The sequence below is a fragment of the Eucyclogobius newberryi genome, unplaced genomic scaffold, assembly GCF_026437365.1.
Source record: "Eucyclogobius newberryi isolate DKJ021-1_F unplaced genomic scaffold, fEucNew1.0.hap1 SCAF_92, whole genome shotgun sequence".
Taxonomy (NCBI): Eukaryota; Metazoa; Chordata; class Actinopteri; order Gobiiformes; family Gobiidae; genus Eucyclogobius; species Eucyclogobius newberryi.
Window position 1 is genome coordinate 66,434 of NW_027316535.1, and position 144,179 is coordinate 210,612.

Consider the following 144,179-nt stretch of genomic DNA (forward strand, 5'->3'; position numbering starts at 1 on the left):
CGCCCTCTCACCTCACGCCCTCTCACGCCCTCTCACCTCACGCCCTCTCACGTAATGCCCTCTCACGCCCTCTCACCTCACGCCCTCTCGCCTCACGCCCTCTCACCTCACGCCCTCTCGCCTCTCGCCTCACGCCCTCTCACCTCACGCCCTCTCACCTCACGCCCTCTCGCCTCACGCCCCCTCACGCCCTCTCACCTCACGCCCTCTCGCCTCTCGCCTCACGCCCTCTCACCTCACGCCCTCTCGCCCTCTCACCTCACGCCCTCTCACGCCCTCTCACCTCACGCCCTCTCACGCCCTCTCACCTCACGCCCTCTCACCTCACGCCCTCTCACCTCACGCCCTCTCACGCCCTCTCACCTCACGCCCTCTCACGCCCTCTCATGCCCTCTCACCTCACGCCCTCTCGCCTCACGCCCTCTCGCCTCACGCCCTCTCACGCCCTCTCACCTCACGCCCTCTCACGCCCTCTCACCTCACGCCCTCTCACGCCCTCTCACCTCACGCCCTCTCACGCCCTCTCACGCCCTCTCACGCCCTCTCACCTCACGCCCTCTTGCCTCACGCCCTCTCGCCTCACGCCCTCTCGCCTCACGCCCTCTCACCTCACGCCCTCTCACGCCCTCTCACCTCACGCCCTCTTGCCTCACGCCCTCTCGCCTCACGCCCTCACGCCCTCTCACCTCACGCCCTCTCGCCTCACGCCCTCTCGCTTCACGCCCTCTCACCTCACGCCCTCTCACCTCACGCCCTCACCTCACGCCCTCTCGCCTCACGCCCTCTCGCCTCACGCCCTCTCGCCTCACGCCCTCTCGCCTCACGCCCTCTCGCCTCACGCCATCTCGCCTCACGCCATCTCGCCTCACGCCCTCTCGCCTCACGCCCTCTCGCCTCACGCCCTCTCGCCTCACGCCCTCTCGCCTCACGCCCTCTCGCCTCACGCCATCTCGCCTCACGCCCTCTCGCCTCACGCCCTCTCGCCTCACGCCCTCTCGCCTCACGCCCTCTCGCCTCACGCCCTCTCGCCTCACACCCTCACGCCCTCTCGCCTCACGCCCTCTCGCCTCACGCCCTCACGCCCTCTCGCCTCACGCCCTCTCGCCTCACGCCCTCTCACCTCACGCCCTCACCTCACGCCCTCGCCTCACGCCCTCTCGCCTCACGCCCTCTCGCCTCACGCCCTCTCGCCTCACGCCCTCTCGCCTCACGCCATCTCGCCTCACGCCCTCTCGCCTCACGCCCTCTCGCCTCACGCCCTCTCGCCTCACGCCATCACGCCCTCTCGCCTCACGCCCTCTCGCCCTCTCGCCTCACGCCCTCTCGCCTCACGCCCTCTCGCTTCACGCCCTCTCGCCCTCTCGCCTCACGCCCTCTCGCCTCACGCCCTCTCGCCTCACGCCCTCTCGCCTCACACCCTCACGCCCTCTCGCCTCACGCCCTCTCGCCTCACGCCTTCTCGCCTCACACCCTCACGCCCTCTCGCCTCACACCCTCACGCCCTCTCGCCTCACACCCTCACGCCCTCTCGCCTCACGCCCTCTCGCCTCACGCCCTCTCGCCTCACGCCCTCTCGCCTCACGCCCTCTCGCCTCACACCCTCACGCCCTCTCGCCTCACGCCCTCTCACCTCACGCCCTCTCACCTCACGCCCTCTCGCCTCACGCCCTCTCGCCTCACGCCCTCTCGCCTCACGCCCTCTCGCCTCACGCCCTCTCGCCTCACGCCCTCTCGCCTCACGCCCTCACGCCCTCTCGCCTCACGCCCTCTCGCCTCACGCCCTCACGCCCTCTCGCTTCACGCCCTCTCGCCTCACGCCCTCTCGCCTCACGCCCTCTCGCCTCACGCCATCTCGCCTCCTCGCCTCACGCCCTCTCGCCTCACGCCCTCTCGCCTCACGCCCTCTCGCCTCACGCCCTCTCGCCTCACGCCCTCTCGCCTCACGCCCTCTCGCCTCACGCCCTCACGCCCTCTCGCCTCACGCCCTCTCGCCTCACGCCCTCTCGCCTCACGCCCTCTCGCCTCACACCCTCACGCCCTCTCGCCTCACGCCCTCTCGCCTCACGCCCTCTCGCCTCACGCCCTCTCGCCTCACGCCCTCTCGCCTCACGCCCTCTCGCTTCACGCCCTCACGCCCTCTCGCCTCACGCCCTCTCGCCTCACGCCCTCTCGCCTCACGCCCTCTCGCCTCACGCCCTCTCGCCTCACGCCCTCTCGCCTCACACCCTCACGCCCTCTCGCCTCACGCCCTCTCGCCTCACGCCCTCTCGCCTCACGCCCTCTCGCCTCACGCCCTCTCGCCTCACGCCCTCTCGCCTCACACCCTCACGCCCTCTCGCCTCACGCCCTCTCGCCTCACGCCCTCTCGCCTCACGCCCTCTCGCTTCACGCCCTCTCGCCTCACGCCCTCTCGCTTCACGCCCTCTCGCCTGTAAGCATGGGATCACATCCTGTGCAAGCATGAGATCACACAGGAGAAGAGGATTAAGATCACTACCATAATTATAGCAAAATTGATAAGTCTGTTATGCAGGAGGACAGAGACCAGGAGGACAGAGGACAGAGACCAGGAGGACAGAGACCAGTCGAACACCGACGAAGAGTGAGTGTGGGACAGAGTCTCTGACTCCATTAGATCACGGAGCTTAGTCACATTTGCGAGTCCCTGTTGGATTGCTCCTCCATCCTCATCGTTAGAGGGAATGTATGCACAACAAGCTTGGCGTAGTAAGATGCAGACTCCGCCCTTTGAGGCTGTTATCAGATCGAGGACGATGCGATTATGAAGTGCCACTGCATGAAGTGCATGCAGCTCTTCTCTCTGTAATTCAATAGTAGCCAGTGTTGTGTTGATAAAGGAAGTAAATCTATAGCTAAGAGTCTCTACACACAACATCAGTTTAACTCACACCTAGATTTGGGAACAATGCCAATAATACTTTTTCCCCTGTTGTCCAAATGTTGTGGTCGTCTGGCACATCAGAACCAGAGTCATGAGGCAGCAGATCCCTTTGTGCCCTGTGTGTGACATGTGGTGTGCTGGATATTATGTATGAATGATCTGAAGGGACCACAGCGGCACATCGGCCCACCCATCCCGCCGGAAGACATTCATACATGTAATATCCACAAAGAAACATGTCATCCTCTATTGGAATGGTCCCTAAAATGTCTGGTACAGTGAAGTATGGGGCACATGTGGTTCCAGGACTCGACTGGGATGTGTTCAGGTGTGTGCCGTCCTCTAGATAAGTGCACGGGACATATACTGTAGAACAATATATATTAGGGATTTGTCCCACGCGTGTTGGTTGAAGTTCAGATACTAGGTCTACGGATGTAATGTTCTGTGCGAAGCAGGTGAATTTAGAGCCAGGTTTAATGTGGACTGGTCCGAAGAGTGGTCCCAATGCTAAGTTTTCAGGAGGTTTGATTCTAGGTGGAACTTTAGTCTTGTGTGATATAGGAGGGGTTATCGCTCTCCACACAGACCAAACTATCTTACTCAGAAGTTTAGCATAATCTAGAGACATCAGAGTGGCAGGTACTCTGTTGTCCAGGTCAGGCACAGGAAGAGGCAGCACATGTGGGGACGTGGTTGCTATGGGCATGTGTGTACACACATAGCAATCTTTACGTTTGTGGCTCTCGGCTATATATTTAGCATATCGATACCAGAAATTTAGTGTGTAGACAGTGGAATGATTGCTAGTGTATGTGATGCTAGTGTATGTGATGCTAGTGTATGTGATGCTAGTGTATGTGATGCTAGTGTATGTGATTGCTAGTGTATGTGATTGCTAGTGTATGTGATGCTAGTGTATGTGATGCTAGTGTATGTGATGCTAGTGTATGTGATGCTAGTGTATGTGATGCTAGTGTATGTGATGCTAGTGTATGTGATTGCTAGTGTATGTGATGCTAGTGTATGTGATTGCTAGTGTATGTGATGCTAGTGTATGTGATGCTAGTGTATGTGATGCTAGTGTATGTGATGCTAGTGTATGTGATTGCTAGTGTATGTTATGCTAGTGTATGTGATTGCTAGTGTATGTGATGCTAGTGTATGTGATTGCTAGTGTATGTGATGCTAGTGTATGTGATGCTAGTGTATGTGATGCTAGTGTATGTGATGCTAGTGTATGTGATGCTAGTGTATGTGATTGCTAGTGTATGTGATGCTAGTGTATGTGATTGCTAGTGTATGTGATGCTAGTGTATGTGATTGCTAGTGTATGTTATGCTAGTGTATGTGATTGCTAGTGTATGTGATGCTAGTGTATGTGATTGCTAGTGTATGTGATGCTAGTGTATGTGATGCTAGTGTATGTGATGCTAGTGTATGTGATGCTAGTGTATGTGATTGCTAGTGTATGTGATGCTAGTGTATGTGATGCTAGTGTATGTGATGCTAGTGTATGTGATTGCTAGTGTATGTGATGCTAGTGTATGTGATGCTAGTGTATGTGATGCTAGTGTATGTGATGCTAGTGTATGTGATGCTAGTGTATGTGATGCTAGTGTATGTGATGCTAGTGTATGTGATTGCTAGTGTATGTGATTGCTAGTGTATGTGATGCTAGTGTATGTGATTGCTAGTGTATGTGATGCTAGTGTATGTGATGCTAGTGTATGTGATTGCTAGTGTATGTGATGCTAGTGTATGTGATTGCTAGTGTATGTGATGCTAGTGTATGTGATGCTAGTGTATGTGATTGCTAGTGTATGTGATGCTAGTGTATGTGATGCTAGTGTATGTGATGCTAGTGTATGTGATGCTAGTGTATGTGATGCTAGTGTATGTGATGCTAGTGTATGTGATTGCTAGTGTATGTGATGCTAGTGTATGTGATTGCTAGTGTATGTGATGCTAGTGTATGTAAGGTGTGTCATGGCTTTAGGTGAGTCATGATTCTGCAGAGTGCGAGTGTCACGCTCTAAACTTTGTTCTTTTGGACATATCAAATTAAGCAGAGCAACATGAAGTATCAACCATGTTAAAGCTGCAAACAACAACAACAACAACGGGACAAGAAACATGATTCTACAGATCAAAGACCTGTCGGTGCTCCTGCCGGTGCTCCTGCCGGTGCTCCTGTCGGTGCTCCTGTCGATCTTGTTGGAGCTCTTGGGCTCCAGGTGTGGCTCAGGAGCCATGAGGAAAGTGGAAAGTGGAGAGTGTCTGTGTAGATGTGATCACCAAACGCTGCAGAGGAAAGTGGAGCTTTAAACTGTGGTTTGGCAAAGTGCCACGTGCTCAGAGCACCCGATCAGACCGCTCTGGTTGTGCGGGTGGAGCCTTACGACCTGCTCGGGCCCCGCTCTCTCGCACTTGAGATCGTTGCAATTCAAAGGTCCCACGACGTCCTCAGTGGTCGGCCCCTGTGTCTGACCCACAGGTGGACAGACAGTCTCCACAGGTGGGCTGAAGATGGCTCTGCAGTGTGATGCGTGAATCCACTGCAGCGTGACGCGTGGATCCACTGCAGCGTGACGCGTGGATCCACTGCAGCGTGACGCGTGGATCCACTGCAGCGTGACGCGTGGATCCACTGCAGCGTGACGCGTGGATCCACTGCAGCGTGACGCGTGGATCCACTGCAGCGTGACGCGTGGATCCACTGCAGCGTGACGCGTGGATCCACTGCAGCGTGACGCGTGGATCCACTGCAGCGTGACGTGTGGATCCACTGCAGCGTGACGCGTGGATGCACTGCAGTGTGACGTGTGGATCCACTGCAGCGTGACGTGTGGATCCACTGCAGTGTGACGCGTGGATCCACTGCAGCGTGACGTGTGGATCCACTGCAGTGTGACGCGTGGATCCACTGCAGTGTGACGCGTGGATCCACTGCAGCGTGACGCGTGGATCCACTGCAGCGTGACGCGTGGATCCACTGCAGCGTGACGCGTGGATCCACTGCAGCGTGACGCGTGGATCCACTGCAGCGTGACGCGTGGATCCACTGCAGCGTGACGTGTGGATCCACTGCAGCGTGACGCGTGGATCCACTGCAGCGTGACGCGTGGATCCACTGCAGTGTGACGCGTGGATCCACTGCAGCGTGACGTGTGGATCCACTGCAGCGTGACGCGTGGATCCACTGCAGTGTGACGCGTGGATCCACTGCAGTGTGACGCGTGGATCCACTGCAGCGTGACGCGTGGATCCACTGCAGCGTGACGCGTGGATCCACTGCAGCGTGACGCGTGGATCCACTGCAGCGTGACGCGTGGATCCACTGCAGCGTGACGCGTGGATCCACTGCAGCGTGACGCGTGGATCCACTGCAGCGTGACGCGTGGATCCACTGCAGCGTGACGCGTGGATCCACTGCAGTGTGACGTGATGAGAAGAACTTGGACCAGGATCCATTCCCCTGGTTTGAAGGACAGCTTCAGCTGCCTTTGGGAGAGCAGTTTTCACCTGCACAGAAATAGAGAACAACAGTGCATACAATTCTTTACAGGACGCCATGCCCCGGCGTGGTACTCTGTGATCAGAGCTTTGACCACTGCGTTGCTGGAGGCGTGTTTCCATGGAAACGCCTCCACATGCCGGGACTAAGCATCGACAAATCTTTTGGGCATAAATGTTAAAATCTTTGTGAACCAATTTATCATTCCCCCCTTCGATGCAGGTCACGGCCATGTGAAATCAGCACCATCTGAAAACATATTTAGATCAGCAGACCAACCAAACTTCACCCTTTTCCACGCCCCAGACTTCTTCCACACAGAGATTTCCTCTGTTGTGGCAAAGCTCTGCATGGCATTGAGAGAATGTGGGATGGATGCTACATGAGACACAAAACATACAGTAAAAATGGTCACAGTCCTATGGTTACTATGGTTACTATGGTTACTATGGTTACAGATGTGTCTGGGGCACATCAGGTGGAGGGGGACCTGAGCCCAGCACCTCTCAGTTAGTGCACACTGCAAACCCTACTCGGTTTCCGTCCTGTGTCTGCGTCCCAAGATGCAGAACCATCTAGAAAAAGAATCAAATCAGGGTTAGTGTGTGGCTCCTCCCTCAGTGAGTGGCTCCTCCCTCAGTGTGTGGCTCCTCCCTCAGTGTGTGGCTCCTCCCTCAGTGTGTGGCTCCTCCCTCAGTGAGTGGCTCCTCCCTCAGTGAGTGGCTCCTCCCTCAGTGTGTGGCTCCTCCCTCAGTGTGTGGCTCCTCCCTCAGTGTGTGGCTCCTCCCTCAGTGTGCGGCTCCTCCCTCAGTGAGCGGCTCCTCCCTCAGTGTGCGGCTCCTCCCTCAGTGTGCGGCTCCTCCCTCAGTGTGTGGCTCCTCCCTCAGTGAGCGGCTCCTCCCTCAGTGTGCGGCTCCTCCCTCAGTGTGCGGCTCCTCCCTCAGTGTGCGGCTCCTCCCTCAGTGTGCGGCTCCTCCCTCAGTGTGCGGCTCCTCCCTCAGTGAGTGGCTCCTCCCTCAGTGTGTGGCTCCTCCCTCAGTGAGCGGCTCCTCCCTCAGTGTGTGGCTCCTCCCTCAGTGTGTGGCTCCTCCCTCAGTGAGTGGCTCCTCCCTCAGTGTGCGGCTCCTCCCTCAGTGTGCGGCTCCTCCCTCAGTGTGCGGCTCCTCCCTCAGTGTGCGGCTCCTCCCTCAGTGAGTGGCTCCTCCCTCAGTGTGTGGCTCCTCCCTCAGTGTGTGGCTCCTCCCTCAGTGTGTGGCTCCTCCCTCAGTGTGTGGCTCCTCCCTCAGTGTTGTGTGGCTCCTCCCTCAGTGTGTGGCTCCTCCCTCAGTGTGTGGCTCCTCCCTCAGTGAGTGGCTCCTCCCTCAGTGTGTGGCTCCTCCCTCAGTGTGTGGCTCCTCCCTCAGTGTGTGGCTCCTCCCTCAGTGTGTGGCTCCTCCCTCAGTGTGTGGCTCCTCCCTCAGTGTGTGGCTCCTCCCTCAGTGTGTGGCTCCTCCCTCAGTGTGTGGCTCCTCCCTCAGGTCCGGTCAGTGGAAACATAACAATGAGATAGAAAGATGAGAAATTTTCTGCAACTGGGTCCAGTTTAGCAGAGAAATAAGCGACAGGTGGTAGGGCCCCCGTGGTCAAAAGGACAGACGTCCTGCAGCCGTTGTGTTCGTGGACAGTCTGTGTGAAAGGTCTAGTTGGGTCGGGTCAGAGTTGGAGGCTTCTGTAAGGCCATTTTCAACTCACAGAAAGCTGTGTCTGCTTCATCTGTCCAGGTCATTTTGTCATTAGTCCGAAGGCCTTTACTATGAATGAGTGCACTTAAAGGAGACTCCATTACAGGAGACTCCATTAAAGGAGACTCCATTAAAGGAGACTCCATTAAAGGAGACTCCATTAAAGGAGACTCCATTAAAGGAGACTCCATTACAGGAGACTCCATTACAGGAGACTCCATTAAAGGAGACTCCATTACAGGAGACTCCATTACAGGAGACTCCATTACAGGAGACTCCATTAAAGGAGACTCCATTACAGGAGACTCCATTACAGGAGACTCCATTAAAGGAGACTCCATTAAAGGAGACTCCATTAAAGGAGACTCCATTAAAGGAGACTCCATTACAGGAGACTCCATTACAGGAGACTCCATTAAAGGAGACTCCATTACAGGAGACTCCATTAAAGGAGACTCCATTACAGGAGACTCCATTACAGGAGACTCCATTAAAGGAGACTCCATTACAGGAGACTCCATTAAAGGAGACTCCATTAAAGGAGACTCCATTACAGGAGACTCCATTAAAGGAGACTCCATTAAAGGAGACTCCATTAAAGAATAATTTGGGATGAATTGTCGACAATATGAACACATTCCCAGGAATGACATCAATTGTTTCTTAGTTATTGGTTTTGGAATATTTTGTATTGTTGCAACACGCTTTGTGGATATACTTTTGCCATGTTTAGATATCACATGACCCATGTTTAGATATCACATGACCCATGTTTAGATATCACATGACCCATGTTTAGATATCACATGACCCATGTTTAGATATCACATGACCATGTTTAGATATCACATGACCATGTTTAGATCACATGACCCATGTTTAGATATCACATGACCATGTTTAGATATCACATGACCATGTTTAGATCACATGACCCAGGAAGGTGACTTCCTCTTTAACAAATTGTAATTTAGAAAGGCTTTGTGGCCTTCTGCATGTAGATGTTTCAGCAGAGTCACTGTATCTTGTTTACATTGGTCGTCTGTAGAAGCAAATCATCTACATATTGTAATAAACAACTGCCCGGTGACAGTCGTAAAGGAGCCAATGAATGGCGCAGCGCTGCATTGTACCATGTTGGAGAGTGAACCAAACCCTGACACAGCCGCGTCAGAGTCCAGAGTCGGTTCTGAAACTCCAAAGAAAACCAAAACTGCGAGTCCTTGTGGACAGGAACCGAGAAAAAAGCATTAGCCAGATCCACAACAGTGAAATATTTTGATTCCTGTGGAATTTGAGATAAGATTGTGTATGGATTTGGCACCACTGCTGCTACGGCTCAACTGCTTCATTTACTGCTTTCAAATCATTTGTAAATCGCCATTTTGTGGGCGCCCCAGGTTCACCTGCTTTTTTCACAGGAAAAATGGGACTGCGTCCCCCCCAGATGTGACTGCGTCCCCCCCAGATGTGACTGCGTCCCCCCCAGATGTGACTGCGTCCCCCCCAGATGTGACTGCGTCCCCCCCAGATGTGACTGCGTCCCCCCCAGATGTGACTGCGTCCCCCCAGATGTGCAAGGAACTATTACACCAGCCTTTTGTAATGCTTCCAACACTGGTGTAATACCTTCAACTGCCTCCGGGCGCAAGGGAGACTGTGGTCTACAAGAGAGGCTGTGGTCTACAAGGGAGACTGTGCTCTACAAGGGAGACTGTGCTCTACAAGCGAGACTGTGGTCTACAAGGGAGACTGGTCTACAAGGGAGACTGTGGTCTACAAGAGAGGCTGTGGTCTACAAGGGAGACTGTGCTCTACAAGGGAGACTGTGCTCTACAAGCGAGACTGTGGTCTACAAGGGAGACTGGTCTACAAGGGAGACTGTGGTCTACAAGAGAGGCTGTGGTCTACAAGGGAGACTGTGCTCTACAAGCGAGACTGTGGTCTACAAGGGAGACTGGTCTACAAGGGAGACTGTGGTCTACAAGGGAGGCTGTGGTCTACAAGGGAGACTGGTCTACAAGGGAGACTGTGGTCTACAAGGGAGGCTGTGGTCTACAAGGGAGGCTGTGGTCTACAAGGGAGACTGTGCTCTACAAGCGAGACTGTGGTCTACAAGGGAGACTGGTCTACAAGGGAGACTGTGGTCTACAAGGGAGGCTGTGGTCTACAAGGGAGACTGTGGTCTACAAGGGGCACATCAGAGTTTGGGGTGATAACTACAGGATGAATACATCCTACATGAGTTTGACCACTGCTCCAGAGCTGCTCTGGACCTGTCTTGAGTTCTGGAACAGCCTCTGCTTCTGCTTGAGACAGAAAACAACCTCCTTCAGCAGCGCTGCTCTTCTCTGTGTCTTTGCTCTTCTCTGTGTCTTTGCTCTTCTCTGTGTCTTTGCTCTTCTCTGTGTCTTTGCTCTTCTCTGTGTCTTTGCTCTTATCTATGTCTTTGCTCTTCTCTGTGTCTTTGCTCTTCTCTGTGTCTTTGCTCTTCTCTGTGTCTTTGCTCTTCTCTGTGTCTTTGCTCTTCTCTGTGTCTTTGCTCTTCTCTGTGTCTTTGCTCTTCTCTGTGTCTTTGCTCTTCTCTGTGTCTTTGCTCTTCTCTGTGTCTTTGGAAACACAACAGTCTGTGAAGCTCGAGACAAACGCTGTCTCCAAGACTTTGTGGAATGTGAAAACAAAGCATCAGAATCAGGCGTTTGGACCTCGTCCTCCACAGAATCTTGAGTTTCCTCCAGTTCAGCTGTGACAGGTTCTGATACAAATTTGTATCAGACAAATTCAAATGTTGGAGATGTTCTGTCCCAGTCAAAGAAGTCATTGGTACATGTTCCCCACATTCACACCACAGCATCATTCACCTCTACGTCTGTGACACATGAACGTGCTGCAGCTCTAAAGTCACTGGCAGCTTCACTTTGTTTCAAGAAATCACTTCAACTGAGGAATTAGAGCTCAATCTACAGTGAAAATCAGATCTGGAGCCGTGAGCTCCATAAGGAACGTCACCTTTAACCCACCTGAAGTGGAGATGGTGTCAGAGCAGCTTAAAGGAGAGGTATGAGAGCAGCTTAAAGGAGAGGTATGAGAGCAGCTTAAAGGAGAGGTATGAGAGCAGCTTAAAGGAGAGGTATGAGAGCAGCTTAAAGGAGAGGTATGAGAGCAGCTTAAAGGAGAGGTATGAGAGCAGCTTAAAGGAGAGGTATGAGAGCAGCTTAAAGGAGAGGTATGAGAGCAGCTTAAAGGAGAGGTATGAGAGCAGCTTAAAGGAGAGGTATGAGAGCAGCTTAAAGGAGAGGTATGAGAGCAGGTTAAAGGAGAGGTATGAGAGCAGCTTAAAGGAGAGGTATGAGAGCAGCTTAAAGGAGAGGTATGAGAGCAGCTTAAAGGAGAGGTATGAGAGCAGCTTAAAGGAGAGGTATGAGAGCAGCTTAAAGGAGAGGTATGAGAGCAGGTTAAAGGAGAAGTATGAGAGCAGGTTAAAGGAGAGGTATGAGAGCAGCTTAAAGGAGAGGTATGAGAGCAGCTTAAAGGAGAGGTATCAGAGCAGCTTAAAGGAGAGGTATGAGAGCAGCTTAAAGGAGAGGTATGAGAGCAGCTTAAAGGAGAGGTATGAGAGCAGCTTAAAGGAGAGGTATGAGAGCAGCTTAAAGGAGAGGTATGAGAGCAGGTTAAAGGAGAGGTATGAGAGCAGGTTAAAGGAGAGGTATGAGAGCAGCTTAAAGGAGAGGTATGAGAGCAGCTTAAAGGAGAGGTATGAGAGCAGCTTAAAGGAGAGGTATGAGAGCAGCTTAAAGGAGAGGTATGAGAGCAGCTTAAAGGAGAGGTATGAGAGCAGCTTAAAGGAGAGGTATGAGAGCAGCTTAAAGGAGAGGTATGAGAGCAGCTTAAAGGAGAGGTATGAGAGCAGCTTAAAGGAGAGGTATGAGAGCAGGTTAAAGGAGAGGTATGAGAGCAGCTTAAAGGAGAGGTATGAGAGCAGCTTAAAGGAGAGGTATGAGAGCAGCTTAAAGGAGAGGTATGAGAGCAGCTTAAAGGAGAGGTATGAGAGCAGCTTAAAGGAGAGGTATGAGAGCAGGTTAAAGGAGAAGTATGAGAGCAGGTTAAAGGAGAGGTATGAGAGCAGCTTAAAGGAGAGGTATGAGAGCAGCTTAAAGGAGAGGTATGAGAGCAGCTTAAAGGAGAGGTATGAGAGCAGGTTAAAGGAGAGGTATGAGAGCAGGTTAAAGGAGAGATATCGGAGCACATTAAAGGAGAGGTATCAGAGCAGGTTAAAGGAGAGATATCGGAGCACGTTAAAGGAGAGGTATCAGAGCAGGTTAAAGGAGAGGTATCAGAGCAGGTTAAAGGAGAGATATCGGAGCACGTTAAAGGAGAGGTATCAGAGCAGGTTAAAGGAGAGGTATGAGAGCAGGTTAAAGGAGAGGTATGAGAGCAGGTTAAAGGAGAGGTATGAGAGCAGGTTAAAGGAGAGGTATCAGAGCAGGTTAAAGGAGAGGTATGAGAGTAGGTTAAAGGAGAGGTATCAGAGCAGGTTAAAGGAGAGGTATCGGAGCAGGTTAAAGGAGAGATATCGGAGCACGTTAAAGGAGAGGTATCGGAGCAGGTTAAAGGAGAGGTATCAGAGCAGCTTAAAGGAGAGGTATCAGAGCAGGTTAAAGGAGAGGTATGAGAGGAGGTTAAAGGAGAGGTATGAGAGCAGGTTAAATGAGAGGTATGAGAGCAGCTTAAAGGAGAGGTATGAGAGCAGCTTAAAGGAGAGGTATGAGAGCAGCTTAAAGGAGAGGTATGAGAGCAGGTTAAAGGAGAGGTATCAGAGCAGCTTAAAGGAGAGGTATGAGAGCAGCTTAAAGGAGAGATATCGGAGCACATTAAAGGAGAGGTATCAGAGCAGGTTAAAGGAGAGATATCGGAGCACGTTAAAGGAGAGGTATCAGAGCAGGTTAAAGGAGAGGTATCAGAGCAGGTTAAAGGAGAGGTGTCAGAGCAGGTTAAAGGAGAGGTATCAGAGCAGCTTAAAGGAGAGGTATGAGAGCAGGTTAAAGGAGAGGTATGAGAGCAGGTTAAAGGAGAGGTATGAGAGCAGGTTAAAGGAGAGGTATCAGAGCAGGTTAAAGGAGAGGTATGAGAGTAGGTTAAAGGAGAGGTATCAGAGCAGGTTAAAGGAGAGGTATCGGAGCAGGTTAAAGGAGAGATATCGGAGCACGTTAAAGGAGAGGTATCGGAGCAGGTTAAAGGAGAGGTATCAGAGCAGCTTAAAGGAGAGGTATCAGAGCAGGTTAAAGGAGAGGTATGAGAGGAGGTTAAAGGAGAGGTATGAGAGCAGGTTAAAGGAGAGGTGTCAGAGCAGGTTAAAGGAGAGGTATCAGAGCAGGTTAAAGGAGAGGTATCAGAGCAGGTTAAAGGAGAGGTATGAGAGCAGCTTAAAGGAGAGGTATCAGAGCAGGTTAAAGGAGAGGTATGAGAGCAGGTTAAAGGAGAGGTATCAGAGCAGGTTAAAGGAGAGGTATGAGAGCAGGTTAAAGGAGAGGTATCAGAGCAGGTTAAAGGAGAGGTATCGGAGCACGTTAAAGGAGAGGTATCAGAGCAGGTTAAAGGAGAGATATCGGAGCACGTTAAAGGAGAGGTATCAGAGCAGGTTAAAGGAGAGGTATCAGAGCAGCTTAAAGGAGAGGTATCAGAGCAGGTTAAAGGAGAGGTATCAGAGCAGCTTAAAGGAGAGGTATGAGAGCAGGTTAAAGGAGAGGTATCAGAGCAGGTTAAAGGAGAGGTATGAGAGCAGGTTAAAGGAGAGGTATGAGAGCAGGTTAAAGGAGAGGTATGAGAGCAGGTTAAAGGAGAGGTGTCAGAGCAGGTTAAAGGAGAGGTATCAGAGCAGGTTAAAGGAGAGGTATGAGAGCAGGTTAAAGGAGAGGTATCAGAGCAGCTTAAAGGAGAGGTATGAGAGCAGCTTAAAGGAGAGGTATCAGAGCAGCTTAAAGGAGAGGTATGAGAGCAGGTTAAAGGAGAGGTATGAGAGCAGGTTAAAGGAGAGGTATCAGAGCAGGTTAAAGGAGAGGTGTCAGAGCAGGTTAAAGGAGAGGTATCAGAGCAGGTTAAAGGAGAGGTATCAGAGCAGGTTAAAGGAGAGGTATCAGAGCAGGTTAAAGGAGAGGTATGAGAGCAGGTTAAAGGAGAGGTATGAGAGCAGCTTAAAGGAGAGGTATGAGAGCAGCTTAAAGGAGAGGTATGAGAGCAGCTTAAAGGAGAGGTATGAGAGCAGCTTAAAGGAGAGGTATGAGAGCAGCTTAAAGGAGAGGTATGAGAGCAGGTTAAAGGAGAGGTGTCAGAGCAGGTTAAAGGAGAGGTATCAGAGCAGGTTAAAGGAGAGGTGTCAGAGCAGGTTAAAGGAGAGGTATCAGAGCAGGTTAAAGGAGAGGTATCAGAGCAGGTTAAAGGAGAGGTATCAGAGCAGCTTAAAGGAGAGGTATCAGAGCAGGTTAAAGGAGAGTTATCGGAGCACGTTAAAGGAGAGGTATCAGAGCATGTTAAAGGAGAGGTATCAGAGCAGGTTAAAGGAGAGATATCGGAGCAGGTTAAAGGAGAGGTATCAGAGCAGGTTAAAGGAGAGGTATCAGAGCAGGTTAAAGGAGAGGTATCAGAGCATGTTAAAGGAGAGGTGTAGTGTTCCTTTAATGTCTCACCAGACGCCGCTAATGAATATGTGTAGCGACCACTTAACTTGGGCTTTTTTTTTTAGTGCAGATTTTTTGACTACAGAACTTGTAGCTCCTGAGTCCACAAGAAAATTGATTTTTTCACCATTAACAATTAAAGAGAACTCTGGAAATTTAGAACTTGATTGAGATGTTGTGAGATAAATTTCATTAGGTTTAGCAGCTCGAGCCTCGAGATGAGAGATAGCGTGTGTGAGTAGTGTATCGTGCTCGTTACCCTCCTGCAGAGACAAGTGCTCTGGGTGTGTCGTCCCGGCTGCTGTTTCTGCCACGCCCTGAGACCCCCCTTCAGCCCCGTCCAGTCAGTCCGACCCATAATTCCCTCCAGGCCGCTGTTGGTTTAGGTGCTGTGGTGGCACTGGATATGGCTGCTGCTGTGGCCCTGACCAGGCCTGTTGCTGTGTGGCGTGTGGCGTGTGGCGTGTGGCGTGTGGCGTGTGGCGTGTGGCGTGTGGCGTGTGGCGTGTGGCGTGTGGCGTGTGACGTGTGGCGTGTGGCGTGTGGCGTGTGGCGTGTGGCGTGTGGCGTGTGGCGTGTGGCGAGTGGCGAGTGGCGTGTGGCGTGTGGCGTGTGGCGTGTGGCGTGTGGCGTGTGACGTGTGGCGTGTGGCGTGTGGCGTGTGGCCTGTTGCTGTGTGGCGTGTGGCGTGTGGCGTGTGGCGTGTGACGTGTGACGTGTGGCGTGTGACGTGTGACGTGTGGCGTGTGGCGTGTGACGTGTGGCGTGTGGCGTGTGACGTGTGACGTGTGGCGTGTGACGTGTGGCGTGTGGCGTGTGGCGTGTGACGTGTGGCGTGTGGCGTGTGGCGTGTGGCGAGTGGCGTGTGGCGTGTGGCGTGTGGCCTGTTGCTGTGTGGCGTGTGGCGTGTGGCGTGTGGCGTGTGGCGTGTGGCGTGTGACGTGTGGCGTGTGGCGTGTGGCGTGTGGCGTGTGACGTGTGGCGTGTGGCGTGTGGCGTGTGACGTGTGGCGTGTGGCGTGTGGCGTGTGGCGAGTGGCGTGTGGCGTGTGGCGTGTGGCCTGTTGCTGTGTGGCGTGTGGCGTGTGGCGTGTGGCGTGTGGCGTGTGGCGTGTGACGTGTGGCGTGTGGCGTGTGGCGTGTGGCGTGTGGCGTGTGACGTGTGGCGTGTGGCGCTTTGTATCTTCACCTCGTCTCGTCTCGTCGGCCCCGCCCGACATTTAGCTTTCACTAAACTAATCGTCTCAGACAAAACTCGACCAAAGCTTTAGTGTTAAAACCAGGCGATTGGTCAGTGGGTCCAGGTGTGTTCTGACCCTGTCCCCAGTGTGTTCTGACCCTGTCCCCAGTGTGTTCTGACCCTGTCCCCAGTGTGTGTTCTGACCCTGTCCCCAGTGTGTTCTGACCCTGTCCCCAGTGTGTTCTGACCCTGTCCCCAGTGTGTTCTGACCCTGTCCCCAGTGTGTTCTGACCCTGTCCCCAGTGTGTTCTGACCCTGTCCCCAGTGTGTTCTGACCCTGTCCCCAGTGTGTTCTGACCCTGTCCCCAGTGTGTTCTGACCCTGTCCCCAGTGTGTTCTGACCCTGTCCCCAGTGTGTGTTCTGACCCTGTCCCCAGTGTGTTCTGACCCTGTCCCCAGTGTGTTCTGACCCTGTCCCCAGCGTGTGTTCTGACCCTGTCCCCAGTGTGTTCTGACCCTGTCCCCAGTGTGTGTTCTGACCCTGTCCCCAGTGTGTGTTCTGACCCTGTCCCCAGTGTGTTCTGACCCTGTCCCCAGTGTGTGTTCTGACCCTGTCCCCAGTGTGTGTTCTGACCCTGTCCCCAGTGTGTGTTCTGACCCTGTCCCCAGTGTGTTCTGACCCTGTCCCCAGTGTGTTCTGACCCTGTCCCCAGTGTGTTCTGACCCTGTCCCCAGTGTGTTCTGACCCTGTCCCCAGTGTGTTCTGACCCTGTCCCCAGTGTGTTCTGACCCTGTCCCCAGTGTGTTCTGACCCTGTCCCCAGCGTGTGTTCTGACCCTGTCCCCAGTGTGTTCTGACCCTGTCCCCAGTGTGTTCTGACCCTGTCCCCAGTGTGTTCTGACCCTGTCCCCAGTGTGTGTTCTGACCCTGTCCCCAGCGTGTGTTCTGACCCTGTCCCCAGTGTGTTCTGACCCTGTCCCCAGTGTGTTCTGACCCTGTCCCCAGTGTGTGTTCTGACCCTGTCCCCAGTGTGTTCTGACCCTGTCCCCAGTGTGTTCTGACCCTGTCCCCAGTGTGTGTTCTGACCCTGTCCCCAGTGTGTTCTGACCCTGTCCCCAGTGTGTTCTGACCCTGTCCCCAGTGTGTTCTGACCCTGTCCCCAGTGTGTGTTCTGACCCTGTCCCCAGTGTGTGTTCTGACCCTGTCCCCAGTGTGTTCTGACCCTGTCCCCAGTGTGTGTTCTGACCCTGTCCCCAGTGTGTTCTGACCCTGTCCCCAGTGTGTTCTGACCCTGTCCCCAGTGTGTTCTGACCCTGTCCCCAGTGTGTTCTGACCCTGTCCCCAGTGTGTGTTCTGACCCTGTCCCCAGTGTGTCTGACCCTGTCCCCAGTGTGTTCTGACCCTGTCCCCAGTGTGTTCTGACCCTGTCCCCAGTGTGTTCTGACCCTGTCCCCAGTGTGTTCTGACCCTGTCCCCAGTGTGTGTTCTGACCCTGTCCCCAGTGTGTTCTGACCCTGTCCCCAGTGTGTTCTGACCCTGTCCCCAGTGTGTTCTGACCCTGTCCCCAGTGTGTTCTGACCCTGTCCCCAGTGTGTTCTGACCCTGTCCCCAGTGTGTTCTGACCCTGTCCCCAGTGTGTGTTCTGACCCTGTCCCCAGTGTGTGTTCTGACCCTGTCCCCAGTGTGTTCTGACCCTGTCCCCAGTGTGTTCTGACCCTGTCCCCAGCGTGTGTTCTGACCCTGTCCCCAGTGTGTTCTGACCCTGTCCCCAGTGTGTTCTGACCCTGTCCCCAGTGTGTTCTGACCCTGTCCCCAGTGTGTTCTGACCCTGTCCCCAGTGTGTTCTGACCCTGTCCCCAGTGTGTTCTGACCCTGTCCCCAGTGTGTGTTCTGACCCTGTCCCCAGTGTGTCTGACCCTGTCCCCAGTGTGTGTTCTGACCCTGTCCCCAGTGTGTGTTCTGACCCTGTCCCCAGTGTGTGTTCTGACCCTGTCCCCAGTGTGTTCTGACCCTGTCCCCAGTGTGTTCTGACCCTGTCCCCAGTGTGTTCTGACCCTGTCCCCAGTGTGTCTGACCCTGTCCCCAGTGTGTGTTCTGACCCTGTCCCCAGTGTGTCTGACCCTGTCCCCAGTGTGTTTGATCCTGTCCCCAGTGTGTCTGACCCTGTCCCCAGTGTGTGTTCTGACCCTGTCCCCAGTGTGTTCTGACCCTGTCCCCAGTGTGTGTTCTGACCCTGTCCCCAGTGTGTTCTGACCCTGTCCCCAGTGTGTTCTGACCCTGTCCCCAGCGTGTGTTCTGACCCTGTCCCCAGTGTGTTCTGACCCTGTCCCCAGTGTGTTCTGACCCTGTCCCCAGCGTGTGTTCTGACCCTGTCCCCAGCGTGTGTTCTGACCCTGTCCCCAGTGTGTTCTGACCCTGTCCCCAGTGTGTGTTCTGACCCTGTCCCCAGTGTGTGTTCTGACCCTGTCCCCAGCGTGTGTTCTGACCCTGTCCCCAGTGTGTTCTGACCCTGTCCCCAGTGTGTTCTGACCCTGTCCCCAGTGTGTTCTGACCCTGTCCCCAGTGTGTTCTGACCCTGTCCCCAGTGTGTTCTGACCCTGTCCCCAGTGTGTGTTCTGACCCTGTCCCCAGTGTGTGTTCTGACCCTGTCCCCAGTGTGTGTTCTGACCCTGTCCCCAGTGTGTGTTCTGACCCTGTCCCCAGTGTGTTCTGACCCTGTCCCCAGTGTGTTCTGACCCTGTCCCCAGTGTGTCTGACCCTGTCCCCAGTGTGTGTTCTGACCCTGTCCCCAGTGTGTCTGACCCTGTCCCCAGTGTGTTTGATCCTGTCCCCAGTGTGTCTGACCCTGTCCCCAGTGTGTCTGACCCTGTCTCCAGTGTGTGTTCTGACCCTGTCCCCAGTGTGTTCTGACCCTGTCCCCAGTGTGTGTTCTGACCCTGTCCCCAGTGTGTGTTCTGACCCTGTCCCCAGCGTGTGTTCTGACCCTGTCCCCAGTGTGTTCTGACCCTGTCCCCAGTGTGTGTTCTGACCCTGTCCCCAGTGTGTGTTCTGACCCTGTCCCCAGTGTGTTCTGACCCTGTCCCCAGTGTGTGTTCTGACCCTGTCCCCAGCGTGTGTTCTGACCCTGTCCCCAGTGTGTTCTGACCCTGTCCCCAGCGTGTGTTCTGACCCTGTCCCCAGTGTGTTCTGACCCTGTCCCCAGTGTGTTCTGACCCTGTCCCCAGTGTGTGTTCTGACCCTGTCCCCAGTGTGTTCTGACCCTGTCCCCAGCGTGTGTTCTGACCCTGTCCCCAGCGTGTGTTCTGACCCTGTCCCCAGTGTGTGTTCTGACCCTGTCCCCAGTGTGTTCTGACCCTGTCCCCAGTGTGTTCTGACCCTGTCCCCAGTGTGTGTTCTGACCCTGTCCCCAGCGTGTGTTCTGACCCTGTCCCCAGTGTGTTCTGACCCTGTCCCCAGCGTGTGTTCTGACCCTGTCCCCAGTGTGTGTTCTGACCCTGTCCCCAGTGTGTTCTGACCCTGTCCCCAGTGTGTGTTCTGACCCTGTCCCCAGTGTGTTCTGACCCTGTCCCCAGTGTGTTCTGACCCTGTCCCCAGTGTGTGTTCTGACCCTGTCCCCAGTGTGTTCTGACCCTGTCCCCAGTGTGTTCTGACCCTGTCCCCAGTGTGTTCTGACCCTGTCCCCAGTGTGTGTTCTGACCCTGTCCCCAGTGTGTTCTGACCCTGTCCCCAGTGTGTTCTGACCCTGTCCCCAGTGTGTGTTCTGACCCTGTCCCCAGTGTGTTCTGACCCTGTCCCCAGTGTGTTCTGACCCTGTCCCCAGTGTGTTCTGACCCTGTCCCCAGTGTGTGTTCTGACCCTGTCCCCAGTGTGTTCTGACCCTGTCCCCAGTGTGTTCTGACCCTGTCCCCAGTGTGTTCTGACCCTGTCCCCAGTGTGTTCTGACCCTGTCCCCAGTGTGTTCTGACCCTGTCCCCAGTGTGTGTTCTGACCCTGTCCCCAGTGTGTGTTCTGACCCTGTCCCCAGTGTGTTCTGACCCTGTCCCCAGTGTGTTCTGACCCTGTCCCCAGCGTGTGTTCTGACCCTGTCCCCAGTGTGTTCTGACCCTGTCCCCAGTGTGTTCTGACCCTGTCCCCAGTGTGTTCTGACCCTGTCCCCAGTGTGTTCTGACCCTGTCCCCAGTGTGTTCTGACCCTGTCCCCAGTGTGTTCTGACCCTGTCCCCAGTGTGTGTTCTGACCCTGTCCCCAGGTGTGTTCTGACCCTGTCCCCAGTGTGTTCTGACCCTGTCCCCAGTGTGTTCTGACCCTGTCCCCAGTGTGTTCTGACCCTGTCCCCAGTGTGTTCTGACCCTGTCCCCAGTGTGTCTGACCCTGTCCCCAGTGTGTGTTCTGACCCTGTCCCCAGTGTGTGTTCTGACCCTGTCCCCAGTGTGTGTTCTGACCCTGTCCCCAGTGTGTTCTGACCCTGTCCCCAGTGTGTTCTGACCCTGTCCCCAGTGTGTTCTGACCCTGTCCCCAGTGTGTCTGACCCTGTCCCCAGTGTGTGTTCTGACCCTGTCCCCAGTGTGTCTGACCCTGTCCCCAGTGTGTTTGATCCTGTCCCCAGTGTGTCTGACCCTGTCCCCAGTGTGTGTTCTGACCCTGTCCCCAGTGTGTTCTGACCCTGTCCCCAGTGTGTGTTCTGACCCTGTCCCCAGTGTGTTCTGACCCTGTCCCCAGTGTGTTCTGACCCTGTCCCCAGCGTGTGTTCTGACCCTGTCCCCAGTGTGTTCTGACCCTGTCCCCAGTGTGTTCTGACCCTGTCCCCAGTGTGTTCTGACCCTGTCCCCAGCGTGTGTTCTGACCCTGTCCCCAGCGTGTGTTCTGACCCTGTCCCCAGTGTGTTCTGACCCTGTCCCCAGTGTGTGTTCTGACCCTGTCCCCAGTGTGTGTTCTGACCCTGTCCCCAGCGTGTGTTCTGACCCTGTCCCCAGTGTGTTCTGACCCTGTCCCCAGTGTGTTCTGACCCTGTCCCCAGTGTGTTCTGACCCTGTCCCCAGTGTGTTCTGACCCTGTCCCCAGTGTGTTCTGACCCTGTCCCCAGTGTGTGTTCTGACCCTGTCCCCAGTGTGTGTTCTGACCCTGTCCCCAGTGTGTGTTCTGACCCTGTCCCCAGTGTGTGTTCTGACCCTGTCCCCAGTGTGTTCTGACCCTGTCCCCAGTGTGTTCTGACCCTGTCCCCAGTGTGTTCTGACCCTGTCCCCAGTGTGTGTTCTGACCCTGTCCCCAGTGTGTCTGACCCTGTCCCCAGTGTGTTCTGATCCTGTCCCCAGTGTGTCTGACCCTGTCCCCAGTGTGTCTGACCCTGTCCCAGTGTGTGTTCTGACCCTGTCCCCAGTGTGTTCTGACCCTGTCCCCAGTGTGTGTTCTGACCCTGTCCCCAGTGTGTGTTCTGACCCTGTCCCCAGCGTGTGTTCTGACCCTGTCCCCAGTGTGTTCTGACCCTGTCCCCAGTGTGTGTTCTGACCCTGTCCCCAGTGTGTGTTCTGACCCTGTCCCCAGTGTGTTCTGACCCTGTCCCCAGTGTGTGTTCTGACCCTGTCCCCAGCGTGTGTTCTGACCCTGTCCCCAGTGTGTTCTGACCCTGTCCCCAGCGTGTGTTCTGACCCTGTCCCCAGTGTGTTCTGACCCTGTCCCCAGTGTGTTCTGACCCTGTCCCCAGTGTGTGTTCTGACCCTGTCCCCAGTGTGTTCTGACCCTGTCCCCAGCGTGTGTTCTGACCCTGTCCCCAGCGTGTGTTCTGACCCTGTCCCCAGTGTGTGTTCTGACCCTGTCCCCAGTGTGTTCTGACCCTGTCCCCAGTGTGTTCTGACCCTGTCCCCAGTGTGTGTTCTGACCCTGTCCCCAGCGTGTGTTCTGACCCTGTCCCCAGTGTGTTCTGACCCTGTCCCCAGCGTGTGTTCTGACCCTGTCCCCAGTGTGTTCTGACCCTGTCCCCAGTGTGTGTTCTGACCCTGTCCCCAGTGTGTTCTGACCCTGTCCCCAGTGTGTGTTCTGACCCTGTCCCCAGTGTGTTCTGACCCTGTCCCCAGTGTGTTCTGACCCTGTCCCCAGTGTGTTCTGACCCTGTCCCCAGTGTGTTCTGACCCTGTCCCCAGCGTGTGTTCTGACCCTGTCCCCAGTGTGTTCTGACCCTGTCCCCAGTGTGTGTTCTGACCCTGTCCCCAGTGTGTTCTGACCCTGTCCCCAGTGTGTTCTGACCCTGTCCCCAGTGTGTGTTCTGACCCTGTCCCCAGTGTGTTCTGACCCTGTCCCCAGTGTGTTCTGACCCTGTCCCCAGTGTGTTCTGACCCTGTCCCCAGTGTGTTCTGACCCTGTCCCCAGTGTGTGTTCTGACCCTGTCCCCAGTGTGTTCTGACCCTGTCCCCAGTGTGTTCTGACCCTGTCCCCAGTGTGTTCTGACCCTGTCCCCAGTGTGTGTTCTGACCCTGTCCCCAGTGTGTTCTGACCCTGTCCCCAGTGTGTTCTGACCCTGTCCCCAGCGTGTGTTCTGACCCTGTCCCCAGTGTGTTCTGACCCTGTCCCCAGTGTGTTCTGACCCTGTCCCCAGTGTGTTCTGACCCTGTCCCCAGCGTGTGTTCTGACCCTGTCCCCAGTGTGTTCTGACCCTGTCCCCAGTGTGTGTTCTGACCCTGTCCCCAGTGTGTTCTGACCCTGTCCCCAGTGTGTTCTGACCCTGTCCCCAGTGTGTTCTGACCCTGTCCCCAGTGTGTGTTCTGACCCTGTCCCCAGCGTGTGTTCTGACCCTGTCCCCAGTGTGTTCTGACCCTGTCCCCAGTGTGTTCTGACCCTGTCCCCAGCGTGTGTTCTGACCCTGTCCCCAGTGTGTTCTGACCCTGTCCCCAGTGTGTTCTGACCCTGTCCCCAGTGTGTGTTCTGACCCTGTCCCCAGCGTGTGTTCTGACCCTGTCCCCAGTGTGTTCTGACCCTGTCCCCAGTGTGTTCTGACCCTGTCCCCAGTGTGTTCTGACCCTGTCCCCAGTGTGTTCTGACCCTGTCCCCAGTGTGTGTTCTGACCCTGTCCCCAGTGTGTGTTCTGACCCTGTCCCCAGTGTGTTCTGACCCTGTCCCCAGTGTGTTCTGACCCTGTCCCCAGTGTGTTCTGACCCTGTCCCCAGTGTGTTCTGACCCTGTCCCCAGTGTGTGTTCTGACCCTGTCCCCAGTGTGTTCTGACCCTGTCCCCAGTGTGTGTTCTGACCCTGTCCCCAGTGTGTGTTCTGACCCTGTCCCCAGTGTGTGTTCTGACCCTGTCCCCAGCGTGTGTTCTGACCCTGTCCCCAGTGTGTTCTGACCCTGTCCCCAGTGTGTGTTCTGACCCTGTCCCCAGTGTGTTCTGACCCTGTCCCCAGTGTGTTCTGACCCTGTCCCCAGTGTGTTCTGACCCTGTCCCCAGGTGTGTTCTGACCCTGTCCCCAGCGTGTGTTCTGACCCTGTCCCCAGTGTGTTCTGACCCTGTCCCCAGTGTGTGTTCTGACCCTGTCCCCAGTGTGTTCTGACCCTGTCCCCAGTGTGTTCTGACCCTGTCCCCAGTGTGTGTTCTGACCCTGTCCCCAGTGTGTTCTGACCCTGTCCCCAGTGTGTGTTCTGACCCTGTCCCCAGCGTGTGTTCTGACCCTGTCCCCAGTGTGTGTTCTGACCCTGTCCCCAGTGTGTTCTGACCCTGTCCCCAGCGTGTGTTCTGACCCTGTCCCCAGCGTGTGTTCTGACCCTGTCCCCAGTGTGTTCTGACCCTGTCCCCAGTGTGTTCTGACCCTGTCCCCAGCGTGTGTTCTGACCCTGTCCCCAGTGTGTTCTGACCCTGTCCCCAGTGTGTGTTCTGACCCTGTCCCCAGTGTGTGTTCTGACCCTGTCCCCAGTGTGTTCTGACCCTGTCCCCAGTGTGTTCTGACCCTGTCCCCAGCGTGTGTTCTGACCCTGTCCCCAGTGTGTTCTGACCCTGTCCCCAGTGTGTTCTGACCCTGTCCCCAGCGTGTGTTCTGACCCTGTCCCCAGTGTGTTCTGACCCTGTCCCCAGTGTGTGTTCTGACCCTGTCCCCAGTGTGTTCTGACCCTGTCCCCAGTGTGTTCTGACCCTGTCCCCAGTGTGTTCTGACCCTGTCCCCAGTGTGTTCTGACCCTGTCCCCAGTGTGTTCTGACCCTGTCCCCAGTGTGTGTTCTGACCCTGTCCCCAGTGTGTTCTGACCCTGTCCCCAGTGTGTTCTGACCCTGTCCCCAGTGTGTGTTCTGACCCTGTCCCCAGCGTGTGTTCTGACCCTGTCCCCAGTGTGTTCTGACCCTGTCCCCAGTGTGTTCTGACCCTGTCCCCAGTGTGTTCTGACCCTGTCCCCAGCGTGTGTTCTGACCCTGTCCCCAGTGTGTTCTGACCCTGTCCCCAGTGTGTTCTGACCCTGTCCCCAGTGTGTTCTGACCCTGTCCCCAGTGTGTTCTGACCCTGTCCCCAGTGTGTGTTCTGACCCTGTCCCCAGCGTGTGTTCTGACCCTGTCCCCAGTGTGTTCTGACCCTGTCCCCAGTGTGTTCTGACCCTGTCCCCAGTGTGTTCTGACCCTGTCCCCAGTGTGTGTTCTGACCCTGTCCCCAGTGTGTTCTGACCCTGTCCCCAGTGTGTTCTGACCCTGTCCCCAGTGTGTTCTGACCCTGTCCCCAGCGTGTGTTCTGACCCTGTCCCCAGTGTGTTCTGACCCTGTCCCCAGTGTGTTCTGACCCTGTCCCCAGTGTGTGTTCTGACCCTGTCCCCAGTGTGTGTTCTGACCCTGTCCCCAGTGTGTTCTGACCCTGTCCCCAGTGTGTTCTGACCCTGTCCCCAGTGTGTTCTGACCCTGTCCCCAGTGTGTGTTCTGACCCTGTCCCCAGTGTGTTCTGACCCTGTCCCCAGTGTGTTCTGACCCTGTCCCCAGTGTGTTCTGACCCTGTCCCCAGTGTGTGTTCTGACCCTGTCCCCAGTGTGTTCTGACCCTGTCCCCAGTGTGTTCTGACCCTGTCCCCAGCGTGTGTTCTGACCCTGTCCCCAGTGTGTTCTGACCCTGTCCCCAGTGTGTTCTGACCCTGTCCCCAGTGTGTTCTGACCCTGTCCCCAGGTGTGTTCTGACCCTGTCCCCAGTGTGTTCTGACCCTGTCCCCAGTGTGTGTTCTGACCCTGTCCCCAGTGTGTTCTGACCCTGTCCCCAGTGTGTTCTGACCCTGTCCCCAGTGTGTTCTGACCCTGTCCCCAGTGTGTGTTCTGACCCTGTCCCCAGCGTGTGTTCTGACCCTGTCCCCAGTGTGTTCTGACCCTGTCCCCAGTGTGTTCTGACCCTGTCCCCAGCGTGTGTTCTGACCCTGTCCCCAGTGTGTTCTGACCCTGTCCCCAGTGTGTGTTCTGACCCTGTCCCCAGCGTGTGTTCTGACCCTGTCCCCAGTGTGTTCTGACCCTGTCCCCAGTGTGTTCTGACCCTGTCCCCAGTGTGTTCTGACCCTGTCCCCAGTGTGTTCTGACCCTGTCCCCAGTGTGTTCTGACCCTGTCCCCAGTGTGTTCTGACCCTGTCCCCAGTGTGTTCTGACCCTGTCCCCAGTGTGTTCTGACCCTGTCCCCAGTGTGTGTTCTGACCCTGTCCCCAGTGTGTGTTCTGACCCTGTCCCCAGTGTGTTCTGACCCTGTCCCCAGTGTGTTCTGACCCTGTCTCCAGTGTGTGTTCTGACCCTGTCCCCAGTGTGTTCTGACCCTGTCCCCAGTGTGTGTTCTGACCCTGTCCCCAGTGTGTGTTCTGACCCTGTCCCCAGTGTGTGTTCTGACCCTGTCCCCAGCGTGTGTTCTGACCCTGTCCCCAGTGTGTTCTGACCCTGTCCCCAGTGTGTGTTCTGACCCTGTCCCCAGTGTGTTCTGACCCTGTCCCCAGTGTGTTCTGACCCTGTCCCCAGTGTGTTCTGACCCTGTCCCCAGCGTGTGTTCTGACCCTGTCCCCAGCGTGTGTTCTGACCCTGTCCCCAGTGTGTTCTGACCCTGTCCCCAGTGTGTGTTCTGACCCTGTCCCCAGTGTGTTCTGACCCTGTCCCCAGTGTGTTCTGACCCTGTCCCCAGTGTGTGTTCTGACCCTGTCCCCAGTGTGTTCTGACCCTGTCCCCAGTGTGTGTTCTGACCCTGTCCCCAGCGTGTGTTCTGACCCTGTCCCCAGTGTGTGTTCTGACCCTGTCCCCAGTGTGTTCTGACCCTGTCCCCAGTGTGTGTTCTGACCCTGTCCCCAGCGTGTGTTCTGACCCTGTCCCCAGTGTGTTCTGACCCTGTCCCCAGTGTGTTCTGACCCTGTCCCCAGCGTGTGTTCTGACCCTGTCCCCAGTGTGTTCTGACCCTGTCCCCAGTGTGTGTTCTGACCCTGTCCCCAGTGTGTGTTCTGACCCTGTCCCCAGTGTGTTCTGACCCTGTCCCCAGTGTGTTCTGACCCTGTCCCCAGCGTGTGTTCTGACCCTGTCCCCAGTGTGTTCTGACCCTGTCCCCAGTGTGTTCTGACCCTGTCCCCAGCGTGTGTTCTGACCCTGTCCCCAGTGTGTTCTGACCCTGTCCCCAGTGTGTGTTCTGACCCTGTCCCCAGTGTGTTCTGACCCTGTCCCCAGTGTGTTCTGACCCTGTCCCCAGTGTGTGTTCTGACCCTGTCCCCAGTGTGTTCTGACCCTGTCCCCAGTGTGTTCTGACCCTGTCCCCAGTGTGTGTTCTGACCCTGTCCCCAGCGTGTGTTCTGACCCTGTCCCCAGTGTGTTCTGACCCTGTCCCCAGTGTGTTCTGACCCTGTCCCCAGTGTGTTCTGACCCTGTCCCCAGCGTGTGTTCTGACCCTGTCCCCAGTGTGTTCTGACCCTGTCCCCAGTGTGTTCTGACCCTGTCCCCAGTGTGTTCTGACCCTGTCCCCAGTGTGTTCTGACCCTGTCCCCAGCGTGTGTTCTGACCCTGTCCCCAGTGTGTTCTGACCCTGTCCCCAGTGTGTTCTGACCCTGTCCCCAGTGTGTTCTGACCCTGTCCCCAGCGTGTGTTCTGACCCTGTCCCCAGTGTGTGTTCTGACCCTGTCCCCAGTGTGTTCTGACCCTGTCCCCAGTGTGTTCTGACCCTGTCCCCAGCGTGTGTTCTGACCCTGTCCCCAGTGTGTTCTGACCCTGTCCCCAGTGTGTTCTGACCCTGTCCCCAGTGTGTTCTGACCCTGTCCCCAGTGTGTTCTGACCCTGTCCCCAGTGTGTTCTGACCCTGTCCCCAGTGTGTGTTCTGACCCTGTCCCCAGTGTGTTCTGACCCTGTCCCCAGCGTGTGTTCTGACCCTGTCCCCAGTGTGTGTTCTGACCCTGTCCCCAGTGTGTTCTGACCCTGTCCCCAGTGTGTTCTGACCCTGTCCCCAGTGTGTGTTCTGACCCTGTCCCCAGCGTGTGTTCTGACCCTGTCCCCAGTGTGTTCTGACCCTGTCCCCAGTGTGTTCTGACCCTGTCCCCAGTGTGTTCTGACCCTGTCCCCAGCGTGTGTTCTGACCCTGTCCCCAGTGTGTTCTGACCCTGTCCCCAGTGTGTTCTGACCCTGTCCCCAGTGTGTTCTGACCCTGTCCCCAGTGTGTTCTGACCCTGTCCCCAGTGTGTGTTCTGACCCTGTCCCCAGCGTGTGTTCTGACCCTGTCCCCAGTGTGTTCTGACCCTGTCCCCAGTGTGTTCTGACCCTGTCCCCAGTGTGTTCTGACCCTGTCCCCAGTGTGTGTTCTGACCCTGTCCCCAGTGTGTTCTGACCCTGTCCCCAGTGTGTTCTGACCCTGTCCCCAGTGTGTTCTGACCCTGTCCCCAGTGTGTTCTGACCCTGTCCCCAGTGTGTCTGACCCTGTCCCCAGTGTGTGTTCTGACCCTGTCCCCAGTGTGTGTTCTGACCCTGTCCCCAGTGTGTTCTGACCCTGTCCCCAGTGTGTTCTGACCCTGTCCCCAGTGTGTTCTGACCCTGTCCCCAGTGTGTGTTCTGACCCTGTCCCCAGTGTGTTCTGACCCTGTCCCCAGTGTGTTCTGACCCTGTCCCCAGTGTGTTCTGACCCTGTCCCCAGTGTGTGTTCTGACCCTGTCCCCAGTGTGTTCTGACCCTGTCCCCAGTGTGTTCTGACCCTGTCCCCAGCGTGTGTTCTGACCCTGTCCCCAGTGTGTTCTGACCCTGTCCCCAGTGTGTTCTGACCCTGTCCCCAGTGTGTTCTGACCCTGTCCCCAGCGTGTGTTCTGACCCTGTCCCCAGTGTGTTCTGACCCTGTCCCCAGTGTGTGTTCTGACCCTGTCCCCAGTGTGTTCTGACCCTGTCCCCAGTGTGTTCTGACCCTGTCCCCAGTGTGTTCTGACCCTGTCCCCAGTGTGTGTTCTGACCCTGTCCCCAGCGTGTGTTCTGACCCTGTCCCCAGTGTGTTCTGACCCTGTCCCCAGTGTGTTCTGACCCTGTCCCCAGCGTGTGTTCTGACCCTGTCCCCAGTGTGTTCTGACCCTGTCCCCAGCGTGTGTTCTGACCCTGTCCCCAGCGTGTGTTCTGACCCTGTCCCCAGTGTGTTCTGACCCTGTCCCCAGTGTGTTCTGACCCTGTCCCCAGTGTGTTCTGACCCTGTCCCCAGTGTGTTCTGACCCTGTCCCCAGTGTGTTCTGACCCTGTCCCCAGTGTGTTCTGACCCTGTCCCCAGTGTGTTCTGACCCTGTCCCCAGTGTGTTCTGACCCTGTCCCCAGTGTGTGTTCTGACCCTGTCCCCAGTGTGTGTTCTGACCCTGTCCCCAGTGTGTTCTGACCCTGTCCCCAGTGTGTCTGACCCTGTCTCCAGTGTGTGTTCTGACCCTGTCCCCAGTGTGTTCTGACCCTGTCCCCAGTGTGTGTTCTGACCCTGTCCCCAGTGTGTGTTCTGACCCTGTCCCCAGTGTGTGTTCTGACCCTGTCCCCAGCGTGTGTTCTGACCCTGTCCCCAGTGTGTTCTGACCCTGTCCCCAGTGTGTGTTCTGACCCTGTCCCCAGTGTGTTCTGACCCTGTCCCCAGTGTGTTCTGACCCTGTCCCCAGTGTGTTCTGACCCTGTCCCCAGCGTGTGTTCTGACCCTGTCCCCAGCGTGTGTTCTGACCCTGTCCCCAGTGTGTTCTGACCCTGTCCCCAGTGTGTGTTCTGACCCTGTCCCCAGTGTGTTCTGACCCTGTCCCCAGTGTGTTCTGACCCTGTCCCCAGTGTGTGTTCTGACCCTGTCCCCAGTGTGTTCTGACCCTGTCCCCAGTGTGTGTTCTGACCCTGTCCCCAGCGTGTGTTCTGACCCTGTCCCCAGTGTGTTCTGACCCTGTCCCCAGCGTGTGTTCTGACCCTGTCCCCAGTGTGTTCTGACCCTGTCCCCAGTGTGTTCTGACCCTGTCCCCAGTGTGTTCTGACCCTGTCCCCAGTGTGTTCTGACCCTGTCCCCAGTGTGTGTTCTGACCCTGTCCCCAGCGTGTGTTCTGACCCTGTCCCCAGTGTGTTCTGACCCTGTCCCCAGTGTGTTCTGACCCTGTCCCCAGTGTGTTCTGACCCTGTCCCCAGTGTGTGTTCTGACCCTGTCCCCAGTGTGTTCTGACCCTGTCCCCAGTGTGTTCTGACCCTGTCCCCAGTGTGTTCTGACCCTGTCCCCAGTGTGTTCTGACCCTGTCCCCAGTGTGTCTGACCCTGTCCCCAGTGTGTGTTCTGACCCTGTCCCCAGTGTGTGTTCTGACCCTGTCCCCAGTGTGTTCTGACCCTGTCCCCAGTGTGTTCTGACCCTGTCCCCAGTGTGTTCTGACCCTGTCCCCAGTGTGTGTTCTGACCCTGTCCCCAGTGTGTTCTGACCCTGTCCCCAGTGTGTTCTGACCCTGTCCCCAGTGTGTTCTGACCCTGTCCCCAGTGTGTGTTCTGACCCTGTCCCCAGTGTGTTCTGACCCTGTCCCCAGTGTGTTCTGACCCTGTCCCCAGCGTGTGTTCTGACCCTGTCCCCAGTGTGTTCTGACCCTGTCCCCAGTGTGTTCTGACCCTGTCCCCAGTGTGTTCTGACCCTGTCCCCAGCGTGTGTTCTGACCCTGTCCCCAGTGTGTTCTGACCCTGTCCCCAGTGTGTGTTCTGACCCTGTCCCCAGTGTGTTCTGACCCTGTCCCCAGTGTGTGTTCTGACCCTGTCCCCAGTGTGTTCTGACCCTGTCCCCAGCGTGTGTTCTGACCCTGTCCCCAGTGTGTGTTCTGACCCTGTCCCCAGTGTGTTCTGACCCTGTCCCCAGTGTGTGTTCTGACCCTGTCCCCAGTGTGTGTTCTGACCCTGTCCCCAGTGTGTTCTGACCCTGTCCCCAGTGTGTTCTGACCCTGTCCCCAGCGTGTGTTCTGACCCTGTCCCCAGTGTGTTCTGACCCTGTCCCCAGTGTGTTCTGACCCTGTCCCCAGTGTGTTCTGACCCTGTCCCCAGGACAATGGGCTATTGTGTCCAGCAAAATTAGTTAAATGTTCAAATGCAATTGTGTCTAAATAGTAGTTTTAGGATTGTAAAGAATGTCTCTAAAGAAAGACCCTTCAATTTGAATAAATTTAAAGGTGCTATTTTTAGACTAAAATTTAAAGTGCAGGGTACTACCTCAACAATAGTCCCAGACACGTCCTTTAGTGTTTAAAATGTCAATAAAAATGGGTACCGGACTAGTCAGAATAGTCTGTCTGTCGATGAACAGTTAACATACATAAAAAAAACCCTAGTCTACACATTTGAAACAAGACAACTCACCACAACTTTTCTCTTTGCTCGGATCCTAGAGACGCTGTCTTCTCAGGCCAATGAGACGGTCCTCTCTCCCAAATGATGAGGAATGAGGCTGAAGTCTTGTTATGGTTTCAGGTTCGCCAAACACCGGTCACGGCCGCGAAGACGAGTCATCGGACGAAGGATCCCACTTCTGACACCAAACTATTCTATAACAAATGACAGAGAAAATGAGGCAAAATATAACCAAGTTGTCTTGTTCAAAAGTGGTTCTTTATTTTAGCCGTGGACAGAGACATGTCTCTCAGACACATGTCTCTCAGACACATGTCTCACACAGACACATGTCTCTCAGACACATGTCTCTCAGACACATGTCTCACACAGACACATGTCTCTCACAGACACATGTCTCTCACAGACACATGTCTCTCACAGACACATGTCTCTCACAGACACATGTCTCACACAGACGCATGTCTCTCACAGACGCATGTCTCACACAGACGCATGTCTCTCACAGACACATGTCTCTCACAGACACATGTCTCACAGACACATGTCTCACACAGACACATGTCTCACACAGACGCATGTCTCACACAGACGCATGTCTCTCACAGACGCATGTCTCACACAGACGCATGTCTCTCACAGACACATGTCTCTCACAGACGCATGTCTCTCACAGACGCATGTCTCTCACAGACGCATGTCTCTCACAGACACATGTCTCACACAGACACATGTCTCACACAGACACATGTCTCACACAGACACACATGTCTCACACAGACACATGTCTCACACAGACATGTCTCACACAGACACATGTCTCACACAGACACATGTCTCTCACAGACACATGTCTCACACAGACACATGTCTCACACAGACACATGTCTCTCACAGACACATGTCTCACACAGACACATGTCTCACACAGACACATGTCTCTCAGACACATGTCTCTCACAGACACATGTCTCACACAGACACATGTCTCACACAGACACATGTCTCACACAGACACATGTCTCTCACAGACACATGTCTCTCACAGACACATGTCTCACACAGACACATGTCTCTCACAGACACATGTCTCACACAGACACATGTCTCACACAGACACATGTCTCACACAGACACATGTCTCTCACAGACACATGTCTCTCACAGACACATGTCTCACACAGACACATGTCTCTCACAGACACATGTCTCACACAGACACATGTCTCACACAGACACATGTCTCTCAGACACATGTCTCTCACAGACACATGTCTCTCACAGACACATGTCTCACACAGACACATGTCTCTCACAGACACATGTCTCACACAGACACATGTCTCACACAGAGACATGTCTCTCACAGACACATGTCTCACACAGACACATGTCTCACACAGACACATGTCTCACACAGACACATGTCTCTCACAGACACATGTCTCTCACAGACACATGTCTCACACAGACACATGTCTCTCACAGACACATGTCTCACACAGACACATGTCTCACACAGACACATGTCTCTCACAGACACATGTCTCTCACAGACACATGTCTCTCAGACACATGTCTCTCACAGACACATGTCTCACACAGACACATGTCTCACACAGACACATGTCTCTCAGACACATGTCTCTCACAGACACATGTCTCTCACAGACACATGTCTCTCACAGACACATGTCTCACACAGACACATGTCTCACACAGACACATGTCTCACACAGACACATGTCTCACACAGACACATGTCTCTCACAGACACATGTCTCTCACAGACACATGTCTCACACAGACACATGTCTCACACAGACACATGTCTCTCAGACACATGTCTCTCACAGACACATGTCTCTCACAGACACATGTCTCTCACAGACACATGTCTCTCAGACACATGTCTCTCACAGACACATGTCTCTCACAGACACATGTCTCACACAGACACATGTCTCTCACAGACACATGTCTCACACAGACACATGTCTCTCACAGACACATGTCTCTCACAGACGCATGTCTCTCACAGACGCATGTCTCACACAGACGCATGTCTCACACAGACACATGTCTCACACAGACACATGTCTCTCACAGACACATGTCTCTCACAGACACATGTCTCACACAGACACATGTCTCACACAGACACATGTCTCTCAGACACATGTCTCTCACAGACACATGTCTCTCACAGACACATGTCTCACACAGACACATGTCTCTCAGACACATGTCTCTCACAGACACATGTCTCACACAGACACATGTCTCTCACAGACACATGTCTCTCACAGACACATGTCTCACACAGACACATGTCTCTCACAGACACATGTCTCACACAGACACATGTCTCTCACAGACGCATGTCTCTCACAGACGCATGTCTCACACAGACGCATGTCTCACACAGACGCATGTCTCTCACAGACGCATGTCTCTCACAGACGCATGTCTCACACAGACGCATGTCTCTCACAGACGCATGTCTCACACAGACACATGTCTCACACAGACACATGTCTCTCAGACACATGTCTCTCACAGACACATGTCTCACACAGACACATGTCTCTCACAGACACATGTCTCTCACAGACACATGTCTCACACAGACACATGTCTCACACAGACACATGTCTCACACAGACACATGTCTCACACAGACACATGTCTCACACAGCCACATGTCTCTCACAGACACATGTCTCACACAGACACATGTCTCACACAGACACATGTCTCACACAGACACATGTCTCTCACAGACACATGTCTCTCACAGACACATGTCTCACACAGACACATGTCTCTCACAGACACATGTCTCACACAGACACATGTCTCTCACAGACACATGTCTCACACAGACACATGTCTCACACAGACACATGTCTCACACAGACATGTCTCACACAGACACATGTCTCACACAGACACATGTCTCACACAGACACATGTCTCTCAGACACATGTCTCTCACAGACACATGTCTCACACAGACACATGTCTCTCACAGACACATGTCTCTCAGACACATGTCTCTCACAGACACATGTCTCTCACAGACACATGTCTCTCAGACACATGTCTCACACAGACACATGTCTCACACAGACACATGTCTCTCAGACACATGTCTCTCACAGACACATGTCTCACACAGACACATGTCTCACACAGACATGTCTCACACAGACACATGTCTCACACAGACACATGTCTCTCAGACACATGTCTCTCACAGACACATGTCTCACACAGACACATGTCTCTCACAGACACATGTCTCACACAGACACATGTCTCACACAGACACATGTCTCTCACAGACACATGTCTCACACAGACACATGTCTCTCAGACACATGTCTCTCACAGACACATGTCTCTCACAGACACATGTCTCTCACAGACACATGTCTCTCACAGACACATGTCTCACACAGACACATGTCTCACACAGACACATGTCTCTCACAGACACATGTCTCTCACAGACGCATGTCTCTCACAGACGCATGTCTCACACAGACGCATGTCTCACACAGACGCATGTCTCACACAGACACATGTCTCTCACAGACACATGTCTCTCACAGACACATGTCTCACACAGACACATGTCTCACACAGACACATGTCTCTCAGACACATGTCTCTCACAGACACATGTCTCTCACAGACACATGTCTCACACAGACACATGTCTCTCAGACACATGTCTCTCACAGACACATGTCTCACACAGACACATGTCTCTCACAGACACATGTCTCTCACAGACACATGTCTCTCACAGACACATGTCTCACACAGACACATGTCTCACACAGACGCATGTCTCTCACAGACGCATGTCTCTCACAGACGCATGTCTCACACAGACACATGTCTCTCACAGACACATGTCTCTCACAGACACATGTCTCTCACAGACACATGTCTCACACAGACACATGTCTCTCACAGACACATGTCTCTCACAGACACATGTCTCTCACAGACACATGTCTCACACAGACACATGTCTCACACAGACACATGTCTCTCAGACACATGTCTCTCACAGACACATGTCTCACACAGACACATGTCTCTCACAGACACATGTCTCTCACAGACACATGTCTCACACAGACACATGTCTCACACAGACACATGTCTCACACAGACACATGTCTCACACAGACACATGTCTCACACAGACGCATGTCTCACACAGACACATGTCTCACACAGACACATGTCTCTCACAGACATTTGTCGTTCTGTCCCTGATCTGACCAGAGCAAACATTGAGTTCAGCTTATTAAGGCACAACAGGTGCCACATATGCACAAAACCAGTCTAAACATATTGCAGAGACACACACTCAATGTTCTACCTCATGTGACACGTCCTTGGATCTGCAGCTTCAGTCTGTGTTCACAGGGACGTCTGCAGAGCCATAAGAAGTGTGACCCAGATGTTAAACATTATGCTGACCTAAGTTCTATGGCATCAGGCAAAGACATGACATTTTTACACCACACTGGTCAGGCTGGATGACTCGCACATGTGCTTATCAGGAGCTGCAGCACCGGAACAGTCTGTCCAGCCCCACAGACTGTTCCTTTACTGTCCCTCTGCTCGCTCCGGGCCCCTGGCTGTTTTCATGGGCCAAATCTCTTCCTCCCAAGGCCATCTTACTTCAGAGTTCATTCCACACTGCGCGACCTGGCTAGCTTCGCCCCCTCCCCTCTCTACTCATCTGTTTGGCGACTGCGTCGGCCCCACCTCACTTCCGGTCCCGCCTCCTCCACCAGTGGAACGGTTTTTAATTTTTCCATGACAAATCATTCCGTCTCCGACTCCCGGCTCTTCACACGGTCGCTCCGCCTCCTCCGGTTTGGGGGAGTATTAAAACTCTATTATAATCTAAGGCCTGCCGGCACTCTCAGCTCACGCCCCGCCGTCTGCCGACACCTCCACTTCTTCACTCTTCACATGAGGTCCATGCTTGTTAGGCTGCATGTTGTCTTCACATGAACATCCAGGGACGGGACAGGCCACGCCCCCCTCACCAGAGAACATCCAGGGACGGGACAGGCCACGCCCCCCTCACCAGTGAACATCCAGGGACGGGACAGGCCACGCCCCCCTCACCAGAGAACATCCAGGGACGGGACAGGCCACGCCCCCCTCACCAGAGAACATCCAGGGACGGGACAGGCCACGCCCCCCTCACCAGTGAACATCCAGGGACGGGACAGGCCACGCCCCCCTCACCAGAGAACATCCAGGGACGGGACAGGCCACGCCCCCCTCACCAGTGAACATCCAGGGACGGGACAGGCCACGCCCCCCTCACCAGAGAACATCCAGGGACGGGACAGGCCACGCCCCCCTCACCAGAGAACATCCAGGGACGGGACAGGCCACGCCCCCCTCACCAGTGAACATCCAGGGACGGGACAGGCCACGCCCCCCTCACCAGTGAACATCCAGGGACGGGACAGGCCACGCCCCCCTCACCAGAGAACATCCAGGGACGGGACAGGCCACGCCCCCCTCACCAGTGAACATCCAGGGACGGGACAGGCCACGCCCCCCTCACCAGTGAACATCCAGGGACGGGACAGGCCACGCCCCCCTCACCAGAGAACATCCAGGGACGGGACAGGCCACGCCCCCCTCACCAGTGAACATCCAGGGACGGGACAGGCCACGCCCCCCTCACCAGTGAACATCCAGGGACGGGACAGGCCACGCCCCCTCACCAGTGAACATCCAGGGACGGGACAGGCCACGCCCCCCTCACCAGTGAACATCCAGGGACGGGACAGGCCACGCCCCCTCACCAGTGAACATCCAGGGACGGGACAGGCCACGCCCCCCTCACCAGAGAACATCCAGGGACGGGACAGGCCACGCCCCCCTCACCAGTGAACATCCAGGGACGGGACAGGCCACGCCCCCCTCACCAGTGAACATCCAGGGACGGGACAGGCCACGCCCCCCTCACCAGTGAACATCCAGGGACGGGACAGGCCACGCCCCCCTCACCAGTGACATCCAGGGACGGGACAGGCCACGCCCCTCTCACCAGTGAACATCCAGGGACGGGACAGGCCACGCCCCCCTCACCAGTGAACATCCAGGGACGGGACAGGCCACGCCCCCCTCACCAGGGACGGGACATTGAGACAGTGACTCATACAAGGACCTGGTGTTCATCTGAACCACAAACTGGACTCATAACACAGACTGAACAGGAAGAGCCAGAGTCGGCTCCACCTCCTGAGGAGACTCAGGTCTTTTGGAGTGACAGGGCCACTCCTGACAGGGCCGCTCCTGACAGGGCCACTCCTGACAGGGCCGCTCCTGAAGACCTTCTCCTCCTCTGTGGTGCATCAGCTCCTGGAGGTGTGGTCATCACAGAGGGAGAGGAAGAAGCTCTGGACTCGGTGCAGGAGGAGGGGGACAGAAGGGTCCTGGCTAAACTCACATCTATGCTGGACCATGAGTGTCGCCCCCTGCAGGACACTCTGTCCCCTGCAGGACACCCTGTCCCCTGCAGGACACTCTGTCCCCTGAAGGACACTCTGTCCCCTGCAGGACACTCTGTCCCCTGCAGGACACTGTCCTTCTGCTGCTGTCAGACTTTAGAACAAACACTGTTCGTCCTGAACATGTGCAATGGTTTTTATTTATTTATGTAATTATTTATTTGTATCTTTATTATTTTCGCTTGTTGTGAAATGGGAGTTTTTGTTTATAGAAGATCTTCTACTGAAAGTGTTTTTCAAACTTCCTATAAGTGATCTGTTCTTTTCCTCTGTATCTACCTGCGTTGCAACAATGAAATTTCCCCATGTGGGACAATAAAGGAATATCTTATCTTAATTCTTGGCTTGTTGTTTGGAAAACACCGTCCGGAGGAAGCAATGTTCTCACAACAGAAGTTGATATATAATTATATAATAATATATATATATACACTGTTACAGAATATATATATATATATACATACACTATGTTATATCATAATATATATATATATACACTGTTATATAATATATATATATACACTGTTATATAATAATATATATATACACTGTTATATAATAATTTATATACACTATGTTATATAATATATACACACTATGTTAATACAATAAAATACTGATGGATCAGAGAGAAATAATATACAAAATGCTTTAGACCAGGACCAAACGGACTAAACCAGGTCTAAACTAGAGCAAACCCAGAATAAACCTGTAAACAAACATACAGAAGATGGTCCTGGACCTGATTCAATCGCTTGGAGGACCTGATTTGGCCCCCGGGCCGCATGTTGCTGTAGAGTGTGAAATGAAAAGCTTTAACTTTACTCATGATTCTTTATTATTCATATTTACAGATATTTACAGAACAGCATGAATAAATAGGGAAGTGTCTGGGGAGAGGGAGGATATCACATGAACAAAGAAAATTACAATATTTACATTTATTTACAAAGGATGTTTAAGTCGAAATCTAACTTTGAGCTCCAGTTTGTAAAGTTCATTAAAAGTAAAAGTCGTCTTTGTTGAGGCTGTTTTTAGTGAACTTTATGTCCTAAGTGGTCATTAGCATACATGCTAATGTTTATACTATGCTAGACATGCTAATGTTTATACTAGCATGTATGCTAATGTGTATACTATAATAATGTTTATACTATAAACATTAGCATGTCTGCTAATGTTTATACTATAAACATTAGCAGACATGCTAATGTTTAACATTAGCATACATGCTAATGTTTATAGTATAAACATTAGCAGACATGCTAATGTTTATACTAGCATGTATGCTAATGTGTATACTATAATAATGTTTATACTATAAACATTAGCATGTCTGCTAATGTTTATACTATAAACATTAGCATGTATGCTAATGCTAACGTTTGTAACTCTGCTCGACTGCTTTTTCACTCGTCCAATGAAAATGCATCATAGCTAATGTTAAGGCTAACGCTAACACTACCAATGCATTATAGCAGTATCTGCAGTACTTTAGTACTTGTAATACTTGTAGTATCTGTAGTACTTGTAATACTTGTAGTATCTGTAGTACTTGTAGTATCTGCAGTACTTGTAGTACTTGTAATACTTGTAGTATCTGCAGTACTTGTAATACTTGTAGTATCTGCAGTACTACACGAGCGTCACTGGGGGCAGAGTCCTGGCGGCAGTCTGCTGATGGATTCTGGCGCCGTCCGTGCGATGCTTCTGAGCGCGTACAGGAGGAGAGAGGGCGGGGCCTGACCTGACAGCCAATGGAAGAGTGGCTCTCCCAGAATGCACCTCAGCCTCGAGTCGAGGGGGCTGGGTGAGGGGGCGTGTCCAAAAAGAAGCAGAAAGTAAACGCACCTAAGTGCTTCTTGCTCCGGCCCCGGCCCCGCCTCCAGCTGCTGAAGCCCCGCCTCCAGCCCCGTTGCCGTGGCACCGGACGACAACAACATCAGCAAACACCGAGAGCGACACATCGCCACGGCAACTGACACCGCCGCCTCGCCGCCGTCCAGGTGAGAGCAGACAGGACGAGAGTCCAAATACGAGCGGACTTCAGAGGGGGACATGGACACCTGGAAAGACCAAGAGAGACCGGGTTTAGACCAGGACTAAGACCTGAGAGAGACCGGGTTTAGACCAGGACTAAGACCTGAGAGAGACCGGGTTTAGACCAGGACTAAGACCTGAGAGAGACCAGGTTTAGACCAGGACTAAGACCTGAGAGAGACCGGGTTTAGACCAGGACTAAGACCTGAGAGAGACCGGGTTTAGACCGGGACTAAGACCTGAGAGAGACCGGGTTTAGACCGGGACTAAGACCTGAGAGAGACCGGGTTTAGACCAGGACTAAGACCTGAGAGAGACCAGGTTTAGACCAGGACTAAGACCTGAGAGAGACCGGGTTTAGACCAGGACTAAGACCTGAGAGAGACCGGGTTTAGACCGGGACTAAGACCTGAGAGAGACCGGGTTTAGACCAGGACTAAGACCTGAGAGAGACCAGGTTTAGACCAGGACTAAGACCTGAGAGAGACCAGGTTTAGACCGGGACTAAGACCTGAGAGAGACCGGGTTTAGACCAGGACTAAGACCTGAGAGAGACCGGGTTTAGACCGGGACTAAGACCTGAGAGAGACCGGGTTTAGACCAGGACTAAGACCTGAGAGAGACCGGGTTTAGACCAGGACTAAGACCTGAGAGAGACCGGGTTTAGACCAGGACTAAGACCTGAGAGAGACCGGGTTTAGACCGGGACTAAGACCTGAGAGAGACCGGGTTTAGACCAGGACTAAGACCTGAGAGAGACCGGGTTTAGACCAGGACTAAGACCTGAGAGAGACCGGGTTTAGACCGGGACTAAGACCTGAGAGAGACCGGGTTTAGACCAGGACTAAGACCTGAGAGAGACCGGGTTTAGACCAGGACTAAGACCTGAGAGAGACCGGGTTTAGACCGGGACTAAGACCTGAGAGAGACCGGGTTTAGACCAGGACTAAGACCTGAGAGAGACCGGGTTTAGACCAGGACTAAGACCTGAGAGAGACCGGGTTTAGACCGGGACTAAGACCTGAGAGAGACCGGGTTTAGACCAGGACTAAGACCTGAGAGAGACCGGGTTTAGACCGGGACTAAGACCTGAGAGAGACCGGGTTTAGACCAGGACTAAGACCTGAGAGAGACCGGGTTTAGACCAGGACTAAGACCTGAGAGAGACCGGGTTTAGACCAGGACTAAGACCTGAGAGAGACCAGGTTTAGACCAGGACTAAGACCTGAGAGAGACCGGGTTTAGACCAGGACTAAGACCTGAGAGAGACCGGGTTTAGACCGGGACTAAGACCTGAGAGAGACCGGGTTTAGACCAGGACTAAGACCTGAGAGAGACCGGGTTTAGACCAGGACTAAGACCTGAGAGAGACCGGGTTTAGACCGGGACTAAGACCTGAGAGAGACCGGGTTTAGACCAGGACTAAGACCTGAGAGAGACCGGGTTTAGACCAGGACTAAGACCTGAGAGAGACCAGGTTTAGACCGGGACTAAGACCTGAGAGAGACCGGGTTTAGACCAGGACTAAGACCTGAGAGAGACCGGGTTTAGACCGGGACTAAGACATGAGAGAGACCGGGTTTAGACCGGGACTAAGACCTGAGAGAGACCGGGTTTAGACCGGGACTAAGACCTGAGAGAGACCGGGTTTAGACCAGGACTAAGACCTGAGAGAGACCGGGTTTAGACCAGGACTAAGACCTGAGAGAGACCGGGTTTAGACCAGGACTAAGACCTGAGAGAGACCGGGTTTAGACCAGGACTAAGACCTGAGAGAGACCGGGTTTAGACCGGGACTAAGACCTGAGAGAGACCGGGTTTAGACCGGGACTAAGACCTGAGAGAGACCGGGTTTAGACCAGGACTAAGACCTGAGAGAGACCGGGTTTAGACCAGGACTAAGACCTGAGAGAGACCGGGTTTAGACCAGGACTAAGACCTGAGAGAGACCGGGTTTAGACCAGGACTAAGACCTGAGAGAGACCGGGTTTAGACCAGGACTAAGACCTGAGAGAGACCGGGTTTAGACCGGGACTAAGACCTGAGAGAGACCGGGTTTAGACCGGGACTAAGACCTGAGAGAGACCGGGTTTAGACCGGGACTAAGACCTGAGAGAGACCGGGTTTAGACCAGGACTAAGACCTGAGAGAGACCGGGTTTAGACCGGGACTAAGACCGGGACTCAGACAGACAGGTGTAGACAGGTGTAGACAGGTGTAGACAGGAGTCACTCACCTGCAGTGTGTGCAGGATGCTCTCTAGCGCCCTCTGCCTGTCGTACCGCACAGCGAGCCTCAGGTGCAGCGCTCCTACTGAGCGTGTGCAGAAGCCACAGGGTTCAGGGGTCAAAGCCGAGCGGCCAAAGCGCCGCAGCAGTGTCTCGCTGTAGTCTGACCGGTCATGGACCAGAGCGTAGACCAGAGCCTGGCCCGGGGACAGGGGCCCCAGCTGGCCCCGGGTCCCGTCCCACACGCGCACCTCCAGGAGCCGCACCTCCTCTAGCCGCCACACCGGGGCCCCGTTCCTGACCAGGCAGTAGAACGCAAACACGCAGCGTTCCGACTCTCGCAGGACCTCAGGGGCCGGGGCCAAACGAGGGGCCAAAGCAGGGCAGCGAGGAGCCGGAGTGGGCAGAGGGGCCGGGGACAGCAGCATCTCAGGGGCCGAGCGGCGAGAGCAGAGGGTCAGATGGGCCGGCTCGGGGCCGAGGGGCCAGTGGTGAGTCGGAGTTGAAATCTGACCTGGTCCTGGTCCTGGTCCTGGTCCTGGTTCTGGTTCTGGTCCTGGTTCTGGTCCTGGTCCTGGTTCTGGTTCTGGTCCTGGTCCTGCTCCTGCTCCTGGTTCTGGTTCTGGTTCTGGTCCTGGTTCTGGTTCTGGTTCTGGTTCTGGTCCTGGTCCTGGTCCTGGTCCTGGTCCTGGTCCTGGTCCTGGTCCTGGTCCTGGTTCTGGTTCTGGTTCTGGTCCTGGTCCTGCTCCTGCTCCTGGTTCTGGTTCTGGTTCTGGTTCTGGTTCTGGTTCTGGTCCTGGTCCTGGTCCTGGTCCTGGTCCTGGTCCTGGTTCTGGTCCTGGTCCTGGTCCTGGTCCTGGTTCTGGTTCTGGTCCTGGTCCTGGTTCTGGTCCTCAAAGCAGAGTTGTTGTCTGTTGGAGATCTTTCGGCCAAACTCCGGTCCCTGGACTCTGGGCCCTTTTATAGACCAGTCTGACCTCAAGTGGGACCCCGGCCCCGCCCCCGGGCCCCCCCGGTGTCACATACTGAACATAGCGTCAGAGTCGTCTTATGTAACTGTCGCCACACGTTGTTCTAAACCAGGACCAGAACTGGATCATGTTCACAAATATAAACAGCCTGAACGGGGCCTGAACGGGGCCTGAACGGGGCCTGAACAGGGCCTGAACGGGGCCTGAGCAGAGCCTGAACGGGGCCTGAGCAGGGCCTGAGCAGGGCCTGTTCAGGGCCTGAGCAGGGCCTGAACGGGGCCTGAGCAGGGCCTTTTTAGACCAGTTTGTGGCCCGGTCTCAGGCCCGGTCTCAGAGGTCTCAGAGGTCTCAGAGGTCTCAGAGGTCTCAGAGGTCTCAGAGGTCTCAGAGGTCTCAGAGGTCTCAGAGGTCTCAGAGGTCTCAGAGGTCTCAGGCCCGGTCTCAGAGGTCTCAGAGGTCTCAGAGGTCTCAGAGGTCTCAGAGGTCTCAGAGGTCTCAGAGGTCTCAGAGGTCTCAGAGGTCTCAGAGGTCTCAGAGGTCTCAGAGGTCTCAGAGGTCTCAGAGGTCTCAGGCCCGGTCTCAGAGGTCTCAGAGGTCTCAGAGGTCTCAGGCCCGGTCTCAGAGGTCTCAGAGGTCTCAGAGGTCTCAGAGGTCTCAGAGGTCTCAGAGGTCTCAGAGGTCTCAGAGGTCTCAGAGGTCTCAGAGGTCTCAGAGGTCTCAGGCCCGGTCTCAGAGGTCTCAGAGGTCTCAGGCCCGGTCTCAGAGGTCTCAGAGGTCTCAGAGGTCTCAGAGGTCTCAGAGGTCTCAGAGGTCTCAGAGGTCTCAGAGGTCTCAGAGGTCTCAGAGGTCTCGGTGTCCGGTCTCCAGCAGAAGTCCTTCCAGTCCGAGTCTGGTCCGGACCGGGATGTGGGGCTGGTGGATCCACAGACTGAGGTAAACCAGGATCACGTCCGGACTCTGGCAATGAGCCAAGTCCTGGAGGATCTGGTTCTTCAAGTCCAGCTCAGATCTGAACCAGGTCCGGACTGAGCGCGCCCAGGACTCTGCAACAGACAAGACCAGGTCAATAAAAGATCTAAACCAGGTCTAAACCAGGAATAAACCAGGTCTAAACCAGGACTAAACCAGGACTAAACCAGGTCTAAACCAGGTCTAAACCAGGACTAAACCAGGTCTAAAGCAGGTCTAAACCAGGTCTAAACCAGGACTAAACCAGGTCTAAACCAGGACTAAACCAGGTCTAAACCAGGACTCACCAAAGCCTGCTGTGGTCCAGGTCTGGAACAGGGGGAGAGTATGGCCTTGGGTCCTGAACCGGTCCAAATCTGAGAGTCCCGAGTGAGAATCCAGCAACCGGTCCAGCTTCAGGGCCAAACTGGACTGCACGAGGTGAGAGACCAGTGTTAGACCAGAACTGAAACAGAACTAAAGCAGGACTAACCAGCTTCTTCACTATCTCCTGAAGTTTGCAGCATTCATCGTGCAGCTCTTCAGCTCCCCCTGCTGAAAAAGACTGGAACAACACAGAGTCCCCCATGGCCAAACGTCCCGGATCAGAGTGGGACTGAGACCTGGACCAGAAACAACAACAGACCAGAGTTAGTCCTGCTTTATTCCTGCTTTAGAGCTGCTTTAGTCCTGCTTTAGTCCTGCTTTAGTCCTGCTTTTGTCCTGCTTTAGACCTGCTTTAGTCCTGCTTTAGTCCTGCTTTAGTCCTGCTTTAGTCCTGCTTTTGTCCTGCTTTAGACCTGCTTTAGTCCTGCTTTAGTCCTGCTTTAGTCCTGCTTTAGACCTGCTTTAGTCCTGCTTTAGACCTGCTTTAGTCCCGCTTTAGACCTGCTTTAATCCTGCTTTAGTCCTGCTTTAGAGCTGCTTTAGTCCTGCTTTAGAGCTGCTTTAGACCTGCTTTAGTCCTGCTTTAGAGCTGCTTTAGAGCCGTTTTAGAGCTGCTTTAGTCCTGCTTTAGACCTGTTTTAGTCCTGCTTTAGTCCCGCTTTAGACCTGCTTTAATCCTGCTTTAGTCCTGCTTTAGAGCTGCTTTAGACCTGCTTTAGTCCTGCTTTAGAGCTGCTTTAGACCTGCTTTAGTCCTGCTTTAGAGCTGCTTTAGAGCCGTTTTAGAGCTGCTTTAGTCCTGCTTTAGACCTGTTTTAGTCCTGCTTTAGTCCTGCTTTAGAGCTGCTTTAGACCTGCTTTAATCCTGCTTTAGTCCTGCTTTAGAGCTGCTTTAGACCTGCTTTAGTCCTGCTTTAATCCTGCTTTAGACCTGTTTTAGACCTGTTTTAGAGCTGCTTTAGTCCTGCTTTAGTCCTGCTTTAGTCCTGCTTTAGTCCTGCTTTAGACCTGCTTTAGAGCTGCTTTAGTCCTGCTTTAGAGCTACTTTAGAGCTGCTTTAGTCCTGCTTTAGACCTGTTTTAGACCTGTTTTAGAGCTGCTTTAGTCCTGCTTTAGAGCTGCTTTAGAGCTGCTTTAGAGCTGCTTTAGAGCTGCTTTAGTCCTGCTTTAGAGCTGTTTTAGAGCTGCTTTAGAGCTGCTTTAGTCCTGTTTTAGAGCTGCTTTAGAGCTGCTTTAGTCCTGCTTTAGACCTGCTTTAGTCCCGCTTTAGTCCCGCTTTAGAGCTGCTTTAGTCCTGCTTTAGAGCTGCTTTAGAGCTGCTTTAGAGCTGCTTTAGTCCTGCTTTAGAGCTGCTTTAGTCCTGCTTTAGAGCTGTTTTAGAGCTGCTTTAGAGCTGCTTTAGAGCTGCTTTAGAGCTGCTTTAGTCCTGCTTTAGAGCTGTTTTAGAGCTGCTTTAGAGCTGCTTTAGAGCTGCTTTAGTCCTGCTTTAGAGCTGCTTTAGAGCTGCTTTAGTCCTGCTTTAGAGCTGTTTTAGAGCTGCTTTAGAGCTGCTTTAGAGCTGCTTTAGTCCTGCTTTAGAGCTGTTTTAGAGCTGCTTTAGAGCTGCTTTAGAGCTGCTTTAGTCCTGCTTTAGAGCTGCTTTAGTCCTGTTTTAGAGCTGCTTTAGAGCTGCTTTAGAGCTGCTTTAGTCCTGCTTTAGAGCTGTTTTAGAGCTGCTTTAGAGCTGCTTTAGAGCTGCTTTAGTCCTGCTTTAGAGCTGTTTTAGAGCTGCTTTAGAGCTGTTTTAGAGCTGCTTTAGAGCTGCTTTAGTCCTGTTTTAGAGCTGCTTTAGAGCTGCTTTAGTCCTGCTTTAGAGCTGCTTTAGTCCTGCTTTAGTCCTGCTTTAGAGCTGCTTTAGTCCTGTTTTAGAGCTGCTTTAGAGCTGCTTTAGTCCTGCTTTAGAGCTGCTTTAGTCCTGCTTTAGAGCTGCTTTAGTCCTGCTTTAGAGCTGCTTTAGAGCTGCTTTAGAGCTGCTTTAGAGCTGCTTTAGTCCTGCTTTAGAGCTGCTTTAGTCCCGCTTTAGAGCTGCTTTAGTCCTGCTTTAGAGCTGCTTTAGAGCTGCTTTAGAGCTGCTTTAGAGCTGCTTTAGTCCTGCTTTAGAGCTGCTTTAGTCCTGCTTTAGAGCTGTTTTAGAGCTGCTTTAGAGCTGCTTTAGAGCTGCTTTAGTCCTGCTTTAGAGCTGTTTTAGAGCTGCTTTAGAGCTGCTTTAGAGCTGCTTTAGTCCTGCTTTAGAGCTGCTTTAGAGCTGCTTTAGTCCTGCTTTAGAGCTGTTTTAGAGCTGCTTTAGAGCTGCTTTAGAGCTGCTTTAGTCCTGCTTTAGAGCTGTTTTAGAGCTGCTTTAGAGCTGCTTTAGTCCTGCTTTAGAGCTGCTTTAGTCCTGTTTTAGAGCTGCTTTAGTCCTGCTTTAGAGCTGTTTTAGAGCTGCTTTAGAGCTGCTTTAGAGCTGCTTTAGTCCTGCTTTAGAGCTGTTTTAGAGCTGCTTTAGAGCTGTTTTAGAGCTGCTTTAGAGCTGCTTTAGTCCTGTTTTAGAGCTGCTTTAGAGCTGCTTTAGTCCTGCTTTAGAGCTGCTTTAGTCCTGCTTTAGTCCTGCTTTAGAGCTGCTTTAGTCCTGTTTTAGAGCTGCTTTAGAGCTGCTTTAGTCCTGCTTTAGAGCTGCTTTAGTCCTGCTTTAGTCCTGCTTTAGAGCTGCTTTAGTCCTGTTTTAGAGCTGCTTTAGAGCTGCTTTAGTCCTGTTTTAGAGCTGCTTTAAAGCTGCTTTAGTCCTGCTTTAGAGCTGCTTTAGTCCTGCTTTAGAGCTGCTTTAGTCCTGCTTTAGAGCTGCTTTAGTCCTGTTTTAGAGCTGCTTTAGAGCTGCTTTAGTCCTGCTTTAGAGCTGCTTTAGTCCTGTTTTAGAGCTGCTTTAGAGCTGCTTTAGTCCTGCTTTAGAGCTGCTTTAGTCCTGTTTTAGAGCTGCTTTAGTCCTGCTTTAGTCCTGCTTTAGACCTGCTTTAGAGCTGCTTTAGTCCTGCTTTAGAGCTGCTTTAGTCCTGTTTTAGAGCTGCTTTAGAGCTGCTTTAGTCCTGCTTTAGAGCTGCTTTAGTCCTGTTTTAGAGCTGCTTTAGAGCTGCTTTAGTCCTGCTTTAGAGCTGCTTTAGTCCTGTTTTAGAGCTGCTTTAGAGCTGCTTTAGTCCTGTTTTAGAGCTGCTTTAGAGCTGCTTTAGTCCTGCTTTAGAGCTGCTTTAGTCCTGCTTTAGAGCTGCTTTAGAGCTGCTTTAGTCCTGTTTTAGAGCTGCTTTAGAGCTGCTTTAGTCCTGTTTTAGACCTGCTTTAGAGCTGCTTTAGTCCTGTTTTAGTCCTGCTTTAGAGCTGCTTTAGTCCTGCTTTAGAGCTGCTTTAGTCCTGCTTTAGAGCTGCTTTAGTCCTGCTTTAGTCCTGCTTTAGAGCTGCTTTAGTCCTGTTTTAGAGCTGCTTTAGAGCTGCTTTAGTCCTGTTTTAGAGCTGCTTTAGAGCTGCTTTAGTCCTGCTTTAGAGCTGCTTTAGTCCTGCTTTAGAGCTGCTTTAGTCCTGCTTTAGAGCTGCTTTAGTCCTGCTTTAGAGCTGCTTTAGTCCTGTTTTAGAGCTGCTTTAGAGCTGCTTTAGTCCTGCTTTAGAGCTGCTTTAGTCCTGTTTTAGAGCTGCTTTAGAGCTGCTTTAGTCCTGCTTTAGAGCTGCTTTAGTCCTGTTTTAGAGCTGCTTTAGTCCTGCTTTAGTCCTGCTTTAGAGCTGCTTTAGTCCTGTTTTAGAGCTGCTTTAGAGCTGCTTTAGTCCTGTTTTAGAGCTGCTTTAGAGCTGCTTTAGTCCTGCTTTAGAGCTGCTTTAGAGCTGCTTTAGAGCTGCTTTAGTCCTGTTTTAGAGCTGCTTTAGAGCTGCTTTAGTCCTGTTTTAGACCTGCTTTAGAGCTGCTTTAGTCCTGTTTTAGTCCTGCTTTAGAGCTGCTTTAGTCCTGCTTTAGAGCTGCTTTAGTCCTGCTTTAGAGCTGCTTTAGTCCTGTTTTAGACCTGCTTTAGAGCTGCTTTAGTCCTGTTTTAGTCCTGCTTTAGAGCTGCTTTAGTCCTGCTTTAGAGCTGCTTTAGTCCTGCTTTAGAGCTGCTTTAGTCCTGTTTTAGAGCTGCTTTAGTCCTGCTTTAGTCCTGCTTTAGAGCTGCTTTAGTCCTGCTTTAGAGCTGCTTTAGTCCTGCTTTAGAGCTGCTTTAGTCCTGCTTTAGTCCTGCTTTAGAGCTGCTTTAGTCCTGCTTTAGAGCTGCTTTAGTCCTGTTTTAGACCTGCTTTAGAGCTGCTTTAGTCCTGTTTTAGTCCTGCTTTAGAGCTGCTTTAGTCCTGCTTTAGAGCTGCTTTAGTCCTGCTTTAGAGCTGCTTTAGTCCTGTTTTAGAGCTGCTTTAGTCCTGCTTTAGTCCTGCTTTAGAGCTGCTTTAGTCCTGCTTTAGAGCTGCTTTAGTCCTGCTTTAGAGCTGCTTTAGTCCTGCTTTAGTCCTGCTTTAGAGCTGCTTTAGTCCTGCTTTAGAGCTGCTTTAGTCCTGCTTTAGAGCTGCTTTAGTCCTGCTTTAGAGCTGCTTTAGTCCTGTTTTAGACCTGATGTTGCTGATCCTGGTGCAGATGTTTAACCCTTCGTCGTTCAGTCGGTCCCAGCGCAGAATTATATTATGAAAATCTGCTGCGTTGTCTCTTATTTTGCGAGCACTTCCTCTGAGCTCCGCAGACTTCCTGTGGGAACCTGAGAGAAAAACAAAGAAACTAAATATAAAAAAACAGAACACAACCAGAGCAGATGATAAAATAATAACAATGAATTAAAATACATTTTAAATCGAATTTATTCACCTCAATTATGTCCAAAAGAATCGAACAAATCCTCCCAAACCAATCCACAAAGACACAAGACGACACAAGACCATCTTTACACACAATGAGACACACAAGAGGACATAAGATCATTGTTACACACAATGAGACACACAAGAGGACATAAGACCATCTTTACACACAATGAGACACACACAAGACGACACAAGACCATCTTTACACACAATGAGACACACACAAGAGGACATAAGACCATCTTTACACACAATGAGACACACACAAGAGGACATAAGACCATCTTTACACACAATGAGACACACACAAGACGACATAAGACCATCTTTACACACAATGAGACACACAAGACGACATAAGATCATCTTTACACACAATGACACACACAAGAGGACATAAGACCATCTTTACACACAATGAGACACACACAAGACGACATAAGATCATCTTTACACACAATGACACACACAAGAGGACATAAGACCATCTTTACACACAATGAGACACACACAAGACGACACAAGACCATCTTTACACACAATGAGACACACACAAGAGGACATAAGACCATCTTTACACACAATGAGACACACACAAGACGACATAAGACCATCTTTACACACAATGAGACACACAAGACGACATAAGACCATCTTTACACACAATGAGACACACACAAGAGGACATAAGACCATCTTTACACACAATGAGACACACACAAGACGACATAAGACCATCTTTACACACAATGAGACACACACAAGACGACATAAGACCATCTTTACACACAATGAGACACACACAAGAGGACATAAGACCATCTTTACACACAATGAGACACACACAAGACGACATAAGACCATCTTTACACACAATGAGACACACACAAGAGGACATAAGACCATCTTTACACACAATGAGACACACACAAGACGACATAAGACCATCTTTACACACAATGAGACACACACAAGACGACATAAGACCATCTTTACACACAATGAGACACACACAAGACGACATAAGACCAACTTTACACACAATGAGACACACACAAGAGGACATAAGACCATCTTTACACACAATGAGACACACACAAGACGACATAAGACCATCTTTACACACAATGAGACACACACAAGACGACATAAGACCATCTTTACACACAATGAGACACACACAAGAGGACATAAGACCATCGTTACACACAATGAGACACACACAAGAGGACATAAGACCATCTTTACACACAATGAGACACACACAAGAGGACATAAGAGCATCGTTACACACAATGAGACACACACAAGACGACATAAGACCATCTTTACACACAATGAGACACACACAAGACGACATAAGACCATCTTTACACACAATGAGACACACACAAGACGACATAAGACCATCTTTACACACAATGAGACACACACAAGACGACATAAGACCATCTTTACACACAATGAGACACACACAAGACGACATAAGATCATCTTTACACACAATAACACACACAAGAGGACATAAGACCATCTTTACACACAATGAGACACACACAAGACGACATAAGATCATCTTTACACACAATGACACACACAAGAGGACATAAGACCATCTTTACACACAATGAGACACACACAAGACGACACAAGACCATCTTTACACACAATGAGACACACACAAGACGACATAAGATCATCTTTACACACAATGACACACACAAGAGGACATAAGACCATCTTTACACACAATGAGACACACACAAGACGACACAAGACCATCTTTACACACAATGAGACACACACAAGACGACATAAGACCATCTTTACACACAATGAGACACACACAAGACGACATAAGACCATCTTTACACACAATGAGACACACACAAGACGACACAAGACCATCTTTACACACAATGAGACACACACAAGAGGACATAAGACCATCTTTACACACAATGAGACACACACAAGAGGACATAAGACCATCTTTACACACAATGAGACACACAAGACGACATAAGACCATCTTTACACACAATGAGACACACACAAGAGGACATAAGACCATCTTTACACACAATGAGACACACACAAGAGGACATAAGACCATCTTTACACACAATGAGACACACACAAGAGGACATAAGACCATCTTTACACACAATGAGACACACACAAGACGACATAAGACCATCTTTACACACAATGAGACACACACAAGACGACATAAGACCATCTTTACACACAATGAGACACACACAAGAGGACATAAGACCATCGTTACACACAATGAGACACACACAAGAGGACATAAGACCATCTTTACACACAATGAGACACACACAAGGGTTAGCACTAGGTCAGAGACCACAACATGGTGAAGACCGAGAACGCTCCAAATCTGAAGCGTACGAGACATTTGATGAGAGTTCCTGGTGTCGTCCAGTGTAAGATCGTGTCCGTCGTCGCCGGGAGCAACAGTTATAACATGAAGTCTCAGATTGTACCATTATTCTTGTATCAAATGATTGATCAACTCTGCAGCAGACTGTGTCATGGATGAGTCCTACACTTGTGAGGAATGTAGTGAGCTGCCCTCTGTAGTGACCTGCCCTCTGAAGTGACCTGCCCTCTGTAGTGAGCTGCCCTCTGTAGTGACCTGCCCTCTGAAGTGACCTGCCCTCTGTAGTGAGCTGCCCTCTGTAGTGACCTGCCCTCTGTAGTGACCTGCCCTCTGAAGTGACCTGCCCTCTGTAGTGAGCTGCCCTCTGTAGTGACCTGCCCTCTGTAGTGAGCTGCCCTCTGTAGTGACCTGCCCTCTGTAGTGACCTGCCCTCTGTAGTGACCTGCCCTCTGAAGTGACCTGCCCTCTGTAGTGAGCTGCCCTCTGTAGTGACCTGCCCTCTGTAGTGACCTGCCCTCTGAAGTGACCTGCCCTCTGAAGTGACCTGCCCTCTGAAGTGACCTGCCCTCTGAAGTGACCTGCCCTCTGAAGTGACCTGCCCTCTGTAGTGACCTGCCCTCTGAAGTGACCTGCCCTACAGTGACCTGCCCTCTGAAGTGTGGACGTGTTAGTAGGACTATGTATGTAGTGGATATGTGTCATTTAAGTGCTGTTAGGGTCATATCCATCCATATTGTCTGATGTAACAGTTATTCAACTACATGTAGGGTTAGGGTTAGGGTTACATGTGTAGACCATGTAGGCCGTGTAGACCATGTAGGCTGTGTAGACTGTGTAGACCATGTAGGCTGTGTAGACTGTGTAGACCATGTAGGCCGTGTAGACCATGTAGGCCGTGTAGACTATGTAGACCATGTAAGCCGTGTAGGCCGCGTAGACCATGTAGGCCGTGTAGACCATGTAGACTGTGTAGACCATGTAGGCCGAGGTCTACACAGGATTTTGCATTGTGGAATAAGTAAGTTTTTCGACAGCGCCCCAACCCCCTGTCATATGTACATGTGTGTTGAATATGTGTACATGTTATGTGTTGAATATGTGTACATGTTATGTGTTAAATATGTGTACATGTTACGTGTTGAATATGTGTACATGTTATGTGTACATGTTATGTGTTAAATATGTGTACATGTTATGTGTTGAATATGTGTACATGTTATGTGTACATGTTATGTGTTAAATATGTGTACATGTTATGTGTACATGTTATGTGTTAAATATGTGTACATACGGATGCTCTATGGTAAACACTATATATGGGAGTGTGTGTGATAAGGACGACCTCGTGCTGCCTGTGTTCGGAAATAACACGTTTACAACTAAACTACTGCTCGTCATTTTACACCCCCCAACCCCTAACCCCTAACCCCCCAATCTCTAACCCCCCAACCCCTAACCTCTAACACCCCAACCCCTAACCCCCCAACCCCCCAATCTCTAACCCCCCAACCCCTAACCTCTAACACCCCAACCCCTAACCCCCCAACCCCTAACCCCCCAATCTCTAACCCCCCAACCCCTAACCTCTAACACCCCAACCCCTAACCCCCCAACCCCTAACCCCCCAATCTCTAACCCCCTAACCCCTAACCCCCCAATCTCTAACCCCCCAACCCCTAACCTCTAACCCCCCAACCTCTAACCTCTAACCCCCCAACCCCTAACCTCTAACCCCCCAAACCCCTAACCTCTAACCCCCAACCCCTAAACCCCAACCCCATAAGATCATAAGACTATAAGAGCATAAGAGCATACCCCAACCCCTAACCCCTAACCCCCCAACCCCTAACCTCTAACCCCCCAACCCCCAACCTCTCACCCCCCAACCCCTAACCCCCCAAACCCCTAACCTCTAAACCCCGACCCCTAACCCCCCAACCCCTAAACCCCAACCCCATAAGAGCATAAGATCATAAGACCATAAGAGCATAAGAGGAGAGCATAAGAGCATAAGAGCATAAGACCATAAGAGCATAAGAGGAGAGCATAAGAGCATAAGATCATAAGAGCATAAGACCATAAGAGCATAAGACCATAAGAGCATAAGATCATAAGAGCATAAGAGGAGAGCATAAGAGCATAAGATCATAAGAGCATAAGAGCATAAGACCATAAGAGCATAAGACCATAAGAGCATAAGATCATAAGAGCATAAGATCATGAGAGCATGAGAGCATGAGAGCATAAGAGCATAAGACCATAAGAGCATAAGAGGAGAGCATAAGAGCATAAGATCATAAGAGCATAAGATCATAAGAGCATAAGATCATGAGAGCATGAGAGCATGAGAGCATAAGAGCATAAGACCATAAGAGCATAAGAGCATAAGATCATAAGACCATAAGATCATAAGTGCATAAGACCATAAGAGCATAAGAGCATAAGATCATGAGAGCATAAGAGCATAAGAGCATAAGATCATAAGACCATGAGAGCATAAGAGCATAAGAGCATAAGAGGAGAGCATAAGAGCATAAGACCATAAGATCATGAGACCATAAGATCATGAGAGCATAAGACCATAAGACCATAGGAGCATAAGAGGAGAGCATAAGAGGAGAGCATAAGAGCATAAGAGCATAAGACCATAAGAGCATAAGATCATGAGAGCATAAGACCATAAGACCATAAGAGCATAAGAGGAGAGCATAAGAGCATAAGATCATAAGAGCATAAGATCATAAGAACATAAGACCATAAGAGCATAAGACCATAAGATCATAAGACCATAAGATCATAAGAGCATAAGAACATAAGACCATAATACCATAAGAGCATAAGACCATAAGAGCATAAGACCATAAGAGCATAAGATCATAAGTGCATAAGACCATAAGAGCATAAGATCATAAGATCATAAGAGCATAAGACCATAAGAGCATAAGACCATAAGATCATAAGACCATAAGAGCATAATACCATAAGAGCATAAGAGCATAAGAGCATAAGACCATAAGATCATAAGTGCATAAGAGCATAAGATCATAAGAGCATAAGACCATAAGATCATAAGAGCATAAGAGCATAAGAGCATAAGACCATAAGAGCATAATACCATAAGAGCATAAGAGCATAAGAGCATAAGATCATAAGTGCATAAGAGCATAAGAGCATAAGAGCATAAGATCATAAGAGCATAAGACCATAAGATCATAAGACCATAAGACCATAAGAGCATAAGACCATAAGAGCATAAGAGCATAAGACCATAAGAGCATCTTTACACACAATGAACAATACAAAATGAACTGAACGAGGCTGTGATAATGAGCCCGGACTCATTCTTTAAAGTATTGCACACATTTCAAATCGATGACTTCAAAGTGAAAAACATTAGGGCTTTTTACGATGGTCATGTGACTCTGAGGGGTCAGACAGGGCAATGCCTGGTCCCTCCTCCTGTTTACAGAGGAACACACAATAACATGAAAAAAATGAATTTTTTCCTTGAAAAACAGGATTTGTATTGTCAATCTCAGGGGTTCAGCGGAGGTCAAGACACACATGACTCATGGTACCAGCACCTAAAGGAGTCTAACCTGTATCTAAACTCCTTTTAGGGTTAAGTCTTGGCACCAGCCTCAAAGGGCCAAAAGGTCAGCCAGTAAATATTCATTATGTTTTTGTTTTTGTGTGAAAATGTTCTTTGAACACGGTTCATTTTGAGCACCAGTAAAATATAAACCAATTAAGAAGTGTTCAGTGAAACTGGAGGGTTCAGAACCACTGCTCTGCACATGGTCTATTCTTATCACGGTGTTGTATGTATTGTATATGTTTATATGTCCCTCACCTTCCATGTCCTCGGTCCAGACCCGGTCTTGGTCCAGGATCAGAGCCCGGTCAGGAACACGTGGTGCACGTGGTGGAGGAAGACGCCCAAACGAGCGGAAACAGCGCCCCCTGCTGTACAGGAAGACCACGTGCTTCAGACTCTGCGCGGGGGCGTGGCGTGCGCATTAAAGCACGAGGCATTTTTAAATACTGCAATATAAATGACATATTCATTGAATAAACATGAACAAAGAAAATGTCATATAAACGCAGCCAGTAAAAGCGGCGTCCTCACGTCTCCTGCAGAGGGCGCCCTAAGCACGCCGGAAGTGACGTGAGAGCAGCGGAAGTAAAGGTCCGCGTGCGCAGTCTGTGAGAGGAAGATGGCGGACGCAGAAGGTGAGGCTCGTGAGGCTCCGCAGCAAAACTGCAAAACCTCCTTTTAAACTGTCTTAAACTCTTTTTGAGTCCGCGCTTTTCCCGCGGGTCAATGTCACGCTTATTCTGAAAATGTGTCAATCATAGTTTATCTGAGGCTCTGCGCCAAAACTCACGAGTGACCGCGTCTTTCTGTGTCCCTCGTGTATTTCTGTGTCCCTCGTGTCTTTCTGTGTCCCTCGTGTATTTCTGTGTCCCTCGTGTCTTTCTGTGTCCCTCGTGTATTTCTGTGTCCCTCGTGTATTTCTGTGTCCCTCGTGTATTTCTGTGTCCCTCGTGTATTTCTGTGTCCCTCGTGTCTTTCTGTGTCCCTCGTGTCTTTCTGTGTCCCTCGTGTATTTCTGTGTCCCTCGTGTCTTTCTGTGTCCCTCGTGTCTTTCTGTGTCCCTCGTGTCTTTCTGTGTGTCCGTCGTGTCGCTCCGTCTTCTACATTTCGTGTCGTTCGCGGTCTTCAGATGTTGAGAAAAGCGCGTTTCTGCAGCATCGGCGTTGCCACGTGTTTCTGCTCCGTTCCGCTTCTCATCGCGCACATCGACATTTAACATCTACATTTGAAGATTTAAGTTAACGTGACAAATCTGCGCTGCTTTTCTTCAGAATGGCGCTGTTCAGGAGGTTTGGCCGCACCACGTGTGTTTGCGCGCGCACGTGTTTCAGCCGCAGCTCTGAAGCTGATATTTAATAAAACTCATTAAATCAGGACTTTTAGTTTGAAAGGAGTTCACGCTTCATTAGACCACGTGGTATGGAGGAGGACGTGGCGTAAAATGTCGGACTTGGACGTCGCGGCAGCACGGGCTGCTTTACGTGTTACTCTGGACACGTGACACGAATATTCTATTTTTCAGGGAAAAAGAAGAAAAAGGCAAAGAAAGTTCAAGATGATGAAGTTGGGGTGAGTCACATTATTAGGGCCTAATACTGGGCCCGTTTTATTTTGTAGGAGTTGGTGAGCCCGTTTTATTTTGTAGGAGTTGGTGAGCCCGTTTTATTTTGTAGGAGTTGGTGAGCCCGTTTTATTTTGTAGGAGTTGGTGAGCCTGTTTTATTTTGTAGGAGCTGCAGCAGAGTGAAGACTTCCTGATCAAACCAGAGTCTAAAGCTGCAACTCTGGACACGTCGCAGTGGCCGCTGCTGCTCAAGGTCAATATAATATCATACTATACAATATAATCATATATAATATACATGCATACATACAACCACTGGTGGTCTGTGAAGTGATGAACTTGTTTATCCATTCTATGAGCTCTGATTGGCCGGCGCCTCGTTATTGTGCCACTCCCGTTCTGGGGGCGGGGCTTGTCTGTGCAGTGATAATTGTCTTTCGACGTTCTGTCGACGAGACGTTTGAGCTGCACAGATAAAACGAGCGCTGCTGAAAAGAGCGAAGACGATCAAACGGATCTGATCACAGACGACTGTCACTGTAGTACCTGTGATACGACTAATGCAGGTTACTGTAGTACTTAAGTACTCGTGTTATATATTTTTCCTAAACTGAATGTTTTTGTAGAACTTTGACAAACTGAACATCAGGACGAGTCATTACACTCCTCTGGCCAACGGCAGCAACCCCCTGAAGAGGAACATCCAGGACTATGTCAGGTACAAGTACTACTACTACTGCAGTACCACAGTCACACCCCCTGAAGAGGAACATCCAGGACTACGTCAGGTAGTCCTGGATGACCGCGGTCCTGACCCTGCTGTGGTTCTGTTTTCAGGTCTGGCTTCATAAACCTGGACAAACCGGCCAACCCGTCGTCCCATGAGGTGGTGGCGTGGATCAGGAGGATCCTGAGGGTGGAGAAGACGGGCCACAGTGGCACTCTGGACCCAAAGGTCACCGGTTGCCTCATCGTGTGTGTGGACCGGGCCACGCGGTTGGTCAAGAGCCAGCAGAGCGCAGGTAACGTGTGAAGGTCAGACCTCTGCAGAGCGCAGATTTAAACCACGCCCGCCCCCTGCGCGGCTCCGCCCCCTGCGGGCTACAGTAACAGACGGTCACTGCCCTGTGTTTCAGGAAAAGAATATGTGGGCATCGTCCGACTGCACAATGCCATCGCTTCCACGCACCAGCTCGCTCAGGTGAACAATACTAATACTGCAGTACTGAGAGCCGCGACTCCTAGAACAGACACCGGGGGCGCGGCCACGCCTCTGGTCAGACACCGGGGCGCGGTCAGAGGAGTGAAGCTCGAGATGGTTTCGCATTTTTGCTGAACTCTGTCATCATCTCTTGGCTGTCTGACCTCTAATGACCAATCAAGCACTAGGAGCCGCAGTAGGTTCTAAAGGTCAGACCTGTAGATCTTGCGCTTCTACAGCGTGTCACTGCCCCCTGGTGGCAGTTTGCCAGTATCCATAAACTAGACTTATGGCCACCAGGGTTCAATAACGCCAACAATGGCCCTGTGACCATTGTGTCCACATCTGATTATTTATATTGAACGTTGACTTTTTAAAGGTAAAAATGTGACTAGCTCTGTCCTGACCCCCTCCTGCTCGTCCTCTCTCTGTCCTGACCCCCTCCTGCTCGTCCTCTCTGTCCTGACCCCCTCCTGCTCCTCCTCTCTCTGTCCTGACCCCCTCCTGCTCGTCCTCTCTCTGTCCTGACCCCCTCCTGCTCGTCCTCGCTCTGTCCTGACCCCCTCCTGCTCGTCCTCGCTCTGTCCTGACCCCCTCCTGCTCGTCCTCGCTCTGTCCTGACCCCCTCCTGCTCGTCCTCGCTCTGTCCTGACCCCCTCCTGCTCGTCCTCGCTCTGTCCTGACCTTCTGCTCGTCCTCGCTCTGTCCTGACCTTCTGCTCGTCCTCGCTCTCTCCTGACCTTCTGCTCGTCCTCAGACCCTGGAGACTCTGACCGGAGCCCTGTTCCAGCGTCCTCCGCTCATCGCTGCAGTCAAACGTCAGCTCCGAGTCAGAACCATCTACGAGAGCAAACTCATCGAGTACGACCCTGAGAAACGCTTAGGTCAGATGTTAGACCGTCTCCTGACTCTCCTGGTGTTTGACTCAGTCTTCTCTCTTGGGCTCTTCTTGGCGAGCTGTGGTTCCTCTGACCTTCTCGTTCTCTTGTAGGCATTTTCTGGGTGAGCTGTGAGGCGGGAACATACATCAGGACTCTGTGTGTTCACTTGGGGCTGCTCCTCGGCGTTGGGGGACAAATGCAGGAGCTGAGGAGGGTCCGCTCCGGTGTGCTGGGCGAGAAGGTGAGTGCACCTCTGACAACGAAAAATCCCTCTAGACTTGACCCGGGACCCTACAAACCCCTCTAGACTTGACCCGGACCCTACAAACCCCTCTAGACTTGACCCGGGACCCTACAAACCCCTCTAGACTTGACCCGGGACCCTACAAACTCCTCTAGACTTGACCCGGGACCCTACAAACCCCTCTAGACTTGACCCGGGACCCTACAAACCCCTCTAGACTTGACCCGGGACCCTACAAACCCCTCTAGACTTGACCCGGGACCCTACAAACTCCTCTAGACTTGACCCGAGACCCTACAAACCCCTCTAGACTTGACCCGGGACCCTACAAACCCCTCTAGACTTGACCCGGGACCCTACAAACTCCTAGACTTGACCCGGGACCCTACAAACCCCTCTAGACTTGACCCGGGACCCTACAAACCCCTCTAGACCTGACCCGGGACCCTACAAACTCCTAGACTTGACCCGGGACCCTACAAACTCCTAGACTTGACCCGGGACCCTACAAACTCCTAGACTTGACCCGGGACCCTACAAACTCCTAGACTTGACCCGGGACCCTACAAACTCCTAGACTTGACCCGGGACCCTACAAACTCCTAGACTTGACCCGGGACCCTACAAACTCCTAGACTTGACCCGGGACCCTACAAACTCCTAGACTTGACCCGGGACCCTACAAACCCCTCTAAACCTGACCCGGGACCCTACAAACACATTGACTTGACCTGGGACCCTACAAACCCCTCTAGACTTGACCCGGGACCCTACAATCCCCTCTAGACCTGACCCGGGACCCTACAATCCCCTCTAGACCTGACCCGGGACCCTACAATCCCCTCTAGACCTGACCCGGGACCCTACAAACTCCTAGACTTGACCCGGACCCTACAAACCCCTCTAGACTTGACCCGGGACCCTACAAACCCCTCTAGACTTGACCCGGGACCCTACAAACTCCTCTAGACTTGACCCGGGACCCTACAAACCCCTCTAGACTTGACCCGGGACCCTACAAACCCCTCTAGACTTGACCCGGGACCCTACAAACCCCTCTAGACTTGACCCGGGACCCTACAAACCCCTCTAGACTTGACCCGGGACCCTACAAACTCCTAGACTTGACCCGGGACCCTACAAACCCCTCTAAACCTGACCCGGGACCCTACAAACACATTGACTTGACCTGGGACCCTACAAACCCCTCTAGACTTGACCCGGGACCCTACAATCCCCTCTAGACTTGACCCGGGACCCTACAATCCCCTCTAGACCTGACCCGGGACCCTACAATCCCCTCTAGACCTGACCCGGGACCCTACAATCCCCTCTAGACCTGACCCGGGACCCTACAAACTCCTAGACTTGACCCGGGACCCTACAAACCCCTCTAGACTTGACCCGGGACCCTACAAACCCCTCTAGACTTGACCCGGGACCCTACAAACTCCTAGACTTGACCCGGGACCCTACAAACCCCTCTAAACCTGACCCGGGACCCTACAAACACATTGACTTGACCTGGGACCCTACAAACCCCTCTAGACTTGACCCGGGACCCTACAATCCCCTCTAGACTTGACCCGGGACCCTACAATCCCCTCTAGACCTGACCCGGGACCCTACAATCCCCTCTAGACCTGACCCGGGACCCTACAATCCCCTCTAGACCTGACCCGGGACCCTACAAACTCCTAGACTTGACCCGGGACCCTACAAACCCCTCTAGACTTGACCCGGGACCCTACAAACCCCTCTAGACCTGACCCGGGACCCTACAAACTCCTAGACTTGACCCGGGACCCTACAAACTCCTAGACTTGACCCGGGACCCTACAAACTCCTAGACTTGACCCGGGACCCTACAAACTCCTAGACTTGACCCGGGACCCTACAAACTCCTAGACTTGACCCGGGACCCTACAAACTCCTAGACTTGACCCGGGACCCTACAAACTCCTAGACTTGACCCGGGACCCTACAAACTCCTAGACTTGACCCGGGACCCTACAAACCCCTCTAAACCTGACCCGGGACCCTACAAACACATTGACTTGACCTGGGACCCTACAAACCCCTCTAGACTTGACCCGGGACCCTACAATCCCCTCTAGACCTGACCCGGGACCCTACAATCCCCTCTAGACCTGACCCGGGACCCTACAATCCCCTCTAGACCTGACCCGGGACCCTACAAACTCCTAGACTTGACCCGGACCCTACAAACCCCTCTAGACTTGACCCGGGACCCTACAAACCCCTCTAGACTTGACCCGGGACCCTACAAACTCCTCTAGACTTGACCCGGGACCCTACAAACCCCTCTAGACTTGACCCGGGACCCTACAAACCCCTCTAGACTTGACCCGGGACCCTACAAACCCCTCTAGACTTGACCCGGGACCCTACAAACCCCTCTAGACTTGACCCGGGACCCTACAAACTCCTAGACTTGACCCGGGACCCTACAAACCCCTCTAAACCTGACCCGGGACCCTACAAACACATTGACTTGACCCGGGACCCTACAATCCCCTCTAGACCTGACCCGGGACCCTACAATCCCCTCTAGACCTGACCCGGGACCCTACAATCCCCTCTAGACCTGACCCGGGACCCTACAATCCCCTCTAGACCTGACCCGGGACCCTACAAACTCCTAGACTTGACCCGGGACCCTACAAACCCCTCTAGACTTGACCCGGGACCCTACAAACCCCTCTAGACTTGACCCGGGACCCTACAAACTCCTAGACTTGACCCGGGACCCTACAAACCCCTCTAAACCTGACCCGGGACCCTACAAACACATTGACTTGACCTGGGACCCTACAAACCCCTCTAGACTTGACCCGGGACCCTACAATCCCCTCTAGACTTGACCCGGGACCCTACAATCCCCTCTAGACCTGACCCGGGACCCTACAATCCCCTCTAGACCTGACCCGGGACCCTACAATCCCCTCTAGACCTGACCCGGGACCCTACAAACTCCTAGACTTGACCCGGGACCCTACAAACCCCTCTAGACTTGACCCGGGACCCTACAAACCCCTCTAGACCTGACCCGGGACCCTACAAACTCCTAGACTTGACCCGGGACCCTACAAACTCCTAGACTTGACCCGGGACCCTACAAACTCCTAGACTTGACCCGGGACCCTACAAACTCCTAGACTTGACCCGGGACCCTACAAACTCCTAGACTTGACCCGGGACCCTACAAACTCCTAGACTTGACCCGGGACCCTACAAACTCCTAGACTTGACCCGGGACCCTACAAACTCCTAGACTTGACCCGGGACCCTACAAACCCCTCTAAACCTGACCCGGGACCCTACAAACACATTGACTTGACCTGGGACCCTACAAACCCCTCTAGACTTGACCCGGGACCCTACAATCCCCTCTAGACCTGACCCGGGACCCTACAATCCCCTCTAGACCTGACCCGGGACCCTACAATCCCCTCTAGACCTGACCCGGGACCCTACAAACTCCTAGACTTGACCCGGACCCTACAAACCCCTCTAGACTTGACCCGGGACCCTACAAACCCCTCTAGACTTGACCCGGGACCCTACAAACTCCTCTAGACTTGACCCGGGACCCTACAAACCCCTCTAGACTTGACCCGGGACCCTACAAACCCCTCTAGACTTGACCCGGGACCCTACAAACCCCTCTAGACTTGACCCGGGACCCTACAAACCCCTCTAGACTTGACCCGGGACCCTACAAACTCCTAGACTTGACCCGGGACCCTACAAACCCCTCTAAACCTGACCCGGGACCCTACAAACACATTGACTTGACCCGGGACCCTACAATCCCCTCTAGACCTGACCCGGGACCCTACAATCCCCTCTAGACCTGACCCGGGACCCTACAAACTCCTAGACTTGTCCCGGACCCTACAAACCCCTCTAGACTTGACCCGGGACCCTACAAACCCCTCTAGACTTGACCCGGGACCCTACAAACTCCTCTAGACTTGACCCGGGACCCTACAAACCCCTCTAGACTTGACCCGGGACCCTACAAACCCCTCTAGACTTGACCCGGGACCCTACAAACCCCTCTAGACTTGACCCGGGACCCTACAAACCCCTCTAGACTTGACCCGGGACCCTACAAACTCCTAGACTTGACCCGGGACCCTACAAACCCCTCTAAACCTGACCCGGGACCCTACAAACACATTGACTTGACCTGGGACCCTACAAACCCCTCTAGACTTGACCCGGGACCCTACAATCCCCTCTAGACTTGACCCGGGACCCTACAATCCCCTCTAGACCTGACCCGGGACCCTACAATCCCCTCTAGACCTGACCCGGGACCCTACAATCCCCTCTAGACCTGACCCGGGACCCTACAAACTCCTAGACTTGACCCGGGACCCTACAAACCCCTCTAGACTTGACCCGGGACCCTACAAACCCCTCTAGACTTGACCCGGGACCCTACAAACTCCTAGACTTGACCCGGGACCCTACAAACCCCTCTAAACCTGACCCGGGACCCTACAAACACATTGACTTGACCTGGGACCCTACAAACCCCTCTAGACTTGACCCGGGACCCTACAATCCCCTCTAGACTTGACCCGGGACCCTACAATCCCCTCTAGACCTGACCCGGGACCCTACAATCCCCTCTAGACCTGACCCGGGACCCTACAATCCCCTCTAGACCTGACCCGGGACCCTACAAACTCCTAGACTTGACCCGGGACCCTACAAACCCCTCTAGACTTGACCCGGGACCCTACAAACCCCGTCTTGGTCCAGGTCCAGAGAGTTGAGTCCGGTCCTGGTCTCGGTCCAGGTTCTGGTAATTAATCTCTGGGAAATGAAATGCACGAGACAAAGCGGCGTGCTGTCATTATACGCCGCCAGACTTAGTGCTGACATCACACATGGCTGGACTAATCTGAACGCACTGACCTTTAAAGATTGGATTTTTTTTTTTATTTCACTAAATTCAAAATGGCTGCTCATGTTTGGCCTCGGCTCGTTTTTCTTCTATAAATGTGACTTTTATTTCAGGAGAATCTGGCGACGATGCACGACGTTCTGGACGCTCAGTGGCAGTTTGACCACAACAAAGACGAGACGTACCTGAGGCGGGTCATTTTCCCTCTAGAGAAACTTCTGATCTCCCACAAACGCATCGTCATGAAGGACAGCGCCGTGAGTAAAAACACGTGTGTGTGTCACGCCTCTGGTCAGACACCGGGGGCGCGGCCATGCCTCTGGTCAGACACCGGGGGCGCGGTCAGAGGAGTGATGAAGCTCGAGATGGTTTTGCATTTTTGCTGAACTCTGTGATGTCATCTCTTGGCTGTCTGACCTCTAATGACCAGAGTAGGCCCCGTCCTCGGCCTAACGTTGTAGGATCCAATCAGAGCCCAGCGTTTAACTGAGAACACTTGGTCACATGTTGTTCCAGGTGAACGCCATTTGTTACGGAGCAAAGATCATGCTTCCTGGAGTTCTGAGGTACGAAGACGGCATCGAGATGAACCAGGACATCGTCATCATCACCACCAAAGGAGAGGCCGTGTGTACAGGTACTAATACTTAAAAGATACTGCAGTACTGTGCCATGAGACCATGTACAGATACTGCAGTACTGTGCCATGAGACCAGGTACAGATACTGCAGTACTGTGCCATGAGACCATGTACAGATACTGCAGTACTGTGCCATGAGACCATGTACAGATACTGCAGTACTGTGCCATGAGACCATGTACAGATACTGCAGTACTGTGCCATGAGACCATGTACAGATACTGCAGTACTGTGCCATGAGACCATGTACAGATACTGCAGTACTGTGCCATGAGACCATGTACAGATACTGCAGTACTGTGCCATGAGACCATGTACAGATACTGCAGTACTGTGCCATGAGACCAGGTACAGATACTGCAGTACTGTGCCATGAGACCAGGTACAGATACTGCAGTACTGTGCCATGAGACCATGTACAGATACTGCAGTACTGTGCCATGAGACCAGGTACAGATACTGCAGTACTGTGCCATGAGACCAGGTACAGATACTGCAGTACTGTGCCATGAGACCAGGTACAGATACTGCAGTACTGTGCCATGAGACCAGGTACAGATACTGCAGTACTGTGCCATGAGACCATGTACAGATACTGCAGTACTGTGCCATGAGACAAGGTCCTGGTCCCACATGATGAGCCGATAGAACCATGAGCTTCTGCTGTGTTGACCTCCATCTATCACCCGACTCTGATGGGCCAGGCCCCGCCCTTTCCTGCCCCCGCCCCCTCGTTAACTCTTGTGTTTGCAGCCGTGGCGCTCATGACCACAGCGGTCATCTCCACCTGTGACCACGGAGTCGTGGCTAAAATCAAGAGGGTCATCATGGAACGAGACACTTATCCTCGGAAGTGGGGCCTGGGGCCAAAGGTACGTGGGGGGGGGGCAGAGTGCGTGGTCCGTGGGTGGTCCGTGGGTGGGTGGTGTGCCGTGGGTGGTCCGCCGTGTGTGGTCCGTGGGTGGGTGGTGTGCCGTGTGTGGTCCGTGGGTGGGTGGTGTGCCGTGTGTGTGGTCCGTGGGTGGGTGGTGTGCCGTGTGTGTGGTCCGTGGGTGGGTGGTGTGCCGTCCGTGGGTGGGTGGTGTGCCGTCCGTGGGTGGGTGGGTGGTGTGCCGTCCGTGGGTGGGTGGGTGGTGTGCCGTCCGTGGGTGGGTGGGTGGTGTGCCGTCCGTGGGTGGGTGGTGTGCCGTCCGTGGGTGGGTGGTGTGCCGTCCGTGGGTGGGTGGTGTGCCGTGTGTGGTCCGTGGGTGGTGTGCCGTGTGTGGGTGGTGTGCCGTGTGTGGTCCGTGGGTGGGTGGTGTGCCGTGGGTGGTCCGTGGGTGGTGTGCCGTGGGTGGGTGGTGTGCCGTGGGTGGTCCGTGTTTCTAATGGTCCTGGTCCCACATGATGAGCTGATAGAACCATGAGCCTTTGGCCGTGCTGACCTCCATCTATCACCCGACTCTGATGGGAGAGGACCCTGGCAGGACGGGACCCTGGCGGGACGGGCCGCCACGACCTCTGGTCCTGACGTTTCAAACTTGTGTTTCAGGCGAGTCAGAAGAAGATGATGATCCAGAAAGGTCTGCTGGACAAACACGGGAAACCCAATGGAAACACGCCTTCAGAGTGGAGCAAGGAGCACCCAGACTACACGTGTGTACTAGTACTGCAATACTACACCCTACTTTAGCACAGTTGTAGTAGTACAGTAGTTGTACTCTTGCAGACAGTTATCCCTCTGTGAGCTGTGGTGCTCTCAGTGGGAGTCAGTCTGCTACAGAAACACTCATAGAGAACGAGTGAGGTCACTGTGACCCTGCCCACTCTCACCTGAGGACACGCCCCTGAATACTATGACTGTACCTATCCTAATGGAGTTGGTGCGAGTTTGGGATGTAATGCTGCATCTAAACTGACCTTTGACCTCCTGTTTCAGTGTGAAAGTGAAGCCAGATCCAGATCAAACTCCAGCAAAGGTTGGTGTGTGTGACCTGACCTGAGACGCTTGGATTCAAAGCCTAACCTGAGACTTGCTTTGTTACAGAGGAAACGTGCAGACAGTGAGTCTGATGCCCCGGACACGCCCCTCATCGCCCCGGATACGCCCACTGTCGCCCCTGACGATACAGAGACAAAGAAGAAGAAGAAAAAGAAAAAGGACAAAAAGATGAAGGTGGAGGAAGCTGAGCCCGAGGGCGTGGCAACAGACCCGACAGAGACCCCTGAGGTGAGATGTGACCCTTGACCCCAGAGACCACAGGGGGCGGAGTCGGGAGTGATGATGCTTGAGATGGTTTCGCATTTTCACTGAACTCTGTGATGTCATCATCTCTTGGCTGTCTGACCTGGCCAATAAGGCCCTGCCCCCTGTAAGGCCACGCCCTGTACAATATGACTTGAACTGAAGTGTTTATGATTATGCCGCACGGGGCGCTTGGCTGGGGCCTGCACGGGGCCACCGCGCTTGGCTGGGGCCAAACCGGTGTAAGATTGTTCTAAATTTTATTTTTCAGGTGAAAAAGAAGAAAAAGAAGAAAAAGGAAGCTGAGGGTTCAGAGTGAAGCAGAGGATTGTGGGAAACATCTAATGGATTATGACTGACTCTGGAGTCGTCTGGACTTTATTTTTGTAAAAATTTGTTTTTGTAAATATCGTTTATTCTGAAATAAACTTTTTATATGTGAATCTGTGTGTGTCCTGCAGAGGGCGCTGTGTCCTGCAGAGCAGGGGCCCCAACCACCGGTCCACAACATGTTAACTACCCGGCCACACAAACCATAAACTCTAAACGCTGCTTCTCCTCATGACACTAGAGCTCGTCTGTGGGTGTGTCATGAAAAGCCTGAGGAAATTGCAAATGAAATCCATTAAATACAATGAAGTATATTATATTTGCTCTTGTCCTGTAAGAACATCACTGATACTGCATTATACATTTGTAATACATGTGTGACACCTGTCTGACATGTGCCAGGTTCAGAAAAAGCCATTTTGCTAAATGCGTCGCAATTTCTCTCATGCGATGCCTTCGTCAGATAAAAGTGTTCATCGCAGCTTTAGTGATAAAAAAATGTGTAAATTGCAAAACAAGCGCTTAAAAGTACTGATAACTGTCACTAACTGCATGACATGTAGGACACGAACCACGACACCTGTAGGACGCTGTGTGGACACGACACCTGTAGGACGCTGTGTGGACACGACACCTGTAGGACGCTGTGTGGACACGACACCTGTAGGACGCTGTGTGGACACGACACCTGTAGGACGCTGTGTGGACACGACACCTGTAGGACGCTGTGTGGACACGACACCTGTAGGACGCTGTGTGGACACGACACCTGTATAATACATCCATCATTGTCCTCCATCAGTCCCCGAGGGCCGGTGTTCATGCTCGTACAAAAGGGGTTTTCCGGCCGTTTCCGCAGATCTGTGATCAAAGTTTTTTTTTACCTTTTTTTTGTAAATAGTGGAACTTTTTCAAGCCATCCTGGTGATTGTTTTGTTTGTTGCATGACGGTGACGCTCTCATCCTAACCGCCCCGTCATCTCTTCTCCCGGAGCGCGCACTAAGCGCTCTTCGTATTTGCGGAGTGCGCGTTGAATCAGAACCTTCAGTTCCCTGAACTGCTGCCCGGACACTTTTCCCGCTGTAAAGCGTTCACACACTCGGCACCTACGCACCAGGCTCACCTCCTGCTCCTCCTCCTGCTCCTCCTCTTCTTCCTCCTGCTCCTCTTCTTCCTCCTGCTCCTCCTCTTCCTCCTCCTGCTCCTCTTCTTCCTCCTGCTCCTCCTCTTCCTCCTCCTCCTCTGGGCCAAGGCTGATAATGTAAATACATTTTGCTTATAGAGTGAGTTTCGTGCTATGAAACTCTGTACATTAAATGTATAGAACATGTGAGTTATGTTCATGTTATGATCATGTTATGTTCATGTTATGTTCATGTTATGTTCATGTCGGTGTAATCCCTCATTGGTCCAGGCGTGTTCCATAGTAGAAAAAGCTTCAGTTGTTTCATCTGGACTCAGTTTGAAAAAATAGACGTTTCGACTCTCATCCAAGAGTCATTGTCAATAACAGAATTTAGGTCGAGAACTCCGATATTAATACTGTTCTGTGGTAAGCCCCGCCCATTGGGCGGAGCCTTCCTGAAGTAGAAAGAGTTGTTTGTTTCAACAGAAACTCCCCCCTTGTATCTACCGAGCCTATTCAGAATCTTAATGGGCTGTTAAAACCTCTTTGTCTTAGTGAGACCCTGGCTCAACCACCCTGAGGACCTGATTAGCATCTAAATGTCCTGGTCCTGGTCCTCTACCTTTCCAGGGGTTCAGTAACCCATTATAGATACCAGGAAGATGAAACCTAAGCCCTCCATTTCTGTTTAAAGAAGGTCTTTCTTTTTTAACAAAAATAGCTTCCTTGACTCCTCTTTCAAACCATCTTTTCTCCTGCTTAAAACCTTCACCTCACGTCTTCAAACGAGTGATTAGAGGCTTCAAGATGGAGATGCACGGCACTCTGAGGTCCTGAACTAGTATTTCTTCTGTGCTGATAAAGCCTCTTGTGTAGAGGCTGTTTTGTCTCACCTATGTAACGTTCTTTACAGCTTTCTTCACTGCATTGGATCGAATAAACTACATTGCTCTGTTTTTGAGTCGGCAACTTGTCCTTAGGGTGAACCAGTTTTTGTCTTAAAGTGTTTCCTGGTTTAAAATAAACAGGGACTTCGTGTTAAAAATTCTCTGCAGTTTTTCCGACAGGCCAGACACATAAGGGATAGAAACACCCTTCCTTCTCTGTTCAGTTTCCCTTTTGTCCTGCTTCTTGGTTCTCTTCACTCTGTTGAGGGCCCAAGCGGGGTAACCACAGGCTGAGAGGGCATTTCGGACATGTTTTTCCTCTTTCTTCTTGCCCTCTGAGCTGGTGGGCACACCTTGAGCTCTGTGTTGTAAGGTTCTGATCACACCCAGCTTGTGCTGTAGTGGGTGGTTGGAGCCAAAGAGCAGATACTGGTCCGTGTGTGTAGGTTTCCTATATACTTCTATTTGGAGTTTCCCGTCCTCTCCTCTGATCGTGGAACAATCAAGAAAGGCCAAGCGATTCTCCTTAGCGTCTTCTCTTGTAAACCTGATATGTGGGTCCACAGCATTGATGTGATCAGGGTGGTTGAGCCAGGGTCTCACTAAGACAAAGAGGTTTTAACAGCCCATTAAGATTCTGAATAGGCTCGGTAGATACAAGGGGGAGTTTCTGTTGAAACAAACAACTCTTTCTACTTCAGGAGGCTCCGCCCAATGGGCGGGGCTTACCACAGAACAGTATTAATATCGGAGTTCTCGACCTAAATTCTGTTATTGACAATGACTCTTGGATGAGAGTCGAAACGTCTATTTTTTCAAACTGAGTCCAGATGAAACAACTGAAGCTTTTTCTACTATGGAACACGCCTGGACCAATGAGGGATTACACCGACATATTATGATCATGTTATGATCATGTTATGTTCATGTTATGTTCATGTTATGTTCATGTTATGTTCATGTTATGTTCATGTTATGTTCATGTTATGATCATGTTATGTTCATGTTATGTTCATGTTATGTTCATGTTATGTTCATGTTATGTTTATGTTATGTTCATGTTATGATCATGTTATGTTCATGTTATGTTCATGTTATGTTCATGTTATGTTCATGTTATGTTCATGTTATGATCATGTTATGTTCATGTTATGTTATGTTCATGTTATGTTCATGTTATGTTCATGTTATGTTCATGTTATGTTATGTTCATGTTATGTTATGTTCATGTTATGTTCATGTTATGTTCATGTTATGATCATGTTATGTTCATGTTATGTTCATGTTATGTTCATGTTATGTTCATGTTATGTTTATGTTATGTTATGTTTATGTTATGTTCATGTTATGTTATGTTCATGTTATGTTCATGTTATGTTATGTTCATGTTATGTTCATGTTATGTTCATGTTATGATCATGTTATGTTTATGTTATGTTTATGTTATGTTCATGTTATGATCATGTTATGTTCATGTTATGTTCATGTTATGTTCATGTTATGTTCATGTTATGTTATGTTCATGTTATGTTCATGTTATGTTATGTTCATGTTATGTTCATGTTATGTTCATGTTATGATCATGTTATGTTCATGTTATGTTCATGTTATGATCATGTTATGTTCATGTTATGTTATGTTCATGTTATGTTCATGTTATGTTATGTTCATGTTATGTTCATGTTATGATCATGTTATGTTCATGTTATGATCATGTTATGTTCATGTTATGTTCATGTTATGTTCATGTTATGTTCATGTTATGTTCATGTTATGATCATGTTATGTTCATGTTATGTTCATGTTATGTTCATGTTATGTTCATGTTATGTTCATGTTATGATCATGTTATGTTCATGTTATGATCATGTTATGTTCATGTTATGTTCATGTTATGTTCATGTTATGATCATGTTATGTTCATGTTATGTTCATGTTATGTTATGTTCATGTTATGTTCATGTTCATGTTATGTTCATGTTATGTTCATGTTATGATCATGTTATGATCATGTTATGTTCATGTTATGTTCATGTTCATGTTATGTTCATGTTATGTTCATGTTATGATCATGTTATGTTTATGTTATGTTTATGTTATGTTCATGTTATGATCATGTTATGTTTATGTTATGTTTATGTTATGTTCATGTTATGATCATGTTATGTTCATGTTATGTTCATGTTATGTTCATGTTATGTTCATGTTATGATCATGTTATGTTCATGTTATGTTCATGTTATGATCATGTTATGTTCATGTTATGTTCATGTTATGTTCATGTTATGTTATGTTCATGTTATGTTCATGTTATGTTCATGTTATGTTCATGTTATGTTCATGTTATGATCATGTTATGTTCATGTTATGTTCATGTTATGTTCATGTTATGTTCATGTTATGATCATGTTATGTTCATGTTATGTTCATGTTATGTTCATGTTATGTTCATGTTATGATCATGTTATGTTCATGTTATGATCATGTTATGATCATGTTATGTTCATGTTATGTTCATGTTATGTTCATATTATGTTCATGTTATGTTCATGTTATGATCATGTTATGATCATGTTATGCTCATGTTATGTTATGTTCATGTTATGTTCATGTTATGTTCATGTTATGTTATGTTATGTTATGTTCATGTTATGTTCATGTTATGATCATGTTATGTTCATGTTATGTTCATGTTATGTTCATGTTATGTTCATGTTATGATCATGTTATGTTCATGTTATGTTCATGTTATGTTCATGTTATGTTCATGTTCATGTTATGATCATGTTATGATCATGTTATGTTCATGTTCATGTTATGTTCATGTTCATGTTATGTTCATGTTATGATCATGTTATGTTCATGTTATGTTCATGTTATGTTCATGTTATGTTCATGTTCATGTTATGTTCATGTTCATGTTCATGTTCATGTTATGATCATGTTATGTTCATGTTATGATCATGTTATGTTCATGTTATGTTCATGTTATGTTCATGTTATGTTCATGTTCATGTTATGTTCATGTTCATGTTCATGTTATGTTCATGTTATGTTCATAACTCATAACAGATCTACTTGATCTGAACCTGTTTTTTGACAACTCATTGCTATAAATATCATTGTGTGTAAATTGTAAATATGTTTGAAATAAAGTTATTTCTGAGAAATCATGTCATTGAATTGTAAATTTGTATAATAATATATATAATATTATATAATATATATATATATAATAATACTATGATAATAGGTTTCACTTTTCTAACTTTTAAAGTGAAAAGGGACATATTTTCAGGCTTTTCCAAACCTGTTCGAGCATGGGCAGTCCTGATGGGGCCCCTCATGCACAGAAACACGTGCAGGGGCCCCACTGATTCAGCCTGTAACCTCGTGTGTCCTGCAGAGGGCGCTGCGGTCTCGTGTGTCCTGCAGAGGGCGCTGCGACCTCGTGTGTCCTGCAGAGGGCGCTGTGGTCTCGTGACACACCTCAGAGTGTATAAAGCTCTAAAGACACACCTCAGAGTGTATAAAGCTCTAAAGACACACCTCAGAGTTATATAAAGCTCTAAAGACACACCTCAGAGTGTATAAAGCTCTAAAGACACACCTCAGAGTTATATAAAGCTCTAAAGACACACCTCAGAGTGTATAAAGCTCTAAAGACACACCTCAGAGTGGTATAAAGCTCTAAAGACGCACCTCAGAGTGTATAAAGCTCTAAAGACGCACCTCAGAGTGTATAAAGCTCTAAAGACACACCTCAGAGTGTAAAAAGCTCTAAAGACACACATCAGAGTTATATAAAGCTCTAAAGACACACCTCAGAGTGTATAAAGCTCTAAAGACACACCTCAGAGTTATATAAAGCTCTAAAGACACACCTCAGAGTGTATAAAGCTCTAAAGACACACCTCAGAGTGTTTAAAGCTCTAAAGACGCACCTCAGAGTGTATAAAGCTCTAAAGACACACCTCAGAGTGTATAAAGCTCTAAAGACACACCTCAGAGTGTATAAAGCTCTAAAGACACACCTCAGAGTGTTAGAAAGCTCTAAAGACACACCTCAGAGTGTATAAAGCTCTAAAGACACACCTCAGAGTGTATAAAGCTCTAAAGACACCTCAGAGTGTATAAAGCTCTAAAGACACACCTCAGAGTGTTATAAAGCTCTAAAGACACACCTCAGAGTGTATAAAGCTCTAAAGACACACCTCAGAGTGTTATAAAGCTCTAAAGACACACCTCAGAGTGATATAAAGCTCTAAAGACACACCTCAGAGTGTATAAAGCTCTAAAGACACACCCCAGAGTGGTATAAAGCTCTAAAGACACACCTCAGAGTGTATAAAGCTCTAAAGACACACCCCAGAGCGATATAAAGCTCTAAAGACACACCTCAGAGCGATATAAAGCTCTAAAGACACACCTCAGAGTGTTAGAAAGCTCTAAAGACACACCTCAGAGTGCATAAAGCTCTAAAGACACACCTCAGAGTGTTATAAAGCTCTAAAGACACCTCAGAGTGTATAAAGCTCTAAAGACACACCTCAGAGTGTATAAAGCTCTAAAGACACACCTCAGAGTGCATAAAGCTCTAAAGACACACCCCAGAGTGGTATAAAGCTCTAAAGACACACCTCAGAGTGTATAAAGCTCTAAAGACACCTCAGAGTGTATAAAGCTCTAAAGACACACCTCAGAGTGTTATAAAGCTCTAAAGACACACCTCAGAGTGTATAAAGCTCTAAAGACACACCTCAGAGTGTATAAAGCTCTAAAGACACACCTCAGAGTGTTATAAAGCTCTAAAGACACACCTCAGAGTGTATAAAGCTCTAAAGACACACCTCAGAGTGTTATAAAGCTCTAAAGACACACCTCAGAGTGTACAAAGCTCTAAAGACACACCTCAGAGTGTTATAAAGCTCTAAAGACAAACCTCAGAGTGATATGAAGCTCTAAAGACACACCTCAGAGTGTTATAAAGCTCTAATGACACACCTCAGAGTGTATAAAGCTCTAAAGACACACCTCAGAGTGTATAAAGCTCTAAAGACACACCTCAGAGTGCATAAAGCTCTAAAGACACACCTCAGAGTGTATAAAGCTCTAAAGACACACCTCAGAGTGTATAAAGCTCTAAAGACACACCTCAGAGTGTATAAAGCTCTAAAGACACACCCCAGAGTGGTATAAAGCTCTAAAGACACACCTCAGAGTGATATAAAGCTCTAAAGACTCACCTCAGAGTGTATAAAGCTCTAAAGACACACCTCAGAGCGATATAAAGCTCTAAAGACTCACCTCAGAGTGCATAAAGCTCTAAAGACACACCTCAGAGTGTATAAAGCTCTAAAGACACACCTCAGAGTGTATAAAGCTCTAAAGACACCTCAGAGTGTTATAAAGCTCTAAAGACACACCTCAGAGTGATATAAAGCTCTAAAGACACACCTCAGAGTGTATAAAGCTCTAAAGACACCTCAGAGTGTTATAAAGCTCTAAAGACACACCTCAGAGTGTTAGAAAGCTCTAAAGACACACCTCAGAGTGTTAGAAAGCTCTAAAGACACACCTCAGAGTCTATAAAGCTCTAAAGACACACCTCAGAGTGTTTAAAGCTCTAAAGACACACCTCAGAGTCTATAAAGCTCTAAAGACACACCTCAGAGTGTATAAAGCTCTAAAGACACACCTCAGAGTCTATAAAGCTCTAAAGACACACCTCAGAGTTATATAAAGCTCTAAAGACACACCTCAGAGTGTATAAAGCTCTAAAGACTCACCTCAGAGTGTATAAAGCTCTAAAGACACACCTCAGAGTGCATAAAGCTCTAAAGACACACCTCAGAGTGCATAAAGCTCTAAAGACACACCTCAGAGTGTATAAAGCTCTAAAGACACACCTCAGAGCGATATAAAGCTCTAAAGACACACCTCAGAGTGTATAAAGCTCTAAAGACACACCTCAGAGTGTTAGAAAGCTCTAAAGACACACCTCAGAGTGCATAAAGCTCTAAAGACACACCTCAGAGTGCATAAAGCTCTAAAGACTCACCTCAGAGTGTATAAAGCTCTAAAGACACACCTCAGAGTGTATAAAGCTCTAAAGACACACCTCAGAGTGTTAGAAAGCTCTAAAGACACACCTCAGAGTGTATAAAGCTCTAAAGACACACCTCAGAGCGATATAAAGCTCTAAAGACACACCTCAGAGTGCATAAAGCTCTAAAGACACACCTCAGAGTGTATAAAGCTCTAAAGACACACCTCAGAGTGTATAAAGCTCTAAAGACACACCTCAGAGCGGTATAAAGCTCTAAAGACACACCTCAGAGTGTATAAAGCTCTAAAGACACACCTCAGAGTGTATAAAGCTCTAAAGACACACCTCAGAGTGTTAGAAAGCTCTAAAGACACACCTCAGAGTGTTATAAAGCTCTAAAGACACACCTCAGAGTGATATAAAGCTCTAAAGACACACCTCAGAGTGCATAAAGCTCTAAAGACTCACCTCAGAGTGTATAAAGCTCTAAAGACACACCTCAGAGTGTATAAAGCTCTAAAGACACACCTCAGAGTGTTAGAAAGCTCTAAAGACACACCTCAGAGTGTATAAAGCTCTAAAGACACACCTCAGAGCGATATAAAGCTCTAAAGACACACCTCAGAGTGTATAAAGCTCTAAAGACACACCTCAGAGTGCATAAAGCTCTAAAGACACACCTCAGAGCGATATAAAGCTCTAAAGACACACCTCAGAGTGATATAAAGCTCTAAAGACACACCTCAGAGCGATATAAAGCTCTAAAGACACACCTCAGAGTGTATAAAGCTCTAAAGACACACCTCAGAGTGCATAAAGCTCTAAAGACTCACCTCAGAGTGTATAAAGCTCTAAAGACACACCTCAGAGTGTATAAAGCTCTAAAGACACACCTCAGAGTGTTAGAAAGCTCTAAAGACACACCTCAGAGTGTATAAAGCTCTAAAGACACACCTCAGAGTGTATAAAGCTCTAAAGACACACCTCAGAGTATATAAAGCTCTAAAGACACACCTCAGAGTGTATAAAGCTCTAAAGAAACACCTCAGAGTGTTTAAAGCTCTAAAGACACACCTCAGAGTGTATAAAGCTCTAAAGACACACCTAAGAGTGTATAAAGCTCTAAAGACACCTCAGAGTGTATAAAGCTCTAAAGACACACCTCAGAGTGTATAAAGCTCTAAAGACACACCTCAGAGTGTTAGAAAGCTCTAAAGACACACCTCAGAGTGTATAAAGCTCTAAAGACACACCTCAGAGTGTATAAAGCTCTAAAGACACACCTCAGAGTGTTATAAAGCTCTAAAGACACACCTCAGAGTGTTATAAAGCTCTAAAGACACACCTCAGGGTGTATAAAGCTCTAAAGACACACCTCAGAGTGTTATAAAGCTCTAAAGAGACACCTCAGAGTGTATAAAGCTCTAAAGACACACCTCAGAGTGATATGAAGCTCTAAAGACACACCTCAGAGTGTATAAAGCTCTAAAGACACACCTCAGAGTGTATAAAGCTCTAAAGACACACCTCAGAGTGTATAAAGCTCTAAAGACTCACCTCAGAGTGTATAAAGCTCTAAAGACACACCTCAGAGTGCATAAAGCTCTAAAGACACACCTCAGAGTGCATAAAGCTCTAAAGACACACCTCAGAGTGTATAAAGCTCTAAAGACACACCTCAGAGCGATATAAAGCTCTAAAGACACACCTCAGAGTGATATAAAGCTCTAAAGACACACCTCAGAGCGATATAAAGCTCTAAAGACACACCTCAGAGTGTATAAAGCTCTAAAGACACACCTCAGAGTGCATAAAGCTCTAAAGACTCACCTCAGAGTGTATAAAGCTCTAAAGACACACCTCAGAGTGTATAAAGCTCTAAAGACACACCTCAGAGTGTTAGAAAGCTCTAAAGACACACCTCAGAGTGTATAAAGCTCTAAAGACACACCTCAGAGTGTATAAAGCTCTAAAGACACACCTCAGAGTGTATAAAGCTCTAAAGACACCTCAGAGTGTATAAAGCTCTAAAGACACACCTCAGAGTGTATAAAGCTCTAAAGACACACCTCAGAGTGTATAAAGCTCTAAAGACACACCTCAGAGTGTATAAAGCTCTAAAGACACACCTCAGAGTGTATAAAGCTCTAAAGACACCTCAGAGTGTATAAAGCTCTAAAGACACACCTCAGAGTGTTATAAAGCTCTAAAGACACACCTCAGAGTGTATAAAGCTCTAAAGACACACCTCAGGGTGTATAAAGCTCTAAAGACACACCTCAGAGTGTTATAAAGCTCTAAAGACACACCTCAGAGTGATATAAAGCTCTAAAGACACACATCAGAGTGTATAAAGCTCTAAAGACACACCTCAGAGTGTTATAAAGCTCTAAAGACACACCTCAGAGTGATATGAAGCTCTAAAGACACACCTCAGAGTGTATAAAGCTCTAAAGACACACCTATGAGTCTATAAAGCTCTAAAGACACACCTCAGAGCAATATAAAGCTCTAAAGACACACCTCAGAGTGTATAAAGCTCTAAAGACACACCTCAGAGTGTATAAAGCTCTAAAGACACACCTCAGAGTGCATAAAGCTCTAAAGACACACCTCAGAGTGTATAAAGCTCTAAAGACACACCTCAGAGTGCATGAAGCTCTAAAGACACACCTCAGAGTGTATAAAGCTCTAAAGACACCTCAGAGTGTTATAAAGCTCTAAAGACACACCTCAGAGTGTATAAAGCTCTAAAGACACCTCAGAGTGTATAAAGCTCTAAAGACACACCTCAGAGTCTATAAAGCTCTAAAGACACACCTCAGAGTGTTATAAAGCTCTAAAGACACACCTCAGAGTGTATAAAGCTCTAAAGACACACCTCAGAGTGTATAAAGCTCTAAAGACACACCTCAGATTCTATAAAGCTCTAAAGACACACCTCAGAGTGTATAAAGCTCTAAAGACACACCTGCTCTAAAGACACACCTCAGAGTGTATAAAGCTCTAAAGACACACCTCAGAGTGTTAGAAAGCTCTAAAGACACACCTCAGAGTGTATAAAGCTCTAAAGACACACCTCAGAGTTTATAAAGCTCTAAAGACGCACCTCAGAGTGTATAAAGCTCTAAAGACACACCTCAGAGTGGTATAAAGCTCTAAAGACACACCTCAGAGTGTATAAAGCTCTAAAGACACACCTCAGAGTGTATAAAGCTCTAAAGACACACCTCAGAGTTTATAAAGCTCTAAAGACGCACCTCAGAGTGTATAAAGCTCTAAAGACACACCTCAGAGTGGTATAAAGCTCTAAAGACACACCTCAGAGTGTTAGAAAGCTCTAAAGACACACCTCAGAGTGTTAGAAAGCTCTAAAGACACACCTCAGAGTCTATAAAGCTCTAAAGACACACCTCAGAGTGTTTAAAGCTCTAAAGACACACCTCAGAGTGCATAAAGCTCTAAAGACTCACCTCAGAGTGTATAAAGCTCTAAAGACACACCTCAGAGTCTATAAAGCTCTAAAGACACACCTCAGAGTTATATAAAGCTCTAAAGACACACCTCAGAGTGTATAAAGCTCTAAAGACACACCTCAGAGTGTATAAAGCTCTAAAGACTCACCTCAGAGTGCATAAAGCTCTAAAGACACACCTCAGAGTGATATGAAGCTCTAAAGACACACCTCAGAGTGTTATAAAGCTCTAAAGACACACCTCAGAGTGATATGAAGCTCTAAAGACACACCTCAGAGTGTTATAAAGCTCTAATGACACACCTCAGAGCAATATAAAGCTCTAAAGACACACCTCAGAGTGCATAAAGCTCTAAAGACACACCTCAGAGTGTATAAAGCTCTAAAGACACACCTCAGAGTGTATAAAGCTCTAAAGACACACCTCAGAGTGTATAAAGCTCTAAAGACACACCCCAGAGTGGTATAAAGCTCTAAAGACACACCTCAGAGTGATATAAAGCTCTAAAGACTCACCTCAGAGTGTATAAAGCTCTAAAGACACACCTCAGAGCGATATAAAGCTCTAAAGACTCACCTCAGAGTGCATAAAGCTCTAAAGACACACCTCAGAGTGTATAAAGCTCTAAAGACACACCTCAGAGTGTATAAAGCTCTAAAGACACCTCAGAGTGTTATAAAGCTCTAAAGACACACCTCAGAGTGATATAAAGCTCTAAAGACACACCTCAGAGTGTATAAAGCTCTAAAGACACCTCAGAGTGTTATAAAGCTCTAAAGACACACCTCAGAGTGTATAAAGCTCTCAAGACACACCTCAGAGTGTTAGAAAGCTCTAAAGACACACCTCAGAGTGTTAGAAAGCTCTAAAGACACACCTCAGAGTCTATAAAGCTCTAAAGACACACCTCAGAGTGTTTAAAGCTCTAAAGACACACCTCAGAGTCTATAAAGCTCTAAAGACACACCTCAGAGTGTATAAAGCTCTAAAGACACACCTCAGAGTCTATAAAGCTCTAAAGACACACCTCAGAGTTATATAAAGCTCTAAAGACACACCTCAGAGTGTATAAAGCTCTAAAGACTCACCTCAGAGTGTATAAAGCTCTAAAGACACACCTCAGAGTGCATAAAGCTCTAAAGACACACCTCAGAGTGCATAAAGCTCTAAAGACACACCTCAGAGTGTATAAAGCTCTAAAGACACACCTCAGAGCGATATAAAGCTCTAAAGACACACCTCAGAGTGTATAAAGCTCTAAAGACACACCTCAGAGTGCATAAAGCTCTAAAGACTCACCTCAGAGTGTATAAAGCTCTAAAGACACACCTCAGAGTGTATAAAGCTCTAAAGACACACCTCAGAGTGTTAGAAAGCTCTAAAGACACACCTCAGAGTGTATAAAGCTCTAAAGACACACCTCAGAGCGATATAAAGCTCTAAAGACACACCTCAGAGTGATATAAAGCTCTAAAGACACACCTCAGAGTGCATAAAGCTCTAAAGACTCACCTCAGAGTGTATAAAGCTCTAAAGACACACCTCAGAGTGTATAAAGCTCTAAAGACACACCTCAGAGTGTTAGAAAGCTCTAAAGACACACCTCAGAGTGTATAAAGCTCTAAAGACACACCTCAGAGCGATATAAAGCTCTAAAGACACACCTCAGAGTGTATAAAGCTCTAAAGACACACCTCAGAGTGCATAAAGCTCTAAAGACACACCTCAGAGCGATATAAAGCTCTAAAGACACACCTCAGAGTGATATAAAGCTCTAAAGACACACCTCAGAGCGATATAAAGCTCTAAAGACACACCTCAGAGTGTATAAAGCTCTAAAGACACACCTCAGAGTGTTAGAAAGCTCTAAAGACACACCTCAGAGTGTATAAAGCTCTAAAGACACACCTCAGAGTGCATAAAGCTCTAAAGACTCACCTCAGAGTGTATAAAGCTCTAAAGACACACCTCAGAGTGTATAAAGCTCTAAAGACACACCTCAGAGTGTTAGAAAGCTCTAAAGACACACCTCAGAGTGTATAAAGCTCTAAAGACACACCTCAGAGTGTATAAAGCTCTAAAGACACACCTCAGAGTATATAAAGCTCTAAAGACACACCTCAGAGTGTATAAAGCTCTAAAGAAACACCTCAGAGTGTTTAAAGCTCTAAAGACACACCTCAGAGTGTATAAAGCTCTAAAGACACACCTAAGAGTGTATAAAGCTCTAAAGACACCTCAGAGTGTATAAAGCTCTAAAGACACACCTCAGAGTGTATAAAGCTCTAAAGACACACCTCAGAGTGTTAGAAAGCTCTAAAGACACACCTCAGAGTGTATAAAGCTCTAAAGACACACCTCAGAGTGTATAAAGCTCTAAAGACACACCTCAGAGTGTTATAAAGCTCTAAAGACACACCTCAGAGTGTTATAAAGCTCTAAAGACACACCTCAGGGTGTATAAAGCTCTAAAGACACACCTCAGAGTGTTATAAAGCTCTAAAGAGACACCTCAGAGTGTATAAAGCTCTAAAGACACACCTCAGAGTGTTATAAAGCTCTAAAGACACACCTCAGAGTGATATGAAGCTCTAAAGACACACCTCAGAGTGTATAAAGCTCTAAAGACACACCTCAGAGTGTATAAAGCTCTAAAGACACACCTCAGAGTTATATAAAGCTCTAAAGACACACCTCAGAGTGTATAAAGCTCTAAAGACTCACCTCAGAGTGTATAAAGCTCTAAAGACACACCTCAGAGTGCATAAAGCTCTAAAGACACACCTCAGAGTGCATAAAGCTCTAAAGACACACCTCAGAGTGTATAAAGCTCTAAAGACACACCTCAGAGCGATATAAAGCTCTAAAGACACACCTCAGAGTGATATAAAGCTCTAAAGACACACCTCAGAGCGATATAAAGCTCTAAAGACACACCTCAGAGTGTATAAAGCTCTAAAGACACACCTCAGAGTGCATAAAGCTCTAAAGACTCACCTCAGAGTGTATAAAGCTCTAAAGACACACCTCAGAGTGTATAAAGCTCTAAAGACACACCTCAGAGTGTTAGAAAGCTCTAAAGACACACCTCAGAGTGTATAAAGCTCTAAAGACACACCTCAGAGTGTATAAAGCTCTAAAGACACACCTCAGAGTGTATAAAGCTCTAAAGACACCTCAGAGTGTATAAAGCTCTAAAGACACACCTCAGAGTGTATAAAGCTCTAAAGACACACCTCAGAGTGTATAAAGCTCTAAAGACACACCTCAGAGTGTATAAAGCTCTAAAGACACACCTCAGAGTGTATAAAGCTCTAAAGACACCTCAGAGTGTATAAAGCTCTAAAGACACACCTCAGAGTGTTATAAAGCTCTAAAGACACACCTCAGAGTGTATAAAGCTCTAAAGACACACCTCAGGGTGTATAAAGCTCTAAAGACACACCTCAGAGTGTTATAAAGCTCTAAAGACACACCTCAGAGTGATATAAAGCTCTAAAGACACACATCAGAGTGTATAAAGCTCTAAAGACACACCTCAGAGTGTTATAAAGCTCTAAAGACACACCTCAGAGTGATATGAAGCTCTAAAGACACACCTCAGAGTGTATAAAGCTCTAAAGACACACCTATGAGTCTATAAAGCTCTAAAGACACACCTCAGAGCAATATAAAGCTCTAAAGACACACCTCAGAGTGTATAAAGCTCTAAAGACACACCTCAGAGTGTATAAAGCTCTAAAGACACACCTCAGAGTGCATAAAGCTCTAAAGACACACCTCAGAGTGTATAAAGCTCTAAAGACACACCTCAGAGTGTATAAAGCTCTAAAGACACCTCAGAGTGTTATAAAGCTCTAAAGACACACCTCAGAGTGTATAAAGCTCTAAAGACACCTCAGAGTGTATAAAGCTCTAAAGACACACCTCAGAGTCTATAAAGCTCTAAAGACACACCTCAGAGTGTTATAAAGCTCTAAAGACACACCTCAGAGTGTATAAAGCTCTAAAGACACACCTCAGAGTGTATAAAGCTCTAAAGACACACCTCAGATTCTATAAAGCTCTAAAGACACACCTCAGAGTGTTAGAAAGCTCTAAAGACACACCTCAGAGTGTATAAAGCTCTAAAGACACACCTCAGAGTTTATAAAGCTCTAAAGACACACCTGCTCTAAAGACACACCTCAGAGTGTATAAAGCTCTAAAGACACACCTCAGAGTGTTAGAAAGCTCTAAAGACACACCTCAGAGTGTATAAAGCTCTAAAGACACACCTGCTCTAAAGACACACCTCAGAGTGTATAAAGCTCTAAAGACACACCTCAGAGTGTATAAAGCTCTAAAGACACACCTGCTCTAAAGACACACCTCAGAGTGTATAAAGCTCTAAAGACACACCTCAGAGTGTTAGAAAGCTCTAAAGACACACCTCAGAGTGTATAAAGCTCTAAAGACACACCTCAGAGTTTATAAAGCTCTAAAGACGCACCTCAGAGTGTATAAAGCTCTAAAGACACACCTCAGAGTGGTATAAAGCTCTAAAGACACACCTCAGAGTGTATAAAGCTCTAAAGACACACCTCAGAGTGTATAAAGCTCTAAAGACACACCTCAGAGTTTATAAAGCTCTAAAGACGCACCTCAGAGTGTATAAAGCTCTAAAGACACACCTCAGAGTGGTATAAAGCTCTAAAGACACACCTCAGAGTGTATAAAGCTCTAAAGACACACCTCAGAGTGTTTAAAGCTCTAAAGACACACCTCAGAGTCTATAAAGCTCTAAAGACACACCTCAGAGTGTATAAAGCTCTAAAGACACCTCAGAGTGTTTAAAGCTCTAAAGACACACCTCAGAGTCTATAAAGCTCTAAAGACACACCTCAGAGTCTATAAAGCTCTAAAGACACACCTCAGAGTTATATAAAGCTCTAAAGACACACCTCAGAGTGTATAAAGCTCTAAAGACACACCTCAGAGTGTATAAAGCTCTAAAGACTCACCTCAGAGTGTATAAAGCTCTAAAGACACACCTCAGAGTGATATAAAGCTCTAAAGACACACCTCAGAGTGCATAAAGCTCTAAAGACACACCTCAGAGTGATATAAAGCTCTAAAGACACACCTCAGAGTGCATAAAGCTCTAAAGACACACCTCAGAGTGATATAAAGCTCTAAAGACACACCTCAGAGTGCATAAAGCTCTAACGACACACCTCAGATTGTATAAAGCTCTAAAGACACACCTCAGAGTGTATAAAGCTCTAAAGACACGTCAGAGTGTTATAAAGCTCTAAAGACACACCTCAGAGTGTATAAAGCTCTAAAGACACACCTCAGAGTCTATAAGGCTCTAAAGACACACCTCAGAGCGTATAAAGCTCTAAAGACACACCTCAGAGTGTTATAAAGCTCTAAAGACACACCTCAGAGTGTATAAAGCTCTAAAGACACACCTCAGAGTGTATAAAGCTCTAAAGACACACCTCAGAGTTTATAAAGCTCTAAAGACACACGTCAGAGTGTATACAACTCTAAAGACACACCTCAGAGTGTATAAAGCTCTAAAGACACACCTCAGAGTGTATAAAGCTCTAAAGACACCTCAGAGTGTAAGAAAGCTCTAAAGACACACCTCAGAGTGCATAAAGCTCTAAAGACACACCTCAGAGTGTATAAAGCTCTAAAGACACACCTCAGAGCGGTATAAAGCTCTAAAGACACTCCTCAGAGTGATATAAAGCTCTAAAGACACACCTCAGAGTGTATAAAGCTCTAAAGACACACCTCAGAGTGGCATAAAGCTCTAAAGACACACCTCAGAGTGGCATAAAGCTCTAAAGACACTCCTCAGAGTGTATAAAGCTCTAAAGACACACCTCAGAGTGTATAAAGCTCTAAAGACACACCTCAGAGTGGCATAAAGCTCTAAAGACACTCCTCAGAGTGTATAAAGCTCTAAAGACACGTCAGAGTGTTATAAAGCTCTAAAGACACACCTCAGAGTGGTATAAAGCTCTAAAGACACACCTCAGAGTCTATAAGGCTCTAAAGACACACCTCAGAGCGTATAAAGCTCTAAATACACACCTCAGAGTGTTATAAAGCTCTAAAGACACACCTCAGAGTGTATAAAGCTCTAAAGACACACCTCAGAGTGTATAAAGCTCTAAAGACACACCTCAGAGCGATATAAAGCTCTAAAGATGCACCTCAGAGTGTATAAAGCTCTAAAGACACACCTCAGAGCGATATAAAGCTCTAAAGACACACCTCAGAGTGTATAAAGCTCTAAAGACACACCTCAGAGCGATATAAAGCTCTAAAGACACACCTCAGAGTGTATAAAGCTCTAAAGACACACCTCAGAGTGCATAAAGCTCTAAAGACTCACCTCAGAGTGTATAAAGCTCTAAAGACACACCTCAGAGTGTATAAAGCTCTAAAGACACACCTCAGAGTGTATAAAGCTCTAAAGACACACCTCAGAGTGTTAGAAAGCTCTAAAGACACACCTCAGAGTGTATAAAGCTCTAAAGACACACCTCAGAGTGTATAAAGCTCTAAAGACACACCTCAGAGTGTATAAAGCTCTAAAGACACCTCAGAGTGTATAAAGCTCTAAAGACACACCTCAGAGTGTTATAAAGCTCTAAAGACACACCTCAGAGTGTATAAAGCTCTAAAGACACACCTCAGAGTGTTATAAAGCTCTAAAGACACACCTCAGAGTGATATGAAGCTCTAAAGACACACCTCAGAGTGTATAAAGCTCTAAAGACACACCTCAGAGTCTATAAAGCTCTAAAGACACACCTCAGAGCAATATAAAGCTCTAAAGACACACCTCAGAGTGTATAAAGCTCTAAAGACACACCTCAGAGTGCATAAAGCTCTAAAGACACACCTCAGAGTGTATAAAGCTCTAAAGACACACCTCAGAGCGATATAAAGCTCTAAAGACACACCTCAGAGTGTATAAAGCTCTAAAGACACACCCCAGAGTGGTATAAAGCTCTAAAGACACACCTCAGAGTGTATAAAGCTCTAAAGACACACCTCAGAGTGTTATAAAGCTCTAAAGACACACCTCAGAGTGTATAAAGCTCTAAAGACACCTCAGAGTGTATAAAGCTCTAAAGACACACCTCAGAGTGTATAAAGCTCTAAAGACACACCTCAGAGTGTTATAAAGCTCTAAAGACACACCTCAGAGTGTATAAAGCTCTAAAGACACCTCAGAGTGTTATAAAGCTCTAAAGACACACCTCAGAGTGTATAAAGCTCTAAAGACACCTCAGAGTGTATAAAGCTCTAAAGACACACCTCAGAGTGTATAAAGCTCTAAAGACACACCTCAGAGTCTATAAAGCTCTAAAGACACACCTCAGAGTGTTATAAAGCTCTAAAGACACACCTCAGAGTGTATAAAGCTCTAAAGACACACCTCAGAGTGTATAAAGCTCTAAAGACACACCTCAGATTCTATAAAGCTCTAAAGACACACCTCAGAGTGTATAAAGCTCTAAAGACACACCTCAGAGTGTATAAAGCTCTAGACACACCTCAGAGTGATACAAAGCTCTAAAGACACACCTCAGAGTGTTATGAAGCTCTAAAGACACACCTCAGAGTGTATAAAGCTCTAAAGACACACCTCAGATTCTATAAAGCTCTAAAGACACACCTCAGAGTGTATAAAGCTCTAAAGACACACCTCAGAGTGTATAAAGCTCTAAAGACACACCTCAGAGTGTTAGAAAGCTCTAAAGACACACCTCAGAGTGTATAAAGCTCTAAAGACACACCTCAGAGTGTATAAAGCTCTAAAGACACACCTCAGATCGATACAAAGCTCTAAAGACACACCTCAGAGTGGTATAAAGCTCTAAAGACACACCTCAGAGTGTATAAAGCTCTAAAGACACCTCAGAGTGTTTAAAGCTCTAAAGACACACCTCAGAGTCTATAAAGCTCTAAAGACACACCTCAGAGTGTATAAAGCTCTAAAGACACACCTCAGAGTGTATAAAGCTCTAAAGACACACCTCAGGGTGTATAAAGCTCTAAAGACACACCTCAGAGTGTATAAAGCTCTAAAGACACACCTCAGAGTGTATAAAGCTCTAAAGACACACCTCAGAGTGTATAAAGCTCTAAAGACACACCTCAGAGTGATATAAAGCTCTAAAGACACACCTCAGAGTGCATAAAGCTCTAAAGACACACCTCAGAGTGTATAAAGCTCTAAAGACACACCTCAGAGTGTATAAAGCTCTAAAGACACACCTCAGAGTGTATAAAGCTCTAAAGACACCTCAGAGTGTATAAAGCTCTAAAGACACACCTCAGAGTGTTATAAAGCTCTAAAGACACACCTCAGAGTGTATAAAGCTCTAAAGACACACCTCAGGGTGTATAAAGCTCTAAAGACACACCTCAGAGTGTTATAAAGCTCTAAAGACACACCTCAGAGTGATATAAAGCTCTAAAGACACACATCAGAGTGTATAAAGCTCTAAAGACACACCTCAGAGTGTTATAAAGCTCTAAAGACACACCTCAGAGTGATATGAAGCTCTAAAGACACACCTCAGAGTGTATAAAGCTCTAAAGACACACCTATGAGTCTATAAAGCTCTAAAGACACACCTCAGAGCAATATAAAGCTCTAAAGACACACCTCAGAGTGTATAAAGCTCTAAAGACACACCTCAGAGTGTATAAAGCTCTAAAGACACACCTCAGAGTGCATAAAGCTCTAAAGACACACCTCAGAGTGTATAAAGCTCTAAAGACACACCTCAGAGTGCATGAAGCTCTAAAGACACACCTCAGAGTGTATAAAGCTCTAAAGACACCTCAGAGTGTTATAAAGCTCTAAAGACACACCTCAGAGTGTATAAAGCTCTAAAGACACCTCAGAGTGTATAAAGCTCTAAAGACACACCTCAGAGTCTATAAAGCTCTAAAGACACACCTCAGAGTGTTATAAAGCTCTAAAGACACACCTCAGAGTGTATAAAGCTCTAAAGACACACCTCAGAGTGTATAAAGCTCTAAAGACACACCTCAGATTCTATAAAGCTCTAAAGACACACCTCAGAGTGTATAAAGCTCTAAAGACACACCTGCTCTAAAGACACACCTCAGAGTGTATAAAGCTCTAAAGACACACCTCAGAGTGTTAGAAAGCTCTAAAGACACACCTCAGAGTGTATAAAGCTCTAAAGACACACCTCAGAGTTTATAAAGCTCTAAAGACGCACCTCAGAGTGTATAAAGCTCTAAAGACACACCTCAGAGTGGTATAAAGCTCTAAAGACACACCTCAGAGTGTATAAAGCTCTAAAGACACACCTCAGAGTGTATAAAGCTCTAAAGACACACCTCAGAGTTTATAAAGCTCTAAAGACGCACCTCAGAGTGTATAAAGCTCTAAAGACACACCTCAGAGTGGTATAAAGCTCTAAAGACACACCTCAGAGTGTTAGAAAGCTCTAAAGACACACCTCAGAGTGTTAGAAAGCTCTAAAGACACACCTCAGAGTCTATAAAGCTCTAAAGACACACCTCAGAGTGTTTAAAGCTCTAAAGACACACCTCAGAGTGCATAAAGCTCTAAAGACTCACCTCAGAGTGTATAAAGCTCTAAAGACACACCTCAGAGTCTATAAAGCTCTAAAGACACACCTCAGAGTTATATAAAGCTCTAAAGACACACCTCAGAGTGTATAAAGCTCTAAAGACACACCTCAGAGTGTATAAAGCTCTAAAGACTCACCTCAGAGTGCATAAAGCTCTAAAGACACACCTCAGAGTGATATGAAGCTCTAAAGACACACCTCAGAGTGTTATAAAGCTCTAAAGACACACCTCAGAGTGATATGAAGCTCTAAAGACACACCTCAGAGTGTTATAAAGCTCTAATGACACACCTCAGAGCAATATAAAGCTCTAAAGACACACCTCAGAGTGCATAAAGCTCTAAAGACACACCTCAGAGTGTATAAAGCTCTAAAGACACACCTCAGAGTGTATAAAGCTCTAAAGACACACCTCAGAGTGTATAAAGCTCTAAAGACACACCCCAGAGTGGTATAAAGCTCTAAAGACACACCTCAGAGTGATATAAAGCTCTAAAGACTCACCTCAGAGTGTATAAAGCTCTAAAGACACACCTCAGAGCGATATAAAGCTCTAAAGACTCACCTCAGAGTGCATAAAGCTCTAAAGACACACCTCAGAGTGTATAAAGCTCTAAAGACACACCTCAGAGTGTATAAAGCTCTAAAGACACCTCAGAGTGTTATAAAGCTCTAAAGACACACCTCAGAGTGATATAAAGCTCTAAAGACACACCTCAGAGTGTATAAAGCTCTAAAGACACCTCAGAGTGTTATAAAGCTCTAAAGACACACCTCAGAGTGTATAAAGCTCTCAAGACACACCTCAGAGTGTTAGAAAGCTCTAAAGACACACCTCAGAGTGTTAGAAAGCTCTAAAGACACACCTCAGAGTCTATAAAGCTCTAAAGACACACCTCAGAGTGTTTAAAGCTCTAAAGACACACCTCAGAGTCTATAAAGCTCTAAAGACACACCTCAGAGTGTATAAAGCTCTAAAGACACACCTCAGAGTCTATAAAGCTCTAAAGACACACCTCAGAGTTATATAAAGCTCTAAAGACACACCTCAGAGTGTATAAAGCTCTAAAGACTCACCTCAGAGTGTATAAAGCTCTAAAGACACACCTCAGAGTGCATAAAGCTCTAAAGACACACCTCAGAGTGCATAAAGCTCTAAAGACACACCTCAGAGTGTATAAAGCTCTAAAGACACACCTCAGAGCGATATAAAGCTCTAAAGACACACCTCAGAGTGTATAAAGCTCTAAAGACACACCTCAGAGTGCATAAAGCTCTAAAGACTCACCTCAGAGTGTATAAAGCTCTAAAGACACACCTCAGAGTGTATAAAGCTCTAAAGACACACCTCAGAGTGTTAGAAAGCTCTAAAGACACACCTCAGAGTGTATAAAGCTCTAAAGACACACCTCAGAGCGATATAAAGCTCTAAAGACACACCTCAGAGTGATATAAAGCTCTAAAGACACACCTCAGAGTGCATAAAGCTCTAAAGACTCACCTCAGAGTGTATAAAGCTCTAAAGACACACCTCAGAGTGTATAAAGCTCTAAAGACACACCTCAGAGTGTTAGAAAGCTCTAAAGACACACCTCAGAGTGTATAAAGCTCTAAAGACACACCTCAGAGCGATATAAAGCTCTAAAGACACACCTCAGAGTGTATAAAGCTCTAAAGACACACCTCAGAGTGCATAAAGCTCTAAAGACACACCTCAGAGCGATATAAAGCTCTAAAGACACACCTCAGAGTGATATAAAGCTCTAAAGACACACCTCAGAGCGATATAAAGCTCTAAAGACACACCTCAGAGTGTATAAAGCTCTAAAGACACACCTCAGAGTGTTAGAAAGCTCTAAAGACACACCTCAGAGTGTATAAAGCTCTAAAGACACACCTCAGAGTGCATAAAGCTCTAAAGACTCACCTCAGAGTGTATAAAGCTCTAAAGACACACCTCAGAGTGTATAAAGCTCTAAAGACACACCTCAGAGTGTTAGAAAGCTCTAAAGACACACCTCAGAGTGTATAAAGCTCTAAAGACACACCTCAGAGTGTATAAAGCTCTAAAGACACACCTCAGAGTATATAAAGCTCTAAAGACACACCTCAGAGTGTATAAAGCTCTAAAGAAACACCTCAGAGTGTTTAAAGCTCTAAAGACACACCTCAGAGTGTATAAAGCTCTAAAGACACACCTAAGAGTGTATAAAGCTCTAAAGACACCTCAGAGTGTATAAAGCTCTAAAGACACACCTCAGAGTGTATAAAGCTCTAAAGACACACCTCAGAGTGTTAGAAAGCTCTAAAGACACACCTCAGAGTGTATAAAGCTCTAAAGACACACCTCAGAGTGTATAAAGCTCTAAAGACACACCTCAGAGTGTTATAAAGCTCTAAAGACACACCTCAGAGTGTTATAAAGCTCTAAAGACACACCTCAGGGTGTATAAAGCTCTAAAGACACACCTCAGAGTGTTATAAAGCTCTAAAGAGACACCTCAGAGTGTATAAAGCTCTAAAGACACACCTCAGAGTGTTATAAAGCTCTAAAGACACACCTCAGAGTGATATGAAGCTCTAAAGACACACCTCAGAGTGTATAAAGCTCTAAAGACACACCTCAGAGTGTATAAAGCTCTAAAGACACACCTCAGAGTTATATAAAGCTCTAAAGACACACCTCAGAGTGTATAAAGCTCTAAAGACTCACCTCAGAGTGTATAAAGCTCTAAAGACACACCTCAGAGTGCATAAAGCTCTAAAGACACACCTCAGAGTGCATAAAGCTCTAAAGACACACCTCAGAGTGTATAAAGCTCTAAAGACACACCTCAGAGCGATATAAAGCTCTAAAGACACACCTCAGAGTGATATAAAGCTCTAAAGACACACCTCAGAGCGATATAAAGCTCTAAAGACACACCTCAGAGTGTATAAAGCTCTAAAGACACACCTCAGAGTGCATAAAGCTCTAAAGACTCACCTCAGAGTGTATAAAGCTCTAAAGACACACCTCAGAGTGTATAAAGCTCTAAAGACACACCTCAGAGTGTTAGAAAGCTCTAAAGACACACCTCAGAGTGTATAAAGCTCTAAAGACACACCTCAGAGTGTATAAAGCTCTAAAGACACACCTCAGAGTGTATAAAGCTCTAAAGACACCTCAGAGTGTATAAAGCTCTAAAGACACACCTCAGAGTGTATAAAGCTCTAAAGACACACCTCAGAGTGTATAAAGCTCTAAAGACACACCTCAGAGTGTATAAAGCTCTAAAGACACACCTCAGAGTGTATAAAGCTCTAAAGACACCTCAGAGTGTATAAAGCTCTAAAGACACACCTCAGAGTGTTATAAAGCTCTAAAGACACACCTCAGAGTGTATAAAGCTCTAAAGACACACCTCAGGGTGTATAAAGCTCTAAAGACACACCTCAGAGTGTTATAAAGCTCTAAAGACACACCTCAGAGTGATATAAAGCTCTAAAGACACACATCAGAGTGTATAAAGCTCTAAAGACACACCTCAGAGTGTTATAAAGCTCTAAAGACACACCTCAGAGTGATATGAAGCTCTAAAGACACACCTCAGAGTGTATAAAGCTCTAAAGACACACCTATGAGTCTATAAAGCTCTAAAGACACACCTCAGAGCAATATAAAGCTCTAAAGACACACCTCAGAGTGTATAAAGCTCTAAAGACACACCTCAGAGTGTATAAAGCTCTAAAGACACACCTCAGAGTGCATAAAGCTCTAAAGACACACCTCAGAGTGTATAAAGCTCTAAAGACACACCTCAGAGTGTATAAAGCTCTAAAGACACCTCAGAGTGTTATAAAGCTCTAAAGACACACCTCAGAGTGTATAAAGCTCTAAAGACACCTCAGAGTGTATAAAGCTCTAAAGACACACCTCAGAGTCTATAAAGCTCTAAAGACACACCTCAGAGTGTTATAAAGCTCTAAAGACACACCTCAGAGTGTATAAAGCTCTAAAGACACACCTCAGAGTGTATAAAGCTCTAAAGACACACCTCAGATTCTATAAAGCTCTAAAGACACACCTCAGAGTGTATAAAGCTCTAAAGACACACCTGCTCTAAAGACACACCTCAGAGTGTATAAAGCTCTAAAGACACACCTCAGAGTGTTAGAAAGCTCTAAAGACACACCTCAGAGTGTATAAAGCTCTAAAGACACACCTCAGAGTTTATAAAGCTCTAAAGACGCACCTCAGAGTGTATAAAGCTCTAAAGACACACCTCAGAGTGGTATAAAGCTCTAAAGACACACCTCAGAGTGTATAAAGCTCTAAAGACACACCTCAGAGTGTATAAAGCTCTAAAGACACACCTCAGAGTTTATAAAGCTCTAAAGACGCACCTCAGAGTGTATAAAGCTCTAAAGACACACCTCAGAGTGGTATAAAGCTCTAAAGACACACCTCAGAGTGTATAAAGCTCTAAAGACACACCTCAGAGTGTTTAAAGCTCTAAAGACACACCTCAGAGTCTATAAAGCTCTAAAGACACACCTCAGAGTGTATAAAGCTCTAAAGACACCTCAGAGTGTTTAAAGCTCTAAAGACACACCTCAGAGTCTATAAAGCTCTAAAGACACACCTCAGAGTCTATAAAGCTCTAAAGACACACCTCAGAGTTATATAAAGCTCTAAAGACACACCTCAGAGTGTATAAAGCTCTAAAGACACACCTCAGAGTGTATAAAGCTCTAAAGACTCACCTCAGAGTGTATAAAGCTCTAAAGACACACCTCAGAGTGATATAAAGCTCTAAAGACACACCTCAGAGTGCATAAAGCTCTAAAGACACACCTCAGAGTGATATAAAGCTCTAAAGACACACCTCAGAGTGCATAAAGCTCTAAAGACACACCTCAGAGTGATATAAAGCTCTAAAGACACACCTCAGAGTGCATAAAGCTCTAACGACACACCTCAGATTGTATAAAGCTCTAAAGACACACCTCAGAGTGTATAAAGCTCTAAAGACACGTCAGAGTGTTATAAAGCTCTAAAGACACACCTCAGAGTGTATAAAGCTCTAAAGACACACCTCAGAGTCTATAAGGCTCTAAAGACACACCTCAGAGCGTATAAAGCTCTAAAGACACACCTCAGAGTGTTATAAAGCTCTAAAGACACACCTCAGAGTGTATAAAGCTCTAAAGACACACCTCAGAGTGTATAAAGCTCTAAAGACACACCTCAGAGTTTATAAAGCTCTAAAGACACACGTCAGAGTGTATACAACTCTAAAGACACACCTCAGAGTGTATAAAGCTCTAAAGACACACCTCAGAGTGTATAAAGCTCTAAAGACACCTCAGAGTGTAAGAAAGCTCTAAAGACACACCTCAGAGTGCATAAAGCTCTAAAGACACACCTCAGAGTGTATAAAGCTCTAAAGACACACCTCAGAGCGGTATAAAGCTCTAAAGACACTCCTCAGAGTGATATAAAGCTCTAAAGACACACCTCAGAGTGTATAAAGCTCTAAAGACACACCTCAGAGTGGCATAAAGCTCTAAAGACACACCTCAGAGTGGCATAAAGCTCTAAAGACACTCCTCAGAGTGTATAAAGCTCTAAAGACACACCTCAGAGTGTATAAAGCTCTAAAGACACACCTCAGAGTGGCATAAAGCTCTAAAGACACTCCTCAGAGTGTATAAAGCTCTAAAGACACGTCAGAGTGTTATAAAGCTCTAAAGACACACCTCAGAGTGGTATAAAGCTCTAAAGACACCTCAGAGTGTATAAAGCTCTAAAGACACACCTCAGAGTCTATAAGGCTCTAAAGACACACCTCAGAGCGTATAAAGCTCTAAATACACACCTCAGAGTGTTATAAAGCTCTAAAGACACACCTCAGAGTGTATAAAGCTCTAAAGACACACCTCAGAGTGTATAAAGCTCTAAAGACACACCTCAGAGCGATATAAAGCTCTAAAGATGCACCTCAGAGTGTATAAAGCTCTAAAGACACACCTCAGAGCGATATAAAGCTCTAAAGACACACCTCAGAGTGTATAAAGCTCTAAAGACACACCTCAGAGCGATATAAAGCTCTAAAGACACACCTCAGAGTGTATAAAGCTCTAAAGACACACCTCAGAGTGCATAAAGCTCTAAAGACTCACCTCAGAGTGTATAAAGCTCTAAAGACACACCTCAGAGTGTATAAAGCTCTAAAGACACACCTCAGAGTGTATAAAGCTCTAAAGACACACCTCAGAGTGTTAGAAAGCTCTAAAGACACACCTCAGAGTGTATAAAGCTCTAAAGACACACCTCAGAGTGTATAAAGCTCTAAAGACACACCTCAGAGTGTATAAAGCTCTAAAGACACCTCAGAGTGTATAAAGCTCTAAAGACACACCTCAGAGTGTTATAAAGCTCTAAAGACACACCTCAGAGTGTATAAAGCTCTAAAGACACACCTCAGAGTGTTATAAAGCTCTAAAGACACACCTCAGAGTGATATGAAGCTCTAAAGACACACCTCAGAGTGTATAAAGCTCTAAAGACACACCTCAGAGTCTATAAAGCTCTAAAGACACACCTCAGAGCAATATAAAGCTCTAAAGACACACCTCAGAGTGTATAAAGCTCTAAAGACACACCTCAGAGTGCATAAAGCTCTAAAGACACACCTCAGAGTGTATAAAGCTCTAAAGACACACCTCAGAGCGATATAAAGCTCTAAAGACACACCTCAGAGTGTATAAAGCTCTAAAGACACACCCCAGAGTGGTATAAAGCTCTAAAGACACACCTCAGAGTGTATAAAGCTCTAAAGACACACCTCAGAGTGTTATAAAGCTCTAAAGACACACCTCAGAGTGTATAAAGCTCTAAAGACACCTCAGAGTGTATAAAGCTCTAAAGACACACCTCAGAGTGTATAAAGCTCTAAAGACACACCTCAGAGTGTTATAAAGCTCTAAAGACACACCTCAGAGTGTATAAAGCTCTAAAGACACCTCAGAGTGTTATAAAGCTCTAAAGACACACCTCAGAGTGTATAAAGCTCTAAAGACACCTCAGAGTGTATAAAGCTCTAAAGACACACCTCAGAGTGTATAAAGCTCTAAAGACACACCTCAGAGTCTATAAAGCTCTAAAGACACACCTCAGAGTGTTATAAAGCTCTAAAGACACACCTCAGAGTGTATAAAGCTCTAAAGACACACCTCAGAGTGTATAAAGCTCTAAAGACACACCTCAGATTCTATAAAGCTCTAAAGACACACCTCAGAGTGTATAAAGCTCTAAAGACACACCTCAGAGTGTATAAAGCTCTAGACACACCTCAGAGTGATACAAAGCTCTAAAGACACACCTCAGAGTGTTATGAAGCTCTAAAGACACACCTCAGAGTGTATAAAGCTCTAAAGACACACCTCAGATTCTATAAAGCTCTAAAGACACACCTCAGAGTGTATAAAGCTCTAAAGACACACCTCAGAGTGTATAAAGCTCTAAAGACACACCTCAGAGTGTTAGAAAGCTCTAAAGACACACCTCAGAGTGTATAAAGCTCTAAAGACACACCTCAGAGTGTATAAAGCTCTAAAGACACACCTCAGATCGATACAAAGCTCTAAAGACACACCTCAGAGTGGTATAAAGCTCTAAAGACACACCTCAGAGTGTATAAAGCTCTAAAGACACCTCAGAGTGTTTAAAGCTCTAAAGACACACCTCAGAGTCTATAAAGCTCTAAAGACACACCTCAGAGTGTATAAAGCTCTAAAGACACACCTCAGAGTGTATAAAGCTCTAAAGACACACCTCAGGGTGTATAAAGCTCTAAAGACACACCTCAGAGTGATATAAAGCTCTAAAGACACACCTCAGAGTGCATAAAGCTCTAAAGACACACCTCAGAGTGCATAAAGCTCTAAAGACACACCTCAGAGTGTATAAAGCTCTAAAGACACACCTCAGAGCGATATAAAGCTCTAAAGACACACCTCAGAGTGTATAAAGCTCTAAAGACACACCTCAGAGTGTATAAAGCTCTAAAGACACACCTCAGAGTCTATAAAGCTCTAAAGACACACCTCAGAGCAATATAAAGCTCTAAAGACACACCTCAGAGTGCATAAAGCTCTAAAGACACACCTCTGAGTGTATAAAGCTCTAAAGACACACCCCAGAGCGATATAAAGCTCTAAAGACACACCTCAGAGTGTATAAAGCTCTAAAGACACACCTCAGAGTGCATAAAGCTCTAAAGACACACCTCTGAGTGTATAAAGCTCTAAAGACACACCCCAGAGCGATATAAAGCTCTAAAGACACACCTCAGAGTGGTATGAAGCTCTAAAGACACACCTCAGATTGTATAAAGCTCTAAAGACACACCTCAGAGTCTATAGGGCTCTAAAGACACACCTCAGAGCAATATAAAGCTCTAAAGACACACCTCAGAGTGTATAAAGCTCTAAAGACACACCTCAGAGTGCATAAAGCTCTAAAGACACACCTCAGAGTGTATAAAGCTCTAAAGACACACCTCAGAGTGTATAAAGCTCTAAAGACACACCCCAGAGTGGTATAAAGCTCTAAAGACACACCTCAGAGTGATATAAAGCTCTAAAGACTCACCTCAGAGTGTATAAAGCTCTAAAGACACACCTCAGAGCGATATAAAGCTCTAAAGACACCTCAGAGTGATATAAAGCTCTAAAGACACACCTCAGAGTGTATAAAGCTCTAAAGACACACCTCAGAGTGCATAAAGCTCTAAAGACACACCTCAGAGTGTATAAAGCTCTAAAGACACACCTCAGAGTGTATAAAGCTCTAAAGACACACCTCAGAGTGCATAAAGCTCTAAAGACGCACCTCAGAGTGTATAAAGCTCTAAAGACGCACCTCAGAGTGTATAAAGCTCTAAAGACACACCTCAGAGTGTATAAAGCTCTAAAGACACACCTCAGAGTGATATAAAGCTCTAAAGACACACCTCAGAGTGGTATAAAGCTCTAAAGACACACCTCAGAGTGTATAAAGCTCTAAAGACACACCTCAGAGTGTTAGAAAGCTCTAAAGACACACCTCAGAGTGTATAAAGCTCTAAAGACACACCTCAGAGTGTATAAAGCTCTAAAGACACACCTCAGAGTGTATAAAGCTCTAAAGACACACCTCAGAGTGATATAAAGCTCTAAAGACACACCTCAGAGTGTATAAAGCTCTAAAGACACACCTCAGAGTGTTAGAAAGCTCTAAAGACACACCTCAGAGTGTATAAAGCTCTAAAGACACACCTCAGAGTGCATAAAGCTCTAAAGACACACCTCAGAGTGTATAAAGCTCTAAAGACACACCTCAGAGCGATATAAAGCTCTAAAGACACACCTCAGAGCGATTTAAAGCTCTAAAGACACACCTCAGAGTGTTAGAAAGCTCTAAAGACACACCTCAGAGTGTATAAAGCTCTAAAGACACACCTCAGAGTGTATAAAGCTCTAAAGACACACCTCAGAGTGTATAAAGCTCTAAAGACGCACCTCAGAGTGTATAAAGCTCTAAAGACACACCTCAGAGTGGTATAAAGCTCTAAAGACACACCTCAGAGTGTATAAAGCTCTAAAGACACACCTCAGAGTGTATAAAGCTCTAAAGACACACCTCAGAGTGTATAAAGCTCTAAAGACACACCTCAGAGTGTATAAAGCTCTAAAGACACACCTCAGAGCGATATAAAGCTCTAGACACACCTCAGTGTATAAAGCTCTAAAGACACACCTCAGAGTGTTAGAAAGCTCTAAAGACACACCTCAGAGTGTATAAAGCTCTAAAGACACACCTCAGAGTGCATAAAGCTCTAAAGACACACCTCAGAGTGTATAAAGCTCTAAAGACACACCTCAGAGCGATATAAAGCTCTAAAGACACACCTCAGAGCGATATAAAGCTCTAAAGACACACCTCAGAGTGTTAGAAAGCTCTAAAGACACACCTCAGAGTGTATAAAGCTCTAAAGACACACCTCAGAGTGTATAAAGCTCTAAAGACACACCTCAGAGTGTATAAAGCTCTAAAGACGCACCTCAGAGTGTATAAAGCTCTAAAGACACACCTCAGAGTGGTATAAAGCTCTAAAGACACACCTCAGAGTGTATAAAGCTCTAAAGACACACCTCAGAGTGTATAAAGCTCTAAAGACACCTCAGAGTGTTTAAAGCTCTAAAGACACACCTCAGAGTCTATAAAGCTCTAAAGACACACCTCAGAGTGTATAAAGCTCTAAAGACACACCTCAGAGTGTATAAAGCTCTAAAGACGCACCTCAGAGTGCATAAAGCTCTAAAGACACCTCAGAGTGTATAAAGCTCTAAAGACGCACCTCAGAGTGTATAAAGCTCTAAAGACACACCTCAGAGTCTATAAAGCTCTAAAGACACACCTCAGAGTGTATAAAGCTCTAAAGACACACCTCAGAGTGTATAAAGCTCTAAAGACACACCTCAGGGTGTATAAAGCTCTAAAGACACACCTCAGAGTGTATAAAGCTCTAAAGACTCACCTCAGAGTGTATAAAGCTCTAAAGACACACCTCAGAGTGATATAAAGCTCTAAAGACACACCTCAGAGTGCATAAAGCTCTAAAGACACACCTCAGAGTGCATAAAGCTCTAAAGACACACCTCAGAGTGTATAAAGCTCTAAAGACACACCTCAGAGCGATATAAAGCTCTAAAGACACACCTCAGAGTGTATAAAGCTCTAAAGACACACCTCAGAGTGTATAAAGCTCTAAAGACACACCTCAGAGTCTATAAAGCTCTAAAGACACACCTCAGAGCAATATAAAGCTCTAAAGACACACCTCAGAGTGCATAAAGCTCTAAAGACACACCTCTGAGTGTATAAAGCTCTAAAGACACACCCCAGAGCGATATAAAGCTCTAAAGACACACCTCAGAGTGTATAAAGCTCTAAAGACACACCTCAGAGTGCATAAAGCTCTAAAGACACACCTCTGAGTGTATAAAGCTCTAAAGACACACCCCAGAGCGATATAAAGCTCTAAAGACACACCTCAGAGTGTATAAAGCTCTAAAGACACACCTCAGAGTGTATAAAGCTCTAAAGACACACCCCAGAGTGGTATAAAGCTCTAAAGACACACCTCAGAGTGTATAAAGCTCTAAAGACACACCTCAGAGTGTTATAAAGCTCTAAAGACACACCTCAGAGTGTATAAAGCTCTAAAGACACACCTCAGAGTGTTATAAAGCTCTAAAGACACACCTCAGTGTGGTATGAAGCTCTAAAGACACACCTCAGATTGTATAAAGCTCTAAAGACACACCTCAGAGTCTATAGGGCTCTAAAGACACACCTCAGAGCAATATAAAGCTCTAAAGACACACCTCAGAGTGTATAAAGCTCTAAAGACACACCTCAGAGTGCATAAAGCTCTAAAGACACACCTCAGAGTGTATAAAGCTCTAAAGACGCACCTCAGAGTGTATAAAGCTCTAAAGACACACCTCAGAGTGTATAAAGCTCTAAAGACGCACCTCAGAGTGCATAAAGCTCTAAAGACACCTCAGAGTGTATAAAGCTCTAAAGACGCACCTCAGAGTGTATAAAGCTCTAAAGACACACCTCAGAGCGATATAAAGCTCTAAAGATGCACCCCAGAGTGTATAAAGCTCTAAAGACACACCTCAGAGTGTATAAAGCTCTAAAGACACACCTCAGAGTGTATAAAGCTCTAAAGACACACCTCAGAGTGCATAAAGCTCTAAAGACGCACCTCAGAGTGTATAAAGCTCTAAAGACGCACCTCAGAGTGTATAAAGCTCTAAAGACACACCTCAGAGTGATATAAAGCTCTAAAGACACACCTCAGAGTGTATAAAGCTCTAAAGACACACCTCAGAGTGTTAGAAAGCTCTAAAGACACACCTCAGAGTGTATAAAGCTCTAAAGACACACCTCAGAGTGTATAAAGCTCTAAAGACACACCTCAGAGTGTATAAAGCTCTAAAGACACCTCAGAGTGTATAAAGCTCTAAAGACACACCTCAGAGTGTTATAAAGCTCTAAAGACACACCTCAGAGTGTATAAAGCTCTAAAGACACACCTCAGAGTGTATAAAGCTCTAAAGACACACCTCAGAGTGATATGAAGCTCTAAAGACACACCTCAGATTGTATAAAGCTCTAAAGACACACCTCAGAGTCTATAGGGCTCTAAAGACACACCTCAGAGCAATATAAAGCTCTAAAGACACACCTCAGAGTGCATAAAGCTCTAAAGACACACCTCAGAGTGTATAAAGCTCTAAAGACACACCTCAGAGTGTATAAAGCTCTAAAGACACACCTCAGAGTGTATAAAGCTCTAAAGACACACCCCAGAGTGGTATAAAGCTCTAAAGACACACCTCAGAGTGATATAAAGCTCTAAAGACTCACCTCAGAGTGTATAAAGCTCTAAAGACACACCTCAGAGCAATATAAAGCTCTAAAGACACACCTCAGAGTGTATAAAGCTCTAAAGACACACCTCAGAGTGCATAAAGCTCTAAAGACACACCTCAGAGTGTATAAAGCTCTAAAGACACACCTCAGAGTGTATAAAGCTCTAAAGACACACCTCAGAGTGTATAAAGCTCTAAAGACACACCCCAGAGTGGTATAAAGCTCTAAAGACACACCTCAGAGTGATATAAAGCTCTAAAGACTCACCTCAGAGTGTATAAAGCTCTAAAGACACACCTCAGAGCGATATAAAGCTCTAAAGACACCTCAGAGTGATATAAAGCTCTAAAGACACACCTCAGAGTGTATAAAGCTCTAAAGACACACCTCAGAGTGCATAAAGCTCTAAAGACACACCTCAGAGTGTATAAAGCTCTAAAGACACACCTCAGAGTGTTATAAAGCTCTAAAGACACACCTCAGAGTGTATAAAGCTCTAAAGACACACCTCAGAGTGTATAAAGCTCAAAAGACACACCTCAGAGTGTTAGAAAGCTCTAAAGACGCACCTCAGAGTGTATAAAGCTCTAAAGACACACCTCAGAGTGTATAAAGCTCTAAAGACACACCTCAGAGTGTATAAAGCTCTAAAGACACACCTCAGAGTGATATAAAGCTCTAAAGACACACCTCAGAGTGTATAAAGCTCTAAAGACACACCTCAGAGTGTTAGAAAGCTCTAAAGACACACCTCAGAGTGTATAAAGCTCTAAAGACACACCTCAGAGTGCATAAAGCTCTAAAGACACACCTCAGAGTGTATAAAGCTCTAAAGACACACCTCAGAGCGATATAAAGCTCTAAAGACACACCTCAGAGCGATATAAAGCTCTAAAGACACACCTCAGAGTGTTAGAAAGCTCTAAAGACACACCTCAGAGTGTATAAAGCTCTAAAGACACACCTCAGAGTGTATAAAGCTCTAAAGACACACCTCAGAGTGTATAAAGCTCTAAAGACGCACCTCAGAGTGTATAAAGCTCTAAAGACACACCTCAGAGTGGTATAAAGCTCTAAAGACACACCTCAGAGTGTATAAAGCTCTAAAGACACACCTCAGAGTGTATAAAGCTCTAAAGACACACCTCAGAGTGTATAAAGCTCTAAAGACACACCTCAGAGCGATATAAAGCTCTAGACACACCTCAGAGTGTATAAAGCTCTAAAGACACACCTCAGAGTGTTAGAAAGCTCTAAAGACACACCTCAGAGTGTATAAAGCTCTAAAGACACACCTCAGAGTGCATAAAGCTCTAAAGACACACCTCAGAGTGTATAAAGCTCTAAAGACACACCTCAGAGCGATATAAAGCTCTAAAGACACACCTCAGAGCGATATAAAGCTCTAAAGACACACCTCAGAGTGTTAGAAAGCTCTAAAGACACACCTCAGAGTGTATAAAGCTCTAAAGACACACCTCAGAGTGTATAAAGCTCTAAAGACACACCTCAGAGTGTATAAAGCTCTAAAGACGCACCTCAGAGTGTATAAAGCTCTAAAGACACACCTCAGAGTGTATAAAGCTCTAAAGACACACCTCAGAGTGTATAAAGCTCTAAAGACACCTCAGAGTGTTTAAAGCTCTAAAGACACACCTCAGAGTCTATAAAGCTCTAAAGACACACCTCAGAGTGTATAAAGCTCTAAAGACACACCTCAGAGTGTATAAAGCTCTAAAGACGCACCTCAGAGTGCATAAAGCTCTAAAGACACCTCAGAGTGTATAAAGCTCTAAAGACGCACCTCAGAGTGTATAAAGCTCTAAAGACACACCTCAGAGCGATATAAAGCTCTAAAGATGCACCCCAGAGTGTATAAAGCTCTAAAGACACACCTCAGAGTGGTATAAAGCTCTAAAGACACACCTCAGAGTGTATAAAGCTCTAAAGACACACCTCAGAGTGTATAAAGCTCTAAAGACACACCTCAGAGTGCATAAAGCTCTAAAGACGCACCTCAGAGTGTATAAAGCTCTAAAGACGCACCTCAGAGTGTATAAAGCTCTAAAGACACACCTCAGAGTGTATAAAGCTCTAAAGACACACCTCAGAGTGATATAAAGCTCTAAAGACACACCTCAGAGTGTATAAAGCTCTAAAGACACACCTCAGAGTGTTAGAAAGCTCTAAAGACACACCTCAGAGTGTATAAAGCTCTAAAGACACCTCAGAGTGTATAAAGCTCTAAAGACACACCTCAGAGTGTTATAAAGCTCTAAAGACACACCTCAGAGTGTATAAAGCTCTAAAGACACACCTCAGAGTGTTATAAAGCTCTAAAGACACACCTCAGAGTGATATAAAGCTCTAAAGACACACCTCAGAGTGTATAAAGCTCTAAAGACACACCTCAGAGTGATATGAAGCTCTAAAGACACACCTCAGAGTCTATAAAGCTCTAAAGACACACCTCAGAGCAATATAAAGCTCTAAAGACACACCTCAGAGCGTATAAAGCTCTAAAGACACACCTCAGAGTGCATAAAGCTCTAAAGACACACCTCTGAGTGTATAAAGCTCTAAAGACACACCCCAGAGCGATATAAAGCTCTAAAGACACACCTCAGAGTGTATAAAGCTCTAAAGACACACCTCAGAGTGTATAAAGCTCTAAAGACACACCCCAGAGTGGTATAAAGCTCTAAAGACACACCTCAGAGTGTATAAAGCTCTAAAGACACACCTCAGAGTGTTATAAAGCTCTAAAGACACACCTCAGAGTGTATAAAGCTCTAAAGACACACCTCAGAGTGTTATAAAGCTCTAAAGACACACCTCAGAGTGATATGAAGCTCTAAAGACACACCTCAGATTGTATAAAGCTCTAAAGACACACCTCAGAGTCTATAGGGCTCTAAAGACACACCTCAGAGTGTATAAAGCTCTAAAGACACCTCAGAGTGTTATAAAGCTCTAAAGACACACCTCAGAGTGTATAAAGCTCTAAAGACACACCTCAGAGTGTATAAAGCTCTAAAGACACACCTCAGAGTGTTAGAAAGCTCTAAAGACACACCTCAGAGTGTATAAAGCTCTAAAGACACACCTCAGAGTGCATAAAGCTCTAAAGACACACCTCAGAGTGTATAAAGCTCTAAAGACACACCTCAGAGCGATATAAAGCTCTAAAGACACACCTCAGAGCGATATAAAGCTCTAAAGACACACCTCAGAGTGTTAGAAAGCTCTAAAGACACACCTCAGAGTGTATAAAGCTCTAAAGACACACCTCAGAGTGTATAAAGCTCTAAAGACACACCTCAGAGTGTATAAAGCTCTAAAGACGCACCTCAGAGTGTATAAAGCTCTAAAGACACACCTCAGAGTGTATAAAGCTCTAAAGACACACCTCAGAGTGTATAAAGCTCTAAAGACACCTCAGAGTGTTTAAAGCTCTAAAGACACACCTCAGTCTATAAAGCTCTAAAGACACACCTCAGAGTGTATAAAGCTCTAAAGACGCACCTCAGAGTGCATAAAGCTCTAAAGACACCTCAGAGTGTATAAAGCTCTAAAGACGCACCTCAGAGTGTATAAAGCTCTAAAGACACACCTCAGAGCGATATAAAGCTCTAAAGATGCACCCCAGAGTGTATAAAGCTCTAAAGACACACCTCAGAGTGGTATAAAGCTCTAAAGACACACCTCAGAGTGTATAAAGCTCTAAAGACACACCTCAGAGTGTTATAAAGCTCTAAAGACACACCTCCGAGTGTATAAAGCTCTAAAGACACACCTCAGAGTGTATAAAGCTCTAAAGACACACCTCAGAGTGGTATAAAGCTCTAAAGACACACCTCAGAGTGTATAAAGCTCTAAAGACACACCTCAGAGTGTTATAAAGCTCTAAAGACACACCTCAGAGTGTATAAAGCTCTAAAGACACACCTCAGAGCGATATAAAGCTCTAGACACACCTCAGAGTGATACAAAGCTCTAAAGACACACCTCAGAGTGTTATAAAGCTCTAAAGACACACCTCAGAGTGTATAAAGCTCTAAAGACACACCTCAGAGTGCATAAAGCTCTAAAGACACACCTCAGAGTGTATAAAGCTCTAAAGACACACCTCAGAGCAATATAAAGCTCTAAAGACACACCTCAGAGTGCATAAAGCTCTAAAGACACACCTCAGAGTGTATAAAGCTCTAAAGACACACCTCAGAGCGATATAAAGCTCTAAAGACACACCTCAGAGCGATATAAAGCTCTAAAGACACACCTCAGAGTGTTAGAAAGCTCTAAAGACACACCTCAGAGTGCATAAAGCTCTAAAGACACACCTCAGAGTGTTATAAAGCTCTAAAGACACCTCAGAGTGTATAAAGCTCTAAAGACACACCTCAGAGTGTATAAAGCTCTAAAGACACACCTCAGAGTGCATAAAGCTCTAAAGACACACCCCAGAGTGGTATAAAGCTCTAAAGACACACCTCAGAGTGTATAAAGCTCTAAAGACACCTCAGAGTGTATAAAGCTCTAAAGACACACCTCAGAGTGTTATAAAGCTCTAAAGACACACCTCAGAGTGTATAAAGCTCTAAAGACACACCTCAGAGTGTATAAAGCTCTAAAGACACACCTCAGAGTGTTATAAAGCTCTAAAGACACACCTCAGAGTGTATAAAGCTCTAAAGACACACCTCAGAGTGTTATAAAGCTCTAAAGACACACCTCAGAGTGTATAAAGCTCTAAAGACACACCTCAGAGTGTTATAAAGCTCTAAAGACACACCTCAGAGTGTATAAAGCTCTAAAGACACACCTCAGAGTGTTATAAAGCTCTAAAGACACACCTCAGAGTGATATGAAGCTCTAAAGACACACCTCAGAGTGTTATAAAGCTCTAAAGACACACCTCAGAGCAATATAAAGCTCTAAAGACACACCTCAGAGTGTATAAAGCTCTAAAGACACACCTCAGAGTGCATAAAGCTCTAAAGACACACCTCAGAGTGTATAAAGCTCTAAAGACACACCTCAGAGTGTATAAAGCTCTAAAGACACACCTCAGAGTGTATAAAGCTCTAAAGACACACCCCAGAGTGGTATAAAGCTCTAAAGACACACCTCAGAGTGATATAAAGCTCTAAAGACTCACCTCAGAGTGTATAAAGCTCTAAAGACACACCTCAGAGCGATATAAAGCCCTAAAGACACCTCAGAGTGTTATAAAGCTCTAAAGACACACCTCAGAGTGATATAAAGCTCTAAAGACACACCTCAGAGTGTATAAAGCTCTAAAGACACCTCAGAGTGTTATAAAGCTCTAAAGACACACCTCAGAGTGTATAAAGCTCTAAAGACACACCTCAGAGTGTATAAAGCTCTAAAGACACACCTCAGAGCGATATAAAGCTCTAGACACACCTCAGAGTGTATAAAGCTCTAAAGACACACCTCAGAGTGTTAGAAAGCTCTAAAGACACACCTCAGAGTCTATAAAGCTCTAAAGACACACCTCAGAGTGTTTAAAGCTCTAAAGACACACCTCAGAGTCTATAAAGCTCTAAAGACACACCTCAGAGTGTATAAAGCTCTAAAGACACACCTCAGAGTCTATAAAGCTCTAAAGACACACCTCAGAGTTATATAAAGCTCTAAAGACACACCTCAGAGTGTATAAAGCTCTAAAGACTCACCTCAGAGTGTATAAAGCTCTAAAGACACACCTCAGAGTGCATAAAGCTCTAAAGACACACCTCAGAGTGCATAAAGCTCTAAAGACACACCTCAGAGTGTATAAAGCTCTAAAGACACACCTCAGAGCGATATAAAGCTCTAAAGACACACCTCAGAGTGTATAAAGCTCTAAAGACACACCTCAGAGTGCATAAAGCTCTAAAGACACACCTCAGAGTGTATAAAGCTCTAAAGACACACCTCAGAGTGTATAAAGCTCTAAAGACACACCTCAGAGTGTTAGAAAGCTCTAAAGACACACCTCAGAGTGTATAAAGCTCTAAAGACACACCTCAGAGCGATATAAAGCTCTAAAGACACACCTCAGAGTGATATAAAGCTCTAAAGACACACCTCAGAGTGCATAAAGCTCTAAAGACTCACCTCAGAGTGTATAAAGCTCTAAAGACACACCTCAGAGTGTATAAAGCTCTAAAGACACACCTCAGAGTGTTAGAAAGCTCTAAAGACACACCTCAGAGTGTATAAAGCTCTAAAGACACACCTCAGAGCGATATAAAGCTCTAAAGACACACCTCAGAGTGTATAAAGCTCTAAAGACACACCTCAGAGTGCATAAAGCTCTAAAGACACACCTCAGAGTGTATAAAGCTCTAAAGACACACCTCAGAGCGATATAAAGCTCTAAAGACACACCTCAGAGTGATATAAAGCTCTAAAGACACACCTCAGAGCGATATAAAGCTCTAAAGACACACCTCAGAGTGTATAAAGCTCTAAAGACACACCTCAGAGTGCATAAAGCTCTAAAGACTCACCTCAGAGTGTATAAAGCTCTAAAGACACACCTCAGAGTGTATAAAGCTCTAAAGACACACCTCAGAGTGTTAGAAAGCTCTAAAGACACACCTCAGAGTGTATAAAGCTCTAAAGACACACCTCAGAGTGTATAAAGCTCTAAAGACACACCTCAGAGTATATAAAGCTCTAAAGACACACCTCAGAGTGTATAAAGCTCTAAAGAAACACCTCAGAGTGTTTAAAGCTCTAAAGACACACCTCAGAGTGTATAAAGCTCTAAAGACACACCTAAGAGTGTATAAAGCTCTAAAGACACCTCAGAGTGTATAAAGCTCTAAAGACACACCTCAGAGTGTATAAAGCTCTAAAGACACACCTCAGAGTGTTAGAAAGCTCTAAAGACACACCTCAGAGTGTATAAAGCTCTAAAGACACACCTCAGAGTGTATAAAGCTCTAAAGACACACCTCAGAGTGTTATAAAGCTCTAAAGACACACCTCAGAGTGTTATAAAGCTCTAAAGACACACCTCAGGGTGTATAAAGCTCTAAAGACACACCTCAGAGTGTTATAAAGCTCTAAAGAGACACCTCAGAGTGTATAAAGCTCTAAAGACACACCTCAGAGTGTTATAAAGCTCTAAAGACACACCTCAGAGTGTATAAAGCTCTAAAGACACACCTCAGAGTGTATAAAGCTCTAAAGAAACACCTCAGAGTGTTTAAAGCTCTAAAGACACACCTCAGAGTGTATAAAGCTCTAAAGACACACCTAAGAGTGTATAAAGCTCTAAAGACACCTCAGAGTGTATAAAGCTCTAAAGACACACCTCAGAGTGTATAAAGCTCTAAAGACACACCTCAGAGTGTATAAAGCTCTAAAGACACACCTCAGAGTGTTAGAAAGCTCTAAAGACACACCTCAGAGTGTATAAAGCTCTAAAGACACACCTCAGAGTGTATAAAGCTCTAAAGACACCTCAGAGTGTATAAAGCTCTAAAGACACACATCAGAGTGTTATAAAGCTCTAAAGACACACCTCAGGGTGTATAAAGCTCTAAAGACACACCTCAGAGTGTTATAAAGCTCTAAAGACACACCTCAGAGTGATATAAAGCTCTAAAGACACACCTCAGAGTGTATAAAGCTCTAAAGACACACCTCAGAGTGTTATAAAGCTCTAAAGACACACCTCAGAGTGATATGAAGCTCTAAAGACACACCTCAGAGTGTATAAAGCTCTAAAGACACACCTATGAGTCTATAAAGCTCTAAAGACACACCTCAGAGCAATATAAAGCTCTAAAGACACACCTCAGAGTGTATAAAGCTCTAAAGACACACCTCAGAGTGTATAAAGCTCTAAAGACACACCTCAGAGTGCATAAAGCTCTAAAGACACACCTCAGAGTGTATAAAGCTCTAAAGACACACCTCAGAGTGCATGAAGCTCTAAAGACACACCTCAGAGTGTATAAAGCTCTAAAGACACCTCAGAGTGTTATAAAGCTCTAAAGACACACCTCAGAGTGTATAAAGCTCTAAAGACACCTCAGAGTGTATAAAGCTCTAAAGACACACCTCAGAGTCTATAAAGCTCTAAAGACACACCTCAGAGTGTTATAAAGCTCTAAAGACACACCTCAGAGTGTATAAAGCTCTAAAGACACACCTCAGAGTGTATAAAGCTCTAAAGACACACCTCAGATTCTATAAAGCTCTAAAGACACACCTCAGAGTGTATAAAGCTCTAAAGACACACCTGCTCTAAAGACACACCTCAGAGTGTATAAAGCTCTAAAGACACACCTCAGAGTTTATAAAGCTCTAAAGACGCACCTCAGAGTGTATAAAGCTCTAAAGACACACCTCAGAGTGGTATAAAGCTCTAAAGACACACCTCAGAGTGTATAAAGCTCTAAAGACACACCTCAGAGTGTATAAAGCTCTAAAGACACCTCAGAGTGTTTAAAGCTCTAAAGACACACCTCAGAGTCTATAAAGCTCTAAAGACACACCTCAGAGTGTATAAAGCTCTAAAGACACCTCAGAGTGTTTAAAGCTCTAAAGACACACCTCAGAGTCTATAAAGCTCTAAAGACACACCTCAGAGTGTATAAAGCTCTAAAGACACACCTCAGAGTGAATAAAGCTCTAAAGACACACCTCAGAGTTATATAAAGCTCTAAAGACACACCTCAGAGTGTATAAAGCTCTAAAGACACACCTCAGAGTGTATAAAGCTCTAAAGACTCACCTCAGAGTGTATAAAGCTCTAAAGACACACCTCAGAGTGATATAAAGCTCTAAAGACACACCTCAGAGTGCATAAAGCTCTAAAGACACACCTCAGAGTGATATAAAGCTCTAAAGACACACCTCAGAGTGCATAAAGCTCTAAAGACACACCTCAGAGTGATATAAAGCTCTAAAGACACACCTCAGAGTGCATAAAGCTCTAACGACACACCTCAGATTGTATAAAGCTCTAAAGACACACCTCAGAGTGTATAAAGCTCTAAAGACACGTCAGAGTGTTATAAAGCTCTAAAGACACACCTCAGAGTGTATAAAGCTCTAAAGACACACCTCAGAGTCTATAAGGCTCTAAAGACACACCTCAGAGCGTATAAAGCTCTAAAGACACACCTCAGAGTGTTATAAAGCTCTAAAGACACACCTCAGAGTGTATAAAGCTCTAAAGACACACCTCAGAGTGTATAAAGCTCTAAAGACACACCTCAGAGTTTATAAAGCTCTAAAGACACACGTCAGAGTGTATACAACTCTAAAGACACACCTCAGAGTGTATAAAGCTCTAAAGACACACCTCAGAGTGTATAAAGCTCTAAAGACACCTCAGAGTGTAAGAAAGCTCTAAAGACACACCTCAGAGTGCATAAAGCTCTAAAGACACACCTCAGAGTGTATAAAGCTCTAAAGACACTCCTCAGAGTGTATAAAGCTCTAAAGACACACCTCAGAGTGTATAAAGCTCTAAAGACACACCTCAGAGTGGCATAAAGCTCTAAAGACACTCCTCAGAGTGTATAAAGCTCTAAAGACACACCTCAGAGTGTATAAAGCTCTAAAGACACACCTCAGAGTGGCATAAAGCTCTAAAGACACTCCTCAGAGTGTATAAAGCTCTAAAGACACGTCAGAGTGTTATAAAGCTCTAAAGACACACCTCAGAGTGTTAGAAAGCTCTAAAGACACCTCAGAGTGTATAAAGCTCTAAAGACACACCTCAGAGTCTATAAGGCTCTAAAGACACACCTCAGAGCGTATAAAGCTCTAAATACACACCTCAGAGTGTTATAAAGCTCTAAAGACACACCTCAGAGTGTATAAAGCTCTAAATACACACCTCAGAGTGTATAAAGCTCTAAAGACACCTCAGAGTGTTTAAAGCTCTAAAGACACACCTCAGAGTCTATAAAGCTCTAAAGACACACCTCAGAGTGTATAAAGCTCTAAAGACACCTCAGAGTGTTTAAAGCTCTAAAGACACACCTCAGAGTCTATAAAGCTCTAAAGACACACCTCAGAGTGTATAAAGCTCTAAAGACACACCTCAGAGTGAATAAAGCTCTAAAGACACACCTCAGAGTTATATAAAGCTCTAAAGACACACCTCAGAGTGTATAAAGCTCTAAAGACACACCTCAGAGTCTATAAAGCTCTAAAGACTCACCTCAGAGTGTATAAAAATCTAAAGACACACCTCAGAGTGATATAAAGCTCTAAAGACACACCTCAGAGTGCAAAAAGCTCTAAAGACACACCTCAGAGTGATATAAAGCTCTAAAGACACACCTCAGAGTGCATAAAGCTCTAAAGACACACCTCAGAGTGATATAAAGCTCTAAAGACACACCTCAGAGTGCATAAAGCTCTAACGACACACCTCAGATTGTATAAAGCTCTAAAGACACACCTCAGAGTGTATAAAGCTCTAAAGACACGTCAGAGTGTTATAAAGCTCTAAAGACACACCTCAGAGTGTATAAAGCTCTAAAGACACACCTCAGAGTCTATAAGGCTCTAAAGACACACCTCAGAGCGTATAAAGCTCTAAAGACACACCTCAGAGTGTTATAAAGCTCTAAAGACACACCTCAGAGTGTATAAAGCTCTAAAGACACACCTCAGAGTGTATAAAGCTCTAAAGACACACCTCAGAGTGTATAAAGCTCTAAAGACACACCTCAGAGTTTATAAAGCTCTAAAGACACACGTCAGAGTGTATACAACTCTAAAGACACACCTCAGAGTGTATAAAGCTCTAAAGACACACCTCAGAGTGTATAAAGCTCTAAAGACACACCTCAGAGTGTAAGAAAGCTCTAAAGACACACCTCAGAGTGCATAAAGCTCTAAAGACACACCTCAGAGTGTATAAAGCTCTAAAGACACTCCTCAGAGTGTATAAAGCTCTAAAGACACACCTCAGAGTGTATAAAGCTCTAAAGACACACCTCAGAGTGGCATAAAGCTCTAAAGACACTCCTCAGAGTGTATAAAGCTCTAAAGACACACCTCAGAGTGTATAAAGCTCTAAAGACACACCTCAGAGTGGCATAAAGCTCTAAAGACACTCCTCAGAGTGTATAAAGCTCTAAAGACACGTCAGAGTGTTGCTCTAAAGACACACCTCAGAGTGGTATAAAGCTCTAAAGACACCCTCAGAGTGTATAAAGCTCTAAAGACACACCTCAGAGTCTATAAGGCTCTAAAGACACACCTCAGAGCGTATAAAGCTCTAAATACACACCTCAGAGTGTTATAAAGCTCTAAAGACACACCTCAGAGTGTATAAAGCTCTAAAGACACACCTCAGAGTGTATAAAGCTCTAAAGACACACCTCAGAGCGATATAAAGCTCTAAAGAAGCACCTCAGAGTGTATAAAGCTCTAAAGACACACCTCAGAGCGATATAAAGCTCTAAAGACACACCTCAGAGCGATATAAAGCTCTAAAGACACACCTCAGAGTGTAAAAAGCTCTAAAGACACACCTCAGAGCGATATAAAGCTCTAAAGACACACCTCAGAGTGTATAAAGCTCTAAAGACACACCTCAGAGTGCATAAAGCTCTAAAGACACACCTCAGAGTGTATAAAGCTCTAAAGACACACCTCAGAGTGTATAAAGCTCTAAAGACACACCTCAGAGTGTATAAAGCTCTAAAGACACACCTCAGAGTGTATAAAGCTCTAAAGACACACCTCAGAGCGATATAAAGCTCTAAAGACACACCTCAGAGTGTATAAAGCTCTAAAGACACACCTCAGAGTGCATAAAGCTCTAAAGACTCACCTCAGAGTGTATAAAGCTCTAAAGACACACCTCAGAGTGTATAAAGCTCTAAAGACACACCTCAGAGTGTATAAAGCTCTAAAGACACACCTCAGAGTGTTAGAAAGCTCTAAAGACACACCTCAGAGTGTATAAAGCTCTAAAGACACACCTCAGAGTGTATAAAGCTCTAAAGACACACCTCAGAGTGTATAAAGCTCTAAAGACACCTCAGAGTGTATAAAGCTCTAAAGACACACCTCAGAGTGTTATAAAGCTCTAAAGACACACCTCAGAGTGTTATAAAGCTCTAAAGTCACACCTCAGAGTGTATAAAGCTCTAAAGACACACCTCAGAGTGTTATAAAGCTCTAAAGACACACCTCAGAGTGATATGAAGCTCTAAAGACACACCTCAGAGTGTATAAAGCTCTAAAGACACACCTCAGAGTCTATAAAGCTCTAAAGACACACCTCAGAGCAATATAAAGCTCTAAAGACACACCTCAGAGTGTATAAAGCTCTAAAGACACACCTCAGAGTGCATAAAGCTCTAAAGACACACCTCAGAGTGTATAAAGCTCTAAAGACACACCTCAGAGCGATATAAAGCTCTAAAGACACACCTCAGAGTGTATAAAGCTCTAAAGACACACCCCAGAGTGGTATAAAGCTCTAAAGACACACCTCAGAGTGTATAAAGCTCTAAAGACACACCTCAGAGTGTTATAAAGCTCTAAAGACACACCTCAGAGTGTATAAAGCTCTAAAGACACCTCAGAGTGTATAAAGCTCTAAAGACACACCTCAGAGTGTATAAAGCTCTAAAGACACACCTCAGAGTGTATAAAGCTCTAAAGACACACCTCAGAGTGTTATAAAGCTCTAAAGACACACACCTCAGAGTGTATAAAGCTCTAAAGACACCTCAGAGTGTTATAAAGCTCTAAAGACACACCTCAGAGTGTATAAAGCTCTAAAGACACCTCAGAGTGTATAAAGCTCTAAGACAACCTCAGAGTGTATAAAGCTCTAAAGACACACCTCAGAGTCTATAAAGCTCTAAAGACACACCTCAGAGTGTTATAAAGCTCTAAAGACACACCTCAGAGTGTATAAAGCTCTAAAGACACACCTCAGAGTGTATAAAGCTCTAAAGACACACCTCAGATTCTATAAAGCTCTAAAGACACACCTCAGAGTGTATAAAGCTCTAAAGACACACCTCAGAGTGATACAAAGCTCTAAAGACACACCTCAGAGTGTTATGAAGCTCTAAAGACACACCTCAGAGTGTATAAAGCTCTAAAGACACACCTCAGAGTGTATAAAGCTCTAAAGACACACCTCAGATTCTATAAAGCTCTAAAGACACACCTCAGAGTGTATAAGCTCTAAAGACACACCTCAGAGTGTTATAAAGCTCTAAAGACACACCTCAGAGCAATATAAAGCTCTAAAGACACACCTCAGAGTGTATAAAGCTCTAAAGACACACCTCAGAGTGCATAAAGCTCTAAAGACACACCTCAGAGTGTATAAAGCTCTAAAGACACACCTCAGAGTGTATAAAGCTCTAAAGACACACCTCAGAGTGTATAAAGCTCTAAAGACACACCCCAGAGTGGTATAAAGCTCTAAAGACACACCTCAGAGTGATATAAAGCTCTAAAGACTCACCTCAGAGTGTATAAAGCTCTAAAGACACACCTCAGAGCGATATAAAGCTCTAAAGACACCTCAGAGTGTTATAAAGCTCTAAAGACACACCTCAGAGTGATATAAAGCTCTAAAGACACACCTCAGAGTGTATAAAGCTCTAAAGACACCTCAGAGTGTTATAAAGCTCTAAAGACACACCTCAGAGTGTATAAAGCTCTAAAGACACACCTCAGAGTGTATAAAGCTCTAAAGACACACCTCAGAGTGTATAAAGCTCTAAAGACACACCTCAGAGCGATATAAAGCTCTAGACACACCTCAGAGTGTATAAAGCTCTAAAGACACACCTCAGAGTGTTAGAAAGCTCTAAAGACACACCTCAGAGTCTATAAAGCTCTAAAGACACACCTCAGAGTGTTTAAAGCTCTAAAGACACACCTCAGAGTCTATAAAGCTCTAAAGACACACCTCAGAGTGTATAAAGCTCTAAAGACACACCTCAGAGTCTATAAAGCTCTAAAGACACACCTCAGAGTTATATAAAGCTCTAAAGACACACCTCAGAGTGTATAAAGCTCTAAAGACTCACCTCAGAGTGTATAAAGCTCTAAAGACACACCTCAGAGTGCATAAAGCTCTAAAGACACACCTCAGAGTGCATAAAGCTCTAAAGACACACCTCAGAGTGTATAAAGCTCTAAAGACACACCTCAGAGCGACATAAAGCTCTAAAGACACACCTCAGAGTGTATAAAGCTCTAAAGACACACCTCAGAGTGCATAAAGCTCTAAAGACACACCTCAGAGTGTATAAAGCTCTAAAGACACACCTCAGAGTGTATAAAGCTCTAAAGACACACCTCAGAGTGTTAGAAAGCTCTAAAGACACACCTCAGAGTGTATAAAGCTCTAAAGACACACCTCAGAGCGATATAAAGCTCTAAAGACACACCTCAGAGTGATATAAAGCTCTAAAGACACACCTCAGAGTGCATAAAGCTCTAAAGACTCACCTCAGAGTGTATAAAGCTCTAAAGACACACCTCAGAGTGTATAAAGCTCTAAAGACACACCTCAGAGTGTTAGAAAGCTCTAAAGACACACCTCAGAGTGTATAAAGCTCTAAAGACACACCTCAGAGCGATATAAAGCTCTAAAGACACACCTCAGAGTGTATAAAGCTCTAAAGACACACCTCAGAGTGCATAAAGCTCTAAAGACACACCTCAGAGTGTATAAAGCTCTAAAGACACACCTCAGAGCGATATAAAGCTCTAAAGACACACCTCAGAGTGATATAAAGCTCTAAAGACACACCTCAGAGCGATATAAAGCTCTAAAGACACACCTCAGAGTGTATAAAGCTCTAAAGACACACCTCAGAGTGCATAAAGCTCTAAAGACTCACCTCAGAGTGTATAAAGCTCTAAAGACACACCTCAGAGTGTATAAAGCTCTAAAGACACACCTCAGAGTGTTAGAAAGCTCTAAAGACACACCTCAGAGTGTATAAAGCTCTAAAGACACACCTCAGAGTGTATAAAGCTCTAAAGACACACCTCAGAGTATATAAAGCTCTAAAGACACACCTCAGAGTGTATAAAGCTCTAAAGAAACACCTCAGAGTGTTTAAAGCTCTAAAGACACACCTCAGAGTGTATAAAGCTCTAAAGACACACCTAAGAGTGTATAAAGCTCTAAAGACACCTCAGAGTGTATAAAGCTCTAAAGACACACCTCAGAGTGTATAAAGCTCTAAAGACACACCTCAGAGTGTTAGAAAGCTCTAAAGACACACCTCAGAGTGTATAAAGCTCTAAAGACACACCTCAGAGTGTATAAAGCTCTAAAGACACACCTCAGAGTGTTATAAAGCTCTAAAGACACACCTCAGAGTGTTATAAAGCTCTAAAGACACACCTCAGGGTGTATAAAGCTCTAAAGACACACCTCAGAGTGTTATAAAGCTCTAAAGAGACACCTCAGAGTGTATAAAGCTCTAAAGACACACCTCAGAGTGTTATAAAGCTCTAAAGACACACCTCAGAGTGATATGAAGCTCTAAAGACACACCTCAGAGTGTATAAAGCTCTAAAGACACACCTCAGAGTGTATAAAGCTCTAAAGACACACCTCAGAGTTATATAAAGCTCTAAAGACACACCTCAGAGTGTATAAAGCTCTAAAGACTCACCTCAGAGTGTATAAAGCTCTAAAGACACACCTCAGAGTGCATAAAGCTCTAAAGACACACCTCAGAGTGCATAAAGCTCTAAAGACACACCTCAGAGTGTATAAAGCTCTAAAGACACACCTCAGAGCGATATAAAGCTCTAAAGACACACCTCAGAGCGATATAAAGCTCTAAAGACACACCTCAGAGTGTATAAAGCTCTAAAGACACACCTCAGAGTGCATAAAGCTCTAAAGACTCACCTCAGAGTGTATAAAGCTCTAAAGACACACCTCAGAGTGTATAAAGCTCTAAAGACACACCTCAGAGTGTTAGAAAGCTCTAAAGACACACCTCAGAGTGTATAAAGCTCTAAAGACACACCTCAAAGTGTATAAAGCTCTAAAGACACACCTCAGAGTGTATAAAGCTCTAAAGACACACCTCAGAGTGTATAAAGCTCTAAAGACACACCTCAGAGTGTATAAAGCTCTAAAGAAACACCTCAGAGTGTTTAAAGCTCTAAAGACACACCTCAGAGTGTATAAAGCTCTAAAGACACACCTAAGAGTGTATAAAGCTCTAAAGACACCTCAGAGTGTATAAAGCTCTAAAGACACACCTCAGAGTGTATAAAGCTCTAAAGACACACCTCAGAGTGTATAAAGCTCTAAAGACACACCTCAGAGTGTTAGAAAGCTCTAAAGACACACCTCAGAGTGTATAAAGCTCTAAAGACACACCTCAGAGTGTATAAAGCTCTAAAGACACCTCAGAGTGTATAAAGCTCTAAAGACACACATCAGAGTGTTATAAAGCTCTAAAGACACACCTCAGGGTGTATAAAGCTCTAAAGACACACCTCAGAGTGTTATAAAGCTCTAAAGACACACCTCAGAGTGATATAAAGCTCTAAAGACACACCTCAGAGTGTATAAAGCTCTAAAGACACACCTCAGAGTGTTATAAAGCTCTAAAGACACACCTCAGAGTGATATGAAGCTCTAAAGACACACCTCAGAGTGTATAAAGCTCTAAAGACACACCTATGAGTCTATAAAGCTCTAAAGACACACCTCAGAGCAATATAAAGCTCTAAAGACACACCTCAGAGTGTATAAAGCTCTAAAGACACACCTCAGAGTGTATAAAGCTCTAAAGACACACCTCAGAGTGTATAAAGCTCTAAAGACACCTCAGAGTGTTATAAAGCTCTAAAGACACACCTCAGAGTGTATAAAGCTCTAAAGACACCTCAGAGTGTATAAAGCTCTAAAGACACACCTCAGAGTGTATAAAGCTCTAAAGACACACCTCAGAGTGTATAAAGCTCTAAAGACACACCTCAGAGTGTATAAAGCTCTAAAGATACACCTCAGATTCTATAAAGCTCTAAAGACACACCTCAGAGTGTATAAAGCTCTAAAGACACACCTGCTCTAAAGACACACCTCAGAGTGTATAAAGCTCTAAAGACACACCTCAGAGTTTATAAAGCTCTAAAGACGCACCTCAGAGTGTATAAAGCTCTAAAGACACACCTCAGAGTGGTATAAAGCTCTAAAGACACACCTCAGAGTGTATAAAGCTCTAAAGACACACCTCAGAGTGTTTAAAGCTCTAAAGACACACCTCAGAGTCTATAAAGCTCTAAAGACACACCTCAGAGTGTATAAAGCTCTAAAGACACCTCAGAGTGTTTAAAGCTCTAAAGACACACCTCAGAGTCTATAAAGCTCTAAAGACACACCTCAGAGTGAATAAAGCTCTAAAGACACACCTCAGAGTTATATAAAGCTCTAAAGACACACCTCAGAGTGTATAAAGCTCTAAAGACACACCTCAGAGTGTATAAAGCTCTAAAGACTCACCTCAGAGTGTATAAAGCTCTAAAGACACACCTCAGAGTGATATAAAGCTCTAAAGACACACCTCAGAGTGCATAAAGCTCTAAAGACACACCTCAGAGTGATATAAAGCTCTAAAGACACACCTCAGAGTGCATAAAGCTCTAAAGACACACCTCAGAGTGATATAAAGCTCTAAAGACACACCTCAGAGTGCATAAAGCTCTAACGACACACCTCAGATTGTATAAAGCTCTAAAGACACACCTCAGAGTGTATAAAGCTCTAAAGACACGTCAGAGTGTTATAAAGCTCTAAAGACACACCTCAGAGTGTATAAAGCTCTAAAGACACACCTCAGAGTCTATAAGGCTCTAAAGACACACCTCAGAGCGTATAAAGCTCTAAAGACACACCTCAGAGTGTTATAAAGCTCTAAAGACACACCTCAGAGTGTATAAAGCTCTAAAGACACACCTCAGAGTGTATAAAGCTCTAAAGACACACCTCAGAGTTTATAAAGCTCTAAAGACACACGTCAGAGTGTATACAACTCTAAAGACACACCTCAGAGTGTATAAAGCTCTAAAGACACACCTCAGAGTGTATAAAGCTCTAAAGACACCTCAGAGTGTAAGAAAGCTCTAAAGACACACCTCAGAGTGCATAAAGCTCTAAAGACACACCTCAGAGTGTATAAAGCTCTAAAGACACTCCTCAGAGTGTATAAAGCTCTAAAGACACACCTCAGAGTGTATAAAGCTCTAAAGACACACCTCAGAGTGGCATAAAGCTCTAAAGACACTCCTCAGAGTGTATAAAGCTCTAAAGACACACCTCAGAGTGTATAAAGCTCTAAAGACACACCTCAGAGTGGCATAAAGCTCTAAAGACACTCCTCAGAGTGTATAAAGCTCTAAAGACACGTCAGAGTGTTATAAAGCTCTAAAGACACACCTCAGAGTGTTAGAAAGCTCTAAAGACACCTCAGAGTGTATAAAGCTCTAAAGACACACCTCAGAGTCTATAAGGCTCTAAAGACACACCTCAGAGCGTATAAAGCTCTAAATACACACCTCAGAGTGTTATAAAGCTCTAAAGACACACCTCAGAGTGTATAAAGCTCTAAAGACACACCTCAGAGTGTATAAAGCTCTAAAGACACCTCAGAGTGTTTAAAGCTCTAAAGACACACCTCAGAGTCTATAAAGCTCTAAAGACACACCTCAGAGTGTATAAAGCTCTAAAGACACCTCAGAGTGTTTAAAGCTCTAAAGACACACCTCAGAGTCTATAAAGCTCTAAAGACACACCTCAGAGTGTATAAAGCTCTAAAGACACACCTCAGAGTGAATAAAGCTCTAAAGACACACCTCAGAGTTATATAAAGCTCTAAAGACACACCTCAGAGTGTATAAAGCTCTAAAGACACACCTCAGAGTGTATAAAGCTCTAAAGACTCACCTCAGAGTGTATAAAGCTCTAAAGACACACCTCAGAGTGATATAAAGCTCTAAAGACACACCTCAGAGTGCATAAAGCTCTAAAGACACACCTCAGAGTGATATAAAGCTCTAAAGACACACCTCAGAGTGCATAAAGCTCTAAAGACACACCTCAGAGTGATATAAAGCTCTAAAGACACACCTCAGAGTGCATAAAGCTCTAACGACACACCTCAGATTGTATAAAGCTCTAAAGACACACCTCAGAGTGTATAAAGCTCTAAAGACACGTCAGAGTGTTATAAAGCTCTAAAGACACACCTCAGAGTGTATAAAGCTCTAAAGACACACCTCAGAGTCTATAAGGCTCTAAAGACACACCTCAGAGCGTATAAAGCTCTAAAGACACACCTCAGAGTGTTATAAAGCTCTAAAGACACACCTCAGAGTGTATAAAGCTCTAAAGACACACCTCAGAGTGTATAAAGCTCTAAAGACACACCTCAGAGTGTATAAAGCTCTAAAGACACACCTCAGAGTTTATAAAGCTCTAAAGACACACGTCAGAGTGTATACAACTCTAAAGACACACCTCAGAGTGTATAAAGCTCTAAAGACACACCTCAGAGTGTATAAAGCTCTAAAGACACCTCAGAGTGTAAGAAAGCTCTAAAGACACACCTCAGAGTGCATAAAGCTCTAAAGACACACCTCAGAGTGTATAAAGCTCTAAAGACACTCCTCAGAGTGTATAAAGCTCTAAAGACACACCTCAGAGTGTATAAAGCTCTAAAGACACACCTCAGAGTGGCATAAAGCTCTAAAGACACTCCTCAGAGTGTATAAAGCTCTAAAGACACACCTCAGAGTGTATAAAGCTCTAAAGACACACCTCAGAGTGGCATAAAGCTCTAAAGACACTCCTCAGAGTGTATAAAGCTCTAAAGACACGTCAGAGTGTTATAAAGCTCTAAAGACACACCTCAGAGTGGTATAAAGCTCTAAAGACACCTCAGAGTGTATAAAGCTCTAAAGACACACCTCAGAGTCTATAAGGCTCTAAAGACACACCTCAGAGCGTATAAAGCTCTAAATACACACCTCAGAGTGTTATAAAGCTCTAAAGACACACCTCAGAGTGTATAAAGCTCTAAAGACACACCTCAGAGTGTATAAAGCTCTAAAGACACACCTCAGAGCGATATAAAGCTCTAAAGATGCACCTCAGAGTGTATAAAGCTCTAAAGACACACCTCAGAGCGATATAAAGCTCTAAAGACACACCTCAGAGCGATATAAAGCTCTAAAGACACACCTCAGAGTGTAAAAAGCTCTAAAGACACACCTCAGAGCGATATAAAGCTCTAAAGACACACCTCAGAGTGTATAAAGCTCTAAAGACACACCTCAGAGTGCATAAAGCTCTAAAGACACACCTCAGAGTGTATAAAGCTCTAAAGACACACCTCAGAGTGTATAAAGCTCTAAAGACACACCTCAGAGTGTATAAAGCTCTAAAGACACACCTCAGAGTGTATAAAGCTCTAAAGACACACCTCAGAGCGATATAAAGCTCTAAAGACACACCTCAGAGTGTATAAAGCTCTAAAGACACACCTCAGAGTGCATAAAGTTCTAAAGACTCACCTCAGAGTGTATAAAGCTCTAAAGACACACCTCAGAGTGTATAAAGCTCTAAAGACACACCTCAGAGTGTATAAAGCTCTAAAGACACACCTCAGAGTGTTAGAAAGCTCTAAAGACACACCTCAGAGTGTATAAAGCTCTAAAGACACACCTCAGAGTGTATAAAGCTCTAAAGACACACCTCAGAGTGTATAAAGCTCTAAAGACACCTCAGAGTGTATAAAGCTCTAAAGACACACCTCAGAGTGTTATAAAGCTCTAAAGACACACCTCAGAGTGTTATAAAGCTCTAAAGTCACACCTCAGAGTGTATAAAGCTCTAAAGACACACCTCAGAGTGTTATAAAGCTCTAAAGACACACCTCAGAGTGATATGAAGCTCTAAAGACACACCTCAGAGTGTATAAAGCTCTAAAGACACACCTCAGAGTCTATAAAGCTCTAAAGACACACCTCAGAGCAGTATAAAGCTCTAAAGACACACCTCAGAGTGTATAAAGCTCTAAAGACACACCTCAGAGTGCATAAAGCTCTAAAGACACACCTCAGAGTGTATAAAGCTCTAAAGACACACCTCAGAGCGATATAAAGCTCTAAAGACACACCTCAGAGTGTATAAAGCTCTAAAGACACACCCCAGAGTGGTATAAAGCTCTAAAGACACACCTCAGAGTGTATAAAGCTCTAAAGACACACCTCAGAGTGTTATAAAGCTCTAAAGACACACCTCAGAGTGTATAAAGCTCTAAAGACACCTCAGAGTGTATAAAGCTCTAAAGACACACCTCAGAGTGTATAAAGCTCTAAAGACACACCTCAGAGTGTATAAAGCTCTAAAGACACACCTCAGAGTGTTATAAAGCTCTAAAGACACACCTCAGAGTGTATAAAGCTCTAAAGACACCTCAGAGTGTTATAAAGCTCTAAAGACACACCTCAGAGTGTATAAAGCTCTAAAGACACCTCAGAGTGTATAAAGCTCTAAAGACACACCTCAGAGTGTATAAAGCTCTAAAGACACACCTCAGAGTCTATAAAGCTCTAAAGACACACCTCAGAGTGTTATAAAGCTCTAAAGACACACCTCAGAGTGTATAAAGCTCTAAAGACACACCTCAGAGTGTATAAAGCTCTAAAGACACACCTCAGATTCTATAAAGCTCTAAAGACACACCTCAGAGTGTATAAAGCTCTAAAGACACACCTCAGAGTGATACAAAGCTCTAAAGACACACCTCAGAGTGTTATGAAGCTCTAAAGACACACCTCAGAGTGTATAAAGCTCTAAAGACACACCTCAGAGTGTATAAAGCTCTAAAGACACACCTCAGATTCAATAAAGCTCTAAAGACACACCTCAGAGTGTATAAAGCTCTAAAGACACACCTGCTCTAAAAACACACCTCAGAGTGTATAAAGCTCTAAAGACACACCTCAGAGTGTTAGAAAGCTCTAAAGACACACCTCAGAGTGTATAAAGCTCTAAAGACACACCTCAGAGTTTATAAAGCTCTAAAGACACACCTCAGAGTGTATAAAGCTCTAAAGACACACCTCAGAGTGTATAAAGCTCTAAAGACACACCTCAGAGTGTTTAAAGCTCTAAAGACACACCTCAGAGTCTATAAAGCTCTAAAGACACACCTCAGAGTGTATAAAGCTCTAAAGACACCTCAGAGTGTTTAAAGCTCTAAAGACACACCTCAGAGTCTATAAAGCTCTAAAGACACACCTCAGAGTGTATAAAGCTCTAAAGACACACCTCAGAGTGAATAAAGCTCTAAAGACACACCTCAGAGTTATATAAAGCTCTAAAGACACACCTCAGAGTGTATAAAGCTCTAAAGACACACCTCAGAGTGTATAAAGCTCTAAAGACTCACCTCAGAGTGTATAAAGCTCTAAAGACACACCTCAGAGTGATATAAAGCTCTAAAGACACACCTCAGAGTGCATAAAGCTCTAAAGACACACCTCAGAGTGATATAAAGCTCTAAAGACACACCTCAGAGTGCATAAAGCTCTAACGACACACCTCAGATTGTATAAAGCTCTAAAGACACACCTCAGAGTGTATAAAGCTCTAAAGACACGTCAGAGTGTTATAAAGCTCTAAAGACACACCTCAGAGTGTATAAAGCTCTAAAGACACACCTCAGAGTCTATAAGGCTCTAAAGACACACCTCAGAGCGTATAAAGCTCTAAAGACACACCTCAGAGTGTTATAAAGCTCTAAAGACACACCTCAGAGTGTATAAAGCTCTAAAGACACACCTCAGAGTGTATAAAGCTCTAAAGACACACCTCAGAGTGTATAAAGCTCTAAAGACACACCTCAGAGTTTATAAAGCTCTAAAGACACACGTCAGAGTGTATACAACTCTAAAGACACACCTCAGAGTGTATAAAGCTCTAAAGACACACCTCAGAGTGTATAAAGCTCTAAAGACACCTCAGAGTGTAAGAAAGCTCTAAAGACACACCTCAGAGTGCATAAAGCTCTAAAGACACACCTCAGAGTGTATAAAGCTCTAAAGACACACCTCAGAGCGGTATAAAGCTCTAAAGACACTCCTCAGAGTGTATAAAGCTCTAAAGACACACCTCAGAGTGTATAAAGCTCTAAAGACACACCTCAGAGTGGCATAAAGCTCTAAAGACACTCCTCAGAGTGTATAAAGCTCTAAAGACACACCTCAGAGTGTATAAAGCTCTAAAGACACACCTCAGAGTGGCATAAAGCTCTAAAGACACTCCTCAGAGTGTATAAAGCTCTAAAGACACGTCAGAGTGTTATAAAGCTCTAAAGACACACCTCAGAGTGGTATAAAGCTCTAAAGACACCTCAGAGTGTATAAAGCTCTAAAGACACACCTCAGAGTCTATAAGGCTCTAAAGACACACCTCAGAGCGTATAAAGCTCTAAATACACACCTCAGAGTGTTATAAAGCTCTAAAGACACACCTCAGAGTGTATAAAGCTCTAAAGACACACCTCAGAGTGTATAAAGCTCTAAAGACACACCTCAGAGCGATATAAAGCTCTAAAGATGCACCTCAGAGTGTATAAAGCTCTAAAGACACACCTCAGAGCGATATAAAGCTCTAAAGACACACCTCAGAGCGATATAAAGCTCTAAAGACACACCTCAGAGTGTAAAAAGCTCTAAAGACACACCTCAGAGCGATATAAAGCTCTAAAGACACACCTCAGAGTGTATAAAGCTCTAAAGACACACCTCAGAGTGCATAAAGCTCTAAAGACACACCTCAGAGTGCATAAAGCTCTAAAGACTCACCTCAGAGTGTATAAAGCTCTAAAGACACACCTCAGAGTGTATAAAGCTCTAAAGACACACCTCAGAGTGTATAAAGCTCTAAAGACACACCTCAGAGTGTATAAAGCTCTAAAGACACACCTGAGAGTTTTATAAAGCTCTAAAGACACCTCAGAGTGTATAAAGCTCTAAAGACACACCTCAGAGTGTTATAAAGCTCTAAAGACACACCTCAGAGTGTATAAAGCTCTAAAGACACACCTCAGAGTGTATAAAGCTCTAAAGACACACCTCAGAGTGTATAAAGCTCTAAAGACACCTCAGAGTGTATAAAGCTCTAAAGACACACCTCAGAGTGTTATAAAGCTCTAAAGACACACCTCAGAGTGTTATAAAGCTCTAAAGACACACCTCAGAGTGTATAAAGCTCTAAAGACACACCTCAGAGTGTTATAAAGCTCTAAAGACACACCTCAGAGTGATCTGAAGCTCTAAAGACACACCTCAGAGTGTATAAAGCTCTAAAGACACACCTCAGAGTGTATAAAGCTCTAAAGACTCACCTCAGAGTGTATAAAGCTCTAAAGACACACCTCAGAGTGATATAAAGCTCTAAAGACACACCTCAGAGTGCATAAAGCTCTAAAGACACACCTCAGAGTGATATAAAGCTCTAAAGACACACCTCAGAGTGCATAAAGCTCTAACGACACACCTCAGATTGTATAAAGCTCTAAAGACACACCTCAGAGTGTATAAAGCTCTAAAGACACGTCAGAGTGTTATAAAGCTCTAAAGACACACCTCAGAGTGTATAAAGCTCTAAAGACACACCTCAGAGTCTATAAGGCTCTAAAGACACACCTCAGAGCGTATAAAGCTCTAAAGACACACCTCAGAGTGTTATAAAGCTCTAAAGACACACCTCAGAGTGTATAAAGCTCTAAAGACACACCTCAGAGTGTATAAAGCTCTAAAGACACACCTCAGAGTGTATAAAGCTCTAAAGACACACCTCAGAGTTTATAAAGCTCTAAAGACACACGTCAGAGTGTATACAACTCTAAAGACACACCTCAGAGTGTATAAAGCTCTAAAGACACACCTCAGAGTGTATAAAGCTCTAAAGACACCTCAGAGTGTAAGAAAGCTCTAAAGACACACCTCAGAGTGCATAAAGCTCTAAAGACACACCTCAGAGTGTATAAAGCTCTAAAGACACACCTCAGAGCGGTATAAAGCTCTAAAGACACTCCTCAGAGTGTATAAAGCTCTAAAGACACACCTCAGAGTGTATAAAGCTCTAAAGACACACCTCAGAGTGGCATAAAGCTCTAAAGACACTCCTCAGAGTGTATAAAGCTCTAAAGACACACCTCAGAGTGTATAAAGCTCTAAAGACACACCTCAGAGTGGCATAAAGCTCTAAAGACACTCCTCAGAGTGTATAAAGCTCTAAAGACACGTCAGAGTGTTATAAAGCTCTAAAGACACACCTCAGAGTGGTATAAAGCTCTAAAGACACCTCAGAGTGTATAAAGCTCTAAAGACACACCTCAGAGTCTATAAGGCTCTAAAGACACACCTCAGAGCGTATAAAGCTCTAAATACACACCTCAGAGTGTTATAAAGCTCTAAAGACACACCTCAGAGTGTATAAAGCTCTAAAGACACACCTCAGAGTGTATAAAGCTCTAAAGACACACCTCAGAGCGATATAAAGCTCTAAAGATGCACCTCAGAGTGTATAAAGCTCTAAAGACACACCTCAGAGCGATATAAAGCTCTAAAGACACACCTCAGAGCGATATAAAGCTCTAAAGACACACCTCAGAGCGATATAAAGCTCTAAAGACACACCTCAGAGTGTAAAAAGCTCTAAAGACACACCTCAGAGCGATATAAAGCTCTAAAGACACACCTCAGAGTGTATAAAGCTCTAAAGACACACCTCAGAGTGCATAAAGCTCTAAAGACACACCTCAGAGTGCATAAAGCTCTAAAGACTCACCTCAGAGTGTATAAAGCTCTAAAGACACACCTCAGAGTGTATAAAGCTCTAAAGACACACCTCAGAGTGTATAAAGCTCTAAAGACACACCTCAGAGTGTATAAAGCTCTAAAGACACACCTGAGAGTTTTATAAAGCTCTAAAGACACCTCAGAGTGTATAAAGCTCTAAAGACACACCTCAGAGTGTTATAAAGCTCTAAAGACACACCTCAGAGTGTATAAAGCTCTAAAGACACACCTCAGAGTGTATAAAGCTCTAAAGACACACCTCAGAGTGTATAAAGCTCTAAAGACACCTCAGAGTGTATAAAGCTCTAAAGACACACCTCAGAGTGTTATAAAGCTCTAAAGACACACCTCAGAGTGTTATAAAGCTCTAAAGACACACCTCAGAGTGTATAAAGCTCTAAAGACACACCTCAGAGTGTTATAAAGCTCTAAAGACACACCTCAGAGTGATCTGAAGCTCTAAAGACACACCTCAGAGTGTATAAAGCTCTAAAGACACACCTCAGAGTCTATAAAGCTCTAAAGACACACCTCAGAGCAATATAAAGCTCTAAAGACACACCTCAGAGTGTATAAAGCTCTAAAGACACACCTCAGAGTGCATAAAGCTCTAAAGACACACCTCAGAGTGTATAAAGCTCTAAAGACACACCTCAGAGCGATATAAAGCTCTAAAGACACACCTCAGAGTGTATAAAGCTCTAAAGACACACCCCAGAGTGGTATAAAGCTCTAAAGACACACCTCAGAGTGTATAAAGCTCTAAAGACACACCTCAGAGTGTTATAAAGCTCTAAAGACACACCTCAGAGTGTATAAAGCTCTAAAGACACCTCAGAGTGTATAAAGCTCTAAAGACACACCTCAGAGTGTATAAAGCTCTAAAGACACACCTCAGAGTGTATAAAGCTCTAAAGACACACCTCAGAGTGTTATAAAGCTCTAAAGACACACCTCAGAGTGTATAAAGCTCTAAAGACACCTCAGAGTGTTATAAAGCTCTAAAGACACACCTCAGAGTGTATAAAGCTCTAAAGACACCTCAGAGTGTATAAAGCTCTAAAGACACACCTCAGAGTGTATAAAGCTCTAAAGACACACCTCAGAGTCTATAAAGCTCTAAAGACACACCTCAGAGTGTTATAAAGCTCTAAAGACACACCTCAGAGTGTATAAAGCTCTAAAGACACACCTCAGAGTGTATAAAGCTCTAAAGACACACCTCAGATTCTATAAAGCTCTAAAGACACACCTCAGAGTGTATAAAGCTCTAAAGACACACCTCAGAGTGTATAAAGCTCTAAAGACACACCTCAGAGTTTTATAAAGCTCTAGACACACCTCAGAGTGATACAAAGCTCTAAAGACACACCTCAGAGTGTTATGAAGCTCTAAAGACACACCTCAGAGTGTATAAAGCTCTAAAGACACACCTCAGATTCTATAAAGCTCTAAAGACACACCTCAGAGTGTATAAAGCTCTAAAGACACACCTCAGAGTGTATAAAGCTCTAAAGACACACCTCAGAGTGTTAGAAAGCTCTAAAGACACACCTCAGAGTGTATAAAGCTCTAAAGACACACCTCAGAGTGTATAAAGCTCTAAAGACACACCTCAGAGCGATATAAAGCTCTAAAGACACACCTCAGAGTGGTATAAAGCTCTAAAGACACACCTCAGAGTGTATAAAGCTCTAAAGACACCTCAGAGTGTTTAAAGCTCTAAAGACACACCTCAGAGTCTATAAAGCTCTAAAGACACACCTCAGAGTGTATAAAGCTCTAAAGACACACCTCAGAGTGTATAAAGCTCTAAAGACACACCTCAGAGTGTATAAAGCTCTAAAGACACACCTCAGAGTGTATAAAGCTCTAAAGACTCACCTCAGAGTGTATAAAGCTCTAAAGACACACCTCAGAGTGATATAAAGCTCTAAAGACACACCTCAGAGTGCATAAAGCTCTAAAGACACACCTCAGAGTGCATAAAGCTCTAAAGACACACCTCAGAGTGTATAAAGCTCTAAAGACACACCTCAGAGCGATATAAAGCTCTAAAGACACACCTCAGAGTGTATAAAGCTCTAAAGACACACCTCAGAGTGTATAAAGCTCTAAAGACACACCTCAGAGTGTTAGAAAGCTCTAAAGACACACCTCAGAGTGTATAAAGCTCTAAAGACACACCTCAGAGTGTATAAAGCTCTAAAGACACACCTCAGAGTGGTATAAAGCTCTAAAGACACACCTCAGAGTGTATAAAGCTCTAAAGACACACCTCAGAGTGGTATAAAGCTCTAAAGACACACCTCAGAGCGATATAAAGCTCTAAAGACACACCTCAGAGTGTATAAAGCTCTAAAGACACACCTCAGAGTGTATAAAGCTCTAAAGACACACCTCAGAGTTATATAAAGCTCTAAAGACACACCTCAGAGTGTATAAAGCTCTAAAGACACACCTCAGAGTGTATAAAGCTCTAAAGACACACCTCAGAGTTTTATAAAGCTCTAAAGACACACCTCAGAGTGTATAAAGCTCTAAAGACACACCTCAGAGTGTATAAAGCTCTAAAGACACACCTCAGAGTTTTATAAAGCTCTAAAGACACACCTCAGAAACTATAAAGCTCTAAAGACACACCTCAGAGTGTCTAGAGCTCTAAAGACGCACCTCAGAGTGGTATAAAGCTCTAAAGACACACCTCAGAGTGTATAAAGCTCTAAAGACACACCTCAGAGCGATATAAAGCTCTAAAGACACACCTCAGAGTGTATAAAGCTCTAAAGACACACCTCAGAGTGTATAAAGCTCTAAAGAAACACCTCAGAGTGTTTAAAGCTCTAGAGTGTATAAAGCTCTAAAGACACACCTCAGAGTGTATAAAGCTCTAAAGACACACCTCAGAGTGTTATAAAGCTCTAAAGACACACCTCAGAGTGTATAAAGCTCTAAAGACACACCTCAGAGTGTATAAAGCTCTAAAGACACACCTAAGAGTGTATAAAGCTCTAAAGACACACCTCAGAGTGTATAAAGCTCTAAAGACACACCTCAGAGTGTATAAAGCTCTAAAGACACACCTCAGAGTGTATAAAGCTCTAAAGACACACCTCAGAGTTTATAAAGCTCTTAAGACACACGTCAGAGTGTATAAAGCTCTAAAGACACACCTCAGAGTGTATAAAGCTCTAAAGACACACCTCAGAGTGTATAAAGCTCTAAAGACACACCTCAGAGTGTATAAAGCTCTAAAGACACACCTCAGAGTGTATAAAGCTCTAAAGACACACCTCAGAGTTTATAAAGCTCTTAAGACACACGTCAGAGTGTATAAAGCTCTAAAGACACACCTCAGAGTGTATAAAGCTCTAAAGACACACCTCAGAGTGTATAAAGCTCTAAAGACACACCTCAGAGTGTATAAAGCTCTAAAGACACGTCAGAGTGTTATAAAGCTCTAAAGACACACCTCAGAGTGTATAAAGCTCTAAAGACACACCTCAGAGTCTATAAGGCTCTAAAGACACACCTCAGAGCGTATAAAGCTCTAAAGACACACCTCAGAGAGTTATAAAGCTCTAAAGACACACCTCAGAGTGTATAAAGCTCTAAAGACACACCTCAGAGTGTATAAAGCTCTAAAGACACACCTCAGAGTGTATAAAGCTCTAAAGACACACCTCAGAGTTTATAAAGCTCTAAAGACACACGTCAGAGTGTATAAAGCTCTAAAGACACACCTCAGAGTGCATAAAGCTCTAAAGACACACCTCAGAGTGTATAAAGCTCTAAAGACACACCTCAGAGTGTATAAAGCTCTAAAGACACACCTCAGAGTCTATAAGGTTCTAAAGACACACCTCAGAGCGTATAAAGCTCTAAAGACACACCTCAGAGTGTTATAAAGCTCTAAAGACACACCTCAGAGTGTATAAAGCTCTAAAGACACATCAGAGTGTTATAAAGCTCTAAAGACACACCTCAGAGTGTATAAAGCTCTAAAGACACCTCAGAGTGTATAAAGCTCTAAAGACACACCTCAGAGTGTTATAAAGCTCTAAAGACACACCTCAGAGTGTATAAAGCTCTAAAGACACCTCAGAGTGTTATAAAGCTCTAAAGACACACCTCAGAGTGTATAAAGCTCTAAAGACACCTCAGAGTGTATAAAGCTCTAAAGACACACCTCAGAGTGTATAAAGCTCTAAAGACACACCTCAGAGTGTATAAAGCCCTAAAGACACACCTCAGAGCGATATAAAGCTCTAGACACACCTCAGAGTCATACAAAGCTCTAAAGACACACCTCAGAGTGTATAAAGCTCTAAAGACACACCTCAGAGTGTATAAAGCCCTAAAGACACACCTCAGAGCGATATAAAGCTCTAGACACACCTCAGAGTGTTATAAAGCTCTAAAGACACACCTCAGATTCTATAAAGCTCTAAAGACACACCTCAGAGTGTATAAAGCTCTAAAGACACACCTCAGAGTGTATAAAGCTCTAAAGACACACCTCAGAGCGGTACAAAGCTCTAAAGACACACCTCAGAGTGTTATAAAGCTCTAAAGACACACCTCAGAGTGTATAAAGCTCTAAAGACACACCTCAGATTCTATAAAGCTCTAAAGACACACCTCAGAGTGTATAAAGCTCTAAACACACACCTCAGAGTGTATAAAGCTCTAAAGACACACCTCAGAGTGCATAAAGCTCTAAAGACACACCTCAGAGTGTATAAAGCTCTAAAGACACACGTCAGAGTGTATAAAGCTCTAAAGACACACCTCAGCGTGTATAAAGCTCTAAAGACACACGTCAGAGTGTATAAAGCTCTAAAGACACACCTCAGAGTGTATAAAGCTCTAAAGACACACCTCAGAGTGTATAAAGCTCTAAAGACACGTCAGAGTGTTATAAAGCTCTAAAGACACACCTCAGAGTGTATAAAGCTCTAAAGACACACCTCAGAGTCTATAAGGCTCTAAAGACACACCTCAGAGCGTATAAAGCTCTAAAGACACACCTCAGAGTGTTATAAAGCTCTAAAGACACACCTCAGAGTGTATAAAGCTCTAAAGACACACCTCAGAGTGTATAAAGCTCTAAAGACACACCTCAGAGTGTATAAAGCTCTAAAGACACACCTCAGAGTTTATAAAGCTCTAAAGACACACGTCAGAGTGTATAAAGCTCTAAAGACACACCTCAGAGTGCATAAAGCTCTAAAGACACACCTCAGAGTGTATAAAGCTCTAAAGACACACCTCAGAGTGTATAAAGCTCTAAAGACACACCTCAGAGTCTATAAGGCTCTAAAGACACACCTCAGAGCGTATAAAGCTCTAAAGACACACCTCAGAGTGTTATAAAGCTCTAAAGACACACCTCAGAGTGTATAAAGCTCTAAAGACACCTCAGAGTGTTATAAAGCTCTAAAGACACACCTCAGAGTGTATAAAGCTCTAAAGACACCTCAGAGTGTATAAAGCTCTAAAGACACACCTCAGAGTGTTATAAAGCTCTAAAGACACACCTCAGAGTGTATAAAGCTCTAAAGACACCTCAGAGTGTTATAAAGCTCTAAAGACACACCTCAGAGTGTATAAAGCTCTAAAGACACACCTCAGAGTGTATAAAGCTCTAAAGACACCTCAGAGTGTATAAAGCTCTAAAGACACACCTCAGAGTGTATAAAGCTCTAAAGACACACCTCAGAGTGTATAAAGCTCTAAAGACACACCTCAGAGTGTATAAAGCCCTAAAGACACACCTCAGAGCGATATAAAGCTCTAGACACACCTCAGAGTCATACAAAGCTCTAAAGACACACCTCAGAGTGTATAAAGCTCTAAAGACACACCTCAGAGTGTATAAAGCCCTAAAGACACACCTCAGAGCGATATAAAGCTCTAGACACACCTCAGAGTGTTATAAAGCTCTAAAGACACACCTCAGATTCTATAAAGCTCTAAAGACACACCTCAGAGTGTATAAAGCTCTAAAGACACACCTCAGAGTGTATAAAGCTCTAAAGACACACCTCAGAGCGGTACAAAGCTCTAAAGACACACCTCAGAGTGTTATAAAGCTCTAAAGACACACCTCAGAGTGTATAAAGCTCTAAAGACACACCTCAGATTCTATAAAGCTCTAAAGACACACCTCAGAGTGTATAAAGCTCTAAAGACACACCTCAGAGTGTATAAAGCTCTAAAGACACACCTCAGAGTGCATAAAGCTCTAAAGACACACCTCAGAGTGTATAAAGCTCTAAAGACACACCTCAGAGTGTATGAAGAACTAAAGACACCTCAGAGTGTTTAAAGCTCTAAAGACACACCTCAGAGTGTATAAAGCTCTAAAGACACACCTCAGAGTGTATAAAGCTCTAAAGACACACCTCAGAGTTATATAAAGCTCTAAAGACACACCTCAGAGTGTATAAAGCTCTAAAGACACACCTCAGAGTGTATAAAGCTCTAAAGACACACCTCAGAGTTTTATAAAGCTCTAAAGACACACCTCAGAGTGTATAAAGCTCTAAAGACACACCTCAGAAACTATAAAGCTCTAAAGACACACCTCAGAGTGTCTAGAGCTCTAAAGACGCACCTCAGAGTGGTATAAAGCTCTAAAGACACATCTCAGAGTGTATAAAGCTCTAAAGACACACCTCAGAGTGGTATAAAGCTCTAAAGACGCACCTCAGAGCGATATAAAGCTCTAAAGACACACCTCAGAGTGTATAAAGCTCTAAAGACACACCTCAGAGTGTATAAAGCTCTAAAGAAACACCTCAGAGTGTTTAAAGCTCTAGAGTGTATAAAGCTCTAAAGACACACCTCAGAGTGTATAAAGCTCTAAAGACACACCTAAGAGTGTATAAAGCTCTAAAGACACACCTCAGAGTGTATAAAGCTCTAAAGACACACCTCAGAGTGTATAAAGCTCTAAAGACACACCTCAGAGTGTTATAAAGCTCTAAAGACACACCTCAGAGTGTATAAAGCTCTAAAGACACCTCAGAGTGTTATAAAGCTCTAAAGACACACCTCAGAGTGTATAAAGCTCTAAAGACACCTCAGAGTGTATAAAGCTCTAAAGACACACCTCAGAGTGTATAAAGCTCTAAAGACACACCTCAGAGTGTATAAAGCCCTAAAGACACACCTCAGAGCGATATAAAGCTCTAGACACACCTCAGAGTCATACAAAGCTCTAAAGACACACCTCAGAGTGTATAAAGCTCTAAAGACACACCTCAGAGTGTATAAAGCCCTAAAGACACACCTCAGAGCGATATAAAGCTCTAGACACACCTCAGAGTGTTATAAAGCTCTAAAGACACACCTCAGATTCTATAAAGCTCTAAAGACACACCTCAGAGTGTATAAAGCTCTAAAGACACACCTCAGAGTGTATAAAGCTCTAAAGACACACCTCAGAGCGGTACAAAGCTCTAAAGACACACCTCAGAGTGTTATAAAGCTCTAAAGACACACCTCAGAGTGTATAAAGCTCTAAAGACACACCTCAGATTCTATAAAGCTCTAAAGACACACCTCAGAGTGTATAAAGCTCTAAACACACACCTCAGAGTGTATAAAGCTCTAAAGACACACCTCAGAGTGCATAAAGCTCTAAAGACACACCTCAGAGTGTATAAAGCTCTAAAGACACACGTCAGAGTGTATAAAGCTCTAAAGACACACCTCAGCGTGTATAAAGCTCTAAAGACACACGTCAGAGTGTATAAAGCTCTAAAGACACACCTCAGAGTGTATAAAGCTCTAAAGACACACCTCAGAGTGTATAAAGCTCTAAAGACACGTCAGAGTGTTATAAAGCTCTAAAGACACACCTCAGAGTGTATAAAGCTCTAAAGACACACCTCAGAGTCTATAAGGCTCTAAAGACACACCTCAGAGCGTATAAAGCTCTAAAGACACACCTCAGAGTGTTATAAAGCTCTAAAGACACACCTCAGAGTGTATAAAGCTCTAAAGACACACCTCAGAGTGTATAAAGCTCTAAAGACACACCTCAGAGTGTATAAAGCTCTAAAGACACACCTCAGAGTTTATAAAGCTCTAAAGACACACGTCAGAGTGTATAAAGCTCTAAAGACACACCTCAGAGTGCATAAAGCTCTAAAGACACACCTCAGAGTGTATAAAGCTCTAAAGACACACCTCAGAGTGTATAAAGCTCTAAAGACACACCTCAGAGTCTATAAGGCTCTAAAGACACACCTCAGAGCGTATAAAGCTCTAAAGACACACCTCAGAGTGTTATAAAGCTCTAAAGACACACCTCAGAGTGTATAAAGCTCTAAAGACACCTCAGAGTGTTATAAAGCTCTAAAGACACACCTCAGAGTGTATAAAGCTCTAAAGACACCTCAGAGTGTATAAAGCTCTAAAGACACACCTCAGAGTGTTATAAAGCTCTAAAGACACACCTCAGAGTGTATAAAGCTCTAAAGACACCTCAGAGTGTTATAAAGCTCTAAAGACACACCTCAGAGTGTATAAAGCTCTATAGACACCTCAGAGTGTATAAAGCTCTAAAGACACACCTCAGAGTGTATAAAGCTCTAAAGACACACCTCAGAGTGTATAAAGCTCTAAAGACACACCTCAGAGTGTATAAAGCCCTAAAGACACACCTCAGAGCGATATAAAGCTCTAGACACACCTCAGAGTCATACAAAGCTCTAAAGACACACCTCAGAGTGTATAAAGCTCTAAAGACACACCTCAGAGTGTATAAAGCCCTAAAGACACACCTCAGAGCGATATAAAGCTCTAGACACACCTCAGAGTGTTATAAAGCTCTAAAGACACACCTCAGATTCTATAAAGCTCTAAAGACACACCTCAGAGTGTATAAAGCTCTAAAGACACACCTCAGAGTGTATAAAGCTCTAAAGACACACCTCAGAGCGGTACAAAGCTCTAAAGACACACCTCAGAGTGTTATAAAGCTCTAAAGACACACCTCAGAGTGTATAAAGCTCTAAAGACACACCTCAGATTCTATAAAGCTCTAAAGACACACCTCAGAGTGTATAAAGCTCTAAAGACACACCTCAGAGTGTATAAAGCTCTAAAGACACACCTCAGAGTGCATAAAGCTCTAAAGACACACCTCAGAGTGTATAAAGCTCTAAAGACACACCTCAGAGTGTATGAAGAACTAAAGACACCTCAGAGTGTTTAAAGCTCTAAAGACACACCTCAGAGTGTATAAAGCTCTAAAGACACACCTCAGAGTGTATAAAGCTCTAAAGACACACCTCAGAGTTATATAAAGCTCTAAAGACACACCTCAGAGTGTATAAAGCTCTAAAGACACACCTCAGAGTGTATAAAGCTCTAAAGACACACCTCAGAGTTTTATAAAGCTCTAAAGACACACCTCAGAGTGTATAAAGCTCTAAAGACACACCTCAGAAACTATAAAGCTCTAAAGACACACCTCAGAGTGTCTAGAGCTCTAAAGACGCACCTCAGAGTGGTATAAAGCTCTAAAGACACATCTCAGAGTGTATAAAGCTCTAAAGACACACCTCAGAGTGGTATAAAGCTCTAAAGACGCACCTCAGAGCGATATAAAGCTCTAAAGACACACCTCAGAGTGTATAAAGCTCTAAAGACACACCTCAGAGTGTATAAAGCTCTAAAGACACACCTCAGAGTGTATAAAGCCCTAAAGACACACCTCAGAGCGATATAAAGCTCTAGACACACCTCAGAGTCATACAAAGCTCTAAAGACACACCTCAGAGTGTATAAAGCTCTAAAGACACACCTCAGAGTGTATAAAGCCCTAAAGACACACCTCAGAGCGATATAAAGCTCTAGACACACCTCAGAGTGTTATAAAGCTCTAAAGACACACCTCAGATTCTATAAAGCTCTAAAGACACACCTCAGAGTGTATAAAGCTCTAAAGACACACCTCAGAGTGTATAAAGCTCTAAAGACACACCTCAGAGCGGTACAAAGCTCTAAAGACACACCTCAGAGTGTTATAAAGCTCTAAAGACACACCTCAGAGTGTATAAAGCTCTAAAGACACACCTCAGATTCTATAAAGCTCTAAAGAAACACCTCAGAGTGTTTAAAGCTCTAGAGTGTATAAAGCTCTAAAGACACACCTCAGAGTGTATAAAGCTCTAAAGACACACCTAAGAGTGTATAAAGCTCTAAAGACACACCTCAGAGTGTATAAAGCTCTAAAGACACACCTCAGAGTGTATAAAGCTCTAAAGACACACCTCAGAGTGTATAAAGCTCTAAAGACACACCTCAGAGTGTATAAAGCTCTAAAGACACACCTCAGATTGTATAAAGCTCTAAAGACACACCTCAGATTGCATAAAGCTCTAAAGACACTCCTCAGAGTGTATAAAGCTCTAAAGACACGTCAGAGTGTTATAAAGCTCTAAAGACACACCTCAGAGTGTATAAAGCTCTAAAGACACACCTCAGAGTCTATAAGGCTCTAAAGACACACCTCAGAGCGTATAAAGCTCTAAAGACACACCTCAGAGTGTTATAAAGCTCTAAAGACACACCTCAGAGTGTATAAAGCTCTAAAGACACACCTCAGAGTGTATAAAGCTCTAAAGACAAACCTCAGAGTTTATAAAGCTCTAAAGACACACGTCAGAGTGTATACAGCTCTAAAGACACACCTCAGAGTGTATAAAGCTCTAAAGACACACCTCAGAGTGTATAAAGCTCTAAAGACACACCTCAGAGTGTATAAAGCTCTAAAGACACCTCAGAGTGTTAGAAAGCTCTAAAGACACACCTCAGAGTGCATAAAGCTCTAAAGACACACCTCAGAGTGTATAAAGCTCTAAAGACACACCTCAGAGTGTATAAAGCTCTAAAGACACACCTCAGAGTGGCATAAAGCTCTAAAGACACTCCTCAGAGTGTATAAAGCTCTAAAGACACGTCAGAGTGTTATAAAGCTCTAAAGACACACCTCAGAGCGTATAAAGCTCTAAAGACACACCTCAGAGTGTTATAAAGCTCTAAAGACACACCTCAGAGTGTATAAAGCTCTAAAGACACACCTCAGAGTGTATAAAGCTCTAAAGACACACCTCAGAGTGTATAAAGCTCTAAAGACACCTCAGAGTGTATAAAGCTCTAAAGACACACCTCAGAGTGTATAAAGCTCTAAAGACACACCTCAGAGTCTATAAAGCTCTAAAGACACACCTCAGAGTGTATAAAGCTCTAAAGACACACCTCAGAGTGTATAAAGCCCTAAAGACACACCTCAGAGCGATATAAAGCTCTAGACACACCTCAGAGTCATACAAAGCTCTAAAGACACACCTCAGAGTGTTATAAAGCTCTAAAGACACACCTCAGAGTGTATAAAGCTCTAAAGACACACCTCAGATTCTATAAAGCTCTAAAGACACACCTCAGAGTGTATAAAGCTCTAAAGACACACCTCAGAGTGTATAAAGCTCTAAAGACACACCTCAGAGTGCATAAAGCTCTAAAGACACACCTCAGAGTGTATAAAGCTCTAAAGACACACCTCAGAGCGATATAAAGCTCTAAAGACACACCTCAGAGTGGTATAAAGCTCTAAAGACACACCTCAGAGTGTATAAAGCTCTAAAGACACCTCAGAGTGTTTAAAGCTCTAAAGACACACCTCAGAGTCTATAAAGCTCTAAAGACACACCTCAGAGTGTATAAAGCTCTAAAGACACCTCAGAGTGTTTAAAGCTCTAAAGACACACCTCAGAGTCTATAAAGCTCTAAAGACACACCTCAGAGTGTATAAAGCTCTAAAGACACACCTCAGAGTGTATAAAGCTCTAAAGACACACCTCAGAGTTATATAAAGCTCTAAAGACACACCTCAGAGTGTATAAAGCTCTAAAGACACACCTCAGAGTGTATAAAGCTCTAAAGACTCACCTCAGAGTGTATAAAGCTCTAAAGACACACCTCAGAGTGTATAAAGCTCTAAAGACACACCTCAGAGTGTATAAAGCTCTAAAGACACCTCAGAGTGTATAAAGCTCTAAAGACACACCTCAGAGTGTTATAAAGCTCTAAAGACACACCTCAGAGTGTATAAAGCTCTAAAGACACACCTCAGAATGTTATAAAGCTCTAACGACACACCTCAGAGTGATATAAATTTCTAAAGACACACCTCAGAGTGTTATAAAGCTCTAAAGACACCTCAGAGTGTTATAAAGCTCTAAAGACACACCTCAAAGTGTATAAAGCTCTAAAGACACCTCAGAGTGTAAAAAGCTCTAAAGACACACCTCAGAGTGTATAAAGCTCTAAAGACACACCTCAGAGTCTATAAAGCTCTAAAGACACACCTCAGAGTGTTATAAAGCTCTAAAGACACACCTCAGAGTGTATAAAGCTCTAAAGACACACCTCAGAGTGTATAAAGCTCTAAAGACACACCTCAGAGTGTATAAAGCTCTAAAGACACACCTCAGAGTGGTATAAAGCTCTAAAGACACCTCAGAGTGTTTAAAGCTCTAAAGACACACCTCAGAGTGTATAAAGCTCTAAAGACACACCTCAGAGTGTATAAAGCTCTAAAGACACACCTCAGAGTTATATAAAGCTCTAAAGACACACCTCAGAGTGTATAAAGCTCTAAAGACACACCTCAGAGTGTATAAAGCTCTAAAGACACACCTCAGAGTTTTATAAAGCTCTAAAGACACACCTCAGAGTGTATAAAGCTCTAAAGACACACCTCAGAAACTATAAAGCTCTAAAGACACACCTCAGAGTTTCTAGAGCTCTAAAGACGCACCTCAGAGTTGTATAAAGCTCTAAAGACACACCTCAGAGTGGTATAAAGCTCTAAAGACACACCTCAGAGTGTATAAAGCTCTAAAGACACACCTCAGAGTGTATAAAGCTCTAAAGACACACCTCAGAGTGTATAAAGCTCTAAAGAAACACCTCAGAGTGTTTAAAGCTCTAGAGTGTATAAAGCTCTAAAGACACACCTCAGAGTGTATAAAGCTCTAAAGACACACCTAAGAGTGTATAAAGCTCTAAAGACACACCTCAGAGTGTATAAAGCTCTAAAGACACACCTCAGAGTGTATAAAGCTCTAAAGACACACCTCAGAGTGTATAAAGCTCTAAAGACACACCTCAGAGTTTATAAAGCTCTTAAGACACACGTCAGAGTGTATAAAGCTCTAAAGACACACCTCAGAGTGTATAAAGCTCTAAAGACACACCTCAGAGTGTATAAAGCTCTAAAGACACCTCAGAGTGTTAGAAAGCTCTAAAGACACACCTCAGAGTGCATAAAGCTCTAAAGACACACCTCAGATTGTATAAAGCTCTAAAGACACACCTCAGAGTGGCATAAAGCTCTAAAGACACTCCTCAGAGTGTATAAAGCTCTAAAGACACGTCAGAGTGTTATAAAGCTCTAAAGACACACCTCAGAGTGTATAAAGCTCTAAAGACACACCTCAGAGTCTATAAGGCTCTAAAGACACACCTCAGAGCGTATAAAGCTCTAAAGACACACCTCAGAGTGTTATAAAGCTCTAAAGACACACCTCAGAGTGTATAAAGCTCTAAAGACACACCTCAGAGTGTATAAAGCTCTAAAGACACACCTCAGAGTGTATAAAGCTCTAAAGACACACCTCAGAGTTTATAAAGCTCTAAAGACACACGTCAGAGTGTATACAGCTCTAAAGACACACCTCAGAGTGTATAAAGCTCTAAAGACACACCTCAGAGTGTATAAAGCTCTAAAGACACACCTCAGAGTGTATAAAGCTCTAAATACACCTCAGAGTGTTAGAAAGCTCTAAAGACACACCTCAGAGTGCATAAAGCTCTAAAGACACACCTCAGAGTGTATAAAGCTCTAAAGACACACCTCAGAGTTATATAAAGCTCTAAAGACACACCTCAGAGTGTATAAAGCTCTAAAGACACACCTCAGAGTGTATAAAGCTCTAAAGACACACCTCAGAGTTTTATAAAGCTCTAAAGACACACCTCAGAGTGTATAAAGCTCTAAAGACACACCTCAGAAACTATAAAGCTCTAAAGACACACCTCAGAGTGTCTAGAGCTCTAAAGACGCACCTCAGAGTGGTATAAAGCTCTAAAGACACATCTCAGAGTGTATAAAGCTCTAAAGACACACCTCAGAGTGGTATAAAGCTCTAAAGACACACCTCAGAGTGTATAAAGCTCTAAAGACACACCTCAGAGTGTATAAAGCTCTAAAGAAACACCTCAGAGTGTTTAAAGCTCTAGAGTGTATAAAGCTCTAAAGACACACCTCAGAGTGTATAAAGCTCTAAAGACACACCTCAGAGTGTATAAAGCTCTAAAGACACACCTCAGAGTGTATAAAGCTCTAAAGACACACCTCAGAGTTTATAAAGCTCTTAAGACACACGTCAGAGTGTATAAAGCTCTAAAGACACACCTCAGAGTGTATAAAGCTCTAAAGACACCTCAGAGTGTTAGAAAGCTCTAAAGACACACCTCAGAGTGTATAAAGCTCTAAAGACACGTCAGAGTGTTATAAAGCTCTAAAGACACACCTCAGAGTGTATAAAGCTCTAAAGACACACCTCAGAGTGTTATAAAGCTCTAAAGACACACCTCAGAGTGATATGAAGCTCTAAAGACACACCTCAGAGTGTATAAAGCTCTAAAGACACACCTCAGAGTCTATAAAGCTCTAAAGACACACCTCAGAGCAATATAAAGCTCTAAAGACACACCTCAGAGTGCATAAAGCTCTAAAGACACACCTCAGAGTGTATAAAGCTCTAAAGACACACCTCAGAGCGATATAAAGCTCTAAAGACACACCTCAGAGTGTATAAAGCTCTAAAGATACACCTCAGAGTGTATAAAGCTCTAAAGACACACCCCAGAGTGGTATAAAGCTCTAAAGACACACCTCAGAGTGATATAAAGCTCTAAAGACTCACCTCAGAGTGTATAAAGCTCTAAAGACACACCTCAGAGTGTATAACGCTCTAAAGACACACCTCAGAGTGATATAAAGCTCTAAAGACACATCTCAGAGTGCATAAAGCTCTAAAGACACACCTCAGAGTGTATAAAGCTCTAAAGACACACCTCAGAATGTTATAAAGCTCTAACGACACACCTCAGAGTGATATAAATTTCTAAAGACACACCTCAGAGTGTATAAAGCTCTAAAGACACACCTCAGAGTGTTATAAAGCTCTAAAGACACCTCAGAGTGTTATAAAGCTCTAAAGACACACGTCAGAGTGTATAAAGCTCTAAAGACACACCTCAGAGTGTATAAAGCTCTAAAGACACCTCAGAGTGTTAGAAAGCTCTAAAGACACACCTCAGAGTGTATAAAGCTCTAAAGACACGTCAGAGTGTTATAAAGCTCTAAAGACACACCTCAGAGTGTATAAAGCTCTAAAGACACACCTCAGAGTGTTATAAAGCTCTAAAGACACACCTCAGAGTGATATGAAGCTCTAAAGACACACCTCAGAGTGTATAAAGCTCTAAAGACACACCTCAGAGTCTATAAAGCTCTAAAGACACACCTCAGAGCAATATAAAGCTCTAAAGACACACCTCAGAGTGCATAAAGCTCTAAAGACACACCTCAGAGTGTATAAAGCTCTAAAGACACACCTCAGAGCGATATAAAGCTCTAAAGACACACCTCAGAGTGTATAAAGCTCTAAAGATACACCTCAGAGTGTATAAAGCTCTAAAGACACACCCCAGAGTGGTATAAAGCTCTAAAGACACACCTCAGAGTGATATAAAGCTCTAAAGACTCACCTCAGAGTGTATAAAGCTCTAAAGACACACCTCAGAGTGTATAACGCTCTAAAGACACACCTCAGAGTGATATAAAGCTCTAAAGACACATCTCAGAGTGCATAAAGCTCTAAAGACACACCTCAGAGTGTATAAAGCTCTAAAGACACACCTCAGAATGTTATAAAGCTCTAACGACACACCTCAGAGTGATATAAATTTCTAAAGACACACCTCAGAGTGTATAAAGCTCTAAAGACACACCTCAGAGTGTTATAAAGCTCTAAAGACACCTCAGAGTGTTATAAAGCTCTAAAGACACACCTCAAAGTGTATAAAGCTCTAAAGACACCTCAGAGTGTAAAAAGCTCTAAAGACACACCTCAGAGTGTATAAAGCTCTAAAGACACACCTCAGAGTCTATAAAGCTCTAAAGACACACCTCAGAGTGTTATAAAGCTCTAAAGACACACCTCAGAGTGTATAAAGCTCTAAAGACACACCTCAGAGTGTATAAAGCTCTAAAGACACACCTCAGAGTGGTATAAAGCTCTAAAGACACACCTCAGAGTGTATAAAGCTCTAAAGACACACCTCAGAGTGTTATAAAGCTCTAAAGACACACCTCAGAGTGTATAAAGCTCTAAAGACACACCTCAGAGTGTATAAAGCTCTAAAGACACACCTCAGAGTGGTATAAAGCTCTAAAGACACCTCAGAGTGTTTAAAGCTCTAAAGACACACCTCAGAGTGTATAAAGCTCTAAAGACACACCTCAGAGTGTATAAAGCTCTAAAGACACACCTCAGAGTTATATAAAGCTCTAAAGACACACCTCAGAGTGTATAAAGCTCTAAAGACACACCTCAGAGTGTATAAAGCTCTAAAGACACACCTCAGAGTTTTATAAAGCTCTAAAGACACACCTCAGAGTGTATAAAGCTCTAAAGACACACCTCAGAAACTATAAAGCTCTAAAGACACACCTCAGAGTTTCTAGAGCTCTAAAGACGCACCTCAGAGTGGTATAAAGCTCTAAAGACACACCTCAGAGTGGTATAAAGCTCTAAAGACACACCTCAGAGTGTATAAAGCTCTAAAGACACACCTCAGAGTGTATAAAGCTCTAAAGAAACACCTCAGAGTGTTTAAAGCTCTAGAGTGTATAAAGCTCTAAAGACACACCTCAGAGTGTATAAAGCTCTAAAGACACACCTCAGAGTGTATAAAGCTCTAAAGACACACCTCAGAGTTTATAAAGCTCTAAAGACACACCTCAGAGTGTATAAAGCTCTAAAGACACACCTCAGAGTGTATAAAGCTCTAAAGACACACCTCAGAGTTTATAAAGCTCTAAAGACACACCTCAGAGTGTATAAAGCTCTAAAGACACACCTCAGAGTGTATAAAGCCCTAAAGACACACCTCAGAGCGATATAAAGCTCTAGACACACCTCAGAGTCATACAAAGCTCTAAAGACACACCTCAGAGTGTATAAAGCTGTAAAGACACACCTCAGAGTGTATAAAGCCCTAAAGACACACCTCAGAGCGATATAAAGCTCTAGACACACCTCAGAGTGTTATAAAGCTCTAAAGACACACCTCAGATTCTATAAAGCTCTAAAGACACACCTCAGAGTGTATAAAGCTCTAAAGACACACCTCAGAGTGTATAAAGCTCTAAAGACACACCTCAGAGCGGTACAAAGCTCTAAAGACACACCTCAGAGTGTTATAAAGCTCTAAAGACACACCTCAGAGTGTATAAAGCTCTAAAGACACACCTCAGATTCTATAAAGCTCTAAAGACACACCTCAGAGTGTATAAAGCTCTAAAGACACACCTCAGAGTGTATAAAGCTCTAAAGACACACCTCAGAGTGCATAAAGCTCTAAAGACACACCTCAGAGTGTATAAAGCTCTAAAGACACACCTCAGAGTGTATGAAGAACTAAAGACACCTCAGAGTGTTTAAAGCTCTAAAGACACACCTCAGAGTGTATAAAGCTCTAAAGAC

At 46.0% G+C, this 144,179-nt stretch overlaps 3 protein-coding genes, 1 long non-coding RNA gene and 4 other non-coding genes across 8 annotated transcripts; 6 read left to right on the plus strand and 2 right to left on the minus strand.

Moving 5' to 3' along the window:
* Positions 1–38,905: 38,905 nt before the first annotated feature.
* On the minus strand, positions 38,906–42,702 carry LOC140354528 (ankyrin repeat domain-containing protein 9-like). The gene is made up of 2 exons (XM_072439563.1): positions 41,578–42,702; positions 38,906–39,367 (listed from the first exon to the last, which is right to left on the minus strand). The coding sequence occupies exons 1-2, from the start codon at positions 41,995–41,997 to the stop codon at positions 38,948–38,950; spliced, it is 840 nt and encodes a 279-aa protein (XP_072295664.1). The 5' UTR covers positions 41,998–42,702; the 3' UTR covers positions 38,906–38,947.
* A 644-nt stretch (positions 42,703–43,346) lies between these two features.
* Positions 43,347–55,082, minus strand: cinp (cyclin dependent kinase 2 interacting protein). The gene is made up of 5 exons (XM_072439559.1): positions 55,010–55,082; positions 48,502–48,643; positions 43,982–44,111; positions 43,797–43,920; positions 43,347–43,583 (listed from the first exon to the last, which is right to left on the minus strand). Exons 1-5 carry the CDS (start codon positions 55,014–55,016, stop codon positions 43,381–43,383), a joined length of 606 nt encoding a protein of 201 aa, XP_072295660.1. The 5' UTR covers positions 55,017–55,082; the 3' UTR covers positions 43,347–43,380.
* LOC140354525 (uncharacterized) lies at positions 43,839–55,198 on the plus strand. The gene is made up of 3 exons (XR_011925984.1): positions 43,839–43,929; positions 44,006–44,138; positions 55,030–55,198. It is a non-coding gene; the product is annotated as an uncharacterized lncRNA (long non-coding RNA).
* Positions 55,199–55,318: 120 nt separating this feature from the next.
* On the plus strand, positions 55,319–66,892 carry dkc1 (dyskeratosis congenita 1, dyskerin). The gene is made up of 15 exons (XM_072439560.1): positions 55,319–55,389; positions 56,277–56,323; positions 56,484–56,570; positions 56,944–57,035; positions 57,155–57,339; positions 57,454–57,518; positions 58,276–58,402; positions 58,510–58,640; positions 63,699–63,842; positions 64,102–64,222; positions 64,979–65,097; positions 65,757–65,860; positions 66,144–66,183; positions 66,252–66,434; positions 66,721–66,892. Exons 1-15 carry the CDS (start codon positions 55,374–55,376, stop codon positions 66,766–66,768), a joined length of 1,509 nt encoding a protein of 502 aa, XP_072295661.1. The 5' UTR covers positions 55,319–55,373; the 3' UTR covers positions 66,769–66,892.
* On the plus strand, positions 63,931–64,005 carry LOC140354532 (small nucleolar RNA SNORD53/SNORD92). Its single transcript, XR_011925988.1, has one exon. It is a non-coding gene; the product is annotated as a small nucleolar RNA SNORD53/SNORD92 (small nucleolar RNA).
* Positions 64,854–64,926, plus strand: LOC140354530 (small nucleolar RNA SNORD83). Its single transcript, XR_011925986.1, has one exon. It is a non-coding gene; the product is annotated as a small nucleolar RNA SNORD83 (small nucleolar RNA).
* On the plus strand, positions 65,604–65,677 carry LOC140354529 (small nucleolar RNA SNORD83). The gene has a single exon (XR_011925985.1). It is a non-coding gene; the product is annotated as a small nucleolar RNA SNORD83 (small nucleolar RNA).
* On the plus strand, positions 66,478–66,555 carry LOC140354531 (small nucleolar RNA SNORD53/SNORD92). The gene has a single exon (XR_011925987.1). It is a non-coding gene; the product is annotated as a small nucleolar RNA SNORD53/SNORD92 (small nucleolar RNA).
* Positions 66,893–144,179: the final 77,287 nt, after the last annotated feature.

What these genes read in the sequence shown, in the direction of transcription:
- LOC140354528 (XM_072439563.1), bottom strand. Translation starts at nt 41,997, where the DNA reads ATGCTGCTGTCCCCGGCCCCTCTGCCCACTCCGGCTCCTCGCTGCCCT. An exon ending in GCATCCTGCACACACTGCAG is followed by an intron (nt 39,368 to 41,577) that starts GTGAGTGACTCC and finishes TGGTCTTTCCAG; the next exon opens with GTGTCCATGTCCCCCTCTGA.
- cinp (XM_072439559.1), bottom strand. An exon ending in ACCAGGATCAGCAACATCAG is followed by an intron (nt 44,112 to 48,501) that starts GTCTAAAACAGG and finishes TTTCTGGTCCAG; the next exon opens with GTCTCAGTCCCACTCTGATC. An exon ending in AGGAGATAGTGAAGAAGCTG is followed by an intron (nt 43,921 to 43,981) that starts GTTAGTCCTGCT and finishes CACCTCGTGCAG; the next exon opens with TCCAGTTTGGCCCTGAAGCT.
- dkc1 (XM_072439560.1), top strand. An exon ending in CCGGTGTGCTGGGCGAGAAG is followed by an intron (nt 58,641 to 63,698) that starts GTGAGTGCACCT and finishes CTTTTATTTCAG; the next exon opens with GAGAATCTGGCGACGATGCA. An exon ending in AGGAGAGGCCGTGTGTACAG is followed by an intron (nt 64,223 to 64,978) that starts GTACTAATACTT and finishes TTGTGTTTGCAG; the next exon opens with CCGTGGCGCTCATGACCACA.